We start from the raw sequence: 143,197 nt of genomic DNA, 5'->3' as shown, positions 1-143,197 counted from the left end.
TCCCTCCCCCAACTCATGCTCTCTCTGTCAAATAAATAAATAAAATCTTAAAAAAATAATAAAATAAATAAGTAAAAAATGTACCTGATAAATAACAGGCACTCAATGAAACAGTTACACCGTTCCCTAGGAATCTCCTAACCCCTGTGCCTAGCTCCAGGCCAGCACATTTTAAACGCTAAATAAAAATACTCCAGGTAAATAAAAAGATGCTAGGTAAATGAAAATAGGCTAGGTGATGGATCTCCTAGATGGTCCTTAACAAACTGCATTTTAAATAAACAACTCTTACTGTTAAAAAAAAATCTTTTGAGCAGAATTTTGGTCTAATACAATTTAAATGAAAAAAACAAAACAGAACAAGGAAAGTGCCTTTAGGCACCGAGGAGATTAGGACTCAAGGGAGTTGAGCTAGTTTTAGCAAGAGACACTTACAGGGTTCTGAAGGTGGTCTAGGTGAGAGGTTACGACTGCTTGTACTAAGGTCATGACAGGAGGTGTAGAGAAATGACTGATTTCAGAATATATTTTCAAGATAGCCATGATATGGCATATTAACATTCTTATGTACATTAAATTAGAAAATGGATGTAAAAGTTTCCTCATATTTTGGGTATCAAGATGATAGACAACTATAAAAGACTAGAAAAAAAACCATGCAAATAAAAAGGTTATATCCTAAGGTTAATATAGAAAGTTCTTTAAATTTCTGCTCAAAATTAAAGACACAGTAGTCAGTAAATTTATTTTTATTATTAATCTGTTTATTGATAAAATGAAACATGTTGAAAATCTGCAAAAAAAAAAAAAACAAAACAACTTATGGAGCGCCTGGGTGGCTCAGTCGGTTGAGCTGCTGCCTTGGGCTCAGATCATGATCCGAGGGTCCTGGTTCCAGCCCCACATGGGGCCCCCAGCTCAGCGGGGAGCGGGGAATCTGCTTCTCCCTCTCACTCTGCCCTCCCCCCACCTCGTGCTCTCTCTAGCTTGCGCTCCCTCTCTCAAGTCAATGAATAAAATCTTGAAAAAAAAAAAAAATAACTTACTGTTTTCCTGTTTTTCCAAATAGCAACGCAGATCATCCTTGCTACGGACATTTTTGGAAAACACTGGAAAGTATAATAAAAAGCTAGCTCTTTCCTTGCAGTTCCGAGGCAGAGGCTGGGGTGCGTTCAAGATTCAGCTCCATCCCTGGCCCCGGCCGAGGGAGGCCCTGCGGCTGGAGGTGTCGTGGACATTAATACTGCTTTACAAGAGGTGCGGAAGACCGCCCTCATCCAGGATGGCCTAGCACCGGGAATTCACAAAAGCTGCCAGAGCCTTCGACAAGGCCAAGCCCACCTTTGTGTGCTTGCATCCAACTGTGACGAGCCTGTGTATGTCAAGTTGGTGGAGGCCCTTTGTGCTGAGCACCAAATCAACCTAATTAAGGTTGATGACAACAAGAAACGAGGGGAGAGAGGAGGCCTCTGTGGAACGGACACAGGGGGAGAGCCCCCCCACCCCCCGCCGGGCCAAGGGCTTGCTTGCAGCTGTGTTATAGTGAAGGACGACGGCAAAGAGTCTCAGGCCAGGGATGTCATTGAGGCGTACTTCAAATGCAAGAAACGAACAAATTAAAGAGTTAGCTCTTGTTCCTCAAAGAAAAAAAAATCTAAAATTTGCTATAATACCACCAGCCAGCCACATATCATGTCGATGCGAACGTTTTGGAGTATTTCCTTCCATTATTTCTCTCTCTCTTATATTTATATAATATAAATATTATTATCTCTTTTATATTTATATAATTTAAATAAAGAGAGACGGGGGTGGGGGCGCAGGGCACCTGGCTGGCTCAGTTGGTAGAGGGTGCGATTCTCAATCTCAGGGTTGTGAGTTCGAGCCCCACCTTGGGTGTAGAGATTAATTAAAATTAAAAATAAAATATTTTTTAAAAAAGAGAGAGAGAAGGGGCGCTTGGGTGGCTCAGATGGTTAAGCATCTGCCTTCGGCTCAGGTCATGATCCCAGGGTCTTGGGATGGAGCCCCGCATTGGGCTCCCTGCTCAGCGGGAAGCCTGCTTCTCCCTCTCCCACTCCCCCTGCTTGTGTTCCCTCTCTCGCTGTGTCTCTCTCTGTCAAATAAATAAATAAAATCTTAAAATAAAAAAAAGAGAGAATCTGAATCTGAATCTGAAGATCAAAATAATTACCTGTTGTTACTGTTGTTTTATACAAAAGTTTGTTGGTCTCAGAAGACAATGGGCCAGCTGGGTTTCCTCCCTCGCTGAGCACTGAATGCTCTGGAAACCCAGGCTTTGAAACCAGCCACACTAAGACGTTTCCCTGGTTGAGAGGTGGCTCACCTCAGATCTCCACATGATGTGTGTTATATAACCATGCTTTCGAAGAGAATATGCCGAATAGAAAGTGGGGGAATAAGAACACATCTGAATTGGTGACCAGTCCAACACAATCCATGTTTCCAACCCAATGGCATTTTTTAGCAAAATAACGAGAAGTTGAAATAAGGGGGTAGGAGACAAGTGCCTTTGAAAACTTAACTCTGGGGGCGCCTGGCTGGCTCGGCCGGTGGAGCGTGTGACTCTTGATCTCAGGATCGTGAGTTCGAGCCCCATGTTGGGTGGAGAGCTTGCTTTAAAAAAATAATAAGTGTTCGCTTCGGCAGCACATATACTAAAAAAAATAATAATAAAATATAATTTCTGAAAAGAAAGAAAACTTAACTCTGGCTTTGTCTAGTACAAACCCTCTAAGCACACACTGTTTCTACTTTAACTGGGACAGAAAGAGGAGGTACTTGAAATTGAGCAGGAGACACATTCTTTCATTGATCTAGGGGAGAGGAAAGCATGTCTCTCGATCATTGGTCTTTCTCCACCCAGGCCTGACCCCAGGCTCTCATGGCCCGGATAAATGCTGTGTCTCTTCTGTCCTCTGTCCAAATCTTGTTCTTGATCCTGAAGGCCCTAGGTTTGAAGTAGGAAGGCATGGTTTCGAATCTTCCTTTCTGCCACCTGTAGTGCGGCCTTGGCTACGACAAGGAACCCCTCAGAACTTCAGTTTCTACATCTGTAAAATGAGGATAATGATATTACTTCTCTCCTTGGGTTATTATTCATTAGGATAGCCTCCAAACCGTGGGCACAGGGGAAGTATTCAATAAATTAGAGAGTGTAGGATTCCTTCCCCATTGTACATGATAGACCCTGTAATCCAAAATTCACTTCTCTTCCATCCCTTCACCAAATCCTTGAGGCTGATTTCATGCCTGGAGCCCAGGCTCTTTTGCTTTTAACTGGTCCAAACTGCTGTTTCTAAATCCATCTTTCTTGCACCTGCAACTTGGGTCACATCAAGGGGGTTGGCCCCACCATTTTTCCCTCCCAAACTCATCCCCCACTGCCCTGTCCCTTCCTCCCCACGAAGCACTTTCATCCATTTTTTCCACTCACCACGTCTCCCTGATCATGGGATCATGGGGTTGTCCCTGGGACAACCTCCCAGGCTTTATTCACTAAGCCATCTTTCTTCATTCAAATCCCACTCACTTCAAAAGGCTTGCTTAAAAAACAGACAAAACTAGTAATCGAACTCAAGGGGGATAAAGGTGCTCCTCTCGCTGTAAATCACAGCATAGTTACCCTGGAAGAAAAAAACAACCAACATTTTTAGAGGTGATGTAATCAATTTCTAGGAGGTGACTTTAAGGAAATGGTAAGAAATTTGGGTGAAGGGACACCTGGGTGGCTCAGTCAGTTAAGTGTCTGCTTTCAGCTCGGGTCATGATCCCAGGGTCCTGGGATCGAGTCCTGCATTGGGCTCCTTGTTCAGCGGGGAGCTTGCTTCTCTCTCTCCCTCTGCCCCTCCCCCTACTTGTGCGCGGGCGCGCGCTCTCTCTTTCTCTCTCTCTCTCTGACAAATAAATAAATAAAATCTCAAAAGTAAAGAAATTTGGGTGAAAAGACAAGACGTTATGCTAATACACATTCCCGGTGGTAGTGTTAGTTACAACAGAAGAACATTGGAGACCACCCAAAGGGCTAATAACAGCACAATTGTAACATACATCCTACTGAATCCCCTAAGTGTAGTTTGCAGTCACTAAAATAATGACCATGAAGCATCTACCTAGAAAAGTTTACAGTGTGAAAAGCAAGGTACAAAAAGTGTGAGTGTGTGTGTGTGTGTGTGTGTGTGTGTGAATATACAACTAACTAACGAAATGAAAGCTTTGGGAAAGGACTCAAAGAACACAACACAACTAACACACAGCAAAATACTACCAGCCTCTGCATTTGGGAGTTGTAATTATAAATGGGGAAGGGTTTTTCTTTTGCTCTGCTTTTCAAAGGTTCTCTAATGTGGTTATAATACTGTTATAAATATATGTAAATTATATATGTTACTTTTATAAATAGGTATCTGAAGCCTCCCTGGAATTAAGGAATTCCGAACAAGGAGTTGCCTTCCCAAGGAAGGACCACCAGCAGCCCTCTCCCCGGGCCACGTCAGTCAAACCGCCAGCAGACCATCCCCCCCAAGGGACCCTATTTTGGGCTCTGCTAATCCCAAGGCCCGCGCCCGGAAGATGGGCCGGCTCTGCGCCCTCCCGACGTGGGAAACCCTCGCTCCATCGCCGGCCGGCCCCGAAACACCTGGAGCGGCGGAAGTGGGAGGCCGAGCGCGGTCCCCGGGCCCCGTCCCGGTCGCCTCCCTCCCAAACTCATCCCCCACTGCCCGGTCCCTTCCTCCCCATCGGGGGGGGGGGGGGAGTGGCCGCGGAGCCCGGGAAGCCAGAAAGTGTGGCGACGCACTTCAGGAGATGCCCAGTTGGGGCAAATACTTCGCGGGAAGCAAGTTTTCGTGGCAATTGGGAAAACTGAAAGCAGCAATTCAGGTGTGTGTGCCCCTGCCGTGATTGGGAATGCGGGCTGTTGCTAAGCCACGGACTGGAGTTTGGAGACAAAGGAACCGGATGGGGGCCAGGGTGTCTTAGTGCGGGAAGGGACTTCCAGGGGAAGCCAGAGTGCTGCCTACTATGTGCCAGACGCTTTAAAAACACTATCCCTTTAATCCTCAGCGTACCTCAGTCCGGAAAGTATTACTGTCCTTGATTTTACGGGGGGGGGGGGGGGGGAGGGGGAAACTGAGGCTCAGAGACTGGCCGTCGGTCCAGGGTTCCACACCGGCCAGTGGCAGAACCAGGGTCAGGCCTCCAGCTGTCCTGGGCTCCAGGACCCTTTCCTCTTAGGTCCAGGCCAACCCCTTTCTTGTGAAGATGAGAAAGCTGAAAGCCATCGAGGGTAAGTGATTACGCGTTGTTGCAGAGCTCATCAGAAAGAGGCCAGGACTTGAAGTCCTGTCCTGTGATCCCCGGCCCAGCGCTCTTTCCGCCCCACCCCAACCCCCTCCCCCCCGGAGGCCTCTGACTTACCTGCTTCTAGCAGGTTCCCCTGATCCCGAAGCCCAGGTCCGTGTCTCTCTGGGTCCTTTGCGATTTGGGACTCTGTTACTAACGTCACTATTATTTTTATTTCATTGGATTGTTCACTTCTGTATCTCCTCCCAGGCTGGGAGTATTTGTGGAAAAACATTATCTGTAAAGTAAAGAACATGTAACTGAATACATAAAAGCTGTTTGCCCTGAGGCTTTATGTTTGAAACTGAAGTCGGCTCGACCATTGAGCGTATTATCTGGATGATATCTAATACCGCCACTTCAGAGTGTGAGAATGAACTCTTTTCTTAAAAGAAAAAAATCAGAAAAGAATATTGACCTTCCTAATGTTTCCCAGCACAAAGAAATCCATCTACTGTAGATTCCAAGACAGAACAGACCAATATGTTGACATGCTGGGCTCAGATTTCATTCCTGAAAATCTGGAACCTTATGCTGTATAAATAACATGATCTTTTCCTTCGTTCGAATCAAGAGAGAAAACAATTGCTGGCAGATCTCAGAGTTTGCCCTCCCCCTAACTGTCCCCACAAGTCCTAACTTGCTACCCACAAGTCATGACTCGCATATTTTCATTTGAAAAGTTTTGAAATGTTCTGGAAATCATAGGGGGAAAGAGAACCAAATCCTCCTGAGAAATAGAGTAAGGGGAATTTTTTTGTTAAAGACAAAAAGAACATAAAGGCGAAATGCCTTACATATATGAGTGTATATGGAAATAGTTAATGGGACTCGATAGTAAGCTTTCTAGCTTAGCCTTGTCAGATATAGAAGTGCTGTTAGATCTGTCCTCGTTTTTCAGAGGAAGGAATATGCCCAAGGCCATAGAAGGAACTGGCTAACTTGGATTTCTGGTTATGTGCTCACTTCTTTGGGCAAATCAGAAAATCTAAATACCTAAAGGTGTTTGTATTACCAAAGTTATTGTTAAAAGTCATTATAATTCTAAACATGTTTAGAGGTCTTAGAGTAGTGTCACATTCACTGCTGTTTATTTATTTATTTTTTCAAAAGATTTTATTTATTTATTTGACAGAGAGAGACACAGCGAGAGAGGGAACACAAGCAGGGGGAGTGGGAGAGGGAGAAGCAGGCTTCCCGCTGATCAGGGAGCCCGATGCGGGCCTCAGTCCCAGGACCCTGAGATCATGACCTGAGCCGAAGGCAGACGCTTAACGACCGAGCCACCCAGGCACCCCTTCACTGCTGTTTAAATGACAGTCAAACCCTCTGATATATTTCTAGATTATTTAAATAACGTTTTTGGTTTTTGGTTTTTTTTTAGAGAGAGAGTGCGTGCGGAGGAGGGGAGGGGCAGAGGGGGAGAGAGAGAGAATCTTAAGCAGCCTCCACACCCAATGCCTGCTCGATCTCACAATCCAGAGATCATGACCGGAGCTGAAATCAAGAGTCAGACGCTTAACCAGCTGAGCCACCCAGGTGCCCCTCTGGATTATTTAAAAAGCAGGAGAGTTAAGGGCAGTGGCCATGCCTTATTCGTCTTTATATTTCTGTGCCTGGCACCTTGTGTCAATTGTATAAACCAGTTAAATAAATGGAAATGAGCCTATTGGCTAATTCCTAGGCTATTTCCTGCGGTACATGCTCAGAGACAATGGAATGTACTGTAGAGACAGATAGAACTGGGTTGGAAGCTGACTGACCTTGAGTGAGTGATTCCAGTAAGTGTCTTGGGAGTAGAAGCAGAGCCTAACACTCCACTGGCTTTTTCTGTGCAGACTTACTCCCCTCCAGTCCATTCTTGCCAGTATGTCTTTCAGTAGGTTCTCATTCTCATCAGGATCAAGTCCAGCCTTCATATAGGGTCCTCTGTGGCCTGCCATGCCAACCCCATCAGCCAGGTGTCCCCCCACTCCTAACCCCCTCTGCCCTGTGCTGGAGGTTTTCAGTCTTTGCTCCCCAACCCCCAAGGCCAGATGTTAGATGTTAGATGGCTCCATGCTTCTCCCTTGAACACCCACCTCTCACCCCTTCTTGGCTAGTGAATTTCTACTCATCTGTTTTTTTAAGGATTTATTTATTTATTTTAGAAGGAGAGAGAGAGAGAGCACACACATATGGGAGGGGGCTAGATAGAGAGGGAGAGTCTCAAGCGGACTCCACGCTGAGCTTGGAGCCTGACACGGGGCTCCGTCCCACAACCCTAAGATCATGACCTGACCCGGAACCCAGAGTGAGACGCTTAACCAACTGCACCACCCAGGCACCTCCTTCTACTCATTTTTTACCTAGTCCCCAAAGCATCTCTTCCAGGAACCGTCTCTCATTTGGGCGTGCAGAGTGCAGCATTCCCTTTTCTCCACTCCCCCTGGACACCCTGTAGGTGTCCATTTAAACAGCAGTGAAGGGGTGCCTGCAATACACTGCTTAGAAGTCTGTGTCCCCTGCTCAAGCGTGATCTCCTTGAGGGCAAGGACTGAGTTTTGGTCATTTCTGAGTCCCTGGTGCCTGGCACAGCGCCTGGCCAGAGTAGCCTAGCCCAGCTACTGAAGTTTAACCTATACCCCGAGGAGGAGTTTTTCACAGGTGAGACCACAGCAAGCGTCCATCCAGTAAGGGTGTTTTTCTTAGTTGGGGGAGGGGTCAGAGGGAAAGACTAGGATATTTGGGGGCTCCCGATCTCCATAGAAGGAGGATTTTTTTTTTCCCATTTTCTAGAAACATTCGGATAATAGTCAAATGTCACCATTGCCTGGGTTTCTCCCCACGTCGCACCCCTCCAGTCCACCTCCACTCTGCCCCCCGCCTCCACCCCCACGGTAAAGCCTAGTTTTCTGTGAGTAACGTGTGGGGGCAACAGTTAGCTTTGGAATCCTATCAGGCATTACAAGATCTCTCAGGAGATCTCACCCGTCCTGCAAAATAGCAGCCTCTGGAACGGACTGATCGTCTTCTAGAATGAGAGCGAAAGCTGGGATCCAGAAGGATGTGCCAAGGCCAGCTACTATCTGAAAAGCAGTAAGAGCATGCTTTCAGGAATTATAATTTTACTACTTTCAATCATACAATAACAATAACAACTAACAAAGTGTTGCCCAAAGAGGTTGAGTTCACCTCTTTGAATAAATACAGGAAAATAAAGTGGAACAATCCATTACTAGAAGCAAAGGATTCCAAGTGCTTTATTTTTCCTAAGATTTTGTTTTTAAGTAATCTCCACACCCAACATGGGGCCCAGACCTACCACCCAAGATCTAGAAACACATGCTCCAGTGACTGAGCCAGCCAGACGCCCCTTAAGTAGATGCTTTAAAGACCTTTGGTCCCTGTAGTTGTTAGCACACATTTGAGATTACTTTGACTTTCAAACCCATTCTCATAGATGTTCCAAGGCAGCACTACCCAACAGAACTTTCTGAGACGCTGGAAATATTTTATATTTGTGCCGTCCAGTCTGGGCGCACACAAGTGGCTGCTATAAGCATCTGCATGGTGCCTAGTGCAATGGACAAGCTGAATTTTAAATTTTACTTAACTTCAATTAATTTGCATTTAACCAGCTATGCGTGGCTCGTGGTTAGCATATTAGACAGTACAATTCCAGATGAAAGGTCAGCCCAGTCAAGGCCCCAGTCACCTTGCCACATAGATCACGGCCTCTGGCCAGTTTTCTTTGAGCGAAGCAGTTTTTAGAAAAATTGACACAGGCCCTTTCCTGATAAAGTTGGAAAAACAAGGGAAAATGGAAAACTTCATTATCCCCAGTCTCAAGATTGTTACGACCACTGATGCATTTTGGCACATTTTTTTTCTCACTCTGCCCAGCTTGCTCATGAGGATCTGGACCCCCCCCTCTTTTTTTTTTTTTTTTTAAAGATTTTATTTATTTATTTGACAGAGAGAGACAGAAAGCACAAGCATGGGGAGCGGCAGGCAGAGGGAGAAGCAGGCTCCCAGCTGAGCAGGGAGCCCGATGCGGGGCTGGATCCCAGGACCCTGGGATCATGACCTGAGCCAAAGGCAGATGCTTAACTGACTGAGCCACCCAGGCACCCCAAGACCCCCCTTTTTTGAAATAATCTCTACACCCAACATAGGGCTCAAACCCACAACCCCAAGATCAGGAGTCCAACGCTCTACCGACTGAGCCAGCCAGGCAGCCCCAGAGTTAAGATTTCAAAGGCGCTTGTCTCTTGTTAAGTCAGAAGGTCCCTACAGGGCAACAATAGACTTGTGTTCCTCAGTGGCCCGCAGGGACTCTCAGGAGCAGCCAGGGCTGGTCATCTGTGGCCTGACACAAGGGCCTCAGGGGGGGTGAGGTTGCTCACCTTGGCGCGCCCAACCACCATGGCGCTCCCAGTTTTGACTAACAAGGGGGTGCGGGGAAGAGTCCTCTGTGTGCTCTAGTTTCAAGTCCTGTCCTGTTTTTTAACTTCTTAAAAACTCTCTTGGGGCGCCTGGGTGGCTCAGATGGTTAAGCGTCTGCCTTTGGCTCAGGTCATGATCCCAGGGTCCTGGGATCGAGTCCCACATCGGGCTCCCGGCTCAGCGGGGAGCCTGCTTCTCCCTCTGACCCTTGCCCCTCTCATGCTGTTTCTCTCTCGCTCTCTAAAAAATAAATAAAATCTGTAAAAAAAACCCAAAAAAACCAAAAAAACCCCAAAAACTCTCTTCAAGAGGTAAACGCTGGAATAGCAGAGCTGTGAAGTTCCCTAGCAGAGGGCCAGGGCTCCTTCCCCTCAATCACTGGTCCTTTCAGAAGCTTTCCAGGTCCAGTGACCAGGGCCACTTCCTCCCCCCACCCCCGCCACCATAGCCCTGCCGCAGAGGAGAGGCAGGACGGGGGCAGAAGGCCATGTACTTACCCTCTCCCAGATAGTCTCCTCTGTTTTGTTTGTTCAGCAAAGTAGGAGCAAGTGCCCGGCACTGTGTCACTTGGAAGCCCCAGGCAGAGAGTGAGGGAGGTCACCATCGCCTCTCCCCGGTGCCCGCCATCACTACGAAAGGCCCGCTTGCCTACTCCCACCATTCCCTTCTTTCTCCCAGGCCTTCTCAGAATGGCCTGCTTGAAACCCGAGCCCAGTTCTTTCCCACACGGGAAGGAAAGGTTCCCACAGTGGAGGCAACCTTTTTAAAGGCTCCCATGGCACACCAGAGGGGGGGCCACATTCCTCCGGGAGGCCAGTTGTGGCCCCAGCTAGGCGGTAGGGTAATTTGCCCACACTCCCCTGCCCCTTAAGGGGATCTTTCTGGCTAGGCCACACAGGCACGACTCTCCCGAGTCCTCGTAGTTTCCCTGAGGGCCCTGGCCATCTCGTGGTCTCCAGTAACCTGGAAGTCGGGACCCTGTTGCTACCTTCCAAATCCCCCAGCCCTGTTTGCTCCCAGTAAATTTAAACAACTGCATGAGTGGGTCTAAACTCCCCTTTGTGCTATAATTAGGCTGGAACAAGGCTCACCCCAGGACAGAAATACTGTATGGGGCGGGTTATAGACCGCTGCTGGGCCCCACAGTAGGGAAGTAGCGACCTTTTGAATAGGAGGATTAACACATTAGCACATAGATTCCTGCTTCCGGGGAGGGTTGAATTCGAGGATAAGAGCTCCAGCTTGTCCAGATGGGGGAGGGGGAAGACTGTGTGTTCCTGGGGTACCTGGGGGGGAGAAGGTCAATGCGGGAAGAGGCCAACAGGTACCGGGGGAGTAGAAGAGCTCCAGACCGTCCCTGGCTCAGTGTCGTGCGTGGAAACCTCGACACTCCCGAAGGGGAATCATCTCCCTCCCTCACCTGTCTCCTCCTTCTTCCCTGTCAGGTGGTGCTGGGGCAGCTGACTCTGTTTCCAGCTACGCCCCCGAGACAGTTGTCCCACTTCTGTCCCCCCTCCTTGCCCATTAGCATCTGGGGCGAGTAGGGGTGGGTGGGGTCCCTCCCAGCTCCCCTTGCAAAGGGCTCAGTCCTGGCCCACCGCCTTAGCCCTGCTACTCTCAGACGATCTCACGGAAAGGGAGCTCTTGATGTCTTCAACGGGCCAAAGGCGGGGGGGTGGCTGGGAGGGGACCCACAGGGCCTTTGTACCCACTCACGGAAGTGCATTGAAACGGGTCCTGAGCCAGCAAGGGAGGATATAAACAATCAAGGGGCCTCGGTGAGTTTTCGGTTGAGATCTTCACATTCACGGAGCACATATGTTCCAGTGGTGGGCTGAGTCTTTGCTCCTTTCATTTAATGAGTCCAGGTTCTTGAAAATTCTTTGTAAATTGTAAATGGAGACGGATACCCCCTCCCGAGCGTAAAGTATTATTATTGAAAGTAGCACTCAATAATCTCGAATGTTTTCTTGAAAATAAATATTCATTTAAGGGCCGAATACACTTACAACTAGCGCTCCAAATCTGCCTCTCAAAGCCCACGTCTCTAGATTGAGTCTATCTGGCCCCAGTGGCTGAATTCTGCTTTGTGAATAGCCACTCTTTCAGGGAATGATGATTTGTGTAGGGTCAAAGGTCAAGAATGCTAATTTCACGTCCTTTACTCCTCGAGTACCTTTAGGGGACCGGCAAGCTAGTGAAAAATGGTTTGGAGTTTATAAATGTCTTGTATTTACTTGCCAAGCTTGCTTGGTGGCAGCTCTACCTTGGAGTCGAAGAATGGACTTGCCTCGGAGAGGGGCCTAACAGCTGTGCCTGGCCCAGCTGGCCCAGCCCCAGAGGGCCCGCCTGGCACCCAGAAAGTCCAACATCAGAAGGAAGGCCCCACACCTGGAGTGCCCAGCTCCCCCAGGGTCAAAGCAGGAACATCCTAATGCACCCCAGGAAGTGCTCGGTCTGAGCCACGCCTCCCCCGGGACAACGGCTTAGGAGAGCCAGCTTCAGTTTCTAGGGGAAGAAATCACCATCCTCTGGGCCAGGACTGGCAGCGGACCCAACAGCCCCCGAGGTGAGGATGCCAGGATCTCATGTTTAGTCACTTTGAATCATGGGCGGTTAGGGCTTTGGTTTTGCAAATTTGGGCAAAGAAGCAGGATATGTGGTTAGGAAGACAAAATCAGAAACTTAAACACTCACCCACATGGAGAACTCATTACCTTAGCAGGCAACCCATTTAGATTTGAACAGCTCTAGTGGGTTAGAAAGCTCTTCCTTATATAGAGTGGAAATCTGCCTCCTTGTAGCTTTTCCAGTCCCTCCTTCAGGAACCACGGGGATGAAATCTGTGGTTTCCCCCCACAGGCCTGAGGAGCATTGTTCCCCTGCCCCGGAGAGAAGACGCGACCTCCCTAAATGACATGCTATCTCAGGGGTTCCACTGGGAATCCTTCCTGACCCCAGGTGAGCTCTCCTCCACCCCAAGACAAAAAGGCGGCCCTGAATTTCCAGTGTCAACCAGAATGTTGTGCTTTGGCTAATCCGGTCGATGAATCCTTAGCCACTAGAAGCAGATGTCGCCCAAAATCCCAGAGAGTGAGTGACTTTACTGTGGTGGTGGTAGCACGCAGAAGATATTAGATGGCTACAGCCTTAAACACATCTGAAAAGGTCAGGCTTTTAAAGAATCTGCACAAGCCCGCCCGCACACACCCGTCCCCCTCCCCCTTCTCCTGCCCCCTCCCTTTGGCTTCTATCACTCTTAACAGGCATTTTGCTGTCAAAGACTCAATGCCGCAGAAGGTAATCTGGGCACGTGTTGTAGAGGTAATTATCTCCAATCTACTGCAGGAGATGACTGAGCCACCCCCCCTCGGCCACCTCCCCCACCCCCATCTGCTCCCAGCCTGGCTTCCTCCACTGAACTGCCCTTGGCATGCTTGTACTTGGTGGTTCATTTTGCTCTGTCTGGGCCAAGCAGCCCACCACCAGCCAGCCAGCCAGCCAGCCCCAGTCACCAGTGAATGCCACTCAACACAACCTAAGCTGAAGCTTCTAACTAGCCTGTTGACCAGGTCCCCAAGGTCAGACAGTCTGCTACTTCGATGGAGGCTATGCCCTGTGTTGAGGACTGTTCTAGCCGCTGTGAGCCACAGGGAACAAAAGAAGTAAAAAGCCAGGGGCCCTTGTCCCCGACGGGTTTACAGGCCTAATTAGTGATCTCCAAGTGACTCTCTTGAGAAAAGATTTAAGGACACTTACAAAACAACATACAAGTGGGGTATAATAGGGAGAGAAGTGAGCCAAGGGGAGAGTCTAAGTTCCTTGAGGGGAGGGCCCTGCCTTTGTGTCCCTCCAGGAAGGGCCTCTCCACTTCCTTATTAACCTTTTGTCTGGAACCTTTAAAAGGAACTTTAGGCTGGCCAGCCTCCTCTTTCTCTCTGGTCTCAGGCTCGAGGATCAAGTTGACAACTGTGGGGACTTCATTGACTTTAGATGGGGGTATTTCAATATCTTGCTGAGATGACTGAATAGGCCTTTGAGGTACCTCCATTTGGAACTCAGCATTCCGGCGGCATAGGAATGATAAAGCTTTCCTCTTGAGGGTCTTCCCCTATCGTTTCCTGCTTTGTAATAATAATAGAAGTAATAATAATCATAACAGCAGCTGCTCATTATCCAAGCCCTAGTCTATGCTGGGCACTTTACATATGTTATTTTGTACTATCTGTCTTTTATTTTATTCATTCAGAAACATCCGTCTGCAGAAACAAGAAGGCATTCATCCACTCCGCTTAGCACTGATGAAAACTGACCCAGAGGCCCGGGTCCAGCCTGAGGTTTTGCAGGAAGGTGAAAAATGAATCTGAAGACGACACAGGGAAAAGAAAAAAAAAAAAAAAAAAAACACCGAAGGAATAAAAAGTTTTGAACAGACAGGTGAGATCCTGTTATATAAATCATGGCATCCCAGCCACATCTCCCTATAGCAAAATACTGGCGAAAATGCTGGGCACTGGTACATTTACTGAAAGCAGTATTTAGAGCAATTGAGAAAATGAGCTCAATCCTTCACATGTTTTGAAATGGATTCTTGAAAGTCGGTATGGCACATCAAGGTAGAGAAGGAAGGGAGCTGGGGCGCCCGGCTGGCTCCGCCGGTGGAGCATGGGACTCTTGACCTCAGGGGTTGTGAGTTCAAGCCCCACGTTGGGGGTAGAGTTTACTTAAAATAAATAAATAAATCTCCCCCCCTGCAAATGGAAGGGCGCTAATATTTGTCATCTGTATTTTGTGTTCAAGATACTTTTAATCTTGGAGCACCTGGGTGGTGCAGACAGTTGAGCATCTGACTCGGTTTCGGCTCAGATCATGATCTCAGGGGCGTGAGGTTGAGCCCCGCATCAGGCTCTGCGCTCAGCATGGAGTCTGCTTGAGTTTCTCACTCTCCTTCTGCCTTTGCCCCTCCTGCTCCTGCTCTCTCTCTCTCTCTTTCTAAAATAAATAAATTAAAAATTTTTTTTTAAAAGATACTTTAATCTTCACAACCACCCTTTGAGGAAGACACTATTTTTATTCCCATTTTCCAGATTAGGAAACAAGCCTGGAAAAATGAAATAATTTTCCCAAGATCGCATATGAACCAAGTGGCAGAAGATGCAAACACAAGTTTACCCAATTCCAAATCTAGGATTCTCTCCACTACATCATATTGCCCTCTAGCAATGGATGAGTTAAGCCAGACCATGGGACAGCAGAGAACAAACCCCAGGTGTGTTCATCCAGCTTCAGGCAGAGTGCTGAGCTGCTCTTCATCTCCCTGTGGGCCAGAGGAAGAGCCCCCAGCCCTGAGCTGCAAGAGGGAGGGACCTCCCTTCTCCGAGCCTCGTCCCAGTAAAAGGGCAAGTGGCTGTCCAGGCTGCAGTTGGGGCTGAAAAGGCAGCCCTGTCCCGGGAGAGATGCCCAGGCTCACTTTGGCCTCCACGTGGGCCAGGCCGGCTCCCCTGGCCCCTCCGCAGCCTGCTGCCACTGTCACCAGGCCACAAACAAGGGCAAGGAGGCCCCCTCCTCCCTGCTGCCCTCCCTGGTGCATCTGGGGCAGCACTCTGTGCCTGTCAGGCTGCTTGAGCTCTGTGCCGGGTGCCCCGCTGGGCCGGTGGCCTTTCCCTTGACATCTTCAGCCACCCGCCTGGGTGGGTGGTCTGGTCCCGGACCTGCCTGACAGCAGGGGACCGGCCCTGGTGACCGACCCTTCTAGCACCGTGAGTCAGACTCCCCGAGGGCCCCAGGGCCCCGGGCGACAGGCAGGCCGCCTTGCTGGGATCACGCGGGAAGCCGAGTCTGGATGGATATTAGCCCAGGAGGCGGCTATGCAAGCTGGTGCCGCCAGAACAGAGGGGCACCGTCTATCTTGCTTCTCCTTATGCAGAACGGATCATAATTATACTTGGAATGTATGTGAGGCCTGCTTTCCAGAAGCTCAAAGCCCAATAAGAGTACTTTAGCTTCTCAGTCGGTCTCTCACACACAGAGGCATGCACACACACTTTAAAGAGCAGGCCAAAAAGTGTTATAAATAAAATTCTAGAACATGAGTGGGAGGAATAAACAGGAAAATTTCACTGTAAAAGATGAAAATGCGCTAACTTCTTGCAGGATGGCATCACTCAGCCAACCCACAACTGTGCTATTAATCAGAACCCAGGCTAGATATGCCGTTGCTCTGCTCGGGTTTTTTCCTTTCCTTGTCAATACATGTTAGAGACGGTGTAAAGCCTGTTGGTTTTCGGGGTAAGGCTAGCAGGAAGAGAAGGAAGATGGTCTTCATGAGGACGGTAAGAGCGCATACCCCGATGGTCACACTTACGTTGCCAAGCATTCTTTCCATCCAGCCAGACAGGGCTCCGAGCTGCCAACCACGTAGGTGTGGCTCACTGGCTCTTCCCTCCCTCTGGTTCCACAATTCCCCAAGCTGACCGTCCCCCATTCTCCTCCCTCTGCCCATTTCCGAATTCTCATCCTCTAGACCTTTGTTCAAGGCATTCTGTTTATCTAACAGGTCCTCCTATCCCTTTGAGATCTTTGGTGTGGCTATCTCCCCTCGCCTGGACCCACCCCCAGAAGGCCCAGTGACCTCACCCCTCCGCTGATCATGAGGACCACCGGCTATCTGGAGCTAACACACCCTGCCTGCCTTGTGAGTTAGTGGTGCGGTCCCTCCCGACAGTGGATGCTCCCGGATTACAGGCCAGTTCTGTGGCTTATTCCCTGTTCATAATATGTGCTTGACATGTGACCTTTTTCAAAACTTTAAAAGCAGAGTTGTCCAGGAGGCGGTCCTTGTTTTGATGGCTTTAATTGAAGAAGCATAATTCACTAGATGGCTGTGTACATGATTCATAACTCCTGTGACAATTCCTCTATCACTCATTCTCCTCTTGGTCCTTTCTCTCCCCACCCCACCCCCCATTTTTGGCTTAGTGTTTGTGATGGGCTAGTAATTCATATTTTGCAGGCCAAGGTAGTGTTTTCTAGAATAACATTCATAGCTCTAGAACTGCTTTCGGTTCTTAGATTCTACAAACTCAAGAAACGCACACACAGAGGTTGCTAGGAAGGAGAGAGACTTTTTTGTTGGCCTCCGCAAATTAGAAATAAAAGAGCCCTTGGGAAAAGATTGGGTCTGAACAGCTCAGAAGAACTCTTAGAGAATCTGCTAAATAATATTTTTGTCTGCTGTTTGTAAATGTGACTCGCTTTGAAACCATCTGTCACGCAGTCCTTTGCAGAGAGCTGAGAAGTATTTAAATCTGTGAAAATGAGTATATTTTTGTATATAGCAAAGCAGTATTTTAATGGGTCCCTGCTGCATGTTGTCCAGTGCATTCTTTGAAACATGATTTTACCCAATTGTCAAGTAACATTTACAATGGAATTCAAAGAAGGGATGTGGCAGTGAATGGAGAGGGTGCGGTGCGGTTTGTAGCTGTGTTTCTTCACAGAACGAGCTGAGAGGCTGCAAGGCAGGTGGTGGAGCAGGGTTTCTTCAAGGGTGGGGGGGGGTAGGGTTGGGGTTTTTGCTCCTTTTCCTCCTGCTTAAGGAAGCAGCCCTTCCCCAGGGCGGGGGCGGGCGGAGGGGGGTTGGTGGGGAAGCAGGGAGGGGGATCGGGGCGGGACACCATGGCCAGCTGCCCCTCATTTCCTAGTAAAGTTCTAGCTTTGTGCAGCCGGCTTTGGGCATTGCTGACAATTCAGTGCCTCCATCTTTATGACATCGCTGTTTTCACTGCTGCCCTTGGTCCCTGCGGCTAATATCCCAACTGAGCAGAACCCAAGACGGCCAAATGACTGGCGGCGGCTGCAGCTGTTGCAGCCAGAAATTGGAACATCATTGAAAAGGCTTCCTCGTGTTGAATGGGGAGAGTAGGCTCAAAGAAAAACTTTCTCCAAACACCTGTGAGGCAAATCACTGGTGTTTCGCACATGCTGTTGTGGGTCATGAGTTGTCTGTTGGGGGATATGTCTTGCCTGCCCACTAAAATTGTAAGTTTCAGGGTGCCCGGCTGGCTCATTCAGTAGAGCACATGACTCTTGATCTTGGGGTCATGAGTTCGAGTCCCAACACATTGGGGGGTAGTGTTTACCTAAAAATTTTTTTTTTAGATAAAATTGTAAGTTTCTTGAGGGCCAGGATCTTGTCTAAGGCAAAAATCAAGTGTCAGAGCCGGAGGAAACTCCAGCGCCCCAATCGCACAGATGAGAAAATTGGAGTCAAGAATAGTGGCAAAGTTAGGACTCCGTCGGAGGACTCTGATTCACAGCCCAGTGACTTCTCACCATGCCATTCTCCAAGCTCTGCCAAAGACAGACTACTCAGCTACTGGCCCACAAAAGGCAACAGGATAGAACCTTCTCTTAACAATACCGAGCCACAGTCCGTGATAAAAAATAGTATGTCAAGGGGCGCCTGGGTGGCACAGTCGGTTAAGTGTCTGATTCTTGGTTTCGGCTCGGGTGGTGATCTCAGCGTCGTGAGATTGATCCTTGCGTCGGGTTCCACACTCAGCATGGAGTCTGTCTGAGATTCTCTCTCCCTCTCCCTCTGCCCCTCCCACTTGTGTGCGTGCGAGCTCTCTCTAAAATAAATAAATCTTTAAAACAATAGTGTGTCAATACCCAAAAAATCGGAGACCAGTGCTCACATACATGTGCATGCGTATCCATAGCAGCATTATTCACATAGCTAACAGGTGGAAAAAGCCTGATTGTCCATCAGAGGATGAATGGATTAACAAATTATAGTATATATACACATACAGTGAATATCCTTATAACTAATGATTTATGCATCTCCTTGGTTATTTCCTTAGGATAAATTCCTGGGCATGCAAAAAATGGAAACAACACAAATGTCCACCAAGCAATAAATGGATAAATAAAACGTGTGTATCCACACGATGGAATATTATTCAGCCATAAAAAGGAATGAACTATTGATGCATGCTACAACATGGATAAACCTCAAAGGCATTGTGCTAAGTGAAATGAGCCACACAGGGACCAATATTGTATGATTCCACTGTATGAAATGTCCAGAATAGACAAATTTATAGAGACCCAAAGTAGGTTAGAGGTTGTGAGGGGCTGCTGGTTGGGGGGGATAAGTGGGGAGTTATTGCTTAATGGGTTATAGAGTTTCTTTTTTGGTGATGAAGACTATTTGGACCTAAGTAGAGGTGGTAGTTGGGCAACCTTGAATGCCTTTATTCACAGTACCTAAAATAGTGACTAAAACCAGCAAATTTTCAAGATCATATCATTTGTATACACTTATTAAAGGTAGACACATTAATATGAATCCATACTTTAAAGGAAATAAAGTTAGGAGTCATAGAAATTAGATTTGATTATTTAAAATCAGAAATTGGACTTCTGAAAACAAGTTTTTCTTTTTTTTTTTTACTTTTTTTTTTTAAGTAGGCTCCACACCCAGCACAGACCCCAGTGCGGGGCTTGAACTCACGACCCTGAGATCAAGACTTGAGCTGAGATCAAGAGTCAGATGCTCGACTGACTGAGCCATCCAGGCGCCCCAGCTTTTTTTTTTTTTTTAATGTAAGGTCTGCACCCAACGTGGGGCTTGAACTCATGACCCTGAGATCAAGAGTCACATGCTTCGCCACTGAGCCAGCCAGGCGCACCTACAGGTTTTTCTTGATACATTTTTCTTTTTAGCTGCCTCCTTCCCTTGACCCTGAGAAGTCAAGGGAAGAAAGGCAGGGTTCTCTTGGAGGTGGTGGAAATGAGTGAGTGTAAGCCCCTTCCTGGGTTCTGCCCACTTTTGTGCGTCCTTCCCCTTCCCCTGCCCCCCTCCCCCCAAGCCTGCATGCTGGAATACGGCACTGGGTACTCTGAGAATTAAGAAAATGTCAGTTTGAATTATCCAAAGTCATGCTGGGTAAGAGAAGCATGTATATGTGAGCATGAGCAGGGAGGGACATGGGAAAAGCCAACACCCCCCCTCCCCGCGCCCTGTGCTGTGTGTGCAGCCTGGATTCAGCTAGATGCTATGAATGTCTGTGCAGGTTCCTAGTTTCCTTGCTCATTTGAATTCATTATTGTTATAGCAACAGTTCTGTAGACATCACCCATCAGTGGTTAGAAAATGACAAATGTCAAACTATGTCTGACCCTGACTCTCTTCAGCTCTTTTTATCTGTGGTATCTCTTTGGAATAAAAATGCCTACTCCCTGCTGGGTCTTCTTAAAAATGCACATTGTCTCTTCACATAAAGGCAGGGATGATGGTGCTATGGAAAAAGAAGAAGAAAAAGAAGAGGAGGAGGAGGAGAAGGAGAAAAAGGAAAAGGAATTCCATCTGACTTTTCAGGTTTAAAGTGCAAGTCTCACTACTTGTAGGGTTCCCTTGGCATTTCATTAAGGACCTTCTTGTGTCGCTTAAAACATTCTGTCCCTTTCTAACTGGGCCTTGGTTTTGTGGCTGGGTTTCCTGATCCTCACGGTGGGGCGAGGGTGTGGGGTGGCGGGGGAGACAAGGTTTCATGATGTTCAGGGCCGGAGTTGGGGAGGGCACCCTTCAGATACTTGGAGCCCCGCGAGGTCGGGGGGTGGGGGGCCTGGGCGGGGGGGGGGCTGCCACCAGATAGCTTGTCTGTTTTTCCAAACAAGGTAGAGAATGAATATAAAATGCAGCCTACGCTACCACATGTAACTACGTGTCCTTTGCAATCCCGAGGCACAACGTGCCTGAAACCTCGAAACCCTTGTTCCCTCTGAAACCCTTGTTCCCTCTTGCCACCGTTCTAGTCAGAACCTATATTTTGCCTCTGACAGTCTTTCACGGGCTTGAAATTTCAAATGCAAAAGGAAAGGTCAAGTTTGAGGTGGATGGGCTAGACAAAGGTCAAGGTCCCTTCCAGATCTCACATTCGAGTACCCTCTGCTTGGACAATGCTGGGCTGCCTGCCTCTATCCTGTCCTTTTGCTTGTGCAATTTTCTCAGTGGCTGCGTGCCATGTGGGAGAGTCGTACAAACCATTTTGAAAAATGAGTATTTCAGAAGTACCTTCGCATGTATCGGTAGTTGTATTGAATCAAAAGGATAGGAAGAAATAATTTTCTTTCCATGAATGCTCCATTTATGTCCAGTGGGCAAATTAGAGAAGGAACTCTCCCAATTATATTGAAATGCGTGTTTTACATCCAAAGCTGTAGGTCAAATCATAGGCCACAAACTAGGGTAATGAATATCTATGGCAACTGTTCTGCCATCACCGGGAAGTACACCCACTGAAAAGTGGGCTCTTTTTTTCAGTAATTACAAATGCTCTTTATAAATCAGACTATAGATAACAGCTTCGGGATAGAGAAGGCTAACCAGCTTTCCATACAGATTTTGGTCTTTGTTCTCCGATGAGCGTGAGATGTGAGTTGTCATTTTTTACAGAAGCTACATACTTCGTGAAACCTTTGCCCCATTAGTAAAGTATGAGAACATATCAGTACCAGTGACATGAGAATGTCCATTTTACTCTCTGGGCCTCAGTTATCTCGCTGGGAAAATGGGCACAAGAACACCTTTACTGGAGTGAGAGAACCCTAGTGGATAAAAATAACTCTGATCTCCCTGTGTTCAACAAGTTGTATAATTCAACGCTAACTATGGAGACCAATACGGATATAATTCATATGTTCCAATACAAAATTATTAGACCAAGGGGCGCCTGGGTGGTGCAGTCCATTAAGCATCTGATTCCTGGTTTCAGCTCAGGTCATAATCTCAGGGCTGTGAGCCTGAGCCCCGCATTAGGCTCCACGCTCAGCGGGGAGTCTGCTTAAGTTTCTCTCTCCCTCTCTCTCCCTCTGCCCCTCACCCTCCCACTCTCTCTCTCTCAAATAAATAAATCTTTTTTTTTTTTTAAGACTGAGCCACCCAGGCGCCCCTCAAATAAATAAATCTTCAAAATCATTAGACTAGGGGAGCCTGGGTGGCTCAGTTGGTTAAGCATCTGCCTTCCGCTCAGGTCATGATCCTGGGGTCCTGGGATGGAGCCCCATGTCAGGGTCCCTGCTGAGCGGGGAGCCTGCTTTGCCCTCTCCCTCTGTGTGCTCGCATGCGCTCTCTCTCTCAAATAAATAAATCTAAAAAAAAATTATTAGACCAATATGCTATCATACTAAATAGCATTTCAATGCTGGCAAGGCTGGTTCTGAGCAAATTGTGAAGTGGATGGAATGTATAATAACCATAACGAGAGTATTAGCTAATATTTACTCTATTGAGCCCCAACTTTTAGGCCCCACAAGAGAAGGGATACTGTTTTATTCATAAGTATGCTCCCAAAGCCTTAAAGAGTGTTGATCCCAGTAAATACTTGTTGAGTGAAGGAATGAGTGCATGGAGAGCAAATGAGTGCTTTGTACCGGGCAGGGTGCTAAGTGCTTTCTGATTACGTCCGTGTATTTCTGATTTCCATGCCTTGTGCTGAGGGCACAAAAAGCGCTCGGGGCCCAGAGGAATGCTTTTCATATGTTTTTCTCTTGTAATCCTCAAGGGGTAGGTGTGACACCTGAGAAAAAAAAAACCAGGCTCCGGAAGGGTAAGTTACTTATCTAAGGACACGCTGCCTGTAAATGGCAGAGCCGGGACTCGGCTCTCGGGCTGCCTGGCCCCACCGCTTAGCCTCTTTTACTGCCTTTCCCTTTGCATTTGTTTTCTGCTCTTCATCAGGAATCCCTGGATGAAGAAATGCCTGGGCCCTCACCACTTGGTGGAGGAGACGGCCGCGGCCTCTTTCAATCCATTCTATGCCTCCTGGCCTCCCCAGATCATTCTTTCTAAGCCACCACTTTTGTCTTTTCAGTCTCTGCTTATACATCGTCAGTGTTGGTGGGATCAAGATAGCACAGTCATCCCAGGGTACCGTGTCCCCGTTATCTGGCACCTTCTGTCATGATAGTCTCCCAGATGAACCTGGACTCAGCCCAAATCGGGTCTTCGCTAGCCTCCACTGGCCCTCTACATCCCCACTCCTCTCCCTGGCAATTCCTCCCTGTCCTTCAGGGTCCAAAGGAAGTCCTACCTTCTCCAACATTATCCATTAGCCTTGCACTGTCTTCGAAGTTTTCCTGGGTCTGTTTTGGGCTTGGGGCACCGTGAGAAGTGACTGTAATTGAACTTGGACTCAGAGGGCCTCAATTTAAGGCTCTGAACCAGTTTCCTCACCCATAAATTATGGAAAATAATACATATTTCACAGATAATACATGTGCAAGCAATTCCTAAACTCTGCAGTACTAAACAAATATCAGTTATTATTGCAAGATTGGCTTCCCACAGAAGACTTTTTGGGCAAGGAGTGGGAAGCTTGCAAATGATGCTATCAGACTGATTTTGTGACAGCCCCGGGGTGGATGGATGGAGAGAGAGAGAGAGAGGTCAGAGGCCAGAAGACCTGTTAGGAGGTTGGCTCTACAGTCCAGACAAGAGGTAATGGAACCTGGACAAGTGTTGATGGCCATGGAGTAAAAAGGAAGACTCGAATTGTCCGGGTGATTACTGAAGAAGAAGGGAGTACAGTGGGGAACACGGGCACAAACAGGAAGTAAGGTGGCTAGGTACCCGTTGCTGGTGGTTAAAGTTGTAAACACAGATGAACTCTCTGAGGGAGAAGGAAAGGTAAGGCAACCTTCAAGTATTAGAGAAAGAATACTGAAGGGAAGTATGAAATTAGGAGACAGGAACAGACTACACACATCAACTCTTTCCAAGTGACTGATCCTTCAATTACGGCTACTTCTGTAAATTTCCAAAGGGACCAAGAGGAGGCTGACAACCATACAACAAAGAGCAACTTGAGGTGAACTTCCTGGGGGACAGGTCTTGCCTTGTGTTACCCTCACCAGTGTCTTTCTCCACGCAGCTATGGATCCCACCTCCCCAACCAGACAGTCAGCTCTTTAAATGCTTCTGGTCTTCCAAGTTTCTAGAGCCTTCTCAGAACCAACCTTGCTACACAGCAAGTGGTCAGCTGGTATTACTCGCTTGGTTGCTTGAAAAGGAGAGTCACGGGGCGGGGGTTGGGGTGGGGGAGAACATTACTTGGTGAAATCTAGGCTGAAGACGGGCTGAGTTTGTGTGGCAAACTTTTAGGATGTCTTAAGCAGTCACTAACATTTAAAAATCAGGAGATTTCAAATACAATTCAAGGTCTTTTATTCCTGTACTCTAGCAAGCAGTAGGCATTCAAATCAAAATAAAGCCCGAGAGAGAGCGCTTGGAGCCTGGGGGCGGAGGAATCCTCACAGAAAACATGACCAATGCATGGTCATGCTGGTGCAGACAGTGCTTTGGAGGCCTCGAAGCAGGAGCCAGTAGTTCTGCTGGGGGGCACCCAGGAAGGTTTTCCGGAAGAAGTGATATCTCAGCTGAGTTTCAATGGATGACTAGGAGGAAGTTGTCTAAGGAGTGGAGGGGAACGAAGGGTATTCCTAGCAGGGGCAGGGTATGGGTGCAAGAATGTCCATGGCGTGATGGAGAAGGAGGGGCCGAGCACCAGAAAGACAAGGTTGGGAAGGGCCAGTAAAAAAATAAATAAATAAAAATTAAAAAGCTGGTAATGTAGATAATGGCCCGAGAGCCAAGATCCACATCTGCAGAACTATTTGGGAATTGATCTGGAAAGTGATGGGGTACCATGGGGGGAGGGGCAGGGTTAAGCAGGGGAGGGACACTGTTTGGGTGGTGAGGTCAGAGGCTCACTCGGATGGCTGGGGGAAAGATGGGTTGGGTAAGGCGAGAGGTTAGAGGGCTGTAGGACAGCACCTATCCTAGGAAAGGAAGTCACATTCTACTCACCATCCCCGTATTTGGCAACCAAGCTAGCTCCCCAGCAGGCCAGGAGAAGTGCCCCCAGAGCCGAGAGAGTGGACCTGACTCAACTAGTTCTTGGCTTGGAGGATAGCAGCGGTGAGTGCATACCTTGTTCTCTCTGCCCACCAGCGAATGTACCCCAGGGCCTCATCAGGAGAAATGCCTCGCCTGGGAAAAGCAGGTACACCGTAAAGTCATTCTCTCTCTCTTACCCAGTGCATTCAACTGCAAACTCCGTCTGGCGTATATGTCTTCCCTCCCTCTAGGGATGAGCAGCATCGGGCACACAGTGGGTGCTCAGTGAACGTTTAGTTCTCTGAAATAGGGACGCTTCCACAGGATCTGGGCAGTTGCACATTCACAGCTGACCCTAAATGAGACCCAGACGACTGTGTTCCCTAACCAAAAAAAAAAAAAAAAAATCACATGGGATTTGGTCAGAGGCCTTATAATTTTCAGTCTTGGTTCAGCTACTCAGGATTTCCGTGGCTGTGAACGAGCCACGTAACCTTGCAGAGACCCAGTTTGCTCATCTACTTTTATTTTTTTAAAAAGATTTTATTTGAGAGGGAGAGAGTGAGAGAGAGCACAAGCAGGGGGAGGGGCAGAGGGAGAGGGAGAAGCAGACTCTCCATCTGAGCAGGTTGCGACGTGGGGCTCCATCCCAGGACCCTGGGATCATGACCTGAGCCGAAGGCAGACCAGATGCTTAACCGACTGAGCCACCCAGGTGCCCCTGCTCATCTATTAAAAAACAAAACACTAAAAATGTCTAAGAGTAGAGGAGTGCCCCCGAACGCACTTTGCAAACGGTAAAGTACTATATGACCCAATGTAGCGTATCTGTAAAGTGGAATACTATTCAGCCACAGAAAGGAAAGAAGTCCTAATATCTGCTCCCACATGGATGAATCTTGAAGACCTGATGCTAAATGAAAGAAGCCAAACACAGGTCACATATGGCAAGATTCCATTTATACCAAATGTCCAGAATAGGCAAATCTATAGATACATAAGGTGGATTAGTGGTTTCTGGGGGCTGAGGGGAGGGGGGAGAGGGGAATAGATTTTCCTTAATGGGTACGGGGTTTCCTTTTGGGATGATGAAAATATTCTGGAGCTAGATAGTGGTGATGGTGGCACACCTTTGTGAGTGTACTAAATGCCACTGAATTGTATACTTTAACATGGTGAAAATGGTAAATTTTATGTTTACGTATTCTACCACAATAAAAAAGCTCCCCCAAAAGTGCCATATGAGAGTTGATCACCGTGAGAAGCTGTTGATTCTTACATTCTACGTGCAGTACTCAATCCATTTTCTAGTATCCAGAGAACTTACAGGGTAGACGCATCTCCACTAAGGAGCCTCTTTATAAGAGAAAAGCTGGAGTGGGGGTGGGGGGAGGAAAGGAGGAGCTAGGGGCCATCTGAAAAGGGAAGCTGGATGGTATTTGTTTCGTAGATTGCCAGTTGTTCACCCTGTTTGTATTTAAATGAAAGGAGGCTTTGAAGTGGGAGCCGCCTCTGAGCAGGGCTTGGGGTTCCTGTCTTGTGTGGTAAAGTTCAGACTTGTCCAGATCCGTTTCTAGCCAGAGGTTACTGTTTCTGGTGGAAAAGGCTCAAGTTTTGGTTAATAATACATGAACAGAAAAAGCAGGAGTAAATGGGGGGGGGCAAGGAATGAGTTCCCCCTGGACTTGTGAAAAGCAGCTTTTGGATTTGGGCTCCATGGTTTGGGAGGATCTTTTTTTCACTTATGGTCACTGGATTTCATTTTGTTATTACTGTTGGTTGCATCTCAGATTATATCATCTTTGGTAAAGAACATCTTTAAGTAAATGCAATCAATCAATGAAAGTTAAAAGTGCTGGGCTAAGCCCTAGCAAGAATTTGAATGGTATCAGTTTGAGAAAAAGGTGGACTATTCGAAAGTCTCTTGAAAATGGCAGAAAATTCACTGGGAGGGGAGTTTGCATATGTAGAAAAACTCCTCTGCTAGTTGCAGGGTTAAATGTTCTGCCAACCCACAGAAATTGTAAGTTTCACTAATAGACAGGTCACAATCTGTTTACCTTGATGATCTCCAAGAGTTAATAAAATGTAGAAGAGTGTGCAGTGGGCATTCAAAACAACAGCTGACCTAAGTTTCTACAACTCCACAGAGCCAACACGTCAACGTGGTTTACAAACAGCAGTGGACGACGTCTCAACAAACCCTATGAGGGTGATAATTGTAATGATGGTTCATATCTTCATCCTATGTAATTTTATGGGAATTGAGAGTCTAGCCAAATAATAAGTTCCAGCCCCTTTTATCTGCCCAGTTCCCAGCACACTCCCGAGGTGTCTGAGGCACTGCTCACCCTAACCTCTTAAAGCAGATTGTAACAATAACAAGGGTAATGACAAGTTCCCAATCTGCACAGTTCCCTTCATTAAAGGAGCCCTGGGAGCTTCAAAAACACTCATTAATGGAATCTGACAAAGCTGGGAAGGTGGGAAGACTCGCCCATTTCCAGTTTTCTGGTGGCTAAGTGGAGACTGGGTCCCAGAGAGGTGTGAGTCTCTCTCAAGAGGTTTGACGGCAAAAGGGGATTGGGGGTCTTGGGCTACCTTTACTCCAGGTGACCTGGGAGTGTAGCCCAGGGTTCTGGACCCACATCTCAGCTGCATACTGTTAGCAAGTCGCTCCCCTTCTCTGGGCCTCAGTTTCCCCACATTCACGAGGAGGATTAGGGCCAGGTTTCCAAAGTCTCCGAGGTCATCCCTGACTGTCCCATCGCCTCGCTCTTGGGGTGGGGGGGGGAGGGCTCTCTCACTTCAGGGTTTGGTTAGACTTGTAGCAGAACCGGGCGTGGCTGGGGGAAGGCGGGGGAGGAGAATGCCTGCCGGGGTTCCGAACAAGTCGGTGCTCATGGAGCACCGTTGGATGCGAAGCAGGGCAGAGAGGGCCAGGTGAGGGTCTAGGGCCAGCTGGGACTCCGAGGTGCCCTGGTGCCTGCAGCGAAACAGTGCGAGTCCTGTTAGCGCCCTCTCCTCCTGGCGCAGGAGCCAGGCGGTTAGGGGCATCCTCCGGGCTGCGGGGCGGCCGGGAGGGCAGGTATCGAGGCGGGAGGGCTCCGCCCGGCTTTGGCCCACGGTCAGCGAGTCAGGTGGCCGCGCGCAGAAGGCCTGTGGCTCGGACGTGGGCTTCGGGACAAGTGCCCAGGCGCGTGGTCCCCCACGACTTGGGCCCTCCGCCCCGGAGAAGTTAGCCCTCCCTCTCCGGGTGGGGGGCGGCGAGCATCTCCCGCCTCCCCGGGGGAGGGGAGGAGGGGAGGAGGGAGGAGCCCCGCGGGGCGTGTCGCGCGAGGGAGCGCCGAGCGCCCGGTGCGGCCCCCTAGGAAGTGGATTTGGCCGCTCCGGATCCCAGCCCGCTTCCAGGTTTTCTCCCGTCCCGGCCCTGCGTGCTCCCGCCCGTCTCTGGCCCCCCCCTCCGCCCGCCCGCCGCCCGCCCCCTCCCCCTGAGTGCCGCCCGCTGGGCCAAGTTTGCCGAGCGTCGCCGCGCACGCCGGCCAGTCAATCAGCGGCGGAGCTGAGGAGGGCACAGCCGCGCGGCCGAGGGCAGAGTGAGCCGAGCCGAGCGGAGCCGAGCCACGAGAGCGGACCGGCGCCGGGCAGCCCGAGCAGCGCGCAGCGAGCGCCCGCCGCCGCCCACGCCCTCCGCGGCCCCGGCGGCGCCTGCCACCTTCCCCTCCTTCCCCGCGCCCCTGTCCCGCTGCCGGCCGGCGCGCCCCGTCCGCCGCCCCGCGCAGCCCCGAGCCCACCGGCCCGTGCCTCCGCTCCCGTGGGCCGCGCACCGCTTCCACGCCCTCCTCCTCCTCCTCCTCCCCCGGCTGGGCGCCTGGCACCGGGGACCGTTGCCTGACGCGCGAGGCCCAGCTCCACTTTTCGCCCCGCGTCTCCTCCTCGCGCTGGTCTCCCAACTCCTACCCCAGCTCCCTCGCCCTCTCGCTCCGCTCCGCTCGCGAGCCCCCGGCCCCGCGCCCGCCACTCTCCCCCGGTCCCAGAGGTGGGAGCGCGTCGGCCCCGGCCCGCACCATGGCCCGGTTCGGCTTGCCCGCGCTTCTCTGCACCCTGGCCGTGCTCTGCGCCGCGCTGCTGGCCGCCGAGCCCAAGTCGAAAAGTTGCTCGGAAGTGCGACGGCTCTACGTGTCCAAAGGTTTCAACAAGAACGATGCCCCCACGCACGAGATCAACGGTAGGTGGGGGGGCCCCCCGGGAGGCGTGCGCGGAGGCAGGCACCCCGGGGAAGGGACCGCGGAGCCCCCCCGCGCGGCCGCAGGTAGCCCGGGGCAGGGGGAGAGCCGTGGGCAGGCGGGAGAGAGCGCGAGAGCGAGCCCCGGCGCAGCGCGGCCCCCCAGGACTGCGAGTGGAGGGGCGCCGCCGACGGGCCGGGGGCCACCGCGCGTCTGCTCCCGCCCCGCCGCGTCTTCCCGGTCCCGGGGAGCCCCGAGGACTCTGGCCCGCAAAGTGCGTGTCACCGGCTCCCTCGCCTGTTCCGGGTTGAACTCCTTACTGGGCTCCCCGCTTTGTTGTGTGGGTGACGAGAGGCCGGGAGGTTGTGAGGGTCGCCGGTTGGGGGTGTGTGTGTGTGTGTGTGTATGCGCGCGCGCGCGCGGGGGGGGGGACAACCTACAGCTCGCCGGCTTCCCGGGGACGCCAAACGTGGAACTCGAATGGAGGTTTCATTGATGTTCTTTAAAAACCCTCTCCCCGCCTCTCTTCCACCGCTGACGCGGATTAGGAGTTTCAGTAGCTACAGCGGCTTTAGAAGTCGCCCTTAAAAAGCAAACGATTCTCCCCCCCTCCAAACCCTGACTTTTGGGAACTCTCCTGCTTTCCGGAAGGTGCTGGACGGGAAGGATACTTCCACCCCCCCACCCCCGCTTTCTTTTTTCTCACCTCATTTTCAGGGTTAATTGCACATTCAATTACAAACCTTTCAAAGGACTGACTACAGGAAACCTGAATCGCAGTTTGGAGATGGTTATGCAAATGGAGAAGCCTTAGCCTGTGAAAAAGTTCACCGGATTTTGGCGCTGGGGGGTGCGTGGGGTGTTGGTGAGAGCCCTTCTTGGGGCGCTGGGGAGGCGGCTTTTCGGCGGGCGCCCTTCGCCCTTCCTCGCGAGGCGGGCGGCGGCGGTGGCCGGTCCCCTCCGGCTCGCTGTCTCCCATTCGCCGAGGGCAACTGTTGCGCGCAGCCCCACGGGCCGCGCTGGGGCCAGCGGCGGCGCAGGTAGCCCGTTCGCCCTGAGGATTCGGAAAGAACCACGGCTCTAGCTGGCTGCTGGCCAGCGTAACCTAACGGAGGAGAGAGAGCGGTTCGAGCCCCCGGGGGCCAAGCCTCCATTCCGAACCTTTCATGGAAGTGAGGAGAGCGCGCCTTTGCCTCGCGGGGCTGGTCACCGGGGTGGGGCGGGCAGGGGGCCGGCAGCCAGCAAAGGAAATACTGTAATTTTAACCAGGCGCTTCCAGAGGCTTAGGAAGACGCGGGGGTCATTTTTTGGAAGGGCTATTAATAACCTTGGAGATTAAGTGCAGTCATCAATTACATATAAATTACAAAGGTAATTGAGGGAAGTCGCTGGGCACTTTCCCAGTGTATTCGGCATCCGTCTAGAAATAGAACTCAAGAAATTGCTGGAGCAGCCGGGGAGCCCACTGCACCTTGGCAGTTATCAAGTAACTCGGCACGCTACTGATTAGAGACTGTTTGCCCTTGAGCTGCCTGTCTTTTTGGGAACTCGAGTATGTCCTCACAGCGGCACGATTTTATTGGTTGTGGAGCCCTGAAAAGCCCTCTTTCTTTCCCCTCTCCCTCCCGCCCCGCCAGAAAAAGTGAAGTGAACCGACAGCCACTGAAGCTTGGGGGCTCCACAGGTCAGACCCTGGGGTCTTTGTGCCCTGCACGGTTTGGGCCTGGGCCCAGCAGAGATGATTGGCGTGAAGGTTACAGTTGTCATTCCCACATTTTGAAGGCATAGATGCGGCGATGCGCTTAATGGGAAGGTGACAAGTTTTCATCTTCTGCTCCTGCAAACATTATGTGCCTTTGAGAGGGACCAGCAGCATTCAGGGAGGAGGGCGGTGTGAAGTTGCCCTCCCCACTTTCTCCAGCTTGGCTCTGTGCAGGCTCCTCATGGCAGGAACTCTTCCCCAGGCAGCATCTCAGAAGAAAGGAAGTTTGAAGGGTGCTCAAGGACTGCGCTAGGTGGTGTTGTTGCCTTTGACTGCCCTGGTCGCCAGCCAACACCTGAGCGATATTTTTTGCATATATGTCTCTCTGGATATTTTCCCCCCAAAGATAGGAGAGTTATTAGTGACCAGCAGCAGGAAATGGAAGCTAATGTGCTCACACCCAAAACATTTTATTCTTTTTGTCTTGTCCTTCGTTTCCCTCCCAGAGCTGCTGCTTTTATTTCCCCTTTTGAATGACCTACTGGACTGCATTCTCCTGAGGAACAAAGGAAGTGCCTTTTTAGCTGGAATCCTTGGAAGACCACCAAGGACTTTAGCTCATGCAGTGCAATTTCGCACCACTTTCAACAATAACAAAAATGCATGACTGAATGGCTCAAAAATGTGGAGTGTTAGAGGCATTCATTTGAGTCTAGGACACTGTCACAACACAGACAGACCCAAGTAAATACCTTTAGACGGCCAGTATAGAAACAGGGGGTAATCTTTACCATCACCCTGGCCTGTCCAGATGCATACATTAGCCTTGTCTTCCCTGGGCTGCACTCAGATAATTGTGGTCATTTGGGGGAGTGTAGTCCATATAGTGACTTGTATACAGCCCATGTCTGAATGAATTGCCAGGCACTTTCCCTGGCCAGGGGTGGGTGTGTGTGTGTGTGTGTGTGTGTGTGTGTGTGTGGTGCTGGTGGTGGGGGATGATTATCTATTTTATTTTATTTTTTATATGCAAAAAGTCCAGGTGGGGGATGATGAGCTATTTTATTTTTTATATGCAAAAAGTTCAGGTGGGGGATGATGATCTATTTTATTTTATTTTTTACATGCAAAAAGTCCAGGTGGAGGATGATGATCTATTTTATTTTTTATATGCAAAAAGTCCAGGATTGTTTGCCAGGCAAAGGGTCACAACGCCTGGGTGCCTAGAGCCAGGCTTAGCCCAAGTTTAAGGTTTTATTCCCCAACGGCCTTGTACTTGCCTTCTAGAGTTTTGAACAGGCTTTAAGAATACTGTGTTCTTAAGGAGGCTTAGTCTTTTTAGATCATAATTAAGATAATTTGATGTGCTCTCAAGGGTGTCAGGGAGTACATCCTCCTGACAGGGCTTCGGGACCCAGGCGAGGTCCCCCATTGCCTATCTGCTTGACTGCCGAACTTACCAAATAATGGGTAGATCAAAAGGGATCTTTAACACCAAGGATAAGGTTTTTGTTCAGCTTTCAAAGGGCATATCTTTTTGGAGCACCTACTATGTGCAGCATTCGGTGCTGGGCATCGTGGAGGCAGCCAGAGAAGGTTTGGAGGGGCCTCTGCCGCCAGGACCTTTCCCAGGTAGTAGGGAGACAAGCCATGCGCACACGGAATCCGAATGCGGCGTGGGATGCGAGAAGTACCGTCCCAGGGGTACAGATGAGGAGGGAGGAGCGCCCACAGGGTTCCAAAGGAGAAGGGATTTGGGACCAGATTATCAATGCTAGTTCACTAGTAAATTTAAGGAAATTTATTTTTTTATTTTTTGTTTTTAAAGGTTTTATTTATTTATTTGACAGAGAGTGACACAGCGAGAGAGGGAACACAAGCAGGGGGAGTGGGAGAGGGAGAAGCAGGCTCCCCGCGGGGCAGGGACTCAGTCCCAGGATCCTGGGATCATGACGTGAGCTGAAGGCAGACGCTTAACGACTCAGCCACCCAGGTGCCCCAATTTAAGGAAATTTGAAAATCTAACCATTTTCATTGTGCCTCCGTTCCATAAAGACAGGGTTAGAGAGATGCAACAATTGGCATTTAATTTTATTTTTGATTCTTTAAAAAGTTTTTTAAGTAATCTCTACATCCACCATGGGGCTTGAACTCATGACCCTGAGATCAAGAGTCGCGTGCTCTACTGACTAAGCCAGCCAGCAGCCTCAACCACTGGGAGTTTATTACTGATCTAACTTTTGCTGAAATTGTCTTTAAGAGTGAGGCAGTTGGTTAGGGATGTTCTTAAGCCTGCCATAGGTCTCTTTCGTAGGGACATTGAAGGATACCAAGGAGAACTTTGTCATAGTTGTGATTTTGGAGTGGTCCCCCCCCCCCCGTTCCCATTCATGTTCATGAGCAATGCACTTGCAGGCACACATACACACATATGCACATATGTATGCTTCAAAGGATTCTGGGAATGACGAGCTATGTTAGGATTACGTGGCAAAAAGTATGTGTGTGTTGGAGAGGTAGGCATCCTTTCTGATACGGAGTTGATTATTGTATGTAAGACACAGCATATGTCCTCAAGATTTACATTTCCTCTTTCCCACTCTAAGTAGGTGGGTTGGATTTTGCAGAGAACTTGTGATCTTGTATTCTGTTGGAATCCTCAGTTTGGCTCCTTGGGTTTTATATAAGAAAGAGGGTCTGATTGAGCCACAGGGCCTGTCAGTATAGAGATTGTCCCAAGTAGTATTGGAACTACTTCCTGGACATGCTCAAAAAAGAACTTAATAAAAGTTCTGGCTTATGCAGCTCAATCTCCAGTTAGAACATACAAATATAAAATGTTTGATTCGGCATAATTACTATTTTCCTTTTTTATTTGACTCACATTGGGTTGCATGCAATTTCAGGATTAGCTGGAGACTAGACTGAGGAATGAAAAGGAAGTTTCTTGTTGTCTCGACAAGGGAAACAACATCAGTGTTAATCTAAATCAGTTGGAAGGGAGTCTCTGGCTCCCCAGTAACATTAACTGTTTTAGCACTGACATTGTTCCCGCATATGTTCACAACAAATGCATTTTGGCCTCAGGGAAAGAGTTTGTAGCTATTGGTTGCTTTCTCTGGACCTGGTCCTGAGCTAAGGGCTTTACATATTTTCTCAGTTAAAATCCACAACAACCACACGAAGTCCGAAGTATTATTATCTTCATCATCTTCCCCATTTTATGAGACAAGGAAACTGAGGTTCAAAGGGATTTGGAAGTAGATTCACAGGCTCACAGCTAGTGAATGGTAGAAGTGGGACCAGAACCCAGGTCTTCCTTGACCCAGAAGAACAGTCTGTGCATTGTTGTACAGGTCGTAAGACAGAGTACCTTCCCAACACCCATGGACGGCTGGCTTTAGAAATAGAAGCTACGAGAGGACCATCAACCAGCAAAAGACCATCCCAGCCCTGTTCTGATGGTGTGGTAGAGAGAGGATCCAGTCCTGTCCTTTGCAGGCAAGGTGTTAATACCCAGACACAGACAACCTAGTGTTACCAGTAGAAGGAATATAAATTGTATTTCTTGGGCCCTGGGGAGCTGGTGATGGTTTCTGAGGAGGGGAGTGTCATCAGTCAAACTGTTTTAGGAAGAGAGCCGGTGTCCCTGGGAGTTAAGGGTCAGTGAGGGCTATCAGGAGGCTGTTTTAAGTATGCAGTTCTCTTTTAAAAATTTTTATTTTAATTCTAGGAGAGCGAACGTGCAGTGTTCTGTTCGTTTCAGGACACAATATAGTGACTCAACAGAAGTATGCAGTTCTTAACTGGTCTGCCTTCCTCTTGGCTCGTTAGCCTCTCATTCCATGCTGACCGGCCCCAGCTTCATTTCCTTCATGCCGTGCTTCGAATGGAGTCCTTCCTTGCTCTGCTTTGAGCTTCAGTGGCTTCAGGTATCACAAATGATACTTTCATTAAGTCACCTCTGAACGTCCCAGAGTTATGTGCCCTCTTCCTCCTAATTCTTTGCTTGAATCAGATCGATGGTCTTTGCACATAACTGTCTCTTGTTATAGTTAATTGTGCAGGCACCTATGTGCCTTCTCAACTGTGAGCAACTTGAGGACAGAGGTCCAGCTTCTGGTGTTTTGAGTACTAAGTGGGATAGCTCAAGGCAATATTCGGTAAATGTGCGCGGGGTGGGGGCTGGGGGATGACATAGACAATTCTTTCGCATTCTCTGCCAGGATCCCAGTGCCATAATGGGGTTTATGCTGCCTTGATGATAGATTGTCATCCCATGGTCTCATGCACTCCTGGGAATCTTTTGGAGCTAAGCATTCTGAAGTGAAATAAATTTAGAGTAAATCTCCATGATACATCGATATAGCATATAATAAATGTTTTGATTCCATTTTTGGGGGGTGGTGGAGTACTCGTCTTAACCACTTCATTAATAACCAAGTGCTATAGGAATTTTTCAGCAAGATTCAGAATTGTTTTTCTTCTCGCTCTGAGATTTACTTCTTTAAGGAATAGATAACTGAGACTTCCGTGTTAGGCAATTTGGAGCAAATTTAGAAGAGTAATTTAGCACATCAGATTTGGCATGTGGAGCTGTTCGATGCACATTGGTCACCTTTTACAAAATAAAACCTGAAGTTTCTTGTCTTTACCAAGCAGAAGAACACAGGCTTAAGGATATCAGAATATTTTATATAAGCAGACCCACTAAAGCACGCACAGGTAAGAACTAGCATTTTCAATTCCACTTGGTGAAGCATCTGTTGCTTACTACAGAGAACATGAAAGTGCAGAAAATTCATGAAGCGATTCCATCCTGGAGGTAATTCGAAATGTTATATTTAAGTTCTGATGCATTTAATTCAGCAATCTGGTGGGAGAGAAAAATCAAAGCGATCCATCAGCCAGGTATTCAACTTTTGAAAAAGAAACTCTAACAAATGTTAGAAATTAGGAAAAAAATTGAATGGAAGAGTTACCAAAAAAAAAAAAAAAAGTCAATAACCTCCAGGAAGCCTGGAAACTATGTAAAAACATCTTATTGGAAGCCCAGATAAATGTGTGCCAGACATCAAAAAGACCAGCTGCTTGGGGGAAGAAAAAAAGAAGCCGGCATGACTAACTGGTAGAGTAAAAGAGGCTGCTGCTTCAGGGGAAAAGGAATCTTTCACAAAATGGAAAGAGCTTGGGCCAGGAGGAGAGGGGGAAGGCCACGAGGGACAGCAGGGCAGGTACAGACTAGCAAGCGAGCGAGCCGAAGGAATTGGAGGTGCACCTTGCAAGTGATTTGAAAGAAGGCCCATGTGAGGACAATGGGGAAAAGGGTGGGCTAAGTGAGTCCAGGAGGAAAAGCAGGATGGCTTCTTTAAGGGAAAACCATGCCTGACGAACCTCTCTTGAGTTCTTGGAGAGAAGAGAAGTGGATGCAGGGAAACAGGCAGCCATATAGGTTTTCGCGAATTATGCAATGGGATTCCAAGGCAAAGAATATTCAGAAAATGCATTTCCTTTGGGGTAGGTGGGGGATGTTGGTTTACTGAGGAGAGAAAATGGGAGAAACCCCACTGTCCTTGATGGAGTAGTTTTTGTTTTTGTTTTTAAAGATTTTATTTATTTATTTGACAGAGACACAGTGAGAGAGGGAACACAAGAAGGGGGAGTGGGAGAGGGAGAAGCAGGCTTCCCACCGAGCAGGGAGCCCAATGCGGGGCTTGATCCCAGGACCCCGAGATCATGACCTGAGCCGAAGGTAGACACTTAACAACTGAGCCACCCGGGCGCCCCTGGATGGAGTAGTTTTTACATGGAGAGGACGTGGTTTCCTGGAAGGGGCAGTCTAGCTTAGCCCTGACCGATTCGTTGTCTCCTACCTTTGCTTGGGTTCTTTCTCCTTTGTCTGAAAAATGGGAGCAGGGGTGTTAGAATGCTGTATTAGATCAGGGATTGTTGACTCTGGCTACACCTTAGAATCACCTGGAGAGCTTTTAAAATCTAACGCCTGGGCACCACCCCAGACCAATTAAATCACACTTTCTGGCAGTGGGGCTAGGTCATGATCATTTTTTTTAAAGATTTCATTTATTTATTTGTCAGAAAGAGAGAGAGTTCAAGCAGGGGCTGCGGCAGGCAGAGGGAGAAGCAGGCTTCCCGTGGAGCAGGGAGCCCGATGTGGGGCTCGATCCCAGGACCCTGGGATCATGACCTGAGCCCAAGGCAGATGCTTAACGACTGAGCCACCCAGGCATACCGGTCATGATGATTTTTAAAAGCTCCCCCGTGGTCCCAGTGAGCAGCCATGGTTGAGAACCACTGCCCTAGATTATGTCCCAGTCCCTTCCATCTCTGAGATTCTACGATTCAAAATTTTCCGATGAAATTCATCAGAAAGTATTGTCTTAGAGGAGAGCTTTAATTTGCACGCAATGCATGCTCATTGTAATTTTGGCTAACTTGGATTTAAGAGGAGGGTCTGCTGAACTTGGAGAAAAATACTTTTTCATCAAGGTGCAAGTGACCTGTAGCCTGTGGTGCTTTGCTGCGGGTAGAGAAGCAAGCCCAGGCCATTGAGAGTACTTTGGAGAGAATTAGAAGAGAATCCAGTCTTGCTTGTCCTTTATTAAGTGTCAGTGTGCTAGGTGATATTTCTTCCTTTCTCCTTATTGGTAAAATAAAAAAGATCTCTTTATCCCTTACTTTAATGTCTTCTTTGCCATGTGTTTATTCTCTTCAAGTATCTTATCAAGAAATAGAAGTACAGTAAATCCCTAGGCTTCTGGCCGGCACAGCCCTCCAGAACACAGCTGGGAATGTGGAAGTAAGCAGAAAAGCTGCATGATGGAAACAGCTGTCATAAAGCCCGTGCATTCTACTTGGAGACAAGGCCTTTGGGAATTTATCATCAGCAATCAATGACTGAATAGCTCTTCTATCAAGAGCAAAATGCTAGGTGCTCGGGATTCAAAGGTTTAAAATGAGTCAAGCTTTTGAGGTGCTTGTGTTCAAATCCGGTGGGCGGTAAGAAGATAGAACGGTTATCCGGCTTCCCAGTCCCTGGCCGATGAGAAGTGGCCAGTAGTGCTGGTTGGGGAGTGGAGGAGTCCCAGGGGGGGATGGTTTTAGAGGCAGGCAAGACTTGACATCTGGGAAAAGTGAGAGTGAAACAGGGTGGGGGTGAGGGTGGCCAGAAGCTGAGCCGGTGGACCCAGGACTTGCTGATCTTGGCAGCACCTTTCAGTTCCTTGAGCCCCTCTAGGATGGGGCGAATGCTCAGAGGCAGCTCCCTAACCCCTGAGGGCACTAGAATGTTTCAGGGCAGTATTAAATAATAGTGTTTGGTATCATTAAATAGATAGAGCGTAGACTTTAGAAAGAGTAGACCTGTTTGAAATCCAAACTTGCTTTTGAAAGGGAGGAAGGTTCAGTTCACTTACACATTCACCCTTAGGGCAAGGCACCTCGTTTACCAGTGCTGGATCGATAAGGAGTCAAATTCTGTGTGTCACTTTGTCCTTTTCTTAAAAAAAAAACAAACAAAAAAAACAACTAAAGGCTGTATATTATTAATTCAGTGGCTTATTCACTTCAGAGCTTTTGGTTGGCGATCTCGCTCCTGCACACCTTCTCTTCTAAGTCCTCTGGGACATCCGAGTTCCATTTGGTTCCTTAATAATGTTACTGCCTGCCATGCTCTGCTTGGGACACAGGCATTCTGACCTGAAGTCACAAGAGGCAAGAGCTGGGTTTTGGTTAGAGGGGACAGGTTTAAATATTTGGATATTGATTTCCCTCTTAAACATTTACCAAGCTGAGTAAATGGATAATGATAATTAAAGAAGCATTAGAAGTTAAGGAGTACACACATTGCATAGTCCTTGTCTTTGACCATGTGCCTTATTTGAACCTTAAAAAAAAGAAGCCCTTCTTTGCCCCATCATGCCTGATCTGAGGCCACATATCTCCAGTTTCTGTCGCACTGCAGGTGTTCGAGCCATGTTGGTGGTTCGAAGATAAGTTCGAGCGTGCTTTTTGACTCTTGGGTATTTTGAATAATTCTATTTGTCCCTTTTCAGTGAACTTATGTGAAACTATTTGTTTGAAAATTTCTGCATTCAGTTCTCGACGCCTAAATAAGATAGGGCAAAAGGCAGAATCCTCTTTTCAAACCTACAATGGAGCGTTACTTCTTGCTTGGAGGTGGGAGCGGAGTACTTCATGTGGTTTGCTTTAATCCTGGTGGACAGATGGTTGCTTCTTGTGCTGTCTATTCCAGACGTTAAGAGGAACTCCGCTGTACCTGCAAACGTGCTTTTAGAAAAGGGAGGCTGATTTTGCTCCTGTTCCTCGCTTCCAGCCAGAATGAAGCTGGGGGCAGGTCCTGGGCCAGCTTGGTGTTTTTGTCTCATCTACCTCAAGGTCACCTGGCCTCACTTCATCCCAGCCATCCTTTTCATTCTAGTCCTTTCTTCTCCCAGCTACTCTGTCTGTTGGCTTTCGCAAGCCTCTTTAAGCCTGGCTTCTTTCTTCTGTGCGGGGCTTCTGGGCTAGACTGGAAAGTGGTGGCTTTTGGACTTCAGAACTTTCCTTCATTCTCCAAAGCCTTGACGTGGGCATCCCAGCGAGCCCTAAGTCACAGGACTTTCTTGTTTTTTTTTTTTTTTTTACTCTCCAGTTATTGTTTCTGTCCTACCACAGAGTTTGTCTCCATTTGCGTTTTCAGCCTGGTGTTTGGTTAGAGACGAAAACAAAGCACCAAAGCACCAGACTGCAGTGTAAAGCGTGTGGGTAACAGTTACTACTTGCAAGGTCCAGTCTGAGTGGGAGTATCATTTTTCTTGGCAGTCACTTCACAGAAAGTCCTGCTTCTTTGGTGCCAGAATAAGCAGTCATTACATTCCTTACAATTTATAGTCAAATTATTATCTGCTATTGTTAAAATTGCCTTAATTATAGAATATTTCCCCATGCTAAGATTCTAAATTGCAAAACAAGACAACTTTGGGTTGTGCTTTGGGAAACCATGCTGTAAAATCACTCCCTGGCCTAGGATGTTGGAGGCTCTGAGGAGGAATGGTGTTTTGTGTTGATGGGGAGAATTTTTTTTTTTTTTTTTAAGGGGAGGAGTGCAGGGGCCTCGCTTTAGACTGAATTTGAACCGAAGGCCCCCGGTTGGCTGCTTGGTTACTGTTCTGCCTCGTTTTTTTCCCCAGTTTGGAACTAATTTTTTCTTTTTCCTGCCCCTTCAGGTCCGATGGGCCTAGGCACTCTGGGAAGAAGGCTCTGCTGATTGATCATTAAGCAGTGTGGCAATCTTAGAAGATGGCCTTGTATCTCTCCAGTTGGAGGGCAAATGAGGAAGTCACAGCCTTCCAAAATAAGGGACTGTGTTCCTGTGATCTGAACAGAGTCAGGAGACGGGGTGGAAAGTGGCTTCTGTGGAAACGCTCTTCCATAAGCTCTACCTTTGGGCACTGCTTTCAGGATGTATCCAGAACCTGTCCTCCTCTTACCGCCTGGGCGCCTACTGTCCTGGCCTCCTTTCCCATCCCCTCTTCCCCTGCCCAGTCTGTCTCAGCACATCAGCCAGTGCTATCCTTTTCTGTGAACCCTGATTCAGACCATGTCATTTCTCTGCTCAGAACCCTCCAGGGGCTCCCCTTGCCATCCGGAGTGACAGCCAAAGCTTATGAGGCCTTATGGGGTCTGCCCACAGCCCCCTCCCATGCCAGTCCACACTCTCTTCTCTTCTGTCATTCCCCCCAACTCCCCCCAGTCCCCCCCCAACATGCTGGTCTCTCTGTTCCTTTGCCCTTATCCTCGGCACCTAGAACACTGCTCCTAGATAGCAGCATGGCTCACTCCCTCAAATGTTTTGGGGCTTTGCTTACCTATTCCCTCAACTGAGAAGCCTTTCCTGACCTCTGTGTAAAGTTGAACCCCCCCCCCCCCGCCCAACACGCTTTGTCCCTCTCCCTCTCTGCTTTATTCTTTGCAATTACAGTTGTGATAACTATTTCCAAGGAGAAGCCCTTGGTCTTGGGAATGATGATCAGGGTGAAGCATAGTTTTCTTCAGCATTTATCCCTGTAGGGCTCTTCTCATCTCCCAGGAGTAGTGCTTTTGGACATCGTCACGAGGGCCCTGCTAGATATGGCCAGGGTCTTGTTTCTGTCATTGGGTCCCGAGGAGAATTCTGGAGTACTTGGTGGAGCAGTGCAGGGGAGATGGTCTAAGTTAGTGAGGCTTACATGGAGCACTCTTCTCTGGTGATAAATCTCAGCCATCATTTTAGGGATTGGGATTACATGGGCACCCCAAAATGCAAAGTGAACTCTTACGTCCTTTTTTTTTCTGTTTTCGGAGTGGTCTGCAGAGGAACCACCCAGTACTGGGAGTACTAAAGCCTTCAGGTTTCTGGGAGAAAGTTTGGCGTCCACTTTTATGCCCATAGAGACTGAAGAAATAATAGGTTTTTTTGAATGATGAGTGGTTCCAAATGAAGCCCTCTGGTCCAGCAGTGATTGTTACAGAACTCTGGTTTGGCAAAGTATGGACCAGATGCGCCCTCCCCAAGCCTATATTAATGGTGACCAAGTATGCAGAGGTTGTCCATTGGGGAGGAAGGAGCTGGCTTGGGAAGCAAGTGTCCAGGGAGATAGGATTGTAAGCAAAGACAGCCCCAGCAGTAAATTTGAGGAAGGAGCATCCCTGCCATGCACCTCAGCTCTGAGAACAGGGCTTTCTCCATTTCAAGAAAGATGGGTTTTCAGATTACTTATTTATTTATTTTTTTAAGTAGGCTCCACGCCCAGCATGGAGCCCAACGCGAGGCTTGAACTCATGACCCTGAGATCAAGACCTGAGCTGAGATCAAGAGTCGGATGCTTAACCAACTGAGCCAACAGGCGCCTCTCAGATTACTTGTTTTTAAAATCGAAATATGATGGATATTTTTCAGAAGTTTCTTTTATAAGTAATCTCTATGCCCGATGTGGAGCTGAACTCACAACCCTGAGATCAAGAAGCTCATGGTCAAAAAAAAAAAAAAAGAGAGCCACATGGTCTACCCACTGAGTCAGCCAGTTGCCCTGTGTTATTTTTCAGAATTTTAGATTAAAACTGTAAATAGGACCCTATTTTTGTTTGTTCAGAAACTTAAAGCCCTAAGGAGGAACTGAGGCTTGGAGTGTATATGGGCTTGACCTGGCAGGTTTACCCAGAGAGCCATGAGGAGTCTTGAAATCCCAGTATTCTCAGTGTTTCCTGGTGACAAGCCAGTGTTTCTAGCCATCTTCTAATTCAAATCCGTCCAGTTTTGAAGGGCAATCTGCAAGGCAGTGATACAGAACTGACTGCACTGTAGTAAATTGGGGCTATATGTTTCTATGCAAGGGCCAAGTCTTGTTTGGACATGGAGATTAAAGTTGCCCTATTTTACTTTTTTTTAAAAAATTTTTTCAAGTAGGCTGTATGCCCAATGCAGGGCTTGAACTCACGATCCTATGATCGAGGGTTTGCATGCTCTACGAAATGAGCCAGCCAGGTGCCCCTGAAAGTTTTTATTTTTAATATTAATTAATTAATGGAAAGCACACAGGCTGAACAGCAAAGAGAGAAAATAATTTTTATTTTTAAAAAGATTTTATTCATTTGACAGAGCGCACAAGCCAGGGGAGTGGCAGGCAGAGGGAGAAGCAGGCTCCCCAATGACGCGGGGCTCGATCCCAGGTCCCTGGGTTGATGACCCGAGAGGAAAGCAGACACTTAACCGACTGAGCCACCCAGGTGCCCCAGAGAAAATAAATTTTTATTTATTTTTTAATTTTTTAAATTAAATTTGTTTTTTTTTTTTTAAAGATTTTATTTATTTATTTGACAGAGAGACAGTGAGAGAGGGAACAAAAGCAGGGGGAGAGGGAGAGGAAGAAGCAGGCTTCCCGTGGAGCAGGGAGCCTGATGTGGGGCTCGATCCCAGGACCCTGGGATCATGACCTGAGCCGAAGGCAGACGCTTAACGACTGAGCCACCCAGGTGCCCCGAGAAAATAATTATCTATCTATTTATTTATTTTTATTTTTATTTTTTAAAGATTTTATTTATTTATTTGACAGAGAAAATAATTCTTTAAAATGAGGATGGGGGCATCTGGCTGGCTCAGTCAGTAGAGCATGTGACTCTTGATGTCCAGGTTGTGAGTTTGAGCCCCATGTTGGGCATAGAGCTTACTTAAAAAAAAGATATCAAAAAAATAAAGTTGCCTTATTTTAAATATGAATTTAAACATAAAGATTATGACATGTGCCCTATTTAAAATACTATGGCTTGCTATCATTATAAGGATAAGTTGCCTGATTAAGGATAAAAATAAGCATTTTGTTTCTTGGGTTATCGATGCAATGGTCTATGTGCTGTGAAGTACTCCTGATACGGGCTAAGAGGTATGAGTTCGTGATAGGGTGAATCAGTCCTTAGCTGTCTAAACATAGCTTTAAGTTTAGGGAGGAGTGATTGTCTCTGCTTTTATTTTTAAAGCAGACACAACATGTACTGTTTTCACCAATAACCTCTTAGTGTTTCCCTTGGAGCCCTGAGATTTTCTCGGTTGCTTCTAAGCTTAAGAATGAAGTAAACACACCATGAGATTCTGGGATAGTGGAGGCTGAGGCTGAGCTTGTTTATCTTAGCTGGGTCTATAATAAAAGGGTTTGCACATGAATGGCCTAAATACAGTATTAGGGGATGTTTAACACCTAGAGAGGGGAAGAGAGTATTTCCAGACACCTTAGAAACAACTGGTTTTGACTGAAACCATTGTGTTAGTTATCAATATATCTCTACTTATTAAAGTAGGTCTATCAATGTATCTCTACTTCTTAAAGTAGGTCTCTAAGTTGCTTCAGTTACCCATACTTCTGGGGGAGGGTCACTTAGTGTTTGAAAGTGACAAGTGTGCATTTCTTTGCAGAGATATTGTACAGTTGTAGAGATACTGTAAAATATTGTATAATTCAGCCCATATTCCCTTTAATTAGTCAAATTTATGGAAGGCATTTCTATAATTGACCATACTAACACGAGAGACTAGTGGCACCTCTGCTGTTAGGATAGAGTATTTGTTTTCCTTCTTGAAGTTCCAGCAGCTGTTCTATCGTATTTTGCAGAAAGGGAAAACAGCCCCCAAAATTGAGATGTGTTTTTAATGTGAGAGGAATGCAAGCTGATCACTAAGAATAAAGGGAAATGACTGCATTTGGCACAGTTATTAATTTCAGAAATGTCTTTGAATCTGTGCTATATGCTTGAGCATTATGCCAATGCTTTGTGTCTTCCTGGGGTGACATTTAAGAAATGTAGATTTAGATCCTACATTTCGCCAAATAGAAATTGCCTCAAGTTTTAAGTATTTTTCCTAACAGAAATTGGTCGTAAAGGCATTTTTCACCATTTGCAACAGTTACTAGATGTGTGATCAGAGAGTATGTCAAACCTTAAATTTATATAGTGTTGTGTATTTAGTAGTGCTCTTGTGGAAGAAAGTATAACCCCCAACTGCAGACAGTTTCCAAGGGACCATTAAAATGTACTTCAAGTATTTCGATTATGATTATCATTCTTTGAAATGAAGGGAAATTTTGATCAATTTAAATAAGGAGGAATAGCAAGGCATTTTACTCCAGATAAATGTAAAATGTTGGAAATTTCTTCAAATTCCACATAAGTGTGTTTTTTAGTTGTATTGAATTTTGTCCACTGAGGCTTTGAACACGGTGCTCGTGTTCCATTTTAAACAATTTATTGTAACCCCGACTGGGCCTTTCTCATCTCTCTTCTCTTTCTCTCCTCATATTTGTTTTGTTTAATCAGTCAATATTGATCATTTTTTTCCCCATTTAACAAAAACGACCAAGAAGAGACTGGCATGATTTCATCAGCCTTCGAATTGCTTTACTAATGGAAATCTGTTGGTCCTTAAACATCAAGGGTGCAGTTTTAATTTTTTTTATTTTTTTGGAGATTTGATTAGAGAGAGTGCACACGAACGTGGCGGGGGGTGGGGAGGCAGAGGGAGAAGCAGGCTCCCCGCTGAGCAGGGAGCCTGACATGGGGCTCCATCCCAGGGCCCCAGGATCATGACCCGAGCTGAAGGCAGGTGCTTAACCCACTGAGCCACCCAGGTGCTCTCAAGGGTGCAGGTTTAAAAGGAACTAGTGACCCATCCTTCAACCATATGTCCTTAATATTTAAAAATCTTGCAGGACCTGCCACTTTAGGAAGTCATGTCATTTTCTTCCAAGGTTTTTAAATTTTTAATTGTAATATAAACCCTACCTACTTAAAATTATTTAGTCCATATTCAACAAGATTCTTACAATCATGGAGATAGGTGTTGTTAATTATTATCTTAGTAACCGTAGATAGCATTCATTCACCGAGCACTCACTATGGCTCTTTTTTGAATGCATTATGTAGATGAACCTATTTTATATAAACAGAAAAGCAAAAGACGCATGGAAGGAAGGTGGAATAAAGAACTTGAAAAGCAAGGCTATCATTACAGTGAATGAGCCATCCGCACTTGACCAGTAGGCTTTGCAGTTAGCGGAGGTAAAACAGGACACTAAGCTGGTTCTGCATTTTCTGTTTATCTGATCAAAAGAAACCTTAACAGCTCCTTAGGCGAGACATTTCCTCCTTTTTGCTAAATCTAGAAAGCATTTGTTGCAGGGATCCTTAGGTCCAACAGTAAACAGTGTAATAATCCGTGTCATCAGGGAGTTCGTTTCTTGTACCGATCTGCCATAAGAGCCCAAAGAAACGACACTTGAGAAGTCTGGTCAGGCTTTCGGGTCCACGGTATTGTCTTCAGTCTAAAGAATCAAACTCTTCTTATCTTTATTGGTAACTGCTTTCTTTTTGTGTATGAATTCATATCTCTTGGTCTCTGAGTCCAAGCTCTCCTGCTAAGTAGCTAATAACCTTACAATAACCGCAAACACAGCCGCCTGGAATGACCAGAAAACCAGAGTCGTACACTAGGGGAAAAGTGACCCCGCGGGCTAAGCCACTTGAGATCTAGGAATTCAAGCCATTTGGGGGATGTGGACAGTACTTCCTCTGCTCCTTTGGCCATTTTTTCTGCTCCTTGCCCTAACTCTGCTCTTGGGACTTTGAACCTGGCACTGAGTTATTGTAGTGTCATTTGACCTCCAGAGATTATGGTTTATGGTAGGTTAAATTTTTTCCAATTGAGAAGATGGTATGACAACAATAACAAGGAGTAACTTCTAGATCCTTTGCATATCGTGGTCTTTTCCCTCCCTGCGCGGTCTGTTCTCTTCCTACATGGTCTGTTCCGTCCCTACGCATGTGTATTTGTTTGCACTTGGTTTAAAGTGTAGTACATACTGCTTGGTACATTTCTTCTTCTTCTTTTTTTTTTTTTTTAAGATTTTATTTATTTATTTGACAGAGAGAGGCACAGCAAGAGAGGGCACACAAGCAGGGGGAGTGGGAGAGGGAGAAGCAGGCTTCCCGCGGAGCAGGGAGCCCAATGCGGGGCTTGATCCCAGGACCCTGGGACCGCGACCTGAGCCAAAGGCAGACGCTTAACGACTGAGCCACCCAGGCGCCCCAGATTTCTTCTTTTTAACGTAACATGAAAAATGCCCCCATTGTTACACACAGCTCTGTACAGTTACAGTTCAAATGGCTACATAATATTCCCCAAAGTCAATGTACCATCCTCTATTTTGGGCTCCCCCTATGGACGTTGAGATTATTTCTGGTGGTTTGTAGGTGTTCATGTTTGTGTGTGTTTGGTTTTATATTGAACACAACAGTGATGATCTTCATTCCTCCATGTTTGGCTTCTGTTGCATAACTTCCTTAAGTTCAATTTTATGATGAGTTTCTTGTTTATTTTTTTTAAACTTTCAGAAGGTGTAAGAGCATGCAGCTTCCCCTCGTGCCTAAAGCCTAGCTGAAGGGCAGCGTCACGCCAGGCCGCTGCTTTCCAGGCCTGCAAGGGGAGGAAATCTGAGGCTTAAACTCAGGTTGTTGGTCAGCTCTAAGATTTCACTTTTTCCCTAGCATTTCGCAGATGCACCCTCTGAGCTCTTGCCAGGAACCTGCACCTACTTTGGTTCCTAAACACTTCGTTCAGCAGTATTCCCAGAAACAGCTAAAATGTTGGCTGGTGGGAGGAGATTCAACCCGAAGGTGAGTACAAATTAGTTGCTTGAAGGGCAGGGCCTTTATTCTGTGGTTCTTCTGCCCTTTGATTGGAGCAGAATGTCCCACATGTCTGTGTGTCTCACTTTAAACAACAAAACAAAGGGGAAGAAAACCCAAACAAAACCCTTCCTAAAACATTTGTCATCTAAACAGAACTTCCTAGAAAGCAGTGTCATTGTTTCTAAAAGGAGGAGCTCGTAATAACCCTCCATTCTCCCTCCTCTCCCACTTTTTTACAATGAAAAGATTTTATGACTATTAGTTGTGAAATGGCTTAATTCAGCTTCTTATTCTTTATGGAAAATAACTTTACTATGCCTAAAGTCTGCCTCTGGTCAAAGGGCGTTTCCTGTGTCATTGGCTTCCACGGTTTGTCTGCTTGCAGCTTTGTGATCGGGAGGGTACAGTCTCGCCTTTTAAATTGTCTGCTTCGTCTTTTATCTTTCAACAGGTCCTGGAAAGAAATCGTCCAACGGCTTCTTTCCAGTGTTAGTTTTTGAAAGATCTGTGGCTTGCTTTATTTTGACAGGTGGCTGGTGAAAGAGGTGCTTTTAAAGGGCGGGGTGGTGGAGGAGGGGCATGTGGGGGCGGGGGAGCAGGGGGAGAGGACCGAGGGTAGCTGCTGCTTTTGGGGCTGTCTGACAAATGGCGGGTGATTATTGTGCTCTTTTCCCTCAATGGGGCCTTGAAAGAGGAGTTTGCCAATAAGGCCTGCAGTTGGAAGACAGCTGTACGCTTTTTAGGACCATTTCTGGCTTTTCTGCCTTTTACCGGGGTGCCCTCTATGGAAACAGTGAGGACCCAGGAGAGGTGACTGGGTGGATGAATTTCCTGTAATGCACAGGAGTGGTAAATCAACAGGAGTGATAAATCATTCACAACCTCGGTATCCTTATCAGGAGGAGCTGTCCCTTTGAGAGTCCAGGCCAGCACGGTGTCCCACTTGGTCCCAGGAACCCCAGTGTTCAGGGCTATCTCCCAGTATCCCTGACTTGGCTTTAGCTTGGCTTTCTTGAGTTGAGACTAGCTACTGGGGATAGCAGATTGGCAAATGAATGGCTCCTGGATGAGTTACTGCTTCTTTGTTATAAGCGAAAGCACTCACCACTTCCTGTAACCTTTGGTTGTTGGTAGCCTCCTGAGATTGTCACGTCTCGGGTTCATGGGACTTGATGTCATGAGAATTATAACGATGTAGGTATCCCTTTAAATCTTCCCTCCTGTGCCAGGCTCCCCCACCCCCATCCCCCGCCTTTCCTGAGCCATTTATGTTCAATTTATGTCTTGTTTCATGTGCACAGTACAGAATGATACAATAATATTCCAGGTGGTTTGAAGAAAGGTAGAATTTTTCTGATTCCCATGTCCTTCCTCTGTACATGAACAATTTTTTTTTTTTTTGGTATTGTCGGCTACAGTACATTTAACAGATTAAAGCCTGTTAATAATTAAGAGCAAGATGTAGGGTGCGAGCCGAGTTAAAGAGCTAACCAGTAGAAACCACCGAAGCTACACTAGTGTATAATCACTAACAGGATCTGGGATCCAGGCAGTTCTTTTCCAGACCCCCTTCTCTTGCTCCCTCCCAGTCCTGGCTTACCAGTGGCCTCTTGGGAAGAAACGGAATGATCAGTAGGGTGAATGCACGGAGCGAAAGCAGTCCACATTTGCCTTTTTGTGCTAGAACTCTGTTGTAACAATGAGTGGAAAGGGGGCCATCTGCTGAGGCCAAGAAAGCTTTCCGTCCTTGAAGGGAGGCCGTTGCATGGTGTTGTAGGAATTCACTGTAACTTCTAGAGCCCTGATACTAAAGATGTCTCCGTCTCATAAGTGAAAGCAATTGATAGCAGTAACAACAATAAAAATGTGATTGGGGAGGGATGTCTGGGAACTTGACAACATATATAGAGCTTTTAATTCCTTTTACTGAACTTTGTAGAAGTTCTAAGCTACTGTCTTTGCAGTTTGATGATGAATTTCAGAATTCATTACACTCTAAGCAAGCTGATTTTTGTCTTGTCTCGTTTTGCTGTTCTTTAAGTGGACACAAGCTATAACATAAGCACATAAGCGTATCCCTGCCAGGGAGGAGAAAGCCTTGGGCCTGGAGCCAGGAGACCTGGGTGCTGTTCCCTGCCCTGCCACCGAATGGCTGGGTGATGGGCATTCAGGAAGTCAGCGTGTCAGGGCCCCGTTCCTGGTGTTCAGAATGAGGGCTTTGAACTTAGCTGGTCACTAAGATCCTGGCCAGCCCTGATATTCTGGGTTTCACTGCAAAGGCGTCGAGAGCTGATGAGATGATCTGGAAAGATAAGAGGAATAGGAGGAAAAGCCCTTTCCTCATTGCATATGTATCCTCGAATACAATAAAACCTTGAAATGAGCAGTTCTGGGTAACTGAGCTTTCTGAATGGTTTTTGTCTCCTTCCTTGCCGTCAGCTGTCATTCTGTACTGCTGTCAGCAGCGTGCCTGCTTTCAGCCACTTCTGTCCCTCCTTCTTGGCTGCTTCCCTTGTGGTCTTAGAAACCGGAGCATTAAGCTCATCAGAACTCTCTGCCAAGTTAAGTGCACATAGGTTGTGAGGAAGGGCCTCTCCTATGACTCCAGCCCTTGGACTTGGGCTGACCAGAGCCTTTGGGGGCTTATTTTTAGGCTCCAGATAGGCGATGTGTCACTATATCCCCATCTGTCTTAGGCTAGACATTAGTGTAGTTAATAAGCACATTTCTCCTCTGTGCTAATTAATTAAGAAGGAAGAGCAGGTGGATAAGAGGAGGCAAGGGAACAGACCAAGGAGATGGGGCTGGGGAGGGGCCGGGGAGGCAGTCTATCCCCGGGTCCAGCCCTACAGCTAAACCTGCATCAGAAGACACCTCGTTTCATAACAGATAGATTAAAAAAAAAAAAAGTTTGAGGTGAAGAGCTAGGCCAAGGAGCTGTTTGAGAAAGCTGGAGGCACACTTTTGAAGCTCGGATTCTAAAGAGAAAGCTGGCTTGGGTGCGCCTCTCTGCCTAAAGTGGGGTGCTGGGCAGTGTAAGCTGCCTCAGCCAGTGTGTTTATGGTTTGCTTATCTGGCTGGTGAGAGGCCACGGAGACCCCATTCCCCTTGTCTTGGGACATAGGCCAGAGTGGGAATTTGAACCAAACTCTTCTTCCTTCAGAAAGGTATAAACCACAAGGCATCAACATCCAGATATGTATCCTTACTCCAGAGTTTCTTTAAATTGCTCCTGCCCGAAACCTAAGTCAAATGATCAACCACCATTGTGTTCGGAATAGTCTCTCCGGCCGTCAGACCAGTAGCGGGATGGACCCACCATCCGTGGTGCTGGCCACGTGTGTATTTTGTGGTTGCAACCATCATCTGAGGTGGAGGCCCTTTACCGCTCCACCCCCCACCCCCGATCTTTCTACCTCCCCAGTTTTGTGTTCCCCTCTTCCCACACCTCATACTCTGTCTACACGTGGCCAAGTCAGACTCCTCATTCCCAGGGAATAGCTGGGACTGTCGCCTCTTCCTGCTTCTGCCAGTGAAACATTTTGCTCATCTCACATAGACCTTTGCATCTCTTTTCTCTGATACCCACGGATGGACATCTCCCCTTCTTCCCCAGAGCATCCTGCTGTGAATGAGTAAGTGGAGAAATGAATGGACATCAGGATAGTGAATTGTTCATTTATTCCGCAAACATTTTATTAAACACATTTGGTGTGCCCTGCTAAGTGTCAGGTACTAGGGATATAAAAACCGGTAAGACATGCGCTGTTAGCTAACAAAATTTAAATAAAATAAAAAAGTGAATAAGACAGACGTAGTCTCAGTTCTTAAGGAAATAATACTTTATATTAAAATTGACTATTGGTTTTATTGCCTCTACAGGGGCATAAGCTCTCTGAAGTTAGGTATCGTGTCTTGTTCTGCTTTATAATCCCATCATGCCTTGCGAACCATCCAGGGGCTCACTGAATGTGTATTAGCTTGATTTGAAGAATACCCAACTTCTTTCCCATGACAACAAAGGGCATACATTCCCAGAAGCCCTTTTCAAAGCGGCATCTTTGGCATAGCACTTTGATCCAATGCTGGGGATGTTCGACTTCGAAGCACATTCTTCCCTCCATGTTGAGCGGACTGAAAACACCGAGGGTTAAGACTGCTCACTGCCAGGTACAGGCAGGGTCTTCCTCTCAGTGTGAAGCCTCAGAAGTAAGGACTTCTGCCTGTTTGTGCTCCTGGATAAGTGCACACTCCAGCCTGCCACCTAGCTTGTTATGCCCAGAGTTGCTAAAAGTGCCTTTAGCTGCAAACCTTTGTTTATCTGGTGAGAGGATTTGATGCCATCTCCTTAGCTGTAGGAGAGCCCAGCTGTAGAATTGTCCCAGGAAGAAAATGGCTTTTAGACCACACACACGTGTTGGGGGAAACGATCTTCTGATTCCCTAATTCTTGAGCTTGAGTTTAACACGAAGGCGATAGAGCTGGGGATCATTTACGCTGAGTGTAAGTGGATGTTCCAAGTTAGAAACGGACAAGCTTACTGGGGGAAACTCCGTTCACGCATTTGAGCCCTCCTGTATCAGGAAAATGAAGGGCTGCAGCCTCAGAAGTCCAACATACCATGTGATTAATAATCAACAAACATTTCAAAGTACAAATGATAAAATTAAATCCAGCTCGCATTTACAGGAAACCCTGCCTCTAGTACAAATTATAGACTTATTAGGTTTATCTGGCCATGCCTGTCCTTTAAGTGGTGTATAATTATTCCTAAACCTTTCAGGAAAGAATTTGAGAATAACATTTTAAATCCATAAGCCCTAATTCACTAACAAGGTGGAAATCTCATTTAGTCTTCGGTGGACTCATTTATTTATTTACTTGATGTTCAGATATTAACCTTTACTCACCAGCATTGCTTCCACTTCTCTGCTGTTTCCACTCTGGCAGCGATAAACAACAAGGAATTAATATCACTGCAAAATGCTTCAGGAGAATTATTTGCAGCATATAATTGAAACCTACTGCTGTCTTTCATGCAGCATTACTACAATAACAGGAAATACTTGGAGACCAAAGGAGAGACTTTCAGCCCACCCCAGGGTAACTGTAGGCTTTCGTCCATAAAGCCACTCTGCTCTTGTGAACCGAGGCTGATGGCGTTGTGGCCGAGTAAGATTGAGTGGACATTTGTGAAAACGGGCCTGTCGGGATCTGGCTGATCGTTAAGTCAGTGCGGATTTAAGCGGCCTGTTCACCAGAGGTGCAGGGACCCCTCCTTTATGTACTGCACGTTCCAACTTCTGCTGCCACCACCATGCCAGATTGCATGAGGAGTCCCTGATTGAGGGGACTGGGGGCTTCTGGCTACTGCCTCCCACCCCCCGGCCTGAGTATTAAGATAGAATCTGGTCTCTAATAGCCATGAGAATGAGCTTGGGCTCCTGAAGCACCGGGTGGATTAACACGTGAGTTATTTTTTTCTAAAATCGAATTCTGCATGAAATTAGCTCTAGTCTCAAAAACAAACTAAGCAGACTAGAAACTGGACGAGGGGGGAGTCCTTTGTACTCACAGAAGAGGTACTTTTCCTTCAAGTGTGTCAGGGCGAATTAGGACTATTAATGCTTTAACAACTCTGCCAGTTATTGAGCTGGTCCTTAAAACAAGGGAGGCAAGGGGGGATCTGAATAGACAGATCTCTGACTTAATAGCCACTTCTCAGGTTGTTCTTTAGTCTCTGAGTATATGCACCTGCCTCCCATTTCCATTAATGGCATTAAGAGCGGCATATCGTGTGTAATACAGGATCATCAGGGTCTTTATTGCTGCTCTTTGAAAGGGAGTAAAATCATGTCCCTTTCATTCTCTCTGAAACATTACGTGTTAAAATTAAGAGCCCTTGTGCTTTGCCCAATTACTTTACAGATAAAGTTTCTCGATAATGTGCCTCGAAGTAATTTTAATTTGAACAAGCAAATATGTATTCTTTGTTTAAACATTTTTCAATTCCATTTGTGTCCTTGCTAGAATCTTCTGAAAGAACTGCTTAGATTAAAAAAAGAAAGAAAGAAAACAAAAAACCCAAGTAAAATGGACTCCACTGTCCTCACTGCTGTTTAACCGCCTCCCCTCCCCCCGCAAGGCTCTCACATAGGAAAGCGCCGCACAAAAGAGCAGCATCGGTGCCCTCGCCGAAGCCGAAAGCCCAGTGCTATCCCTCTGCCAAACTGGTAGTAGTTTAGGAATGTCCTTTAATTTTAGCATTAGCTTGATTATACAGACGCAGCCATACTCCATCCGCAGATCAGACGTTAGTTTTGGCCGGGAGGTGGACCGTGGGGCGGCTGGGCAGTTTGAGGGCTTACGTTCCAACTAGTACTGCCGTGCCCGCGCTGGGTGAAGCGGGGGGCCGGGGACGCCCAGCATTGATCTCTGCGCATCTTCTCCCAGCTTCGCAAACCTCTCAGAAGAGGATTTTCATCTTCGTTGTTCTGATCGGAAACTGAGCCTCAGTTTCTGTAACTGCAAAATAGGATCATACCTTCAGAGCTTACGGTGAGGGCAGCATAATACATGTGAAGGCGCTTTCAGTACCATATGAATGTGAGACATTCATGTCGCCATTGTTAAAACAGTTCCTTCTGGGCGCGCCTGGCTGGCTCAGTCGGTAGAGCCTGAGACTCTCTGATCTCAGGATCGTGAGTTCGAGCCCCACGTTGGGCATAGAGCCTGTCTTAGAAAGAAAAAACAAAACAAAACAGTTACTTCTGATTATAAGTACTTCTTAAGGAAAATTCAGAACCAGGGGAGCCCAATTCTGTTGACTGTTCCTGATGTTGAACAACTGAATTCCTTGGTGTTTCCTAAGACCATGGCGATGATAAACATTTTTATGCTCCTTTTCCCCTGCCACCCCATAAAAATTGATTCATACACGTTACTGTAGGCCCCCCAGTTTGCGAGCAGTACTGAGTCCTCGAACTAAATTCTCTACTACAAAGTCAAAAAGGACACGTTCCTGTGAGGCAGAGGCTGTGTCACCTATAAACCCACTTACTTTATTCGCCCACAAGTTGGAAAAGTGCTGGAAATTGGTAAGGAAGTAATACTAGGCTCTTGGAGGCATCAATTACCTGTATCAAGATACATTTTAATATTTTTATGCAAGCAGAGGTACATTCAGTATGAGTCTGGGCAGAGGGCTCCAGGCCCTGATACGAGGCCTCTGAGTTGAAAAGGGCTTTGGGGGGAGTCTGAAGGGCAGTGCTTCCCAGCAGGGCTAGAGATTGTACTGAGAAAGCCTTAGTTTGCAAGCAAGTCCAGATACTCTTCCTGTTTTGTTGGGAGCGTGGCGGGTGGGGGGGTCGGAAAGGGGAGTGCTGGCTAGTGAGAGATATGAGCGAGTGGGTGGGGATGGGTGAGCTTGAGAGCGGACATCTGTGCTGATACCTTCTTAGGGCCCTGGGTTCCTGTTAAGGTCTTTGATGACACCCTTGGGGAGTGATGCCTGACCTTTCAAGGTCCCTTCTTGTACACATAGTTCGACGGCTCAAGGTCTGAAGCCTTCTGAAGCCTTCTGGAAATGCTTTACGTGTGCCAAAGACAATGCCCAGAGTCTGCTTTTGGCTTGGGCTCTCCCTCCTACTCAGGTAATTGTGCGTCCTTATGTAACCTTTCAAACCGAAGACGGAGACATTTATAGCAACTTTCAAGTTCCTCTCCTCTCTCTTTCCTCTTTCAAAGTTTGAACTTAGAGATCCTCAGGGGGGGAAAAAAAACCCTTTCTTTTAAAAGAAATAACTTTAATTCACTGCAGATTTAACAACAGGGTATGACCCCACTCTGGTCTTCAGCTGAAGGACATGACTTTGTGTGACAGGGATCCCTGAAACAGACTAACTTTTACAAATTGGATAGCGCTATTCTTGCCATCAAAAAGAAAACGAAAGATTGCATGGCTTCTTTTTACACAGGAGTCAACATCGTCACAATTAGTTAGGCCTTTTACATTTTATCTTGCACGTGGCCATTTGCTCTGGGTAGTGGGTTCGGTTGGACACCTTACAGTGCAATTCTTTGTGCATTTTTTAAGATTATTTATTTATTCATTTGAGACCGAGAGATAGAGAGCATGAGCAGGAGGAGAGGCAGAGGGAGAGGCAGGCTTCCCGCTGAGCCGGGAGCCCGATGCGGGACTCGATCCCAGGACTCTGGGATCATGACCTGAGCCAAAGGCAGACGCTTAACTGACTGAGCCACCCAGGCGCCCTCTTTGTGCATTTTGAGTTCTCTGGAGAAAATTCTCATGTTGCATGGTCACAATAATGAGTGTACATGTTTCTGAAAGGGCTTTTAACTTTGATTTGAGAGCTCTTAATATTTTTAATGGGCATTATTTTTTAGAGAAATTTTAGGCTCATAGCAAATTTGAGCAAAAAGTACAGAGTTCCCATGGACCTCTGCACAGCCTCCCCTTGCATCAACATCCTGCTCCAGACTGGGACATCTCTTACAATGGATGGACCTACACTGATATACCCTCATCACCCAAAGTCCATTCTTTACATTAGGGATCACTCCTGGTGATATACATTCTGTGGGCTTGGACAGTGTATAATGACATGTATCCATCACTATACTATCATACAGAGGAGCTTCACTGCTCTAAAAATCACCTGTGCTCTGTTCATTCCTCCCTCCCTACAACCCCTGGCAACCACTCATCTTTTTATTGTCTCCATAGTTTTGCCTTTTCCAGAACGTCATATAGTAGGAATCATCCAGTATGTGACCTTCTCAGTTTGGCTTGTTTCACTGAGTAATACAAATTTAAGCTTCTTCCATGTCTTTTCATGGCTTGATAGCTCACTTCATTTTAGCACCAAATAATATTTCATTGTCTGGGTTGCCACAGATTATTTCTCCCATTTACCTCCTGAAGGCTATGTTGGCTGCTTCCAGGTTTTGGTAATTCTGTACAGAGCTTCTGTAAACATCTGTGTGCAGGTTTTTGTGTGGAATAAATTTTCAGCACATTTGGATATATACCAAGGAGCCCAAGTATCTTCAGTTTTGTAAGAAACTTCCAAATTGTCTTCCAAAGTGGCTGTACCATTTTGCATTCCCCCCAGTAACGAACGAGAGTTCCTGTTGCTTCACATCCCCAGCACCATTTGGTGGTGTCAGTGTTTTGGATTCTGGCCATTGTCTCATTGTTGTTTTCATTTGCAATTCCCCAGTGACCTATGATGTAGAGCATTTTCTTATGTGCCATCTGTAGATCCTTTTTTTTTTAGATTATTTATTTGACAGAGCACAAGCAGGGGGAGCAGCAGAGGGAGAGGGAGAAGCAGACTCCCCACTGAGCAGGGAGCCTGAAGTGGGGCCCAGTCCCCGGACCCTGGGATCGTGACCCAAGCCGAAGGCAGACACTTCACTGAGCCACCCAGGCACCCCCATCTGTAGATCTTCTTTTGAGATACCTGCTCAGGTCTTTGCCCCATTTTTAAAGTTGGGTTGTTATTATTCTTAATACTGTTTCATCCTGTGACAGATGTTAACTTGGTCCCTTCTGGCTGGCAGCTGGAAAGTGATTTTTGGTTACCTCTCCCACTTAGATATGTAGGGTCTGGGGCAGACATTGCCTGGTGTGTGTTCCCCTGGGTTTGTTGAAGGATTCACTTTATTAACCTGAAATTCTGGTGAAAGGGCAAGTAAAAAGTTAGTGATCAACTAAGTATGCAGCTGCCACTTAACCTATTGACTACACAGACCTGGCAAGAAAGTACAGTCAGTCCTGCTGTAACACAACATATTCTTTCCTAAAGATCACTGTGCTCTGCAAAATCTGGCAGTAAAACCACAGGCGTGGGAAGATTGGGGTTAGGGTACAGCACTAAAAAACTTAACTAGGGGCACATTTAAAAACTAAAGAACCTAATAAAAACAATTGCATAGTTCTGCACATGCTAAGTGCTTAGGAAATACATAAATACTACAAATATGGCGCAAGAATGCGAATGTGAAATTCACATGCTCATTGTTTCCTAAGAGATCAATCACATTGGAACAAATTCACATTTTTAAAATGAGCCTTATAGCCTAGCAGACTCAAATTAATACCCTTTGATGCATTCTTTTTTTTTTTTTTAAGATTTTATTTATTTGAGCGAGAGAGTGTGCTGGGGGGTGGTGGGGCATGGAGGTGGGGGCAGGAACAGAGAGGGAGGGGGCGAGATAGGGGACTCTGTGTGGAACTCAGGGCCCTACATGGGGCTCTGTCCCAGGACCCTGAGATCATGACCTGAGCTGAAACCAAACCAAGAGGGTGAGATGCTTAACCGGCTGAGCCACCCGGGAGCCCCCGCTTTGATACATTCTTGAGCATAGTAGGTCCCTTTCATTCTCCCAGTAGGTTCTCGCAAATGACCTCCTTTGTTGGTGCTGCCCGAAGTGCTGCCATCGACGGCCCACTGACCAGGGCTTTCATCACCAGTCTGTCCCCTCACCAAGGGCCTCTTGTGCTGCTTGGGAGGGCCAGGTAGCATGCAGAGAGTTGACTTCTGGTTTTATATTGAGGGGTATGCTGGGTTGTTTGACCTCTTGCTCACTCAGAATTGCTGGTGTGGATGAAGCATTGGCCAGCGCCAAATGGCAAGAAGGCTTCCTTGGAGGCAGGTGAACTAGGGCTGGCTGCCTATTTGAGCCCTCTGATGAACGGTCTTCACAGAGTCAGTGAAAGCATATTAGAAGCAGGTCTGTCCAGAGCTGGGCATGGATCTTCACAGGCCTGTATTCAGTCGTGTCTGCATCTCTTTTCTGTGCATTTTTCCCCTTATGGATTATAGAAACCATTTCTTCCTAGGGAAGCTTTCGATCATGTTAAAGACTCATTTTCAAAGGGAAAACAACTCCTTAGAGAGGAATTTGTTTTCAAAAATAGACATTCACATTGCATATAAATATATAGACAAGCGCTCTGACGGCAACAACAACAAAATGCTGCCCTTCTGTTCTAGGAAAGAAATACCTTCTTTTCTGTTTGGAGGGAAGGATTCCTCACAAACTACAAATGCTCTGTTCTGTGTGTATCATCTCCTATAATCCCCCTCACTAAAGATGCTTTGGACTCAGATTGGCTCTATTATTCTTGAAAAGCCTTGGGTTTTTCTGTATATTGGCTGAGATAGATTCTTAGCCTTAAAACTTTTTGCCATCCAGAAGCTACATCAAATTTATGAAGCTGTTGTGCTTGATTGGGAATGGGTCCTCAGAGTTGGGGTCTGACGTTTTAAAAAGGTTTTGTAAAGAAAATTCTAGATTCTCCAGTCTCCAGGTCAGAGCAGTCCTGTTTTCATGGAGCCTCCAATTTCTCTGTTATTTGCTACTTAAGACCACTCTGTTGTCTGCAGAAATGTTGACAGACGTGTCACTGTTTCAGGTAGAGAATAGGAGCTGGTATCTTCGCTCAGAGTGAGGGCAGTGGTTTTGATCCTTGGCTCACCAATGGCTTCTCTTACTCGAGAACTTCCTATGTGTTGGTACTGATTTCCATGTATTCCCTCCTTTAATTCTCACAAAAACATCATCAAATCTATTTTGCACTTAATGGAACTGTGACTTCTGCCACTTGTTCGGGATCAAGCAGCATGAGATTTGAACCCAGGATTTAAAAAAAGTTTTCTTAAATGAAATCTTTACCCCCACTGTGGGGCTTGAACTCACAACCATGAGATCAAGAGTGTCACATACAGCACCAACTGAGCCAGCCAGCTGCCCCAGGATTTTTCCTTTATCTTTTTTCTTTTTTTCTTTAAAGATTTTATTTATTAGAGAGAGAGCATGAGCAGGGGTGAGGGGCAGAGGGAGAGGGAGAAGCCGACTCTCTGCTGACCGGGGGGCTCGACATGGGGCTCTATCCCAGGACCCTGAGATCATGACCCCAGCCGAAGGCAGACAACCAACTGAGCCACCCAGGTGCCCCTGAAGTGTTAGCTTTTTATTTATTTATTTTTAAAGATTTTATTTATTTGTCAGAAGAGGGAGAGAGCAGCACAAGCAGGGGGAGTGGGAGAGGGAGAAGCAGGATCCCTGCTGAGCAAGGAGGCTGATGTGGGACTTGATCCCAGGACCCCAGGATCATGACCTGAGCCGAAGGCAGATGCTTAACTGACTGAACCACCCAGGCGTCCCTTTTTTTTCTTTTTAAAGATTTTATTTATTAAAGAGAGCACGCACCTGCGATTGTAAGAGCAGTGGGAGGGGCAGAGGGAGGGGGAGAGGGACAAGCACACTGCTTGCTGAGTGGGGAGCAGGACATGGGGCTCGATCCCAGGACCCTGAGATCATGACCTGAGCTGAAGGCAGATGCTGACTGAGCCACCCAGGCGCCCCAGGATTTTCTTTTGTAACTTTCTTTTTTAAAGTGTTAGCATCTTTTTTTTTTTCTTTTTAAAGATTAATTATTGATTTTAGAGAGAAAGTGTGAGTGAGTGCGGGGAGGGGCAGGGGGGAGAGGGAGAGAGAAACTTGCGCAGACTCCTTGCTGAGTTTGGAGCCCAACACAGGGCTTGATCTCATGACCCTGAGATTATGACCTGAGCCAAAACCAGGTGTCGGACGCTTAACCAACTGCACCACCCAGGTGTCCCCTTTTTAACTCTCTTATTTATTTATTTATTTATTTATTTATTTATTTATTTATTTAGAGGTAAATTTCACATAACAAAATTTACCATTTCAACCATTTTAAAGGGTACAACCCACTGGCATTTAGTATATTTACAAAATTGTGCAACTGTCAACATTCAACACTATAATTGTAGAACATCTTCATCCTCTCAGATGTAAAATTCTGCACCTATTAAGCAACCACTCCTCATCCCAACCCCCAGCCATTGGTAATTATTAATCTCCTTTCTGTCCCTATGGATTTTGCATATTCTGGATATTTCATGTTAATGGAATCCTACAATATCTGACCCTTTGTGCCTGCCTTCTATCACTCAGCATAATGTTTTCAAGGTTTATCCCCAATTGTTGCATCTTTTGGGACTTGATTTCTGTTTATGGCTGAATAATATTCCATAGTGTGGACATACCGCATTTTTTATCCATTTGTCATTTGGCAGACATTGGGTTTCTGCCTTTTGGCTATTGTGGACAGTGCTGCTATGAACATTCACGCACAAATTTGTGGGACTTGATCCCAGGATCCTGGGATCATGAGCTGAAGGCAGACGCTTAACCGACTGAGCCACCCAGGTGCCCCCGACTGTTTGTGTTATCAGTGAGGTTTCTGGTCTATAGTAGGCTATTAGTAGTTTTCAGGGTATCTTGTTTTAAGCAGATTTTTGACTGCATTGGTGGGGGATGGGGGTCAGTGCCCCTAACCCCTACGTTGTTCAGGGGTCAACTGTGTATATATACCTAGGAGTGGAGTTGCCAGGTCATATGGTAATTCTACGTTTAACTTTTTGGGGAGCTGCCCGACTGTTTTCCATGGTGGCTGTGCACCATTTTATGTTATGTTACCGTCAGCAGTGTGTGAGGTGAACACAGGTCTTTCCCACTCCAGAGACGGTGCCCATTTCTTGGGCCATGCTGTCTCCTACTAACTCCCCAAGGGCTCCAGTGTCCCCCTGGCACATCTCCCCTCCAGCCACCAACAGAAGCACGTGCACGTTCTCCTGTCTTGGGGGGAAATTGTTAGTTATAATATGGATTTGGCTTGGGGATGGAATGGGGGTTTGAGATTTGTCAGTGGACATCCTCCTCTTCTTCAGTGTCAGGTAATACTATATGATTCCAGTTCTTTTTTTTTTTTTAATGTTTTATTTATTTATTCATGAGAGTCAGAGAGAGAGAGAGGCAGAGGGAGAAGCAGGCTCCCCGCCTAGCAGGGAGCCTGAGGCGGGACCCGATCCCAGGACCCTGGGATCATGACCTGAGCCGAAGGCAGACGCTCAACCAACTGAGCCACCCAGGCGCCCTGATTCCAGTTCTAAGAAAAGGTCCACAACGGGCAAATCCATAGAGTGTGTAGGATCTGTGGCTGCTGGCTAGATGCTTAGGACCTAGGAAGTGATGTGATGACTAACGTATGGGGTTTCTTTTGGGGGGTAATATTGATTGTGGTGATGGTCGCACAACTCTAAATGCACTAAAAGCCATTGTGTTGCACACTTTAAATGGGTGAATTATATGGCATGTGAATTTTATCTCATTGAAACATTAAAAAACAGCATAGGCCCTGGAACCTTACTGCCACCTACTAGCTCTGATCTTATACAAGTTCCTTAGTGACTCTGCTCCAGGGTTCATATGTGTAGAAGGAGGTATAATAAAATACCTACCTCATAGAATTGTGATGATCAAAGGAGATTAAATACAGATAATATAGTGCTTGGCATGGTGCCTGACACATAACAAGTGCTCAGTGCATGTTGCTAACTATTAATATTAACATCATAAAATATTTTTTGAAGGTCCAACTGATAGATAGTATTCATGATAGGGCAACAAAGGCAGGAAATGGGTAGAATTGTTCTTAAAATTTAAGATCTTACTTCAGCCCTGCTGCCAAGGGAAATGAACAATACAGGACAATGTAATGAGGCAATAATTCGGATAGTAATGAGAGATGAGGTCATGTGGCAGGGGGTGCTGGGTAGACCTAAGGGCTAGAAAAAGAATATTGGTGGTGATGCGGGAGAGGAAATTGTATTCAAAAGGCTTCCCTGCCCTCACTGACAACAGATGTTGGGAGGTCTTGGGCTCTGGGCTCCAGGGCCTGTGACCCCCTTGAAATTCTGTCCAGCTCCTTTGGAGGTCATGATCCCACAGTTGGAGGACTCCTGCTGTAGATTAGCTTCCTTGGGTATGTTTTCCTCTCTCTTTCTCGAATGCCTCCCTTCCCCAGGCTTTCGAGGACCTTGGAGGTAGGTGCTCATGCTAGTAAAGAAAGCAGCAGCTTTTCAAGGGAAACAGAGGAAAAGAACGGGACGGGGGCCGCCCGGCAGGAGTCTGAGCGACCCGGATCTGTGAGTGAAAAGAAAGCAGAACAAAGCAGCCCGTCCAGTCGCTCGCAGGTTGAAGGCCCTCCAGAAAGAGCGTGCCCACTGCTGTCTGTGTTGGTCCTCGCCCACTGCAGGCGTGGAGCATCCGCCCGCCGCCGCCCAGTCAGTGGCCCCGGTGGGCGGGGGGGGGGGGGGGGGGGGGGGCGAGGGGGCGGACAAAGGCAGAGAGAGTCAGCCTCCCTCCCCCCAGCTCCTCGAGGAGGCAGGCCCAGAGCACAGGCGCGAAGGGGCTGAAGAACCCTTGCAGACGACAAGCCGCGAGTGCAAAGCGGGCAGGCGGGCCACCCAGTGCGTGCAGGGCCCAGGCGGGCCGGGTCTCCGGCGGCGCGCAGGCGATGCTGCCTTAGGGCCGGGAAACCCGTGCGCCACCACACCAGCACGCCCAGTGACCTGTCACGGGGAGCGAGCGGGAGGCGTCCTCGCGCCGGGTTCCACCGTGGAGGCCGGAACGCCACGGTGGCTGGAGCCGCATACGCGCACACGGCGCCCCGACGCGTGCTTGGGCAGTCGTGGCCGGAAGGCTGGCGAGTGTGAAATGCCACTGGCAAGGGCCGGGGCCCGAGCGGGCAGCCCTGTCCCCCTGGGGAGGTTTCTCTGCGCGGCGGGGAGAGGGCCCCGGGGTCAGATGTGTGGCCTCTCCCTGCCCCCTCCCGGCCTGCTGTCTGTCCATCAGCTGCAGGGCTGCCGGCCCCAGCACGCGGGCTGCTCCTTGGCTTTGAGCCAGTGGCGAGCTGGGAGCCTGTGACTTTGAGACTTGGCCCTTTTCAGTTCTCTTTGTTCAGAAAAAAGTTTCATCCTGGCTCTCTTCAGTGGCTGCCGAGGATTAGGAGAACCCCAGGGAGACTTGGCTATAGGACAGCTCTCAAAGCTGTGCTGGGAAATTTGAAGAGGGGCCATTTCTCTCTGTCTTATTTCAAGTTACATTCTTCTCTCCCTTCCTAAATGAGTTTTTACTGTTGCAAACCCTAGGGCATAATCCCCTGCAGCTATGGAGGGGATTAGACCAGTATCTGGACCAATAAAATATTTTAAGGACCGTTATAATGGACAATATGAAGGAAAGTTCAAATCTAGGCACTCGTTTTTAATAGTCGCACCAGTTAGAGCCGCTGCTTGCTTTCCTGGGTTAGCATTTCTCATTCTTGGGCGGGGCGGGGGGGGGCGGGGAGGGATGTCTGCTTTTCAGTGGCTGGAAAGCAAAAGAAAGAAAGGGAGGCTTTGCTCTCCTGAACAGAGCTTGAGAATTGGATTGCTAAAGGGCCAAGGGCTGTGGTATTCCCAAGTACAAGTGGGCCATTTTCAAGAATGTGTAACTACTTGTAGTTTTCTCCAGTTAATATTCTTAAGAAATGGAAATTGCCTCAGCTGTAAAGTGTTTTCCTATTAAGCTTTCTTTTTTTAGTGTCAGTGGCTTTTACCTTTAAAAAAAATGCTATTTAGTCTATGATTATGAAGAAATTGTTTTTGAGAATCTGGTTGTGACAATAGATGGACAGATTTTTGCATTTTCCTTAAGCTGCCCTTTGGTATAAATCTACAAAAATGCCTCTATCCATCTTGTTACCATGCTTCTTTTGGTACTTGGGGAGAACCTTACTGTGAACTGCTTCCATTAAAATTATTTCCTTGAGGACACGTTAACAAAGCAGAAAGCTGTGGACTACTACATATACACATACCAGGGGTGGGTAGTTCAGTTTCTGTAATCCCACAATATACAAATGTTGGCAGGATTTCAATGATCGTATTAATCCTGGGAGATACTTTGTCATGCATGATAGATGATATTTACAAATTGAGGTCTAAATGGTCAGAAGCTTTGAAGATACTTTATTATGCAGTATGTGGAAGTGGAAGTGTTTATATTACTTGTTTTAGACGATATTGCCAACCAGGCAGCAAAAAATACACAGTCTCGTAATAGGCTGCAACAGTTTCATAACAAACCTGCAGGTTCCCGGGGAGTTTTTACAGCCTAAACCAACAAGGTTTGTCAAAGGTTTTGCCAAGGTCTTAAAACCCTGTGGATACTCGGAGGGTTTTGATATCTCCTGTGAAATGCTAGTCCATTTGTATGCCATCCATATACCTGTTGAGTGACTTTCTTAGTAAATTTCTGTATTGGGAACTTAGAGTGGAATCTGATAGCCCTGCTATGAAGAGCTCCTGGTTCTTTAAGGGCTCTGCTTGATTAATGAGAAAGGATTTGAGCATAATTAGGAATCATAGTGCGTTTGAAGACTGGAAGTGGAAGCCCAAGAAGGGTCACTGATTTGTTCTCAAGGTCCTAGAGGCAGATTGACTTGTTTCCTCCCAACATGTGTAACCAACTGTAGGTTGCTTTCGTTTGCCCTTCTCCCCCCCCCCCCCCCCGCCAATTTTGGGTACTTTTAAGCTTTTAAAGGTTTCTGTGATCAAAGAAGCTCAGTTCACCCTGGCCATACTCTTTGTGACTTTGTACATTTTCTCTTTTCTTTCCCTGTTTCTCCCACTGGGCTTCTCCCTTCCTGTGACTTTTTCTTTTTTCTTTTCTCCACCCCCCCCCCCCCCCCCGCCCCTCTCCAGAAAGTCTATTCTGTAGTGTTCCTGAGCTGTAGAATAACATGGTACTCTGGGCACAATCGAATTACCTTTTTGTAGAAAGAGTAGGGCTTTCTCCTTAGGTGGCTGTGGGGGAGGTTTGGGTCTCAACCCCTCCCCATGATGCCAGGCACTTGCAGCCACGACAGTATGATAGATTGGTGGCTTTCCCTTCCCCAGTTTTATTGAAGTATAAGCCATATACTATACAACTCACTCCAAGTATACAGTTCAGTGGCTTTAGGATGTTTCCAGAGTTGTGTGGCCATCACCACAGTCTGTTTAGAACATTTTTGTCACCCCAAGAAGAAACTTTGTACCTTTTAGCAATCAGTCTCCTTTCGTCCACCTTCTCTCAGGCCTATGCAGCCACTAATCTGCTTTCTGGGCAGAGATTGATGTTTTGGGGGCCCAGTCTGCAGTCCTGTCCCTGTGATGAGGGGCATCATTTGGCCGCCCACTTGCTCACCTTGGCAGTGGCCTTCCTGATTTTTGCCCATTCTCCCTCATTAGCTGGACCTGTCACTGACTACTTTAGAGGCAAGTCAACTTGAAGATGAGTGTATTCTGCACTGCCATTCCTATGCTAGAGATTCCAGAATGGGGCCTTGGAGAACCTCTCTGTGAACTTACTCTCTGATGTCTGACTTCCTGCAACCTCATTTTTGTCAGAGGACCACTTACTCTTTGCCCCTAAGCCCTGGTGATGGGAAGCCCTGGACTGGAAGCTTCCTCAAGGCAGGGACTTTGTAACCCGAGCTCCAAGCCTAATGCCTGCCTGCCACATAATAGACACAGTGTTCATTGAATGAGTGAACTTACACACTGATATTAACAAAGGTTAAATTACCCTAGCTTTTATTTTTTAAAGATTTTATTTATTTTTTTAAAAGATTTTTTTTATTTGACAGAGAGACACGGTGAGAGAGGGAACACAAGCAGGGAGAGTGGGAGAGGGAGAAGCAGGCCTCCCGCCAAGCAGGGAGCCCGATGTAGGGCTCGATCCCAGGACCCTGGGATCATGACCTGAGCCGAAGGCAGACGCTTAACGACTGAGCCACCCAGGCGCCCCAAAGATTTTATTTATTTATTTAGAGAGAGCGAGCGTGGGGGGGGAGAGCAGCACAGGGAGAAGGAGAGAGAGTCTTAAGCAGACTCCGCGCTGAGTGCAGAGCCCGACGTGGGGCTCAGTCCCATGACCCCAAGATCATGACCTGATCCGAAACCAAGAGCCAGACGCCCCAGAATTACCCTAGCTTTTGGACACATACCTGTCACTGCTTACTAATTGAGCTCATTTGTGCTGTTGTCCTTTTCTTTTTTCTTTTTGTGTGTGTTTGCTTCTTTGGGTGCTTTTCTTTAATTAACCTGACTGTAGAAATCATTAAAAAAAAATAGCATGTAAAGCGGATATCAGAATAAATTCTGGTTGTATCCCATTTTGGGTGCTGATCAGCAATGTACTCATTTCTCACAACCTTTTGTTTCTTGTGAGACTGGTTCCTATCCAGGAGCCAACAACATGATGCTCTGTGAAGTGTTAAGGGGAAATAAAAAAGAAGGTTTAGAGGACCAGTTATGTTTCTTCCCTACTAATGCTATAGAAATCTTTGCGCCAGGTAGCTGCTTTGATTCTTTGTAGCTCTTTATCTGCGGATGAGCATCTGGTAAGGAATGCTTTTACTTGCAATCGAGTACATGCCTGTTGCAGTCAGAAAATAAGTGGGAGTGAACAGTTTCTATCTCAGATTCCTCGGATTGCCGTCACTGTGGGCCTGGTGTAGAAGTCAAGAAAGTGTCAGTAAGCTGTTGTTAACGGGGCTCCCCCAAGAGCTCAGGGCGATCTGAGGCACAGCACCCGCCCGCCACCCGCTGGCATCTGCCAGAATTCAAAAGTGAAGCCCATTGGGTCATTTGGTTCAGTGTTGTCCAACAATAGGATATTAAAAGCCACACACTCAGGAGCAGAATATTGAAAATTGCTTTGAACTTTCAAAGCTCGCTATCTAAAATATCCCAGCAACTTTGAAAAAATGACAAGCAGGCAGTGCACTGGTCCCTAAGACATGTGCTTGCTCTTAAGCAAATGCCTAAAATGTTCCTAATTTGTACCAGAGACCTTATCAAAGGGCTTTGCAAAACTTCCAGTTCGGCAATTATGCGTATTAGTTGAGCTTAACCTCTTGAGTCAGGGGTTGGGGAGGAGGGAATTATCATTTTGTTCTACTTCCAGCTATGGAGGCAGGTGGACCTCTCTCAGAGGAGACAGTGGCCTAGTGGGAAAGGGTTTGATAAGAAGAGGGAGGGAATTTGAGAGGATCCTCTTTTAGAAGTTGGCACAGCTTTCCTCCCGAGGCACTGTTCCAGCGCTGTAGACTCGCGCGCTCCGAGCAAAAATGTTCAAACCCCAGCAGTGCAAACCACCTCGTGTTAAGCTTCGGATTTTCACTGCTCCCACCCGCAGGCCCCATTTTAGCTATGATCCAACTCGGAAACAAGCCTTTTTTGAAAAATTGCTTCCACTGGTAATTCTTGGTAAAGGATGTTTAACAGTCCAGAAAGCAAAACTGCATGTTAGGAAAGTAAGTGACACGCACCTTGGTGTCTGTGGCCTTTACGTAATAATAATTCATTGTCCCAGAATTAGGATCTGTGTTTCTTCAGGAGAAGCTTTTAGGTAGATTGTAAAAGAGCGGGTCAGAGAAGTATTTTAGGAGATGCAAGGTATCTCACTTTGTAAAGACAACTGTCAGCAACCAGATTTTTAAGTGAGGCAATCTTCCTCAGGAAAGATGAAGGGATAGTGGTTTCCTTATCAGTAATCTTTTACTGTATTTTGCCATTTAGGAAAACTTATAATTAACTTTTGGGGGGTGTGTGTGTATGAGAGAGGGAGAGGGTGAGGGAGAGAAATATGTTCCCCTTTATGTCCTGGGTCTTGATTTTTAATCATTTCCAGAAAATTGTAGAAACTGGAAGAATTCTGAATGAGCTAGTAAGTAGATGTTATTATTGAACCAGAAACTGCATTTTCTGGTGTTTTCTCTGTGAACATCTCAGACTTGTGTTGCCAGGAGCAACCCTGAAGCTGACTGGGGGGGTGGGCTTGGTCACAAGTAGGTGTAGATGGTTGGAGAGCAGGTTCTAAGTGTTAAAACTTTAGAGTGGTCAGGAGATTTCTTTCTAGAAAATGAACATCGGCCTGTTATGATTACCCTTAATTATACCCTTGGGTATATATTACAAAACAAAAAGACTTTCTGAAATTTAAAAGCAAAATTTGGGTTTCACGTAACCTCTTTCGAGCTGTGGAGTCTGGGTCTGGGTGGAGTAACTTGGCGTTTGGGCTCAGTGATGAAGGAATGAATGCGCTCATCTAGGGTAGGAACAGCCGTCATTTCTGTGAAATCACCTGCAGCCCCCTTGGCTCAATTTTAGAATGACTTCTAGAATGTCCCGGAAAGTAAATTGTTTGTCTTGGGGCCTCAGTTTATGTTGGGTGAGTTAATTGCCTTTCCCTACGAGAAACATGGTGACTGGTCTAGTGGCCTAAATTTCCTTGTATTAACCAATTTGGAAAAAGAGAAATCAACTCAAACATAACCTTTTTTTCTTATCCAAGAATTGATATACCCATTTGATAGAATTGATATACCGGTTAAGGACAAGCTTCGCATATGAAGATGGCTTTATTTATATTTAGAAGTGATGGCTGCAGGCTTTTATTTGCTCTGCTTGAGATTACAAAATTGGAGCTTGTTACAGCATCGGGGCAGGGGAGGCTGCGGATTTGTCCCAAAAGGCAGCAGTGATCTGGGTAAAGCAGAAAAATTTGTAGGAGAGGGGGGGGAGAGAGAGAGAGAGAGAGAGAGAGAGAGAGTGTGTGTGTGTGTAGTCCTGAAACTGAAAGTAACTTAAAATCATGAACACTGTGATTTAAACGACTGCATATTTGCCCTAAGAACATAACCAAGTCAGAGTCACTTCTTAGCACTTTGTAGTTATGCCCTGTCTTGTTTGTTCCACTGGTCCCTGAGAAGAAGAGATAGGCCAGTCTAGGCCTAAAACTCAAGAATTAAAGTAGGCTTTTAATTAACAGTTTTTAAATTTGCCATAGTTTGCAATTACGTTTATATTTGAACAGGAAGAAGGCTTAGGACTTGACTTATTTCCTAATGTGCTCCTGAAACGCTGAATGGGAACTTGCTCTTGAAGACTAATTTCAGATGTGTGTAAGCCCATACATACACGCACATCCAGACACACAGCAGCTACACTGGGATGCCATAGCTTGATGAATTTTTCAAATATTTTAGCAAAGGTTTCAGAGCACTCATGAAACAAAAGCATTAAGGATTGCTTGTCATAGTTAATAAAGTTTGCTTGGATCTCACTTAATTTTTCTGCTTCACTTCACAAAGTAATTGAAACTTCCTTTTTGCTTTGAGAGTGACCCCCCCCCCCCCAAGAGCTACAGTCTTAAAAGAACATCTCTTTTGGTTAGCAACCCTGTGGAATTTTTCTGAATGTAGAACTAGGTCCTCAAATCGTTATTGAGCTTATGGTCATTCAATCCTTGGAAGGGAAATTAGTTAAATCTGCAAGCGGCTTCTGGAGGCCAAAGAACATCCAAGGAGAGAAAGGGCTTATTACAACTAGAGCATTGAAAGCATCTCTTGGGTAAGGCTGGAAATGTGATCCAGGATGAAAAGTAGAGATGATGGAACTGTCCCTCTGGAACACAGAAGGTATAAAAAACTAAGTTCCAACCGACAACAAAACTGAAGAACTTTGTAGGAGCTATCAATTGATGCAGATGAGCTAAAATGATGAACTTCCCAGTGCTCCATGTCTAGCTGTTTGCTGCTTTATTTCAAGTGGTTCTCTAGAAAATTGCTTTTTCCAACAAATACAAACAACGCTGGAACTCTTAACTGACTCGTGCAAAATAGCTCCCTCTTCCCTCCCTTCCGACCATGTTTTGTTTTGGGTTAACAGTAAAAGACAAAATAGATTCTTGACTTTACCAGAAAATTTGGGGGATAGATTTTGCTGCTGAGGCTGCTGAGGTGAACAAAAACCTCAGATTGCATATCCTCTCTTCTCAGGGCAAAAGCTTATTTTTGGAGCGTTGTGGGTGGGTTTTGAGGAACTCTTCTGTTTTTGTTTTAAAGCATTTGGTAAGAAGACACTTGACTTTGAAATTTTATTTTCATATGTACTGGCTTGAGAGACCTGACCTCCCACCTCCACTCAATCTACCTTGTCAACTTTCATTTTTAACTAAGTAATCAACTAGTTGACAGAACTTGCTTATTTTAAAAGCAATCATATGGGAGTAATTTGGCCTTTTTTTTTTTATCAAGTTGAGTGTTAATTATTTTGATCTGCCTCTTGAATGGTGGGTTGTTAATAGTAATATTAGTCGCAGCTGGGCTGTGAGTGCTTGACTCCAGATCCTTGGTTGAATCAATTTTCTGTTGAAAATGATTTATTTAAACCCCAGTTCTCAACCTCTGTCTTCCCCCCAATCCCTTTGGATAATTAAATGCCCAGTACTGTACGTCTAACTAGTTACTTGCTGTTCAAGAATCCTCATTTAAATGTTCATATCATATGCAGAAAGAATGATTTATTCTGGGAAGAAAGCTTTGTAAATACTGGGTTGTTTAATTCAATTTAAATTCATTTTGAAGAGAATAGCTCTGCATTGAGCATAGTACTTTTATCATCTAAGAAAATATTGAGAAAATTACTTCAATATAAAGTAATGTAATATTGGGTGATCAACACTTTTTAATGCCTTGACATGGTTTCTTTTATTTTAAAGAATTTCTTTATTTAAATATTTGAGAGCGAGTGTGCATGCATGTGCACAGACCAGTCGGGGGCAGGTAGAGGGGATGAGAGAGAGAGAGTCCCAAGCAGACTCTGTGCCGAGCGTGGAGCCCGACTCGGGGCTCGATCTCATGACCCCGAGATCATGACCTGAGCCCAAACCAAGAGTCAGATGCTCAACCCACCGAGCCACCCAGGTGCCCCTACTTTGACGTGGCTTCTTGATTTTGTTCATATATCCAAGTGCAGAATTCTACCTTACACATAGGTGTATAAGTGGAAAGATGTCATAAATTACAGTACCTTAAGATATGTAAAACCAGGGAATTAATTGAGTGTGACTGCATTATAAGTCACTGAGCAAGTGAAGCATTTGAAAAATATTTTGACAGTCTTGACTAGGTTTTCATGTCATTTTTTAATCAACTGCATCATAATATTAGGTTTCATTGCTTAGCTCACACTGTCTAATGGTTATAAATACAGTATCATTTAAGACAGACTTGAATTATGTAAATGATGATAGTTCTGTGAGAATTATAACTTAACAGAAATATAAGAAAAACAGGAACTAGGGTCAAAAGCCCCACAGGGTATAAAAGGGTCATAACATTTCTCTGAGGAGGCAAACTTAACTGATGTAATAATTTTTCAACAGCACTTGATTGTGTGAAGGAATATGGTAACAGGATTGAAAGCAAACCTAAAGGGGCGCCTGGGTGGCTCAGTTGGTTAAGCGACTGCCTTCGGCTCAGGTCATGATCCTGGAGTCCCGGGATCGAGTCCCGCATAGGAGCCTGCTTCTCCCTCTGACCCTCCCCCTCTCATGTGCTCTCTGTCTCTCTCATTCTCTCTGTCTCAAATAAATAAAATCTTAAAAAAAAAAAAAAAAAAGCAAACCTAAAGCACCAATAAGGATTAAATTAATTGTACATCCTACTTCTTGGGGAGGGATTAAGGCTGTGGTTTTCTATGAAATTATTTAATTGCAAGTGGAATAAATTTAATTCCCTGGTTTTGCATGTCATAAGGTATTGTAATTTATGACATCTCCCACGTATATACCCATGTGTAAGGTAGGATCTGCTCTTGGATATATGAACAAAATCAAGAAGCCACATCCAAGTATAAAAACATGTTACCTGGGGTGCCTGGGTGGCCCGGTTGGTTAAGCATCTGCCTTTGGCTCTGGTCATGATCCTGGGGTCCTGGGATTGAGCCCCGCATCGGGCTCCCTGCTCAGTGGGGAGTCTGCTTTTCCATCTCCCTCTGCCCCTCCCCTCCCCTGCTCTTTCTCTCTCTCTCTCAAATAAATAAATAAAATCTTTAAAAAAAAGTGTTACCTAATATTATATTACTTTATATTGAAGTAATGTTCTTTTTTTTTTTTTGAACTAGTGTTCTTAATGTTTTCTTAGATGATAAGATTACTGTGCTCTTAAAAATCTTAAGAGGGAAGCTGTAAATGAATCAGCAAAACCTCTTAGGTGATAAGGAGTATAAAACACGCTGAAAGACAGCTGATTTTGTTTTAAAGGTTTTATTTATTTATTTGAGAGAGAGAGCATGAGCAGGGGAAAGGGGCAGAGGGAGGTGGTGAGAGAGAGAAGCAGAAGCAGACTCCCTGCTGAGCAGGGAGCCGGATGCAGGGCTCGATCCCAGGACCCCAGGATCATGACCTGAGCCGAAGGCAGACGCTTCACCCACTGCACCACCCAGGTGGCCCTGAAAGATGGCTGATTTTATTAACAGCCCTTTCATGAATCGAAAACATCCCTTTAGACTTTGGTGTGGAGGATAGAAGGAATGAGGTCTACAGTCAGTTTGGATGTTGGGAGTACTGGAAAATGTGCTGTATTGCTGTCTCCAGAGTGTCTTGTTCAGGGAGACCTGCATCTTCATTGAAGGGCCTACATTGGCCATCCACATAATTGAGATGGAATTAAGACTTCGTATGCTGTCAGGAAAACAAGCGCATCCAGTTCATCTCCAGCACTGTTTCAAGATGATTCACAGTTGGAAGAGATGGCAAGGAGTTTAACAGTTATGTGGTTTTTTTGTTTTGTTTTAGCCTTTTTATTTGAAAGAATCTCAGCAGAAGATACTGTACTTGAAAGATTATAGGTAAGAGAGGAGCTCATTGTTCTGGTTTGCCTAGCGCAGCTCAGGCTCACACCTGTTGTCCCAGCATGATGGTTAAAAGGGCCCCCCTTCACTCTCAGATGTCCTGGTGTGGACTATCATTTATGGTCACCGTGAGGACAGGAAATGGGATGTTCGCGAAAAGAACTTGAGAGTTAAAAATGATTTGAGATAGTTTTGCTTCAAAAAAAAAAAAAAGGCTAAGTGAACTTCAAATTCTTTTCTAGATGTAAGTCAGCCTAAGGTTGTGGAATGAAGCGCCATCAGGTTGATCTCCTGGCTGAGCAGGTTCTGCGTATGTTGGGAGAGTGCGTCTCAAAGAGGCAAGAAAGCCATATGTACCGATGTCTAAAAAAAATCCTACAGAACAGAATCGAGTCTGATTCTGATGGCACGCCAGGGCCGTCACTATGAACACCCCTTCTCATCACCCTCGGCACGCACGCAGATAACAGTCGGAGTTGGGGCTCACGCCGTAGGAGAAGCTGTGTGGACTAACTCACAAATAGCTGCCTCCCTCCATGGAGCTTGTGTGTGAAAGTTGACCGCATTCCTCCAGGGCCTGCCAACGTTTTGTTTTTGAAACGACCGATAAAGCAAATCTTTTATTCTTTATGCACCTCTTCCCAGGGAGTAAGAGGGAGTAGCAGTGAAGCACTCTTTTCTGTTTTATTTGTGCATTTTTTTTTTTTTAACCTGGTTACGGTGCTGTAGGCTAAAGTATGAATTATGGTTTTGTGCCCAGTGATCAAATATCATCAGCCTAGGGAACACCGTAAGACCTGAGCTGTGCAGAAAGGTCCAAATAGTGTAGAATAGGTGTTTTGGAATCAGATTTATGTGTTTATTGTTATGGCATGTGGTTTAGTGGCCTTGGAGCTAGGAGACTGATTCCTGGGCTGTAGTAGATGACCTTGGATAAGTCACTTAATCCCTCTGTGCCTTCGGTCCCTTTTCTACTTTCTGAAGCTTAACAAGGATACAGAAATCCTCTTCTGGGGTTAAAGAAGTGAGTTGCTTGCTTGCAGTAGATGGATGCACTCGCTCCGCCTCGGGCCTCACTTGCTAACATGGGGGAGGTCACGGAGGGCTTTCTGAGTGCCTTTAGCTCCAACCCTTGCTCCAAGCGAGCATAACGTGCTTCAGGATGGGGAGGGTCCCTGGACAAGAATGTGCCCCCCAAGTGTAGTGGGAGGTGGGAAGGCCTGCAGGATTAGGTTTAGTTCTGGGAACACAGGGGTAGGTCATCTCCCTTTCCAGTAAACTGGAGCCTTGAGTGGCAGGCCCTTGTGGTGAAGCCGTAAGTCGGACCAGGGTGGGGTCCCAGTCGAGCCCTTGCTGATGACGGGAAAACATCGTTATTTGGGGCAGCAGTGGGTTAAGACAGTTAAGATACTTGCCAGCGAATATCTCACGAAGATCACTGGGTTACCCTGTAGCAGTTGGTAAGTGCCCCCGAAGCAGTCCGGTTCAGAGGGACCACAATAAGAGAGGGGAGGCAGCCCAAGAAGCAAGGATGGAGCCACAGATCTCCAGGTTTTGAAAGTACCTTAGCTCATAATGTCCAGATTCATTACCTGGAAGTTTCGGGAACCCTCTCAGCATGCTCTCCATGGAGCCGTGTGGCCTTGCAGTTCATGGTCGAGGGCTCAAGTGTGGACCATTACAGTGGTGTGAACAGGTTAAGTTAGTCTCGCTGACTTCTGGTTTCGGGGGCTGTTAGAACACTTATTCCTTAGGATTTTATTATTTCAATCAATTGCAAGTGATTTCCCCTGGATTCCTTCTTACTGAAATCTAGTTGACATACAGTGTTCCGTTAGTTTGAGGTGTACAACAGAGTGATGTGACAATTGTGTACGTTAAGCAGTGCTCATCACAACAGCTGTAGTCCCCATCTGTCACCGGACAACAGTATTACAATATTATTGACTATGTTCCCCATATGACGCATTTATTTGTTTCATAACTGGAAGTTTGTGCCTCTTCGCCCCCTTCACCTGTTTGGCCCATCCTGCTGCACCCTGCCCTCCACAGCCACCAGTTTGTCTTCTGTACTTGTGAGTCTGCTTTTGTTTGTGTGCTTTGTTCTTTAGATTCCACATTTAAGGGAAATCGTTTGGTATTGTCTTTCTCTGTCTGACTTCATTTCACTTAGCACAGTGCCCTCTAGGTCCATCCATATTGTTGTGAATTAGCAAGATTTCACTCTTCTTTATGCCTGAGTAATATTCCTGTGTGTGTGTGTGTGTGTGTGTGTCTTCTTTATCCATTCATCATCTTTATCCATTCACCTATGGATGGGCACTTAGGTTGCTCCCGTATCTTGGCTGTTGTAAATAATGCCACAATAAACATCAGGGTGCATATATCTTTTCCAATTAGTGTTTTCAGTTTCTTTGGGCAAATACCCAGTTTTGGAATTACTGGATTATATGGTATTTCTAGTTTTAATTTTTTAAGAAACCTTCCTGCTTTCTCCACAGTGGCTGCACCAATTTACATTCCCACCAACAGTGCAAGAGAGTTCCTTATTTTTTTTTTCCTAAGATTTTATGTATTTATTTAGCGAGGAGGTGAGCAGGGGGAGGGGCATAGGGAAAGGGAGAGAGAATCTCAAGCAGACTCTGCACTGAGTGTGGAACCTGACACAGGGTTTGATCTCATGACCTGAGCCAAAACCAAGAGCTGGATGTTCAGTTGACTGAGCCACCCAGGCGCCCCGATGGTTCCCTGTTCTTTACATCCTTGCCACCACCTGCTATTTCTTGTCTTTTTGATACTAGCCATTCTGACAGGTGTGAGGTGATATTTCTTTGTGGTTCTGATTTGCATTTCCCTGATGATTAGTGCTGCTTTGCGTTTTTTCATGTCCTGTTGGCATTCTGCATGTCTTCGGGGAAAAAAAAAAAGTCTATTCAGATCCCCAGCCTCTTTTAATCAGATTATGATGTTTTCTTTGGGTGCTGAGTTTTATGAGGTCCTTATATATTTTGGATATTAAGCCTCTATCAGATATTATCATTTGCAGATCTCTTCTCCCATTCAGTAGGTTGGGGGTTCCTTTTGTTGATGGTTTCCTGGGCTGTGCAAAAGCTTATTCACTTGAAGTAATCCCAATACTTTGTTTTCCCCTGGATTCTTTTAATTGAAAAATCACATAGACGAAGACCAGAGTACACTAGAACTGGAAGTAGCCTACAGGGCATCCAGTGTGAAAGGGGAAACTGAGACCCTAAAAGTTAAGTGCTTTGCTTGGATACAATTTATGAAATTGGTCTTATGGCCCTATCTCCATCCTGCCAGGCTTGCACTGAGGGTAGGTTAGTCTGTCATTGGCCACGGGAAGAATGTTTTGCTCTAATTCATTACTGCTTTTCAGTCCTTCACCCTTGATAGAATGGGAATCATATTCTGTTTGTCAGTGGTGTAAGTTTAAATGGACTTCTAAAGCAAAAGTCTGCAAAGGGGCCTGTTTATTATCTCTAGAAATGTCCCCCCATTAGCTTTGGCAGGCTTCCAGCCCTGCAGACGTAATGGACTGAAACCTCTGCTGGTTCTCAGCTTTTGGCATTCAGAGATTGGAATGTATAAACTGAACCACCCCGCAGAGGTAGACATAGCTTTAGTCTCATAATCTATTAAAATACAGCTACCCTATTTGCCCTGCTACTAAATGCAGAATGTAGAAATTGCTATTGAACTTGGAGAGGCAGGATTAGGGAAGAGAAAGTATGCTCACTGCAGAAGGAATCAGAAATTATCAGAAGATTTCCCTATGAGTCTCTAAGGACCTCAGTTGACTAAGAAATGAGGGATTTGGTCTACATCTGTGGTTCTGAAGCCCTTTCCAGCCCTCACCTTCATCCAAAACAAGTATTTATTGAGGGCAACTCAGCCAGCTCCTGTTGCTCTCGGGATGCCCAGGTGAATAACATAAACTCTTGGCTACTGGAGAAGCGCTCAGTGGAGGAGCTCATTTGGGGGCTGATGTTCGTCAGCTCTGCCCTCCATGGGAGGCCCCTGGGTGCCCCTGAGCAACAGAATCATGAGAACATAAGATCTTAGAGCTCTTATGAATGTTGGAGCCAGACAGGAGGTCAGAAGTCATTTTACAGAATGAAGTCTTTGAGAGCCAGAAAGGGGGGATTCTTGCCTCCAAAGCACCCAGCCACTTTGTGGCAGCAGTTTGAGGACCACGGTTTCTCATTGCTTCCTCATGGCTCCTTAAATGATACTGTGCTGTGTTGAACTCTCCCTCTTTGGCTCCCAACAGAATGTGGTTTGATGTCATCTGTGGTGGCCGTTTGCTGAGTACATAAGTGAGAAGGGTTCACCGTCCTTTTTTCTAAACCGTTTTGATAATTTGTCTTAAGTGACTCAGCTCATTGAATTTTTACCCACAACTTTTTCTGCCCACACGGTCTCATGAACTGACTACGTTCTAGTCCCTGATGATTTCCCTGCACGGTAGTGCTGAGTGTTGGCTGCAGTGGATCCCCACCTTTTGTAGCCTGAGAAAACCATAGTGTGTTCTGTAAGTGAGACCGTATTCAGTGTGGAGAGAGTCCTTGGCAGACCTGTAAGTCCGTAGACTTTGGAAAATACCTCTAAGACCCACAGGATGGGAACCACTGAACAGAACCATTGAAAACATATGTGTATGATTTATGTAATGATAACATTTGGAGCTTGGGTCTTGGAACTTGATACTATGAACTGAAATGCTTTTAAACTTGAATCATCTCCATGCATACCTGATTCGTGCCTTCATTACATTTGACCTGAAATCCATGAAGCTGATAAGAACTTGAGAAGGCTGCCCTGATAGCATGTAAATACTTGGAGAGCCCATGAATGACCCGCTACAGTATTCTGTCCTTCCTGCACAGCTCCTGAGGGATTGCTTATGAACGTTTCACCATCCAGCCGTTTGCCATTTCTGATCTTACTGTCTAACATCCAGGGTAGGACACAGCTCCATTTTTTTGCAGAGAAAAGCTTGTGAAACAGCTGCAACTATTTAGGAAAGATGAGTAATGCAGAAAATAGTGCATATTTGCAGGTTTTAACAGGCTTGTTTCCTTTTTCTACCAAAAAATAAAGAAAAACCTACAGACTGTGATTAGAAAAAAAAAAAAACCTTTGAAAATAAAATCATTCTAACTTTAGCTTATTAAAATAAGGGTAGAGATTAAGATTCTCATGTTCAGAAGAGATTTCCCTATCAATGTTTGTATCCTGTCGCAGAGGGTCTCCTGGGAAGAGGGAACATCAAGATAGCCAGTTCTCAAACTCAGTAGGCTCTCAAATAGATAGTTTTGACGTGGACACTTGGTAGGATGTTGTCATAACTGGGAGGGAAATGGAAATGGGAAGGAGGGTGCACTGCTGGAATAATCTGTCCTAGACTCTGAGCTCCTTTAGGGCAGAGAGTGTGCTCATTTCTTATCCTCAGAATTTGGCACCATGCCTGATATATATGAGGTAGCCAATAAATGTTCATGGACCAGAGAAAGAAAGGAGAGCTCGTGGGAATATAGATAGAACAAGCATGGGAGTGATGAAAGGTTAATGAAATTGGGATGAAAAGGTGAAATTTTAAAAATTAGGTGGAAACCATGGGGGTGTGCCTTCCAGGCAGCCACCAAAACTTATACTTGAAATGGAATAAAACATTAAGAAACAAGAAATCGGGGAGGTTGTAAAAAATTACTTATTTGGCTTTGGGGCTAAAATTCTGCAGCTGTGATCAGGGAATATGCTCTGCACAATAGCCTGAGTAATGAATAAAAAGAATTTTCAGAATGAAAAGAAATCAACAAGCTCTGTGACTCTCCATAGAAAGGCCCATTGCTGCCCCCCCCCATCTTTGACAAGAATGACCTTTTACCCACCCAGGCTGTCCTCCTAAAATGAGTTGATAAGGTTTGCATTAGTAGGGTCTCTTAATAGAGAATGGGACTGTCTTAAATGTCTTAGTTACTCTAGGAAGCATAGTTTTTTAGCTGTGTCAGGAACAGTGGATGTTCTTAGATTTTCAGCAGCGTTCATATCTAGATCTCTTTGAGATAATTTGTTGTGTTCCTATCCAGAAAGTTATGTATTCCTTTTACCATTCCTGAAAGATGTAATTCATATGGGAGTTATTAAAGAAAGGTGGGTATCTGATTCTTATTTACCATTTCATTCCACTTTTACAATTATGCATGTGTATTGAAGTTCAGAATGCCTTGTCTAAATTTTCGGATGAAAACAGGAAGTAGTGACTAAATTTAAGCGTGTTTTCTTATTTGAGAGATTAAAACCCACGTTTTGGACTTTGTTTTGTTTTGGTCATCACTCCCAATTTAAATGTCATTGTCGTTTCTGGTGGCCAGAGCAGCTAGCTTGTGGAGACCAGTAACTTGTGTTAAGCTCATATCTGAGGCCAGTCCAGATGGAATTCTTAACTCCAAAAGGTCGATGGGTGGCAGATTCCCGAGAAGTTCAGCATAGACTTTTTGGCCTATGTGACCCAGCGCTTCCACTGCTAGGTATGTATATATATACCTAAAAGAATTTGAAACCCTTTGGGCAAAAAAAGACAGAAAAGAAAAAAACAGAACTAAGTTTGGGTATTACTAAGATTTTAGTGTTGCTGAGAGAGTTTCCTGTCAATGTCTGTATCCAATGTCGAAATAAAAATCAAATAATATAATTTAAGGATGTTTGTGGCAGCATTATTCATGGTTGTGAAGAGGTAGAAACAATCAATATTCATCAACTGATAAATGGATAAACAAAACATGGTATAGTCCACACAGTGGAATAACATTCAGCCATAGGAGGAAGGAAGTACTGAGACACGCTATAACGGATGAACCTTAACAACCTGGTGCTTCATGAAAAAAGCCAGTACAGAAGGACTCCATGTTGTACATTTCCTTTTATATAAGATGTCCAGAATAGGCAAGCCCACAGAGACAGAAAAAAGATTAGTGGTTGCCTAGACCTGAAGTGTGTGGGTGTGTGGAGGGGATGGAGTGGCAGTGACTGCTAATAGGTATGAAATTTCTTTTTGGGGTGATGCAAAAGTTCTGGAAGTAGATAGTAGTGATTGCGCAGCTCCGTGAATAAACTAAAACCCAATGAATTGTACACGTTAAATGCATGAATTGGATGGTATGTGAATTATATTTCGATTAAAGAATAGTTGGGGGAAGATACTAAAAAATAGTTGGGGCTGGGGGATAAGCTATGGGTCTAGCACCACGTTGGACTCGTGAATTTCCCATTTGCTTTTCCCTAATGGCTAAATGTCAGGGTTCACTTGATTGACAAAGGGATGCAAAAATCCCAACCCGGATGACAGGAGACCCCCGGTAACTTAGTGCCATGCCGCCTTGGACAGTTTTACCCATATTTGCAGGGAACTTCATCTTTTCTTCCATAGACTGAGGGACTCAGATCTCAGGGCCATGGGTTCCTTCCAGTTCTTAGTGGTTGGAAACTTTGATAGCCTTTACTTAACATAGAACCTTATTTCACCGTTTTCCATCCTCCAGAGAACGCAGGCAGTGTTGGCAGGTGAGGAGTGGGTAAATGGCATCTTTTCGTAATAAAAGGCTTGAGGGTATTTGGGGAAGGGTGAGAGAAAAAACTAGGTTGTCTTAGTCTGTTTTGGCTCCTATAACAAAATCCCCGAGACTCTGTGTCTTAAACAACAGAAGTGTATTTCTCAGGGTTCCAGTGACTGGGAAGTCCCAAGATCAAGGTGTCCCGGAGATTCAGGGTCTGCTGTGAGGGCCCCCGGGGTCCCTTTTATAAGGGCATTAATCCCATTGCTGGGGGATCCACCCTCATGACCTAACTACTTCCAAAGTACCACCTCCAAAACACCCTCACATGCTCGGTTTCCACATGTGAAATTGGGAGCAAGACAAGCATATTCAGTCTATAGCAAAGCTGTGTGTTTGAAAACAAACCTTATTTGTCAGCTCATTGGCTGAGGGCTTGCATGTGTGGTTCATTCCTGCTACAGAACCATTAATGCTGACGACCTTGACCCAGGCGCCTCTTGACGTTCCCAGCTCGCTGTCACACCCCGGCTTTCTGTCAGACAAGCCAACCATCACCAGCATTTGTCTTACTTGCTGAAAGGCCCATCCTCCCCTCCCCCTTCCTACCTTTAGCCAGGCTTTCCTGACTCGACTCACCTGTTTCTTGTAGTGGGCGAGAGCAGTGCGGTGGAAGGAGCTCGAGGGGGTCCAGGCCCACAGCAGCACTCATTGAGCTTTCCGAGAGGAAACCAGGAGTGGACAAGCTTTTGCTGAAAAGTCACCATTGTGTAGGTTTTCATGAAATAAAGATTGTGTGAGCCACCACAGAGGGCTGTTTTCAGGACAGCCCTTACAGAGGATGTTTGTTTCTCTCGGAAATGCTGGCAATCTTGTAAGCTTTACATCCCTTCTTTAGCCAAGGCATCACCCTGGCGCTTTTAGTGCCCGATCCTGCTAAGAAGGAGGAAATGTTAAGAGGCCATTGTTCCAAAGACACGATCTCCGAATATCAGTGCTAAGTGCCGTCTATAGCCACACACATGTTCATTTATAAAACGGTCTGCGAGAGACTGGGAGCAATGATGGGTTTAGATCAGAGTTCAGTCTCCAGACCAAGGCTATTTAAAACTGTAAAACCGTTCTTACCTCGTTCTTTCAAATGTAGACCGTTTGTCCTGTGTTACATGCAGGTTACAGATAGGGCACGTGACATTTTGTACACTGGCGTTTGTAGGATGAAAATGAGTGAGCCGCCGTTTCCCCCGCCCCTTTTCTGTCCATTTTATTTTTTCAATGTCTTTGTTTCCATTATTGTATTTGATTTGTTCGGGGGTCTTTTCCTTACTCAGAATCCTGCCTTGTCACTTTTTCTTTTCTGTGAGAGATGAGAACTTTTGCATTTGGGTCTCTGATAGAAAGGAGAAGGAACGATAGAATTTCTGCAATCTAGTTTTCCAGAAAAACATTGCTATTTTGGCCTTCCATGCTGTTACCCAGGGTTTGTTCCATTTCATTTCCCTGGAGCACTTAATACACATTATGACAAAGACCTGTCCTGAGGCACGTGGTTTGAGAGTTGGCTTTCCTTGAGCATCTGATTTTCGTTTTCTTCTCAGATATGTTGGATCTTTTTCCTTCACCAAGCCCAAGTTGTCTTGAGAGAAAGAAAGAATGGTGTGAAGTACAGTTAGCAGAGTCTCCCTTCCCAAAGGGGAAATATGTGTTTGAAGAAATAAAGAAGCCCATCCTAGAATAGAAATAAACCTTATTTTCATGTTTACTTAACTCTTTTCTTCTAAGTCTTCTGGGATTAATGTTTTTGGTAATATGAATCAGCTGTTTGATGTCTTTTGAAAGGAAAAACAGCTTTGCCGCCTGGGTCCATTCTCAGGTCAGTTGTGTCTCTGGCAAGGACACCATGGTCAGGTGGAAGGAAAATGAATGTTCTTTTTTGGAACACAAATTCAAAGCATCTAAATATATACAACACAAGTGAATTTTCCTTAATAAATCACCCTGTTGATCTGCTTTCTGAATACATCTAGAACTTTTGTGAAGCTTTTGAGTTGCATCCTGTTCCAACTGTTGACCTTAATGCTTGTGGCTTTAAAATAACATTTTTGTTATCTTGCCTCATCTGAAAAGGAAATATTTTGAGTACGAGATTTTTCCAGATAATTACCCTTTCACATATCAAACAGTTTTAAAAAATGTTCTAAACATTTCAATGAAAATATTTCTGGAATATTTATTTCCCTGGCTTATAAACAGAAGGATTAAAAACTGTAATCAATTAAGGAAGACCCACAGTCATCATCACGAAAATCATGTAAGAAAGGGTACGCTAATGCAGTCATGTCCTTGGGGCTCTTTTTAATCCAGGGCAGAACTGAATGTCTAGAAATCAGACAGCAGAGTTGGTTAAATATGCAACTGGAATATTGGTGTGCAAAATAAAAGGCTATGTCTCAGACTTTGAATGATTTTTTCTTATCCTTCCTTTTTTTGTTTTTTTGTTTTTTTTTGGTTAGACCAAGGCTTCCCTTGCTTATTGGGTTGTTCCAAAAGTTGGAGCAATGTGTGAGTGAGCTGTTGCTCTACTTCTAGGGCTGCTGATTGAATAAGTTCAGTATATCAGGAGGCTATAAAAGAACACTTCTAAAGCCTCTCCATATGCTTGATTAAAAGAAATAACATTCCCATCTTTCCACACCAAACCTTAATTTATTTTCCTTTGTCTCTCCCACATCCCTTAAAGAATTGCCCTAGTCTTTTCATCTAACCTCCGATAGGTACAGGGTAATCTTTTTTGTTGTGTTTTTAGCACCCCTGTACATTTTATCTTCAGGACCCCCTTTATCCAACCGCACGTTTTTCTTGCCCTGCCCACCCCAGGAGCTCTGGTTTATTTATTTATTTTTTTAAAGATTTTATTTATTATTTGACAGAGAGAGACATAGTGAGAGAGAGAGCACAAGCAGGGGGAGTGGGAGAGGGAGAAGCAGGCTTCCCGCTGAGCAGGGAGCCTGATGCGGGGCTCGATCCCGGGACCCTGGGATCATGACCTGAGCCAAAGGCAGACGCCTAGCGACTGAGCCACCCAGGCGCCCCGGAGCTCTGGTTTATTAGATGAACTTGATTTGTCTCCTTCGCCAAAATATTTGATTTTCTCTTCCTCCCTCCCCATAGGCTTTATTTTTGTAAATGTGCAGTGACTGCACCTTTGTTGTCAAGTTTGCCAGCCTGCTTGATATGGAAATGAGTCTTACTAGTTTCTACTTCCCAGGGTGCCTCCTGGAACCCTTCTTATGAATAGGAATCGCATTGACAAGCACCAGTCTCTCGGGCACAGTGGCTGTTTGTAAAGACGGCCTACACATGTTGGCCAAAACAATTTCACCCTCGACTTACTTCAAAACTGGCTGGTGGATACCATCTGGTCACAGTGATTTATCTACTCCTGGTTTGTTGATTAGATGCAGAGCATCATGTTTACCACTATTTGATCTAGTACCTCTGACCTGCCGAGTTCAGTGTTCTGGTTTGGGAATGCGAATCTCCTTAGAAGACAAAGAATTCATTCAGTCTATCCACCATCTCCTTTTTATTCTGGTGACTGTGATTAAGTGGGTCTGCCGATGCTCTAAATGGCTTCCTCCCTTTGATAGAGCGAAAACAGCCTCTTACTCTCTTGGCTTTGCAATCTCTCGCAAGTTGCTCCTGGCCTGGTTTTTAGTTTGTGTCTAATCTGCAATGCCTTATGGGCTTTTCGCTCTTCTCTGTTTGGACTAGCTCTTTATCTCATCAAAGATACCTTCACTTCTTTTCACTCTGCCTTTTAGCCACACTAAAGGATCCCTTCTCTCTGCAGCCCTCTTGAAATCTTAAGGACTTGGGAGCACTTATTCTGAGGTAACAATAGGTAAGGCTTGTTTTTCTCTCTGTTTTTAAACCAGTCTCCAGGCATCTTGCATGTTGTTTACTCTTGGAACTCTTTCTTTCTCCCTCAATAATAATGCCTGGTTTTGCCAGAGCTTCTTAGCCTTAAATAGGAAAAAGACATTGAATGAGTTTGGAACTTTTCTTTACCTCATCACGCTGTTGGATTTATTAGTGCTGCCCTCACATGCTTGTTGATCCCGTTACTTGGTGCCCTCCGTCCTATATACTACTCAGGACCAAGGCCAGGGTATCTCCCGGAGCACCTGTTCCTCCCTCCCTTCCTGCACGCTCCGCCCACGCACGCTTCTAGAAACACTTGTTCAGGAAGCCCTCCTTTTTCATCTCCAAACCTTGCCTACACATCTTGGCAGGTTAAGCGTTATGTTGATGAACTTTCTTTTTCTTATTCATGTCTGTGAATCTTCTGCATAATTGTAAGGGGGTAATGGAGGGAAATCTATGGTACCCGTCTAAAACCTAGCAGAGGAAGGATGTATTTGACAGAAATATTTAAGAAATAGAGTATGAGGAGGTGATCAGGTGCTAAACTGACAGACAATCTGAGGTTGATACACTCTCATCAGAAACATCAAAAAAAAAATCGGCACTTAAATGCATCACAATTGTGCAGGGAGCTGTCATTTCCATCTTTGTTCTCCCTTCCTTTGATGTGACAGGGAACAAACTCCCTTTATCTCAGGGTGGGTTCATTGGGGTTTTTTTTTCTTTTTTCTTTTCTTTCTTTCATTTTTTTGTTGTTTTTTTTTCCTGACATACGTTTATCCTTAGATATTCCAAATTTCTGAATCATCTACCTTTATTTGATAGAGCTTTCAGCAAAGTGACTGCCACAGTGGAGGAGCCGATCATTAGTCAGGACATGCAGTGACATAGTGCACACCCTAGACACACACATTTTTTTTAAAGATTTTATTTATTTGACAGAGAGAGCACAAGAGAGCATGCACAAGCAGGGGGAGTGTCAGGCAGAGGGAGAAGCAGGCGTGCCCCGCTGAGCAGGGAGCCCGATTTGGGACTTAATCCCAGGACCCCGGATCAGGACCTGAGCTGAAGGCAGATGCTTAACCAACTGAGCCACCTAGGTGTCCCGACACACACATTTTTTAAAAAGCAAGATGCACGTTTAAGGAAGTAAATATTACTGTCTTTCACTCTTCTGAATTGTATTCACAAGTGCTGGAATTCTAGAATGCAAACGGTTCATAGTTGATACGTAGAGATATTTGGATGTTGATACAAAGTTGATTCCTCAAAATCATCAGGCCAGGCTATATAAAATTGCTGATGCTTGACCTTTTTGACCTAAAACAATGGCAGTTTCATATAAATCAACCTTTACTTTGTTTTTCATTAATTTCCAAGGTTATAACAGGCATTCTAGAGCTAAAGAAAAGATTGTCTAGCCTGTTATCCCAGAATGGTATTGCTGTAGCCTGGATTTTTACCAACAGACCATTTATATTTGGCTAAATAAAGCTAAATTGCTCTTTGGTGGGTAAATTTTAAAAATAAATGCTTCCAAAGATGATGACGATGACTACTACTAGTAGTAGTAACAGTAATAGGAAAACAACACTCTTCCTTTCAATATAGCCAAACTCAGAGCATGGAAAGGATCCCCCTTCTGAGGAATACAGAGTTCTCTTCTGATGGCAGTATTTATAATAATAGCTACTATTGAGTGAGGCACCATATACATTTAATGCTTTCAGTGATTCTGTGAGGTAGGTTCTGGTTTTGTCCCTATTTTCTAGAAGACGAACTAGTCTCCGAAGTGAAGAGACTGATGCAGAGTTACACAGAACTGAGTTCAAGTTCAGTCCTGTTTAACTCGGAAGTCCTTACGCTCTCCGGATCATGTGGAGCCTGCCCGTCTTAGAGACCTAGAGCAGGTACTGTGTGTAGAAAGCTTTTCTAGTCCCTTTATTTCGTGAGTCTCCTACTTGTTGTGACTTTCTTCATTTGTTTTGTACTGAAAAAGCAGCTTGGCTTCTGGCTGCTCTCCCAGGGCCACCAAATTTGTCAGTGCTATTATAAGAGTTTTAACCAATAAGCAAAATGTGTCATGACCTTTTTTTTTTTTTTTTTTTTTAACACAGGCTCTTTTCGTAATAATTCCTGGCATAATTTGTGTTTCTGTTTGCTCCCACAAATCATGAAATCATGAAAGTTCATCTCACAAGAATGAAACCATGCCTTTTTAAAAAAGATTTTATTTATTTGAGAGAGAGCTTGCGTGCGCGCACATGAGTGTGAGTTGGGGGGGAGGGGTAGAGGGGGAGGAAGAGGGAGAGAAACTGAAGCGGACTCCCACTGAGCACAGAGCCCAAAGGAGGGCTTGATCTCCCCATCCATGAGATCATGAGCTGAGCCAAAACCAAGAGTTGGACACTTAACTGACTGAGCCACCCAGGCTCCCCAAAACCATGCCTTTTTATAAGTATGCCCTACACTTAACAATACCCATCTGGTCATTTAGGCAAAATGAAAGCTCAGACTTGTGCTACCAAGCACCTCCTCAAATGTTTGTGAAACCTGAGATCCAACTGTGCCTCTTCTCCAAGCTTTTTGTAGTATTATCATTCTGTATGATTGACTTTATCACAGTAGAGTTACCCTTGAGTTAGGTTAGTTGATGGTTTTTTTATAAATTTTTTTTTTTAAGATTTTATTTATTTGACAGAGAGAGACACAGCGAGAGAGGGAACACAAGCAGGGGGGAGTGGGAGAGGGAGAAGCAGGCTTCCCGTGGAGCAGAGAGCCCGATGCGGGGCTCGATCCCAGGACCCTGGGATCATGACCTGAGCCAAAGGCAGACGCTCAACGACTGAGCCACCCAGGCGCCCCAGTTGATGTTTTTATATTAGGCTGGAATGATATATTAACAATAGAGATACCCATGGACAGAAACCTAAGTATTTTTCCCCGAAGCCTGGTCAGACTCATTCTAACTTAAGGCCGCTTATTTGCAAAAAGCAGGACTTATAATGCTGGACATTTGCTTTCGCTTCAGCTTTTGAAGTGGCTCCTTTCCCCCACATTGAAACTGATTTCCAGAATATGATTTAAAATCTTGCACTGTGGTAATGTATGTGCTCCTTTAACATTGGCTAGACTAGGGATTATGATTTAGTTTCAACCTAAGATTAGGTAGATTAAGAAAAGAACTAAAATGGGACCTTGCATGGTTTGTGATCCTATAAAAGACAAAGAGAACAAAGCGAGCTCTTCTCTTTTCTTTCATATTTCTAGTTACTAATATCCACCTTAAGTACATGAAAATATGTACTAATTCCAACGGATAAGCACAGCACCACCAAGTGTTACCTTTAAACCAAGACTGACATTTGTCTGTTGCCATTTGTTCTCATCCTTAAAGACTTTTATTTTTATTATTTGTTTTGAGTTCTTTTAAAGCAATCTCTACACCCAACATGGGGCTTGAACCCACAACCCTGAGATCAAGAGTCACACATTCCACTGACTGAGCCAGCCAGGCATCCCATGACCGTTTTTAAAATGACCTCTTGTTGGTTACTGTGGGAGCAGGACAAACTAGGAGCTTGTGCAAATCACACGTGTGTCTGCAAGGAGAAGTTTACTCTCTTATTTTCCTTTGAAGTACCCTTAAGTGTACTCTTAAAATATATCATGAACCACATACCATTATTCGTTTTCCACATGGGATAAAACATCTTGAAGGGGAGAAGCTGAAAACAAGTATATTAAACTGATGACCTCTTTTCTGGCAGAAGGTCCTGGTAAGAAATTGGTCCTTGAATTTTGCAAAGGAGGCTATATTTATTGCCTTTCTTTTTCTAAGAAGGGCCATTTTAATAATTTTTGCTCTCACATCAAAGACTTTTCATAATTATAGCCAATAATTGCAGTAGTAATGGTGTGCCATCTGCAGGCTCTGTATAATGGAAACTAGAGAGAAAAACCTCTCCCTGTGCCTGCTAAGACTTACAGTGGAACCTGAGCACCAGATTGCCACTACTCAGCCCCCGGTCATTACACCATCTTCCTTGTCTTCCTCCCTCCCCCACTTCTCGTCCGTTCTTTCTCTCTCACTCCTGTGGCTTTCATGATGGGTCACATTCTGGAACTGGGGGAGTGATTGGAACTTCCTTGGGATCAGATATTTGGCCAAATTAATTGCCTTTCAAGTGAACAGTTGACCCATGACCCCAAAGATTTACAGAAGGCAAGTTGGATATTGACATAATGAAACAAGCACCCACTTATCCAGTTGGTCCAGCCCATAGCAAGCTGTCTGATGCCAGACTATGAACATCCATCTCAAGCTTGACTTTTGCCCAGGTTTTGAAGCTCTGCTGTCTTTCTTAGGTCCTATGATGGCACCGTTCTACAGTGACTCCAATGTCAGCCCTATGACAGCAACTTCCATTTCTTCCTAGAGGCTCAAACTAGAATGGCCTCTTTCCTTTCATCCCCACCCGAAGCAAAAAATGGTAACAGGCAGCCCTTCATTCTTGGTTATCTGACAGCTCGGCACTAATGAGGGCCAGGCTACCTCCAATGCATTAGGTTGTGGGTTTTTTTTTTTTTTTTTTTGAACATTCTCATCTATGTGGCCCTGGGGTAACTATAAGGCCTCTTATCTGGCAGGCCTGCATCTGAGGATGGTCAGGAATTGAATAGGCCTGTGGGGACTTGAATGCAGAGCAAACGACTGGTTTCTTTCTTTTCCGTGTCACTTGCTGGCAAAGCAGCAAACACTGTTCCATCATCTTCTGTAAGGAAGTAAATTTTTTCATGTCGTCAATAAATAATCACATTAATACTTCAATTTAGTGCTCAAGATCTGCCTTTACTTTTCCCTCTCTGTGATACTTAAGAAGAGTAAAATGGTAGGTGGTTGGCATGGCGGCAGTCCAGCTGAAGAATTCCCTGATACCTTACATTTTGCTTCAAGCACTTTTTTATCAGAGTTCCAGAGCCCAGAACAAACAGGGATAATTCCCAGTGTGGCACAGAGGAGTTGTGTGGTATCTCAGCTCCTTTGCTGTTTGGTGTGTCGGTCACTTGAAGGCATAAAAGCGCTTCTCCTGAGACCTCACTTGCAAAAATTGAATGGGACCATGTCAGTAGTTTATTGCCTGTTGGAATATAAGTTTAGGGAAGCTCAGCCTTAAATGACCAGAGTTTGATACTTGTAAAAATCAAAGCATTAACATCCTCTTAGAGGTGGGAGGCTTTAAAATAAATTTGGATGTTTAGTGACGTGACGTGTTAAGCCAAATAACTAAAAATAGCATTTGTGTGAGAAGTTTTTTTTTGCTTTGCCGATTTTGCCTCGTTGACCAAGGAAGGTAGCAGTACCAGATCCCCAAGGAGTTCGCTTATTCCCTTCATTACAGGATTCTGCTTTGAGTCCAAACGAACATCTGTTTTGGATGACTCAAAAAATGTGTGTGACTCTTGCTCCCAGTTTGTCCAAAGGCACCTCCAAAAGCACCTCTGCCGAAGTCCCAGTGTGAGAAGCATGGGTTGGATGGCTTTGCCCCGGGTAGTGTCAACTCTCCTGTCTTTTGAACTTGAGTTGTTCTAAGAGAAAATCCGAGGACCTCAGAGATGCTGGGGGATAGGGGCTGGAGGAATTCAGATTAGAGAGTAAGAGGGAGAAAAAGCCTGTAGAGCAACAATAAAATCCATGTCTGCGCATCTTGTAAATTTCAAGAGTAGAGACCACGCCTTTTGTATTTTCTGCACTGATGGATGGCATCTGGTGCATGAGAGGCACTTGAAAAATACCGCATTACTGTTTTTGTGTTGCCAAATTGGGTCAAAGGTTAGTTTGGGTAAAGTGAACAGTTGTTGATTTAGGCTTGGGGAAAAATTTAAAGCAGCATTCTCCTCCCAGATAATCTCTTGCGGTGGACTGGTGGAAGTAACTAGTTCAAGAAGTGATAAAGATATTGGATTTTCTAATCCTAAGGAACAAATCCAATGTAATTAATCGACAGGTCTGATCCTAAAGGAAAGATCCTGAAGGGTAAGATTGGGGGATCAAGTGGTGCCAAGGAGCTAGTAGATTGCCATTAGGATAAATCCCCATCAGATGTGGGCTTCCTCCCTATACAGGTAAGCTGGGAGAATCTCAATAAAGAGTGGGAACACTGAAAACTTAAGCAAAGCCAATCTTCTGGGAAAGGCAACATCATTTCTATAACGGGACTCTATGCTTGGCTAATGAATGACCTTGTGGTTTTCAAGCAGCTAAAGCATATGTGGACCAAGGGAAACCAGGGCAGATGATCTACTTAGGCCTTCAAAAAGCTGTTTGTGAGTTTGCACACCAAGCCAAGGAAACCTGAAATGATTGGCATCATGACAGAAATGTGGGACTGTTCCATCAAACATTATAACGGTTGACTTTGAGGAAGGAAGCAAAGGGTATGGATAGATAATTCTCTGGATAGCAACATTAACGGTGGCATGCTCTGCAAAATTAGGACCCAGACAGATTTTACTTAGAGCTCCAAAAAAATGCCCCACAAGAGGAAGTCAACTTTTGTTGACAAAATTTTAGCAAAGATCCCACTAAAAGGGAATAAATTCTAGGGTGTATGTCCCAAAGGCAATGGGCCCAGGTGTTAGGGTATTTGATAATGGTAAGGAGAGGAGCTTTTTTGAGGGCTGGAGAGACTCAGCCTGGCAAAAGGAGGACCCCGCCCCTCCTCCATCTACCTGTGCTAAGGTGCAGAATTTTTCCTCTCATGTTATAGAAGTTAACTCCTGTTCAGCTGTGGCTCATGTCCATGTGCGTGGAATGGAGACTAATTGAGTCCTTCAATGCAGATCTGTATTAGAGTGAGCTGTAACTCACTGTGACCTTGAACAAGAATTTTGTGGAAGTGGATTTTAAGGGATGTCATTAAGTACAAACACTGGAAATGTAAATGTTTCTTTCTTCTTTGCCATTTCATTGACACTTGGCTAGAATTTTAAAGAACGGTTCCTGTGGCATGAAATCTGATGTTAGAGAATCATTTTTCTTTATGTGAGCTAGCAGACTTTGCTATCACTTAGTGTAAAAGCTTTCTAGATAGCCATTTGGAGAAATATCTTTGGGAGGATTCATGATTAATGAATGTGCTGTTCTTTAGGTGTATTTTTTCTAGAAAGTAGGTTTACTGAAAACCTATTCTCACACTATTTTGGAGGGAGGAATTTTAGGTGTATCATGAAAGAGAGTAAAAAAAAGTTGAGGGTGGGGCGCCTGGGTGGCTCAGTCGGTTAAGCGTCTGCCTTCGGCTCAGGTCATGATCCCAGGGTCCTGGGATCCAGCCCCACATCGGGCTCCCTGTTCCGTGGGAAGCCTGCTTCTTCCTCTCCCACTCCCCCTGCTTGTGTTCCCTCTCTCACTGTGTCTGTCTCTGTCAAATACATAAAAAATCTAAAAAAAAAAAAAAGTTGAGGGTTTTTATTTTCCTAAGCACCCAAGCTGAAAACAATTATGAAAAAAAGAGAAGCTACTTTTAAAAATGTTCATGACCTGCACGACCCATGTAGTGTATATGAAATGGAAGGTACTGATATTTATATTAGAGCAAGTGTCTGTGAACTTCTCCATCCACCAGCTGCATTTTCTTCTACACCTGTGATAAACTCGGGACTCATCCGCCCAATACTTCTGATCTTGCTACTTAACCTAAATGGCTTTGGCAGGTTATCTGAGGACAGGTCTCCTGGGGGTTCCTTGGAGAGATTATTTAGGAATAAGAAGGAAAATCACTCCTGTTTTTTTCTGAGGACACTTTGCCTCATCCACTTTCTCTGTAGTCTTAAGTGATCACCCACAGACTGCTTTCAGGGGCAACCATTACATTAAGACTTCTGTACACTAGGGGGTGTGCAGAGAAAGAGTGAGAAGCTGGTGGCCAGCATTCCCCGACCCTGGGAATCCCTGTGGCCCTCCAAGCCTGGCCCTGACTAGCTGTCTTAAATTAATGCACCTGAAGCTCAGACAGGAAAGCTCTCTTACGTTAGTGGTAAAGCGAGAGAGTGCCGACTTTTCCTGCCTGCCCCTAGCCAGCCCCCCAGGAGTCCCTAACACAGTCCTGTGAGCCTTCATTAGCACCCGCTGCTTAGGTAGTATGCATTGGAGCCTCCAAATTATTGAAGAGTTTTGGGTTAATCACCAGTATTACTATTCCTGTTGAGAGTCCTGGGCCTGTTGTAACTGCAAAATCGATGCAGGTGCTCTCACTGTTCTAAAGTGACGGTAACCTAGGTGGGAGTGTGCATTTCCCGCCCCTTGCCTTGCTCACTTGGGCTGATATTGCCTTACTTCAGGAAACCTTTGGTTTAACTACTACTACGAGGGGGTTCCAAGATTGCCAGATAGAAACTTAGGTTCATAATTTCTTATCATCTAAAGAGCGATAAAAACCCTGCTTGATTTCTATCTGGAGTGGATTTGAAAGCTGTTGAAAATAGCAACCCTAACTCTTCCAACTACACTTACAGGAAGGTATTCTTAGAAAAATACAATGCAACTGATTTTCAAAATATACGTGTTTCTGATTGGCTTTCTCCAGCCTACCTTGCAGGATTAGTGGACCTAAAAATAATTGGCAGTCTTAAGCCCTCCAGAGCTGTATTTTCGCAAGGTTTTGCAAAATACTAACTAGCTGCATTTCTTCTACTGATTGGTAGGTGATCTCAAATGCTACGTCTGCATAATAACTATAATTTATGTGCTTTCTTACTAAGGCTTAGGTCAAATGACTTAAGGCTTTCGATGTGCATCGCACATCCTATGTGGTAATTCCACTCCTTTTCACAAAGGGGTGGGTGGATTAATGTATATGCTCCCCTAGCCCCCCTGGGAATATTAAAACCCTTTAGAGATTTTCTTTCTTTGTTCCCGTGAAGCAGAACATTGTATATTCCTCCTGTGGTTCTCGGGTAGCTTGGAGGCACTGGAGTTACACAGCAGCCTGCTTTTTAGCTCACTTTGTGCCTGCATGGATTTAGGTCTAGAAAGTGAGCAGAAACCATTTTGGTAACTCTTGACCAACGGCAAGGAATTGCTTTACTTTTGGAACAAATAAAAATTAGAAAAAGAGTAAAGTAGCAATTGAGGAATTAGGGAAATCACCTCCAGCAAATAATAGCTTAATGTAGCTCCGATCAGTAAAATTACACCAAGCATTGATATTTTTTTAAAAGCCTGATGAAAGCTCCCCCCCAAACACACATATTTACCCCTTTTTCCTTTGAAAACGGAAGTTTGCTTTTTAAAAAGTAATAATAAACTTTTTACCCTAGAAGAGTTTCAGATTTACAGAAGTTGGGAGGATAGCACAGATAGTTTTCCTTATTAGCATCTTACCTTAGTGTGGTACATTGTCACAATTGATAAATCAATGTGGATGCATTATTATTTGAAGTCCCCATCTAGTTCTGATATTCTGATATTCTTAGTTTTTTATTTTGCTAATGGCTTTTATTGAGATATAATTCATATTCTAAATGATTTGCCCATTTAAAGTGTACAGGGGCTTTTAATATACTCACAGAATTGTGGATTCATCACCAAAATCAATTTTAGAACATTTTCATCATCCCAGAAAGAAATCCCCTACCTTTTAGCTGCAACCTCCCCTTACTTCCCATTCCTCTAGGCAACCCACCAACCTACTTTCTGTCTCTGTAAATTGACCTATGCTGAACATTTCATATAAAGGGAATCATACAATATGTGGACTTTGATGGCTGGCTCTTTCACTGAGCATAGTTTTTGGGTGTTTGTTTTGTTTTTGTTTTTGAGATTCAGCCATGTTCTAACACGTATCAGAACTTCATTCCTCCTCCTGGCGGAATGATCCATCGTACAGATATACCACATTTTGCTTATCCCCGCCGATGGACAGTTGGCTATTAGGAATGATACTGCTGTAAACATTCACATACAAGTCTTTGTGTGTTTTCCCCCAGTGTCATTTTTCTGTTCCAGGGACCCGTCCAGGATACCATATCTTAGTCCATCATCGTGTCTCCTTAAGCTCCCGGAGCTTTGCTTTTGATAGCCCTTGAGAGGTCGGTGTTTCGTTTTCATCAGTTCGCTCTCACTCATGCAGGCTGCTCAGCACCTCTTGTCTGGCTGTCTTGAATTCTCTCAAATCCACCCTGGAACAAGAAAGTTTCCTGAACTAGCCAGAGGAGAGAAGGTGCTGCCCTCCTGGCCCCTCTCCCTCAGCTAGTACAAGTTGTCGGGAAGGTCTCTTCCTGGATGACTTCAGTAGCTTATCGGGGTAGAATAGATGTTCTTTCTGCATTTCCTCATTGCACTTTTTACATTTACAGACTGCTTCCTTGTTTACAAAGGGCTTTGTAAGGCTCTGGTGGGTAAGCGACTTTCCCCAGAGCCTGCAGTGAATCATGTCCAGCTGGGACTCAAACCCAGGGCCTGACTTCCCACATCGGTCTTCTTATCCCGAGACTACCAAATCGTGTTAAGTATTTGGAACCTTCTAAACTCACTTCCTAAACACCCTTGTAGAGAGCTAAGTTTTCTTCAAAACCCAAGTGAGGCACTCCATTTCGGCAAGAACGAGCAGTGTGAAATTATAGTCTTCTTATGTTTGCAATTTACAAAGTGCTTTCCAGTCTCTTCTTCTCAAATGTTCCTCACTGCAGCCCTTACCCTTAGGGTGCAATTTGTGTCTCTATAAGTTACCAATGGCACTTGGTCATTTTATTGGTAAAAGTCAGTTGGGGTGCAGAGGATGTCTGTCCTACAGAAGTTGGGAGGATAGCACATAGTTTTCCTACCGTTAGAATCTTACCTTAGTGGGTACACATGCTGGTGCAGGCGAGCCTGGGTTCTCTACCACCATGTCCCGGAAAGGTTTCTGGCTACTGTTTGCCCCATTTAGAACTCGGGGGGGACTAATGACTAGCATCTCCTAGTATCTCCTGCAGATACAGAAGCTAACACCTTAGTGGTGCCTACAAGTATTCTTTTATCACCATTCCCCCCAAATGCGTGAGAAGCGGAGAGACATTTTCTTGGCATCTAGTCAGACTTCAAAATGAATTTTCTGAGAATGACCTAGAAAGTGGTTGTAAGATACAGGTGAAAAGAGTCGAGTTTTTAGTAAATAAGCAGAGAGCTGGCCTGAGAACTGCTCACCATTTGTAGCACTTTCTAGGGGGGAGTGGGTACGAGCAACCGAAAATCCACAGACATTGGCTGCGCCCCATTTGTACCTCAGAGCCAGCCTTTGGTAAGAGGAAGTGAACGAGATAAAACGAGAAAGCGCATTTCCACAGATTGTTTTCCACCGAGTCCTGATAAAGGATCGAATAGATTTCTCATCCTCAGTGCCTGCTTCTTTAGCCATTGATTTGAAGAGCTTCCAAAAAGGGACAAATACACACTCGGCAGGATCGAGTAGTAATTTATTGTGATTGTCTTTGTTCAGCTTTGAAAACTAAGGCATTGATATCAAGACTAAAGAGAAATTACATAGAGCTGGTGCGATTGAAAAAAGTTTGGCTCATTCGAGTGATTTTTTTTTGGTTTTAATGACATAGAGTTAAGCTTTAAAAGCACGCTTCATTGAATCTCATCCAAGCCTCCGAGGACAGAGCTAGGGGACCTTTTTTCTTTAGAAGGCCACTGACCCACAAAGAAAAAAAATGAATCAAGGGCCGTGTACAAAAAAAGCAAGTTAATTTAGGTTCTTCCTTAGAAAACCATAAAGCATTCAACTTACCTGCTTTTTATTTTTTTTATTTTTTATTTTTTTATTTTTATTTTTTTTTTAAGATTTTATTTATTTATTTGAGAGAGAGAATGAGAGAGAGCACATGAGAGGGGGGAGGGTCAGAGGGAGAAGGAGACTCCCTGCAGAGCAGGGAGCCCGATGCGGGACTCGATCCCGGGACTCCAGGATCATGACCTGAGCCGAAGGCAGTCGCTTAACCAACTGAGCCACCCAGGCGCCCCCTTACCTGCTTTTTAAATGAAGATCAGGGAACTCTAAATAAGTACAACAAATTAAAAAAAAAAGCCTCCGGGTTCATATTAGGTGCAGTCCGAAGCTGTGGAGGAGGGTGATGAACAGTCTGGGGGAGGAAAGGAGTGAAAGCAGCCAGGAGGAGATACATGGAGAGAAGCCTGCACCCACAAGGGTCATTGGAAGGAGGAGGTTGAGCTGGGGAAATAGAGGAAACAAAGAATAGTCGTAGATCATGACCCGCTGTTCACCTGAGCCATTGGACTAACTGGTTCACGACTATTCCCAGCTCTTCTGTTGGTCTACTACTTAAGCGATTCAAGTACTAATTCTTATGGAAGTGTATGTAGCAGAATTACCTAGGGCCCTTTAAAAAAAAAAAAGGCACATGCCCAGTACTTACCCCCTGCACTGTCTGCCCACCTGTCCCATATCAGGTCCTCTTGTCCCGGTGCTTGCTCACTCAGCCCGAAGAAAACATTGCTCCTTCTTTTCCTAAATGAGAAAGGATCACCAGGTTTAGAAAGGAGATCTCCAGAAAGAAAAGAAAGGCATTTCTCATTCAGACAGAGCATTTTAGGAGCAGTCGCAGACAAAGAGAATGTCTTTCAAATAATACGTGTGCCCTTTTAATATAAACCATTTGGGGTACTTAAAGTAGAAATATTCAAGTTCAAGATCAAGAGTGCTCTTCTGACTGAGCCAGCCAGGTGCCCTACAAATAGTCAAGTTTTATTTATTTATTTAAAGCTTTATTTCTTTTAGAGTGAACTAGTATGTGGGGGTTAGAGTGAGCTAGTATGTGGGGGGTGGGGTGGGTAGGGGCAGAGGGAGAGAGAGAGAATCTCAAGCAGACTCTGCTGAGCATGAAGCCTGAGACGGGGCTTGATCCCACAACCTCAAGATCACAACCAAGAGTGGGATGCTTAACCAACTGTGCTACCCAGACACTTCTAAGTTTTAAAAACCAAATGAGTTGTTCGAGTTCTTATGAGAAGGCGAAGCTCGGATTCCATTTTCAAACGCACCAAGACTGCCCCCCCCTTCCCTCATATTTCTCATCAGCCGAAACTGGTTACGGCACTGAGCCCCCAGTAGCGTATGTATGTCTTGGGATTTAATTCACAAGTGTGTCTTGGACTGTGTGTATCTCAGGCAGGGCTTTGGGCAAGGATGTCAGATTACGTTTTCAAGTAATGCTTTTTAGAAATGCAGACAGAGTAAGTGGTGCATTCCAGGCTACATAGGCAAAGTGGCCTGTTGGAGTAGGCTTCTTGGAACAGAGAGGAAGACAACTTTGACAGCAGAAGCATTAGCCAAGTGTCTACCCTGTTGTCGTCCTTTACATGAGGCGAGCCTTTTACCATTAGACAAAGTCTTCCTGGAGAGACCTTCTCTCTAAAATGAAAGTGGACTCTCTCTTATTAGGTATTGCCAAAACAAATATGTACTCCAGTGTTCTGGTATAAGCTGGTCTCCAGAAGGCCCTGCTAAGGGCCCCTGATGGCTATGAAACGGGCAGAGTACACTGGCCGTGCTGGACTATTTATTTAAAGATTTTTATTTATTTGTGAGAGAGAGCATGCGCTCAAGCAGGGATAGGGAGAGGGACAAGCAGACCCTGTGCAGAGTGCAGAGCCTGATGTGGGGCTCAATCCCACGGGCCTGAGATCATGACGTGAGCTGAAATCAAGAGTCAGCCGCCCAGCCAACTGAGCCGCGCAGGCGTCCTGACACACTGGGCCTTTTCGATGCTCTAGTGTACGTGTATGTGAGTGGAAATGGTGCTCTCGGCGTTCGGCAGGTTACTGGTAACTTTTATTGCTGTTACCCATTTTTGAAAGGTGTCTCCTTAGTGTAAAATTCCCGTGGGTCATTTTATACCCCTCAATGTCTAGCACCTTCTAAAGTACAGAAAATTATTCTTTCCTGCTGTCTCTGAATTTTCTGGCTTCAGATTGTGTGTGTGTGTGTGTGTGTGTGTGCGCGCGCGCGCATTGGGGGTGGGAAAAAGGTGTGTTTTTCCTTGAATTTAGAAACCTATTTTGATAGCAACCATTAAGTGGCCCCTTGGTTTATTATATGTGTGAACCCTGCTAAGATTTGGTGAATGTAGATTATTTTCCAAACTCATGAATTGTTTCGCCTTGGAAATTCAGTGCATACCCCAATGGAATCTTAGCAAGCGTTGGAAAACCAGCATGTGATGAATTTTAGCCTGTGACGATCTTAAAAAGTAGCTGCTCCCTTCTTATAATTCATTTAAATAGCCCTGTGTGTCTTAGGCTCTCACTCTAAGCATTCCAATTAATTTTCTATGTGGGGTGTGAGTGTGATGGATTATTTAATACAGCTACAGCAAGTGCTGTCCTAGTTGGGGTTCTTCATATTATTTCACATGTTAAGACCATATTGGGGGAAATCCTCAACCCTGAAACCTGGAGACAACTGGATCTCTCTCCGTTAATTACGTGTCTCAGTACCAAAGGCCTGCTGTGAACTTGTTAAGCCAGTGAAGAGGGAGTTTTGTTTTTGGTTGTAACAAAGGTGTTTGCAGAAAATTGAGCCTTAGCAACCTTCTTTGGCTAATGAGATCTAAGATACTCTGCAGCTTCACAACTCCTAAACTCTTAGACACAGTCTTACCCCCTCCCCCCCTTTTTTTTGGTTAGATTGATCTGTTGACCAAGGGTTTCAAAAATGCCAAAAGAAACGTTTAGCAGTTTCTGGATGAGGAAGTTGTTTGAAGATTTTTTCCCTCCCCCCTTTCCTAAATAGTCCTTGATTACTGTAGCCCCCTCTTTTGTGTGGCAGTAACATTCTCCCTACTTTTTAATTGCTGGGAAGGAAGAATGATCGGGCATTTGTATGATTATGTAATATTTGTGTACATGCTATAGACGATCCTAGTTTAGTCAAATTAAGTTGCTTAAGTCCATTTTATCTGCAATACCCCACCTCTCCTAAGCCACTGCGGTATCTATCTTAGGTCAAGATTATTCTTCTACTAAGCACACTCAGCCAAGCAGCAGCCATGGCCGGCTCACGGCCCAGTTCATTTCCTGTGATTGGTGGTGTTTGACTGGCTCATCATTCTCCAACCCTTTATTTATTGTTTACACTTATGGTTGACAGGTGCATATGTCTTCAACATACTTAATTCCTGAGTTCCCGAGATCTTGATTTGTTTTCAGACCCCTCGTCTTATGTGGAACATGGATGGCAATAGCAGAAGGAACAGTGTCAGTGAATCCTTGTAAACATCTGTAAAAATTAGATCACACCAGTTAATGGTGGTGTGACTCAAGGGGTAGTAACTGTTGGGGTGCAGTTTTCAGTGGCACCACATCTCTTGGTCATTATGAAGGAGAGGTATGGTCTCTGCAAAGCACAGTTGTGTTCTGTGGCAGGAGGAACAAGGTGTGGGTGAACTTTGGGATCTAGTAAAAAAAAAAAAAAAAAAAAAAGAGGCTCTCCAAACCTTCCTGTCCTAACCACAAGCAGAATATAGTCGGTGTAGAGGGAGGGAGATACCTTGTGGGTTGAGTGGCTGTGGAGTGATGCATCTTTTGGCACTTCTCTTGACTCCTAGGACTACATCACTGCACGAAGATGACATTTATTGGAAGCCATTAGTCTATATTGGGATCAGTGGCTACATATCCCGGTATTATGAGGTCAAATAGTGTCTGACAACTGCACAGGAGATGCTGGATGAGAAAATCTGAACTTTGAGGATCCTTTTCCATTATACTTTGTGACTTATCACAGCCTGAAATTATCCAGCGCAAACTCCCATTGTTTCCTCTTGGCCAGCAACCCCTTGAAATCCACTTACCCCTTTGCTTCCCCAACAGTATAACTACTACTGGTGTGTTTGCTCAGTCTTTGGCTGTCATGTATTTTATTTTATTTTTTATTTTATTAGAGGGGAGGGGAAGCACAGTGGGAGAGTGGGAGGGAGAAGCAGACTCCTAAAGCAGGGAGCTTGATCCCAGGACCCCAAGATCATGACCTGAGCTGAAGGCAGACCCTTAACCAACTGAGCCACCCAGGCGCCCCTGTCATGTATTTTATAAATCATTCTTCATTAAGGGTACCTTCTCTTGGAATGTAAACTCCCAAAAGCTAGAAAAACTATGTCTCACTTATATGACTTGTACAGTATTTAGCATAGAATCTGGACTAATTTATTAAAAAAAAAAAAAAAAAGCCTTGGGTTGATCTTGAATGATACTGTTTATTGGCCACACCGATTTTCCTGTGGTGTAGCAATCTTCTTGATTCGAACGTCCTCTTGTCTTTTGTAGGTGGCTTTCTTATTTTAGCTGTCCCATAAGGGAATGGATGTTTTTGGTTTATTTATCCCCCCACGTGGGGCTTGAACCCACGACCCTGAGATCAGGAGTTGCATGCTCTACCCAACTGAGCCTGCCCACTGCCTTGATGTTTTTAGTTTTAGTAAAACATTTCAGATACACATGATGTCTAGGCTTTTGTGGGAACCTTGCCGGTGGAAATGAAGCAGAGTGTATGCACTTAAGCCAAACTCTTCCCTCTTGGACTTGATGAATGATGATGGAGATTGATTGTTCTACAATTTTATCTTCCAGGTGATCATTTGAAGATCTGTCCCCAGGGCTATACCTGCTGCTCTCAGGAGATGGAGGAGAAATATAGCGTGCAAAGTAAAGATGATTTCAAAAGTGTGGTCAGCGAACAGTGCAATCACTTGCAGGCCATCTTTGCTTCCCGTTACAAGAAGTTTGACGGTAGGTATTGGAACTTTGGTCCAAGTAAGCGTCAGTATGTGCTTTGTTCTTGAATTTGTTTGACACCTTTTATGCAAGTCATGTTTTAGAGGTGGGGACAGTTCAGTTTCTATGATTGCTTTTTCAGAGCTCCTCTGTCTTTTCCCAAGACATTCTCCTTGTTGGAACCTAAGGGCAAGTTAGCCTTCCAGCTTCATTGCTAGGATCCTTCTGGATGCACTAGAATCTGTATGGTAGGCATTATGGAAATATGGTCGCAAGAAGCCAAAAAAGAGATTGAAGGAGTTTAATTTAAAGGCTTTCATTTATTTTCTTGGGTGAACACAAAATAGTGTTGTTGACGTAAGTCACTTAAAAAAAAATCTCCCTAATAAAAAGCAGGCATCTGAAAACTTAGCATAAGCATAGAGATTCTGCAGATGCTGGACTTCATATTAAATTTCAAACTGGATTTCCCAGAGACAACTAGAATCCTAGAAGCCCTGTAGAACATAGATAGGATTAAAATTCAGCTCTTGAGTTTGCATGCAGCAATGACCCAGAAGTAGCTACTATATTTATAATTGTTGTTAAGCTGGGCTTCATCCCTTAGCTGGCACTTTGGCATCATTTGTCCATGTAAAGCCGCGACCAAACTCCTTTCAGTCCCATGTGCCAAACATGAATTCTCATATGCACGCTGTCTTTTAATAGTGAAGAAATAGCCAATATGAGCCAAATGAGAGGCACTTCAGTCATATCTGAGGCAATGTTACAGATAATAGACTTTAAAAACTATAGACTATGGGGTCCAAAAACACCTCAGGATTCTCTTCTCTGGTGCTCTTCACTCAGCTTGAAGATTGTTATGAAGTAGATTTAATTTTAATAGGAATGATTTCCTTTGTGCCTGTTTTAAAGGCCATTCTAATTACATAGTACCTTTGAAGCATGCTTTTCTTGACATTATGTGTGGTGAAGAAGTACAAGGCAAATTTTCAAGATGTGAAATGTCTTTGAGTATTTCTGCAAAGGGCTTGTTACCATGGTGAGAAGTTGGACTAAATTAGATTTATATAGCTGATAAGGCAGTCCCCAGCTAAAGAACAGGTTGTATTTCGAATGTTGGCTTTTGAGATTTGTTATTTGAAACTTATAACCGATTTAATAAGTGTTAGATTCCCAGGCTAGACCATGAGAGCATATTTAATTTGTAATGTAGTTGAATTAAAGTTTTCTCTATGTAGCATGTCATTTATCATACCCATTTTACCACCAGTTACTGTGCAAAATTGTGTTCTGTCTTGATTTTATCTCCTCCTCTTTCTGGATGGATGAAAATGTTTTATATATCCATATATCCTGTTTATTAGTCCACGCCCCCCCCCACATGCTGTAACTATAAAGAGTACTTAACAACGTGTTAACACCATGTGAAGATGGGTGTTATTGTCAAAAGACATCATTAGGCCACCTCTGTCTCTCTTGGTCACTAAACTATTAGTGTGATTATTGAAAAGACTGGTATTCACTTGACTCTGGCATTTCTCATTCAAGACTGTAATCTTAGCATTTTCTTTTACTTTGAGGAGAATACTTAGATAATTAGATGGCCATCTTTGAAAACTTGAGATGCTGGTACATAAAAATGACCCCTTGGGGTTTAATAAGGGCATTTAGAAGGGAAAAAGTCCTGCTCTTTACAAAAGGCTAGCCTGTTGGTAGCATGATGGAGTGGAGATAAAGCTGTTTTCAAGTTCTGCCACCTCCAAGTCGCCCCATTTCCTGTTGGATATGTCTCCTGCTGGTTCGGAGCCCACGGACATTAGTGACCTCTCTCGCCTACAGGCCTGCCGCTTTAGCTATTCTTTCCCCTTCTCACTCCCCGTGGTTTTATAGCATTACTCGTATGATTCCCGTGTGTAATTTTTAAAAAGCCATACAGAGAAACACTATCAGTAAGTGTTAACATATGTTTTTTTTAAAAAGGACGGAAAAACAGTTTCTCTGACCTTTCCCTACCAGGTTTCACATTCAATAAATGTGTTAACACTGTTTCTTTATCAGTTTCAAAACTGGTCATGAAAAATGATTATGAAACTTTAGTTTGTTTCTTCTGACTTCAAATTAAAATATGGCATAGACAATAAAGGTCGTGAGCACAGATTAAATTTCTTTTGAAGGAGTAGTAGTTGAAATGTGTTTGGTCTGGAGATCAAAACAGAGCTGGGATACGTTGCCTATTTCCTCCAGACTAGGTTTTCTGAGATAATTAAATGCTTTTGTATGGTAAAACCTCAGTTGACTGGTATCCAGCAAACCACAATCCTCAAGTGGGTGCTGTGTTTGTTGACTGATTTTTAAGGATGGCAGTTAGGACCCGCCAGCTGTCCTCAGGCCTAAAGAGAAAGTTGAGTGAAATTGTGTAGGGGCTGTCTTGATGCTCAGAAATCCAAGGGCAGGGAGCTTGGTCAAAGAATTTTCCAGGCCATTATAAAGGACAAGCCCGAGCTAATTGATGTGAATGAAAGAGAGGAGGTTGGGCCGAGCAGCAAGATGGCCACTGGAGAACCAAGCCGGGGTGGCCAGGTAGCAGGAAGAAGGCTGACAAGTCATGAGGAAATAGGAGAGGGACGCATGGAAACCCACAAGGTCAGGCAACTTCAAAGGAGCATCTTTTGCCATCTTTAAGCTTATGGTATAAATTTAAAGTGGTGACCCTGAGCCCAGGCATCCGCCTGTACCATCAAAACTTAAGTCCTGTTTATGAGATACTGGCTTCTTTCTAAGGCCAGAACAACTAACTGGTTATAAATTTTTTTTTTTAAGATTTTATTTATTTAGTTTGACAGAGAGAGACAGCGAGAGAGGGAGCACAAGCAGGGGGAGTGGGAGAGGGAGAAGCAGGCTTCCCGTGGAGCAGGGAGCCCGATGCGGGGCTCGATCCCAGGATCCTAGGATCATGACCTGAGCTGAAGGCAGACGCCCAACAACTGAGCCACCCAGGCACCCCTAAAATTTTTTTTAAAAAGATTGTATATTTATTAGAGCGCACACACACAAGCGGTGGGGGAGGGGAGGGGCAGAGGGAGAGGGAGAAGCTGCTGGATCCCAGGACCCTGAGGTCATGACCTGAGCCGAAGGCAGACACTTAACCTAACCGAGCCACCTAGGTGCCCCTCTTAGAAACTTTCCAACAAAAATAAGGTTCGTAGGCTTTTAGTGGGTCAGCCTTCTTTAACTAGAAACCATCCCATTGCCTCAAATTTCTATCCTTCCTCCTCGAGGCGCTCCAGAGTTCAAGTGCCAGTTGTGGAGTTTCAGGGCCAGTTCCCTTATCTCTAAAGGCTTTTTTTGTTCTACATGTTCAATTTTTGTACACGTTTAATTTTTTACTGTTTGCCCATCTAAAGAGATTATACAGTCTGTAAATCCATTTTTAGGTTGTGAACTGTGTGCATGTGTGTGTTTTCAGACCTGGGTAAAGTACAGAAGTATACTTCCTTAGGCAGCATCCCTCCCCACCAAAATGCTCAGGGTTCTCCTATCTTAAACTTGTATGTCTGAGTTTAAGGTCTCACTTCTTTCTTTTTCTACACCGTAATCCCCCTTCTCCACTCTCTAACTGGGGATGCTCCGAACCAGAAATGTACTGTCCTAGGCTGGAGACCTAGAGCCAGGAAGTGAGAGTGGCAGAGCTAGCTGCTCCCCCTCTTGGTGAGTTCTGGGGGGAAATTTTTTTTTTTTTTTTTTTTTGAAGTAGAACTGCTAATTAACATAGCTGAATCGGTTGTCTCATGAATATGCTAATCAGATGCTCAGTTCAGGGGGCTTTGAAAGAATCGCCAGGCAAAGGAATAGAAATAATAGAAGTGGGGCATAATCCGTGTTTTGGGACCACAACATAAAGGCCCACCCCAAAACGTTGCATTTTGTGAGAGACTAGTTGTTTTTAAAAGAAGCATGGTTCAATCAAACAACCCAAATAGATTAAGAAGATTAGAGCTGCCACGTTAAATATATCTCTGAATCACATAGTAAAAATGATGTAACAAGTATGAAAATACATTTTTGCTTAACTTCCCGAATCAAACGGTTTGCATGTTAAAGAAATCTTAAGGAAATAGAGCTGTCTGAGGCTAGTCCATTGCAAAAACTCTGTTAATTCCTCGTGTTAGGGAACAAATGTAGTAACTTCAGGGGCAGAGCGCATAGAATTGTCAGCCTGGTTCTGTTGTGAACCCACTGTGACCTGGGGCAATTAACTGGGTCTCAGTTTTCCCATCCATAAAATGAGGGGGTTGAGCTAGATGCTCTCTAAAGACCCTTTCAGTTCTGAAAATTCTGTGAATCTTCTAAACATGTGACTAGACCAGCTGCTTTAGTGAAAGGTCTTACAAGATGTTAATTAGCCGCCTGTCTGGTACCCTCTATTTTCCTGCTATCATTTCTTAACTCCACTACTTTCCCCAGGTCTTTGAAAACCCTCCCATGAGCCTGAAGCTTGTTAACTCGAATAATAGTAGAAATTTTCTGAATTAGCTTAAAACGCACATAAAAGAAATAATTGTCCCATCTATCTGCACAGGCCAAGTGTAAATCAAAGTGGCCACCCTTCCCTTAAGCCCTCAAGTCCCCTTGTTTTCTATCATTTCACAAAGGCAGGACTCGTCGCACTCTGCAGATTTAGCCAAATCTGTGTTTTAATCACTGACTGGAAATTTCCCAGAGTTCACACGGGCCATCCCTTCATTAGACCAGTCGGAAAACCAGCGTGGAGGCGCAGGGAGTTGACCCCAGCGTGGGGGCGCAGGGAGTTGACGGCATTTGCATTCACAGGCCCATGAAAGCAGTGACCTTAGTGGGAGGAAGCTGGCCACTCACCTTAAAAGGCAAATGCGTCTGACTAGGCTTCATGGCCATTAGCTAAGCTGAAATTTCTGGAATTTTCCTGACCTCTGACCTCCACTATTTTTTCAACTACGTGGTCTTATTCTTGTCCTTTGCACGTCCATATTGACTGACTCAAGACCCCCCCCCCGGGGGGGGAGGTTTTTACGTTTATAGAAAAAACAAGTCTTAAATATCCTCCAAAATGAACATGTGGTAGAATGTAGAACATCCTAGGGCTTGCTTTTTTAATCTTCACCTCAGATTTGATCCATTCAGACGTTTAAAAAAAAATGTGTTGCTTTCTGAAACCTCTGCTGTAATGCAGTGGACAGCATTTCACGGGATGCGTAGCTCGGAACTGGAGAGAGAGGTGTGAGGCCTTCTGGCCATCCTGTGAATGTCACGCTCTTTCCAGATCCTAATGCTAAGGGTCTTTTGATTTCGTTGGAAGGCACTACTCCTCTTTTCTTTACAATTCTATTTTCTTTTCCTTCCATGTGAAGGGGACTAAAATGCTGGGCATTTTTGCTAACTCTTTCATAATCTCTCTGTGAACCTTGATGAAAAAAAAGCCACTGGCAGCTTTACTGTAATCAAATCAAGAGCTCAGACAAAACACATGCATTTCTGTATTGACAAAGGTTTTCTGCCTTTTGAGTTGTTATCTGAAGTGTGACCAATCGTGGCTCTAGCATTGGCTATCTCGTTGGATTGGAAATGCTTGTGCAACTTGCAGGGCGCCCCGAGCCCAGAGCACCAGCGCTGTGGGCCTCTGCTGTTAGCTTTGACTTCTTAAGAAGTCAGGGCATCAGCAAGAAGCAGCTGATCTGTTTGGAGGCAAGTAAATAAAATGGAAGAGCTTCAGCTGAACGGCTTTTATCTACTTTGTTGGTTCATTGCACTTTGAGCCTGGGAGTGGAGAACACTGTTGTTCCTCTCTGCCCACCCTCCTTCTGTGTGTCTGTCTGTCCAGGCAAAGAAAAGGGCGTATTTGATCTAGCACTGCCTCCTAACTGATTGACTGGGGGAATTCTCAAGCCAGCCAGGCCTTTCTTGTTTATTGTCCCTGCCCAGCTCCATCCCCCCCTCCCCTTGAAAGAATTGGCCAAGCCATTGAAACTCTTGTAATAAATATGACTCAGAGAGAGTGTTATGTGGGCACACCTTTTCTAGAGGTCAATGTGCCAGAAGTCTTGAAAACATTCATACCCTTTGATTTAGTCATTCTACTTTTAGGTATTTCTCTCAAGGAAAGAAAGATGTCTGTACAAGGGTGTTCATCACAGCATTACTTACAATAATGACAAATAGGAAATCGGTCTAAATGTCCTATGATGACTCTGGTCTGTCCACATGGTGTCCTATATATGCAGTTGTTAACCGTTGAGGTTTCTGAAGGATCTTTAATCACATACCCGAGAATAGGGTACAGATACGTTACGATCTCAAGCCTGTAACAATACATATCTTCCTAGGAAGAAGAGAATTTGATAAACCGTTGTTGCTGTCTTTTAGTAGTGGGGTTATTGGCAACTTGTTTCTATTTTCTTCATATCTTGTCATACTTTTTAAGTTGCTACAATTTGAAGGGGATACTTGATAGGAAAAAATTGTATTTTTTTCATGAAAAATGCTTCGGTGGCATTTTAAGAAAATATTTGGGTTTTTCCCCTTAAAGTATCACAGTGGTCACTATAGACCATTTGTAGACAGAAAAATGCATGGAAACCTCCAGCAATTAAATGAGTAGAATAAGGGAAATAAAGTACTCTTTGAATATGTGAAGGTACAGTATTTTTCTGGTTATAAAATGTCACTGAAAAATTTGGGTGAACAAAATTGAGAAACATCTATTGAAAAAAATTACCCCAGGTCCCTAACATCCGTTGTTTTTATATCAACATTGTATTTGCCTTATCTTTTTTTTTGTGCAGGTAGATGCAAATTGGAACCATAACAGATTATTGTTACTATGTGTCCTGATTATTCTCTTAATAATAGGTCATGAGCACCTAGACCATATTATAAGGTTTGTATGTGAGGCCATAGAATAGATCCACCTAGAGGTTGGTATATGGAACTCTTGGGTGGCTTTTCCAGCCTCCTGGCTTCCCTAAACATCCCCTCAGCCTCCTCTGAGCACTTGAATGAGAAGGAGTATGTGTGTTAAAGGGAATTGGCTTAGCTGGTACTGGGTGTACCCTTAGTACGGATGGAATGGGGTCTAGTAGAAGGCTTACAGTCTTTAGCCCATGTCTCTGGCTACAGTAGAGCATGAGGCAGGGGCCATGAGAGATAACATAAGGAGCTTTAGCATTCATAATGGGTTAACTAAGAAAATTAACCTTGCAGAAAAAGAGCCATGCCTACTTTGGCAAGCTCCTAGCACCGTTTCGTATGTTCACAGCCCCTAGTAAGGGCTGCAGTTGGCCGTTGCCCCGTCATCCTAGGGGAGGTCTGTTGATGTGCTGTCAGTTGATGAACATTTGTCAAGTACGTGTCCTTTCAGTACATCAAGCACTTTTGAGAAGTAAGATTATGCCAAGATGGAGGAAAGTGCCTGCTGAAAACTTAAGCAGACGTTACCGAAAAAGCAAGACAGAGGGAGGAGATCGTCAGAGACCAAAGTTTCCATTTCGTTTAATTTCCTTTTTCTCTTCCATTCGCAGATGCTTGTGTTAGCCGTTCTTGATTAAATGTGTTGATCTCTGGTGAAAGGGTGAATAGAACTCTTTGAATTTTCTTAACAGTGAGAAAAGTATGATTTGTAGCACTTAGAAGGAGGCTTCTTTTCTCAGGAGTTTTGTTGAGGTGGTAACTTAACTGTTCGCACACCATGCCAGGGCTGCGAAGTTCAGTCTTTACAGTAAAGAGGAAATTAATCCTTCAACGTAAAAGGCGGCTTCCTAATAATATAAATACAAGGTGGTAATTTATAACACGCAGCCAAGTGGATTGAATAGAAAGGACTTCTAATCTCTTAAGGTCGTGGGTTAGTTCTAGAATGTTTTCTAGCTCATTCATCAATAGCCAGTTGATTGTTTATAATGGAGTAACTAATGGCGTTTAATAGCAGAACTGGGGCCTTTTGACCTGTTTCAGGAATTTTGAATGTTTATTTGATGCGAGACAAGTGGCTGGGGATAGAAGAACATGATGTTCTTCTTCGTTCTTTTAAAAGACAGGATATTTGCGTAGAAAACTTTTATATGGAAAAGGCGACCTCTCGTTCTAGTTTTTCCCATGTTAAACGGATACTCCTGACTTCCGCATAATCCATTTTAGAGCTGGCAGATACTTTCAGTCCCCCTAGCTCAGCCCTTGTACTGAGCGGACTTCTGGCAGGTGAAGTGTGTGGGGAGGGTTGGGAGTTGACCTGCTGCTTCATTCTTAATTTTCCTTTCCCCGATTCTTTGCTTAATCCCTGATCTGTGTTTATATATGCGTGATGTGTGTAATACTCCTCTTCCATGGGTTGAGGTTTCTCCATTCCGTGTCTTTCACTCAGTGGTGGCTCCCACCCTTGTAGATGTCTGGGACATTTCACAGCATTGGAAGCCAGAGCCATTAAGCATTTCCTTTGACTAAATTGCTCCCAGTTTTATAAGGCCTTGGGTCTTCTTAATTGACCTCCATCAGCTTTGGCTTAATTCATGTTCCCCGAGCTGGATAATATTCGACTCTACCGGGAAAGATAAAAACCAGCCTTAAGAGATTTTTAAAGTGACTGTAGGTAGGAAGAAACCCTAAAGGTGACCATAAGAACCCTTCACTGATTACAAGTAGTGTCCGTTTATTGAGCATCTCTGGTGTGCTGGGCATTATCCATATGAGGTGAGCAGTAACAGCGTCATGTTATGGATGAGGCCAAAGAAAATCAGAGAGGTTAGATCTTCTCTCCATTCAAGGTCACACTGCTCATAAGTGAGGGATCCCATGCTTTCCCCACTGTATCACTCCAGTTTAGATATGTAGCATGTTACAGTGCTTGTTTCCACCCCTGTGTTACGTGCTCATCCTCGAGCCCTGGGAGTAGCAGTTGCTTGATCCTTAGAACGTAAACACTTAAGCCTCCAAACTGAAAGCTGAAGGAGAAATAAACCCTGATCACCTCTTTGACTCTGTCTTTCAGACACCTGTAGCATCACTTGAAACAGACTCCCTGCCCAGCATTTTCCATGAGTATAAGCAGTTGTCACAAGGGAGATCTAATTTCCCCATTAACTTAAGCTTCTGATCGTTGCGGAATATTGGGTTACACTGCTCTGGCTGGTCCTCTCTTAGCCACCGAGTGTCTTATAATTGGCTTCAGGCATAATGATTAAGAAGGAATGATTGCTAGCTGTCTTGGGCCTGTACAGTTTCTCTTTAGCAGTTAAGATCAGACCCTGATCCTGAATTCTGAATAATGGGGGGAAAAGTGAAGATGAACATTACAGTGATTAGTGAAGTTGCTACTGATGGCCGGGACCGGGACCGGGGCCCGAATGTCTAATTTTGCTCTATTCCTCATTGAGAAGAAAGTGTCCTAGGAAGAAAGGGAGGAGTGGGGATGCAAAAGAGTTATACACGAACGTGTGAAAGCTGCTAGTTTGATAGAAGGAGCAGATGTAAAAGCTCCCCCCCTTCTCCTTTCTTCTCCTTACAGCAAATTATTATGTTTTGGTTGATATTGGACCTAACTGGTATGGATTTTGGAATTTAAATTATATCTGCCATCCTTACAAGGGCTCTGAGGCAAAAGGCATAGTTTGAATAAGTCTAAAGAGAAGGGAGTTTGGATCCTTCAGGTCCCTTGGCTTTTGTTCTCTTGACTTCCGTAGGCGAAAGAGATGAATATTTTAAAACTTGCTATATGCAATGAAGGATTAAGGATTTTATAGGTGCTTTAAAAATCTCTGGTGCACGTAAAGCCATGTGTGGAGGGTTGGCAGTATAGTAAAGGTGAGTTGGATGAAGGAAATGTGTCTTCTCGGGAATGTTGATTATAGTCTGGGCAGGAAGGTTAAGATGCGTGGTAAAGGGGCGCCTGGGTGGCTCAGTCGTTAAGCATCTGCCTTCGGCTCAGGTCATGATCCCAGGGTCCTGGGATCGAGCCCCACATCGGGCTCCCTGCTCCGTGGGGAGCCTGCTTCTCCCTCTCCCACTCCCCCTGCTTGTGTTCCCTCTCTCGCTGTGTCTCTGTCAAATAAATAAATAAAATCTTTAAAAAAAAAAAAAAAAGATGCGTGGTAAAACTGTGTGCTTTGCTTTGCTTTGAGCCCATAATAGCCACTCAGTACATACTTGTCAAATTGCATAGCCATTAGGAGGGATTCAGTGATCAGATTTTAACTTGTTATATCAGTTTTATAGAATTTCTGTATATAGCCCACTCAAACAATCTTTGTATTTTCAACTTATATGGCCATACTAAAGAGTCTTTTAAAGTGTGTCAGAAAGGAAATCAATTTTCTGAACAATCAAAGGAATTAGAATTGAGTATGTATGTAGCACCAAGCTAATCTCTTAAAGTTTAAATTAACATCACACATAGCACGCACGCACACACCCTTCCTAGACAGAATTTGAGTCATGGGAAACAAAGTAAGGTCCGTGATGGTATTGGACAGAGGGCATGCTGGTTTGAAATCTGTTCTCCTCTTAATTATACTCCAAAGCAGCTACGTTATACAGAGTAACACCAACCCATAGGTTCTTGATCTGAATGAGGAACTCTAAGACTTTTATTTTTTTTCCCATAAAATGTTCAGTGTCTTAGCATTTCTTTGACCTCGAGCACTTTGAAGCTTAAACAGTGAACTCTGACATTGTATAGCTTTTTTAAATTAAAACACCTCTGAAATGCCTCTCTGCCCCCACCCTTAAAACCTATACAACTGTAGGTGCCATTCACTAGAAATGCAAGTAAGTATTCAGTTATTTATTAAATGAGTCATCAAAGCACAAGTCAAATAGTTTCTAACATCCTACTTTTACACTAAATGATGTGTGCCAATTTTATGAGCAATATAATAAAAATCCAGTATTAGGGAAGGACCTGTGGTGTGGTTGCCTTTGGAATCTTCTCTTTTGGATCGTGAACTAGTAATAGCAGTGGATTGACACAAGGCTTTGCATATTGATCTCAATGGCCAGGCTTTGGTTTCCCAGCATGTGAGAGCTACGTGTGCAACCTGTGGGACACATACTAACGCAACTCAGCGTACCTTCTTTATTATGTCCCAGACGACCCAGCAGCACTTGGCAGGGCTGCTAGGGATTCGAGCAAGGTATGGGAAGTGGACCAGATGGCATTTCCAGGTTGCTTCGTACCCCAACACTCCCCAGCTTTGAATTCTAGAAAAGTGCTACCTGCATCTGGACACTCAGTTGAGAGACTTCCACAAAAGAAAATTTACCCCCCCCCAAAACATCATAAATCACACCCAAGAATGCAAGGAAAAAAATGAAAAAAACCCAAGTCACTGGAAAGAGATTTTCCTCTAATTAAAACGCTTAACCCGTATGCTTCATATTTAGCACAGCCCTGAGCTGGTGTTGATTGCTATTGAGGAGGGAAATGGGACACGTTTCCTTGGCGAGAGCAGCAGTTCTCAAACCTTAGGGGAAGCAGAGTCGCAGATGGTTAGGCTCCATGCCCAGGGTCTCTTGATCCGGTGGGTTTAGGGTGGGGTCCAAGAACTTGCATTTCTGACAAGTGCCCTGGTGATGTGGTGTTGATGTTGGCCTGACTTGACCACACTTGAGAATCACTTGGGATTTTGGAGAGAATTAGAGGCCTCTCAGGTACCTGATTTGAGTAATGCTTTTCATACGGTTCCCCTAGCTCCTTGTGTACTTTCTGGTCTTCTTCCGGGGAGAGAACTTGGGCAAAAACGCCAGGCTGTGCACTTGTAATGGAGATGAGGAGTTGACTTGCGTCCCCGTTCCCCCACCACCAACCTTTTTAGCTCTTCAGAGGGAATCCATTTCCCTTTGTCTCCTTGAAGAGGGCCCAGGAAATACAAAACAAGCAAAACTCAAAGGAAAAAGAAAGAGCTCCTCTCCCCACAAAAATACCCCGCAAACAAAACACACATAGTTTGAAAAGCTGGAACCCAGAAGACTGTGGACCTTGAGGCTCAAGCCACCATGTGGTTGCCGAGCTGGGGGCATAGGTATGGAATCTCTTGGAAGGGAGCAGTCACACGCATCGCCTCCAAAAGGCTTCAGCGTTTCCAGTGCAGGTTTTGAGAAACTATTGGGAAGTAGTTTTCAGCCTCTGATTTGCCCGCCCAACATGAGAAGATAATGGCTTTGTCTCGCTATTGCATTTTGAGAAGATTGCTAATGTTCTGGCTTCAAAGGAGGCACCAGATTTTTTCTTCTGCTCCATGTTCACTTGGAGGCACTTTCTTAATTGATGTGGTCCTTACATTTTGCTTTAGTATTTATTACATTTCCTGCTTGTAAACTTAATATCGTGAAGTGTTTATTTTTATACCAGCCATAGGTTCATTAAGAATGATTGTTACAGATACACCATTAGCTCCTTTCTTCTTTGAACTGCCTAACAAAAGCTTCAGGAGAAACTAATTTGCCCTTTGTACTTGAGAGATTAAAATCTTTTTAACACTCAGGCCAGAAAGTAAAGGTGGAATAACCAGGTATTCTTACGTATTTTTCTGTTATTTTCCCTGTTGTCCGGTAAATATACCAAATCTGTGGTTGAGTCTGCTAGGCATTGCACGTCTCTCTACCCCCCTCCCCCCCTTCCCCCTTCTTTCCCTCTCTCCCCACCTCCACCCCCACCCCCAAAGAATCTCATGATGTTACCATATGAATCCTTTAAGAACCCAAGGTCAACTTGGATACCCCAATTTTTCACAGGGAACACCTGAGAACTTATTTTCAGAAAACCTCAGTGCTAGCTTTTGTGGTATTTCGTTATGTTTCTTGGCCTCCAGCATGTCCCAAGCAGTGTTCTTGCATGTCACGTAGATGTAAGGAGAAAAAAAAAATTGTGTCCAAGTAAAACAACATGTTTTAAAAATACCTGTCCTGGTGTCAGGTTTCAGTTAGGAGGCATTGTTAGCTTTGGTTTAGATTCTTGCAGTAGAAAGTTCTGGCAAACCTCATTTTTAGATTTCATGTACCCATTTTTATCAAGTTCTTTATTTACCTTGTGACTGAATGAGAGAAGTGTCTGTGTGTGTGTGTGTGTGTGTGTGCGCGCGCGCGCGCGCGCATACAAGCATGTTTTATATTGACTACTGGGAAGTTGTTGGTCTAAAATAATCATTTTTCCCCTTTCTTAAGTGTAGACACGTGTAAGTGACTGTGACTCGTGAGCTAGATTTCCTTTCATTGACACGAAAAGGAATCCACCTTATATACGAGTGTGTTTTCCAAATTCATTTTGTCATATTTTTTCCAGTTTTCAAACTGACCTGAAAAATGCTTTGTTACTTAATTACTGAAAACCCTTTCTTCCATTTTTTTTTTCTTTTTTTGTTTTGTTTTTAGAATTCTTCAAAGAACTACTGGAAAATGCAGAGAAATCCCTGAATGACATGTTTGTGAAGACTTATGGCCGCTTATACATGCAAAATTCTGAGCTATTTAAAGATCTCTTTGGAGAGCTGAAGCGCTACTACGTGGCAGGAAGCGTGAACCTGGAAGAAATGCTAAGTGACTTCTGGGCTCGCCTTCTGGAGCGGATGTTCCGCCTGGTGAACTCCCAGTACCACTTCACAGATGAGTATCTGGAATGCGTGAGCAAGTACACCGAGCAGCTGAAGCCCTTCGGAGATGTCCCTCGGAAACTGAAGCTTCAGGTTACGCGTGCATTTGTAGCTGCCCGTACTTTTGCTCAAGGCTTAGCGGTCGCAAGGGATGTAGTGAGCAAAGTCTCTGTGGTAAGTGCTCTTTGCATCCTGTGTGTTTGTTTTTGTTGTTTCCTTTTAAAAGAAAGTTTGCGGGGGGCGCAGTCGGTTGGGCGTCAGACTCTTGATTTCGATTCAGGTCGTGATCTCAGGGTCATGGGATGGAGCCCCAGGGCGGGCTTCATGCTCAGTAGGGAGTCTGCTTGGGGTTCTCTCTCTCTCTCTCTAGATCTCCCCCTCTTGCTTGTGTGTGCGTGCTCTTTTTCAAATAAATACATTTAAACAAAGAAAGTTTGGGAGGTAGAAAAATGAGTAGAATTCCATGGACTCAGTAACCATTTTCTTCTCTTCTGCTGTCTTCTTTCTCTTGGCCTTTCCCTCACACACTTTATTCTGATACAGATACGCCCTATAGTTAGATACCATGCTGTGATGAACATCATCCTATAACATCGTTCTTTGTAGTGGTTTCTTGGGTAGCTCTTCTATTGGAACCTGGTTTAGTATCTTTTCAGCTCCTATTCTACTTCCCCTCCAGAGAAAGCAGCAGACAGGCTCCATATTTGGTTGCTTTGAGTGACTAGGTTTGGGCCTGCTAGTTACAGTCTAGAGCAGTATTGAACATGCATTAGTACGTGGTTCCTTGTTTTAAGGTACACTCAGAGCTCTTTAGAAGGCAGAGCTTTTTATGACAGTGGGGGCCACGTGCTCTTGACTTACAGCTTTGTTTATAGGGTTACCAATAGAGAGAATGAAATTGTAATATGTAAGCAAGAGCAGATTGAAATGAGGCACATTTCCCTCATTTATAAGCTAAAGGAATTGGACAATGTTCTTTGAAACCAGCTTAAGGAGGTATTTCAGGGGCCTCCTTGAGGAGAGGCAAGGGAGATGAGGGGAATCTTCTAGTAAGCGAGACTCTGCATCTGTGACTTTACCTCCTGGCTGCACCAGAGAAACTTTGCTTTTCTCTCTTTTCAAAGTAGAGGGTTTTGTTTTTTTTTTTTTTAAGATTTTATTTATCTATTTTGAGAGCAAGCAGGGGGAGGAAGAGGGAGAGAGAATCTGGAGCAGACTCCCGGCAGAGCACGGAGCCCGACACAGGGCTTGATCTCACGACCCTGAGATTGTGACCTGAGCCAAAATCAAAAATCGGACACTTAAACTGACTGAGCCACCCAGGTGCCCCTCAAAGTAGAGTTTTGAGCAAGATTTCAAGGGGGAAAAGGTTCTATGGCTCCTTCACTCCCTGCTCCCCCAGAAAAAAATGAAATTTGAAAACTTCTGGAAGGTCTTCCTGCCTCTACCCTTCCATGACTTAATACCAGCAAAGAAACAGTAATCTGGGACAAGTTACCTTTGGAAGACTCATCTTGGTGCTGTTACATTTCAGCCCTCAAAGGAAAAGCCAAATTGTAGTCCATTCGCTAAAAAAAATTGCAGACGAAGGACAGCAGCTCCTACTGAGGCCATTTGGTGGTTTTGAGGACTGGAGGGCATGGTCAAAATGAAAACTGAACAGCGATACAAACATCTGGGCTATCAGTCTGATTGCCTATCAGTTCATTTAGAGTTCGGGTGACCACATAATTTATTGTCCAAACCAGGATGCTTATTGTCTAAACCAAGAGGTGCTTCTTACCAGTCTTACCCAGACAGCATGTGCCGCTAAGTTTGAAGAAGCAACCAGGCTTGTCCTGATCAGGCCAGGCTTCGTGGTTACCCTAGTTAGAGAGGAAACTTAGACGTTAACCCAGTGAAGGTAAGATTCTAAAGAATCGTGTACCATAAAAATTAGGTGTTTCTAAGATATTTCATCCTAAGATTGGGTGATAGGAGGCTTAGTTGATTGGTCATCGTCATTATTGCAGGTTTGCATGTTCTCTCTCATCTTCAGGCACATAAACTTTCAGGGAACAACAGTTCTTTCCAGCATGTTTTTGTTGACTCCTTTTCCTCCTGATAATTCTCCTTGTAATTTGCAAAAATTTGTTGGGGCATATGAGAGTAGGTGGGAGCAAGTAGGGAGGGTGATGGTTATAATTAAAGGAATAATCTGATTCCTGAACTTCTGCCAACCTCAGCAACCATTATGAATTTTGCAGATGCTCATGTCAGAGTCCTGAAACAAGGCACAGTTATTCCACATCACAGTTATTGACATGGTAGCTCACCTAAAACATCTGCCCTCCTTCATCGAGTCCTTGCATTCATCCTCAGCTGAATAGGCGGAAAGGCGCTGCTCTGTGGTTTGAATGAGTGTGTGTGTGCGTGCACACTCGTGTGGAAGAGAAAGGCAAGAAGTAGAAAGACCTTTGCAAGCATCTGAAAATGGTTGTTTTCCATTAGCCATCTCCCTTTCAGTTCTTGGGAAGAGGGACCAGGCCGGCAGAAGTCTGGTTAGCCTCACTTTGCTAGGTTGGAAACTCCCTTAGAGAACTGAGATTCCAGAGCCTCCAACTCACAGCTGAAGGCAGTAGATGAAACAAGGAAGTGCTTTAGAGACCCTTCATTGCAGATTTAGAAGATCAAGGGCAAAAAGGCTTGCGGTTGTCCACTCCAGCCCACCTCCCAGGGTAGGGAGAAGGAAGGAGTTGTGGCTTCCCAGTGTCACATTCTTCTTGACATGGTTCTCAGAATTCATGGTGGGAAATCCATAAGATTGGCTTTTGTATAAACGATTCAAACACCCTTAACTATACAATAAAGAGTATGTGACTCAAAAGAGTCACAATTTCTGGTGTTTCTTCTGGTATGAATTTTTTTTCCAGCAAGAGATTTCCTGTGTACCTTAGTATTGTTAGGTTGTTTGAGAAAGTTCCTTTCTAAATATAACCCTAAATTTGCTTCAGAATTGATCTGTATTCTACGTTCATTGTATTTTCTCATATCTGTGTAAGAGATGTTTGCGTAGTAACATGAGAATACAATGAATACAAGCTATAAGGCTTGATTTACTTTGAGTAAACATTGCTTGCCAATTGTTTAGTTAAAAATACTCTTTTATGTCTACTTAAAAGTTGAATTTGTAACTGGAAGCTTTTTAATAATGTTTTGCTTCCCTACTGAGCTTCTTCTAGACTTAAGGACTGATTTGAAATCAAATCCTTCAACTAAGTTAGGTCATGTTATCTAAATTACACAATGATAAGATACTCAGGTATCAGGTCAATTTCTAAAGGAGTTAAAACACAAATTATTGAAAAATCTCTCATCTATATAATGTTTCTGCCTAGAATTAGCTAAGGAATACTTGGATATTTGAGAAAATACTTAGTACGTTAATTTCTGGAGTATGACTCCCAAATAAACCAATTTTAATTTAAGATACAGTGGTGTGGGGAAGACAGTAAATGATCTATCAAAACCTTACTTCAAGGGGCGCCTGGGTGGCTCAGTCGTTAGGCGTCTGCCTTCGGCTCGGGTCATGATCCTAGGGTCCTGGGATCGAGCCCTGTGTCGGGTCCCCTGCTCCGCGGGAAGCCTGCTTCTCCCTCTCTCACTCCCCCTGCTTGTGTTCCCTCTCTCGCTGTGTCTCTCTCTGTCAAATAAATAAATAAAATCTTTTAAAAAAAAAAACCTTCAAATTGAGCACGTTGGAAACAAAGTCTGCAGTTGCTGTCCAAGGGTTGTCTGCAGGTGGGACTAGAGCAACTCAAGAAATAGACACTCCTTTTGGTGTCCAGTAGAATGAATTACCTTGGGCTTGAAAAGACCATTCAGAGTGGAGAGTATATTTCCTCATTAAAGAGAGTCACCTCACCCACCTCATCTACAAAGAGGTCTCTGAAAGTCAAATATGAGAAGCACTGGGGTCTTGGGGGTAGTTACTGCACACTCAACTCAAACACGTTCCCACTTTCTCTTCATAAGTGGATGCCCTGTTTTTCCAGCTTACTTTTGCCACACAAGGGTTGTAGTTAAATGCTGAGCAATGATTTGATTATCACTAAGCCTTTTAAAGGCTATTAGCACCAGTAAGCTTAACTTACTTCAAGAGAAAGTCACTTCTTAGGCCAAGTATACTTGCCTTGCTTCAGATTTTTGGGGCCAAACCTGCAGTGACTGCAGCTTACTCCACTGAGCTTTACAATTCCAACTGCAGAAAAGTCCCTTTAATTGGTAACAAATGGTCCAAGAGCACCCTGGCACTACACATCTCTGTATGACTTAGTCCTTCGTTACATGTCATGGTTCATGATGCATTTCTTACTGACCTGCTCTAGCAGCAGTTTTGCCTGGAAGGGTGAAGTCTGTTGTGGTCTTTCAGAAATGCATGAGTGGTTACATGCACCATGAAAATGAATAGCTCCTATGCCAAAGAGAGTTGCATTCTCATGGTTTCAATTAACACTGACATAATGGGACTATGTCTACACCCCCACCCCAAACTCCAGGGGCTATAATTAGAAAGCAGTGCCTCACCATTGTGATGTCTAAGTGATTGTCCTGCCTCGAGAACAATTTCCATTGCCCCCCTTCAATTTTGTCTGTTCACAATGCCCTGACACCTGCAAGAGGACTGCACAAATGATCTTGCCATTTCCTGCATCATTATAAATGTAAATTCTAATAAAGGTCTGTCCAAAAAGCTTTTAAGAAGCTAGGTGTAGACACTTGTTCAACCCTGAATATTTGTTTACACTCACCACCTTAAACAACTCGAATTGTGAAGAGGAAGGTGGGACTGTAGCTGACAGTGGGGGACGAAGTGGGACAGCAGAAGCGTGGAAAGTGTTAAGGACTTGAGACGGCGTGCTCTCGGAACAAAAATCGAGCCCTCTGCAAGGAGGTTAACACAGTGTTGCTTCAGTTTTATTGACAGCGCATCAACAAATATTCCTCAACGGGCCCTGGTTTGTTCCACATATTTTGTTATGTCTTGAAAATTCTGTTCTCGGGAATAGGAATATCTCATCCTTCTTTCTTTTTGTGTGTGCACTGAATTCAGACCAGGACGTTGTTGTGGCGCCTGGGTGGCTTAGTCAGTGAAGCGTCTGCCTTCGGCTCAGGTTGTGATCCCAGGGTCCTGGGATCAAGTCCCGCATTGGGCTCCCTGCTCAGCGGGGAGTCTGCTTCTCCCTCTCCCTCTGCCCCCCCCCCACGCCTGCCCCCACTCATGTTCGCTCGCGCTCTCTCTCTCTCAATCTCAAATAAAATCTTAAAAAAAAAAAAAAAACCCTAGGAAGTTGTTGAATAAACTCATCACATCTCACAACATGTTTGGGTTTCCTATCTTTTTTTAATCATAATTTTGGGAAATATTTCCCCTTATTTTTATTGGGTGTTTATGTTACCAAGCAACAGATAAAATCTAGGTCTTTTTGTTTGTTTGGTGCAGTTGGCTTTGCAGACCAAAAAAAAATATTGCAGCAAATGTATGTTAGGGACTGGAATAAACTAAAAGGAAATGTAGTGTGGCTTAAGGTTCGTCCGGAATCACCGAAATGAAATCCAGGCTGCATGAAGAGTTCTTCTCCAGCAGTTTTCTTTTTTCAGGCTGCCTGCAGTAGTTTTCAATGTGGTGTTTGGAAAATGCAGGTTATTGAGTAGAAAGTCTCGATCTATATTAAAAGAGTCTTTGCAGAGAAGGGGCCTTTTCTGCAAAGGCTTTTTATAGCAGAAATGACATGCAGATGTCAATGTCAGATGTATACTGGGTGGCAGGAATGAGTATCCTACAAAAGGGAAATGAGGATTCCCCTCCACACACCCCCCCCCACTGACTTTTACCATGAAACACAGACAGCCTCCTAAAATCCTAAGGCACTTCAATGTTTAGAAAGACCCTTGTCAGTCTTGAAGGATTTTATAAGACTTGGAAGTTGGCTATTAATATCTTGTCATTATGGGTCAGTAACTCAGATAGATTTTGATTTGAGGGCGTATAGAAGTGTTGAGTCCAGATGATATCCCCTTTCTACCATACTGTCCCCCAAAACTAAACAAGTCAGACCACCTCATTCTCACGTAAGTGATGTCAGACCTTTTTCTTACATAATATCCCACTTCCTAGTAGAAATTGATCATCTCTGCTACATTTAGCCATAATTCTTTAAAAATGTTAAAACTTTGGTAAAATATGTGTATTGTTTTCTGGTGTTCGTTTGTTTAAGTGAGCTCTTTTTTCCTCCATGTGCAGCAGTGTTTACTGGAGCTTTTGAATTCTTCGTGAGCAGGGACGGTGGGTGGTATATATATATATTTTTCCCTCGCCCCTGTGCCATCTCGACCTATTGTGAAAATAGAGCAATGGCTGAGGAAGTCCTTGTTGTTCATTAAACAGTATGTCATTTCATCAAAGGGTCTGGTCAAGCACATCCACCATGTGGATGAATCCTAACTTGCCCTCCAATGTAAAAATGGTTTCATTTGGTCACTACATTTGAAAACTGCAAATTCTCACCAGAAAACCATCCAGCCTCATAGCTGAGCATTTGCTGTGCGTGGATCCCCTTTGCTAGGTCTGGGGCGCTGTGGGGAAAGGACCAAGCTTCCTATGCTCCCCTCAAGTTTCTTTTACTGTAATGTTCCTCAAAAGAAGCCACTCTGATACACATCAAGGAAGCTGAGTGTACATGCTCTAGAACCAAAATGCCCACTTTCAAATCTTGGCCATTCCCTTGAAGATCTTGTCTGAGTCCCTTAATCTCTTTTGACCTCCGCTTTCGCATGTGTGAAATGAATTGATAATATGCCTCTCATATGATTATGGGGAGGCTTAAATGAGTTAATACATGCAAAGTACTTAGAAGAGATCCTGGCACATAGTAAATACCTTGTAACTGTATCTTATATATCAATAAAATCCATTAAAAGCTATCAGTAGACAGGTAATTCTGACATAGAACAGAATATTCTTCTCTTCAGTTTTGACATCAAGACCCTGCATGATCATGAAACCATAGAAGCTAAATAAGCATTTTTTCCTGAGACCATTGATCCATTCTTTGTGTTAGTGCTTCGAAGGGGGAAGGGAGGAATGTACAGTTTTCCCTCCTCTGCTTCTAAATATTTTGAGAAATAACTAATCTCTAAGAGAGGTTTGAAAAATGTGCCTTTTATCAAAGCAATCATAACCCCCCCACTCTCACTCCTACCCCAGCCCCAAGGATTCCGGCATCAGGGCTCAACAGACCATTCTAAACAAAAGGAAGACCTCAAATGTTAGTCAAGAGGACCTATGACCCAAAGGAACAATTATGTTGAATATTTTAAGTGGCATGTCATGCCATAGAGCATCAGTATAGAATTGAGGATTAAAAGACAACCTTGGAGTATAGTTGCCCCTTGTGTTAATCCCCACGGGGCAGGATCTACCACTTGGACTTGGGTCCCCACGTAAATGTACTTTAGTAAGTAAGTTATTTAGGGACTCAAGAAGCGATTGATTTTGAGGATTATGAGGGAGTAGAATGTGAATGAACTTGAATTTAAAAAAAATTTTTTTTTTTTTAAAGATTTTGTTTATTTTTATTTATTTGACAGAGAGAGAGAAACAGCATGAGAGGAGATAGGGTCAGAGGGAGAAGCAGGCTCCCCGCCGAGCCGGGAGCCAGACGTGGGACTCGATCCTGGGACTCCGGGATCATGACCCGAGCTGAAGGCAGTCGCTTAACCAACTGAGCCACCCAGGCGCCCTAAAAAAAATTTTTTTAAAGATTTTTATTTGAGAAAGAGAGCACTTGCACACGAGTGGGGAGAGAGGCAGAGGGAGAAGCAGAGTTCCCGATGAGCAGGGAGCCTGACATGGGGCTTGATCCCAGGACCCCGGGATCGTGACCTGAGCCGAAGGTAGATGCTCAACTGACTGAGCCACCCAGGTGCCCCTGAACTTGAATTTGTATTCAAAATAAATGAAGCCCCGGAACAAAGCCCTGAAAATTCCCAAAGCTAGGCAACCATTTTGTTTCTCCACTGGGTACTCCAGAGCCAAAACGGAGAAGTGGTCCTTGGCACCCTGGGTTCACCATCCTGAGCTTGGTTGGGTCCGTGAGAGTGGGGACCGAAGGCCTGGGGAATGGTCACGTTATTGGTACTTCCTCTGGGGGGCTGAGCATTGCAGGGGATGCCTGTTTCTTTCCTTTTCCTGACTGTGTTAAAACCCTTCTCTAGGGGCGCCTGGGTGGCTCAGTCAGTTAAGTGTCTGCCTTCAGTTCGGATCATGATCTTGGGGTCCTGGGATAGAGCCCCATGTCGGACTCCCTGCTCAGAGGGGGAGCCTGCTTCTCCCTCTCCCTCTGCCCCTCCTCCTTCCTTGTGTGTGTGTGCGCTCTCTCTCTCTCTCTCTCTCAAATAAAATCTTAAACCCAACCATTCTCTGTACCAGGGCCTCATTCCCACGCAAGGGTTTTGTTTCTCAAGTCTGAATAATGTGAAGTTGCACATAGCGGTCTCAGTAGTGGTCCTGAGACCACAAAGACTCCGTTTGATTTTCTCCAGCCTGGGTATTGCTCATGTCCTTGCCCATTGTGGTTTTCTTAGAACTTGGCCATCTCTCTTCTCAGTTCTGGTATCTAGTATTTCCATAGCATGTTATAGCTGAGTTCTTGGTGATCCTTTTTAGTAGTTCGACAACCAGTCACGTGCAGAGCATGAGCCAGCACTTAGCCAGAGAATGAAGTGGAAAAAGTCAGCCAAACCCAGCCTCATAATCTTCCTTTAATAAAACTCTGTGTCATTTTGTTTGGTCCCAGTCTTTAAAACTAGAGCTGACATCTACCTGTGTAGTAGACCAGGTCTGCTACATCACAGATTTGACTTACAATGGAACAAAGAATGGAGCTGACCTTGGAGAGAGTTAAGAAAAGAAAACAAACGGAAAGGTCTTTTTTTGGGGGTGGGGGGAAGTTTGTCAAATAGATTATTGTGTTTTAGATTTTGGCTTATTTCCTAAAGGCCCATACCATTTTGGAATGTGTTTGTGCTTTTGAGAGCAGGTTCCCTACTCTAATACAGAGATTCCTACTTGCTACCTAATCACAAGTACATTCCAGAATAATCCCCAACACGAGATAGGTGCTCAGTAACTATTTGTTGACACTTGAGCTTTGTACATGTTTCCGTAGTAGGGCATGGTTTCCGCTGAAGCATAATATTCAACAAATGCCACAGGCTGTAATCCGATTTCTCATAGGCATTTACGTACTAACCCTTCGCCTCTCTGCAATACAGCCAGTTAGGGGTATCATCAACGTGGAGCCGAACTACAGAGGGAAACAAGTGTGCCTAAGATGAGGGTTCACGGCCTGTGTTGGAGAAGGCCGGGAACCGTGAGCTCTCTGGGCCATGTTTGATAAGGTGCAGTGCTAGAATCCGATGTAGCAGGGGCACCGTCAGCAAGTCCGTTCATCTGTGTGGCCTTGCTTTTCTTGTCTCTTAAATGGGAGAGCCGGACGATGTGACTTCTAAGGCCCGTCCCAGCTCTGACTTCTGTGATCCTGGCATTCTCCAGCCACCTCCTCTCTCCAGGCTTGCGTGCTCATCTGTAAAGTGAGGGGGTGGGGCAGACAGGTATTGAAGTCCTAGCTATCGATGACTTTAAAAGATTGGACTTTTAGCTATCCAGAAAATCTAGCCCTCCAGACTGGCCATCCCCCCAGGATATTGGGTAGCCAAGATTTCACTGCCCATTAAAGCACAGTGAAAAGGACTAATTTGGGCTCGGTTAAAAACTGCAGCAAGGTCCTAATTCTTGGGAGGGGATGTTGACTTTGACATACACAATTACCAGCTTGTTGTTGGAGGCCAGAGTTCTGGTGGGGATAAGAGGCGGTGTGTGTGTGTACATCAGATAGGAGCCCAGTGGTGTTAAGTTTTCCTCCTGACAGTTCTAATCCCTCGTTCCTGTTCCTAAGGCTACTGTTGATAAGCGGTCTCCAAAGTCACACTCCAGAGCAGGTGAAGTGCATCCCAGCATCTGTTCCCTGCCCCGGTATCTGCTTTGGAAAGTTTGCTTAGAACACTGGTTGGTGCTGATAGAGAGGAACGCACTAATCCTCCGATAGTGACTCAGAAAGCAGAGGGCGGGGCAGAGAGAACAAGAAGACAGAAACCTTGGGTTAGCTGCCCATGAGTGATGGCTGGCCATGATCCTTTCTAAGCATTGATGAAGATGCAGGACAGGTGGAAGCGAAAAGAGGACACGACGCCTCATTTCTCCGCCGAGGACAGCCAGTACCACGTTTATCCTTGCTGCTTCCCTTCCTCGTGAGCTTTTCGTAGCCCCCTGTGGCCTGCCGAATGGTATCTCTGTTTCTGCCTGGTCTTCACGTGCCTTTCAGTTCTGGCCACGCACACGCTCCTTCCTGGGCAGCCAGCTGTCTTTCCCACAATTCCTCAACCCCAGGCACTCTGCGTTCTCCCTGGTGGGGGCGTTCTCCCTTCAGTGGGCCAATTAAATCCAACCCTTTCTCCCCAGAGTCACCGAAGTCTCCTGTCTTCCATCGAGTGTTCCCTGAGCACTCTGCTTTACTGTTCCCAGGCCTTGGAAGCCCTTCACCTCACCCCAAGTTTAAATGTATTCACCTTCTTGCCTGTAGGATACATTGAGTTTGGCCTTCAGCACAGCTACGGGCACAGAAGGGAGTACACACTAGGTACCCCGCTACACCTCGATGGGGGGGCTAAGTGTCCGAGGCCGACCCAGTGATGGTAGAGGCCACAGCAGGCCATGCATGGTGGGCAGGAGAAGGTCGTCTCTACTCCTGTGTCTCCTGGCCGATCCTGGAACTGTGTGTGTACGAGGACTTTGGAACAACTGAGCCACATAAAATGAGTGAGAGTGAGTGTGTGTGTGTTGGGGGGGCGGTGGGGAGCGGGATGGAGGAAGCATGGGAGTCTACAGGGTGGGAAGTATGTGCACCTGGGGTATTTATGGTCAAGCGGTGTTCTTGCCTCTACCCCCACCCACCCACCTTCTTCCCAGCAGACCCCTTCCTTTTATCTAATCTTCCTCTAGAAGCAGCAGGCCAGGCCTGCTCAGTGTGATCCATCACAACTCATTCTTAAGTTCAATTCATGGCCAAACCTTCAAGGTCAACTGGATGCACTTGGAATGTCTGTGTTATCACTGCCCCACGTTGTCTTTGTCTTGCCCCAAACTAGGTCAGTCCCACAGCGCAGTGTGCCGAGGCCTTGCTGAAGATGCTTTACTGCTCCCACTGCCAGGGGCTCGTGAGTGTGAAGCCATGTTACAACTACTGCTCGAACATCATGAGAGGCTGTCTGGCCAACCAAGGGGATCTCGAGTTTGAATGGAACAATTTCATAGGTGAGTGAGCGAGGCAGGGGTTTCCGTCACTGGAGAATGCTCAGCTTCCGGCCACGGGGAATATTGTAATTACCGTCTGTGGAAGTTCTTCTGTTCCTTATTTCTTGTTGGCCAGGGTTCCCACTGTACTCAAAGTTCACACCAGTCTACAAGTAAATGTTCCTTGAACAAGTGGTGGCGTTACGGAAGACCTCAGACATGGTGAATCGCAAGTTGTCATAAGGAGAATGTGCCTTCTTGGCACTTCCCCCCCCAAAAGGTCCGTTTTAGTTACGCATCATAGGCTGTGTCCCTGTAAATGCTGGAGTATGGCCATCACTGACTGAGCTTTGAAATCATTCTGTCACACTGCGACCGAGCCTTCCGCACACCGGCCGGATGCCCGTTGGGTATTTGAATCAAGTGAAACCGGATTGGGGGGACTTTAGGGGTTCTCTTTCTATAGAGGATTTAACAGTAACCGACTGCTCTGGTGAGCACGGAGGCCCTTTTGCTCTAGTCATTTTAGAGGTAAGCATTCTCACAGGTCCCTGGCACCCAGAATCCAGACAGCAATGTGAGTGGGGTACCCACTTTCCAAGAGGATTCATCAACATCGGTGGGAAAGGACAAGTTAAGGATCATTTAAATGTCCGGCCATCGACTTGGTTGATGTGCTCTTCATGCACAGCTTAGTCCTGAAACCTCCTGGTTTGTGTAATTGCAGAACGTAAGTGGCTTTAGAAGCACCTGTTTTTCACTTATTTGTTCACATCATGGGAACATGTATGCAATTTGCTGGCACCTTTGGGGTGGGGGATTGGTGTTGGAGAGAAGGCTTTTTAGTCTGCATGAGAGCTAATTACCATATTAACTGTTTGAAAATGCATCAATAAATTGGCTCCAACAGATTCTTGAGAACGCTGACACAGGAATAAAAAAAAGATGTGAATATTAAGCACTTCAGCAAAATTGTAGCCTAAATAGCTCAAAGCGAGAAGACCTGAGAAAATCTACACGCAGGAGAGCCGAGTCCCGTGAAAGGGAAGGTGGGGCAGCGGAGGCCCATCGTGCCCAGAAGGAAGCCATGGGAGAAATTGTTGCTTTAAATATTTCCCCCAGGAAAGAAAAGCTCGTGGCATTTCCAGATCTGAAGTTGATGTTTTTGCTCTTTTTTCAATCCTACCCTCACCCCCACACCCACTTGCCAAATTTGCAGTTCGCTTCTGCTAAATTCATTTTTGTAAATGTTGGTTAGCCTTTTTATTTTATAGCATCTAATGTACTTGTTCTCCGGGCAAAGGAGGAGAATTCACTGTACAGCACAGTGTGGAGTGACAGCCCTCGAGTTTTGCCAACTTTTCTATGGATCGATCAGGAGTAAGGTGCAGAGGGCCGTGTCCCTTGCACTATTCTCTTATTCTAACATGTCTGGCAGAAACTGTAACTCATTGTATTAAAATACAAATTCTCTTGTGCGCTTGCTTTTTTTTTTTCATATTTTTCTGAAGAGTTTGCAGGTCCACATCAAATCAAAACCACACTGTGGCCTGCTTAATTAATGTTTTCAAGCAGGTACTCTAAAGCAAGGAGGGAGTGAGTTGCTGTTGTTCTTGTTGAGAATTTTAAAACCTACATTTGCTCTTTTTCAAGAAACAAAATTAAACCCAAGTGGAAATTGATCAGATTTCTCAATCCATTTTCTTCAGTTCTTTGAAATGATCCTTTTTGGAGGGATGGGGTATATAATTGTATCTAAACTTAATTTTTAATGGGTATTTTATTCTTTATGTCCCATAAGCTGATCTAACAGGCCAGGAGTAATAGACATTGTTAATCCCCAGTGCTTTTTTATGAATTTTCACCAGGGTTTAATTTGCTCTGTGGTTGTAGAATTCAGTCCCAATTTACATGCCTCTGCTCGAAGTTCCTTTTTTTTTTTTTCTTTGCAAAGAATTTTTCTTACCCCTTTAAATGACTGCAGTTAATGAACAGCGAAGAGCTTTCCCCCCCACTTCTTTAAATCAGATCTTGGGGTTAAGTTGGGAAACTGCCTTTTGTTTTCCCGGTGGGTCATGAGGCTGAAGATGGGGGTTTGTGGTTATTGGTGGCATAGTGCGAAAGGATTCACTTTGCCTGGTACAAGGGAGGGATGCTCTGTGGCTGGGTGGGGGTGACCCAGTGCCCATAGCCTGAGCGCTGAGAGCCCGAGGTTGGACCAGGCCCTTGAAGAGACTCAAGCTAAGTTTTCCACATCTGCCTTCTTGCTGCCGTGGCCTCCTTTCCCTCTCTTGAATTGTTGTCAGCCTTGATCCAGATGGATCCAAACAGTTGAAACATGCTGGACTTGGTTTTGTAAGAGGTTGCCTCAAAAGGTCGACCAAATACTCCCCACCGCCACCCCCAGAACAGTCAGTTTCTAGAGAACCATACATTCTGCTTGGTGGCACCTTGTTTTCCATCACGCACTGTGGTTGCCTTAACATTCACCTGACGCCAACCGTACTCAGGTCGCAGGACTTTCGTGTTGGGGTGTTGGGGTGTCGGGGTGTCGGGGCTGCTGGAAGGAGGCAGGGACCCGTCAGCTATCCCGGAAATGAGGGACCTTTAGCCTAGACCCACCAGAAGAAAAACAACCCCACACCCACCATCTTTGGATCTCCCTCGGGGCTGGCTGCTTCTAGGGCAGGGCCTCGTTGAGAGCCGACCAGGACTCCCCCCAGGGGCGGGAGGCTGCTCAGCGCATTCCTCAGCCGCCCCGCGCAGGACGCCATGGCATCGGCCCCAACAAAGGCCCGGCTTCCCTCCAGTCCCAGAGTTGACAAAGACGCCAAACAGCCAGAAGAATCGGGTTTATGTTTCCTTTGAGCCTTTCACAAACATATTAGTGATCCAGCCTTTCCTCGCCACGAGGGGAATGAGTAGTTTCAAAATGCTCTGTTTTCTTTTCTTTTTCTTGTTTAAACCTCTGCATTTTGGATGTTGATTATCTGTCTATTCATAATATTTTTATTTGGAGCAAGCGACTTCTTCTGCAAAGAATGTGCTTTCTATACGCGGCAGCCCTGATGCTTTGACAATGATGAACGCACTGACGTTGTGCTCCACTTGTTTACAAAAGTCTCCTTTTGCTAGCACATCAAAAGCATTTTTCCCCCTCTAGTACAATGCTATATTCATGCTGGCAGTCTTTACTTAGAGGTTGGAAGCGCCACTTTATTGGTGCTTACCACAATGCAATCTGAAACTTCATTTGTTATTTAAAAAAAAAAAATGCATTTCACGGAAATCTATTTGTGGTTTGTGACATTGGAATTGCAGCTTAGAGAAAGGACCCCCACGCCTTCAGATGTTGTGTTGCGTCTGTTCTAGGTGGAAGGTGAAAGGTTGATGAGCAGATTGGATTTCATTGACAGGCTGATGCCAAAACTCCTTTGCACCAGAAAGCTGAGGTAGAAGATGGTGGTGGCCTGCAGTCTTCTCCGAGAAGGGCCTATAGTCTTCTGGAAACTAGCCCTCCTTGCTGGGGAGCTGTCCTTGGCCTACCTGGAGGCTGTAGATAATGTGGGCCTAACGATCCTTTCCCTGCCGGGCCTTAAGCACCAGAGTGGAAAGGAGAGCAAACAAGTTGAAGAGTTCAGTGCTTGTCAGGAGTGAAGCAGCCTTTTCCTCATTTCCAGTTTCCTCTAATTTTGACCAGGATAATCAGGCAAGAATACTAAGCCTCATAATCCCCACAAACACCTACGGCAGAAAAGAAAGTACCACATATTTTGTTGAAGAGATTCGACGTGTACTAAAACATTCTAGACTCCTCCAGAAGGCCAAGGTGACTCGCAGAGTAATCCGCGAAGACTCACACTGTGAGCACAGGCTTTTTGTGTACTGTGTCTTGTGTTGTCTTTTCACCCGAATGAAAAGAGGCACATGTTTCGCTTTAACTCGAGGCCCTTGTGTTTGAAATGGGAAGTTTATCTTTTTTTTTAAATTTTTATTCTTATGTGAATCCCCATACATTCCATCATTAGTTTTAGATGAAGTGTTCCATGATTCATTGTTTGTGCATAGCACCCAGTGCTCCATGCAGAACGTGCCCTCCTCAATACCCACCACCAGGCTAACCCATCCTCCCACCCCCCTCCCCGGGAAGTTTATCTTAATACAAAATTGCATCTTTCAAATTTGCATTATTTGCAAAGTCATTAGAATTCCTAGGAACACTGTCATTTGTACTTTCCAACTGTGTGCTCAAGGAGCTGAAAGGGTTTCATTTAAAAAATGAAAGAAAGGAAATGATATGCCAGGATTTTAACGGATTGATGTTTTTGAGTCTTGTAAATGGAACCTAAATGAAAAGATCCTAGGAAGTCACTGGGAGAAGTGGCATGTTATTCTGCCCCCAGCCTTAGGTTTGTCAGCAGGAGCTAGCTCGGAGCCTTACAGTGACAGCCACCGACACACGAGGAATGAATAATCAGTACAATAGAACGTTCCCGATTGGGTTCCTTTGCTGTGGAATAAGGCATTCACCTGGCCGTTTCACACTTTAGAGAGCTAGCAATACACGGTGACTAAATGCCGCTTGTGTAATAGAAACGGACGTAAAAACATGAATTGATTATGACGCATGCCTTCTTCCCTACCCCCCACCGGAAACAAAGGCAGTAAGATAATCAGACTGATGACCCAAGGCCGAACTAACGGTTTACTTTTTCTGCTGTTGTGTTTTTCCCCAAACGTCCTATTAGATGCGATGCTGATGGTGGCGGAGAGGCTCGAGGGTCCTTTCAACATCGAATCGGTCATGGATCCCATCGATGTGAAGATTTCCGATGCGATAATGAATATGCAGGAGAATAGTGTGCAAGTGTCTCAGAAGGTAATGAAGGCAGGATAACTGGCAAGGAGAAGCAGAGCCCTCCCTCCCCCACCGCCCCTCTTCCCACCTCCCCCTGCCCCCCCGGGGGGGGGGCTTGGGACCCAGCTTCCCTAATGGGACTGTGTTCGCTTCAATGCAGGTCTTCCAGGGATGTGGACCCCCCAAACCCCTCCCGGCCGGCCGGATTTCCCGATCCATCTCCGAGGGGGCTTTCAGCGCCCGCTTCAGACCGTATCACCCCGAGGAACGTCCGACCACGGCAGCTGGCACGAGTTTGGACCGACTGGTGAGCACTTCGGCGCAGGAACGGCCGCGTTTAATGACAAAGAACTGACAACATTTGCTCCGGATGCATTTTTAGTTGGAAGGCTTTCAAGTGCGGGTCTTTCAGGTGAAACTTTCCAAGCAGGTTGCATGGGGATGTCCATAAATCTGCCTCTCATTTTCTAGCTCATAAAGTTCGTACTTCGTTAGGAAACGCGACGCATCTCCTGTGAGCGCATCACTGTGCCCATTATAGGGAGCACAGAGCGATGAGACTCCTCCTTGTTCAGCGGGAGCAGCAGAGACCCCGGGCTTCACTAGCAAAGGGGATGAATAGGAAGCACCGGGGGACGGGGTTGGAAGCGAACCGCATTGCCCTTGGCAGCGAGCCGCACGCGCCGTGGCCGGAGGGGGCGCTGTGGCAGGCGGTATAGACACTGCAGCCAGAGGAGGAAAGCCTCGCGGGAGGAGACGGTGGCTTCTCCTCGTACCCACGGAGCCCCGAGGCCAGCGGGCCTCAGGTTACAGTAGCTGTAAATACAGAGGGAGAGTGGCCGGTGGATCGGGGCCACTCCTTCAGGGCCTGTGTTCCAACCGTTAGTTCATTTGAGCGAGTTTGTTCTTTTCTGTATAGATTTGATCTGCATTTTTCTCTTGTGACTCAAGCTGAAAATGAATCGCATAGCGCTCTGGAGCTACTTTAGACATGATCAGAAGACACATCTGTAGGCAGTTGTGTGTTTTTACAGAGGTGCTTCTTTTTTTCCCCCCGCCCCTGCTAATGAGGTTACTGATGTCAAGGAGAAGCTGAAACAGGCCAAGAAGTTCTGGTCCTCTCTGCCCAGCAATGTGTGCAGCGATGGGAGAATGGCCGCTGGGAACGGGAACGAGGACGACTGCTGGGACGGGAAGGGCAAGAGCAGGTTAGGCTCGGGCGAGCGGGCCGGCGGGCTCCCTTCCCGCCTGCCCCGGGGAGGGGGAGCGTGGGTCAGACGGCGGTTGCTCAGTAGTCACTCGAGGGAGGCATCACGAAGCACCAGCCGGTAGGTAGCAACAGCATGATGGCTTCTAGACGGTCTAAGGAACGGGCTTTGTCTCGCAAGCCTCGGGAAGGCACCCAGCACGAGGGCTGCAGCCCGGGGTCAGGCCGTTCCAGTAGCCTCGTCTTTCCAGGATTTAATGCCTGTGGTTCTCGGCCCACCGGCCTGGCCTCCTAAAGCTGCAGCTCCCCCAAAGGCCTCGTTCTCTTCTTGGGTGATCTCTTGTGTCACTGCCCTCCACACTCAAGTAACTTTGCTCCGTCCCCGCTGTATCGGCCCTCGACTCTGACCCACCAACCTCCGTAAAAGGGGTAGCATTCCAAAAGGTCCCCGTCAAAGCGGAGAAACAAGAAATGGGAGCACTTTCCCCTGAGTTGCACTCAGTAGGACTACTAGAATCAAGGCAAAATTCTCTGATCTTCGGCCACTTTGAGCTTTACCGATCATCTTAGCAGAGTCATTTTTCATTTCAGATACCTGTTCGCGGTGACGGGAAATGGCTTAGCCAACCAGGGCAACAATCCGGAGGTCCAGGTGGACACCAGCAAACCGGACATACTGATCCTTCGCCAGATCATGGCTCTTCGGGTTATGACCAGTAAAATGAAGAACGCTTACAACGGGAACGATGTGGACTTCTTTGACATCAGTAAGCGTTTGTGGTTTGAATCTTACACGTTGCTCTCGTACGCCGTGTGAAGAGAACGAGCAGAATGAAATCTCTCTTCCTTTTTTTTAATAGGTGACGAGAGCAGTGGGGAGGGAAGCGGTAGCGGTTGCGAGTACCAGCAGTGCCCCTCGGAGTTGGGGCACAACGCCACCGAGCCCTCCGGGAAGAGTGCCAACGATCAGGCCGGCAGCGCTGGTGGCTTTGTGCGGGCGCAGCCCCCCCTCCTCGCCGCCTTCTGCATCGTGCTCCTGGTCATGCAGAGAGAGTGCAGATAATTCTGAGCCTTAGCGAGTTTTCTTCAAAAAGTTAAAAAGGCACCAGTTATCACTTTTATACCATCCTAGTGACTTTGCTTTTTAAATGAATGGACAACGATGTACAGTTTTTACTATGTGGCCACTGGTTTAAAAAAAATGCCGACTTTGTGTTCTCATTCAGTTTTGCGAGGGGGGGAAAGGGACTTGGATGTATAAAGGCGGTTCCTGGCGCCCCCCGCCCCCCGCATCATGTTAAACGTGGCTGACAGTGTAGGTACAGAACTGTAGTTAGTTGTGCATTTGTGATTTTATCACTCTTGTTTGTTTTGTTTTTCTTTCTTTTTGTTTGTGGGTTGTTTTTTTTTTCCCCTTCAATTATGATCTCACCTTGTTTCTTACAAGAAAACCAGGGTCCTTTCTTGGCATGTAACATGTACGTATTTCTGAAATATTAAATAGCTGTACAGAAGCAGGTTTTATTTATCATGTTATCTTATTAAAAGAAAAAGCCCAACAAGCAGTAAAATTTCCATTTATCCCTGTTGTTTTAGTTGCCTTATCTGGAGAGGAGCGGATGTGATTTTGTTTTTTATTATTGTTAAGGTAGGACAGAATGTGAAGGCACAAGGGGGCTTCTGAGCCACTTGGTAGGTTGTATTCAGGCATCGATACAAGAAGAAGGCTCTACTTCATTGATAGCCAGGGACTGGAAGAGACTGCAGACTATACCCGTCTTGGTTGAATTGAATTATATAAACTAAGGTCACAGGTCCATTTCTCGAACCCGCTTATACTTAGAGCAGCGCCCATTTAGAAGAAGATTCTTTTTCGGTACACTCTCCCTAGAAATATAGAAAGCATTCAGGATGCCGAAGTTATCACACGTTCACACTTAGTTTGGGGGTGGGTTTTTGTCTTTTTCTGTCTTATCCAGGCAAGTTAGCAAGCCGCTGTGTGCTGGTCTTCATGTCCACACTGACCTGCTTTGACTTCCTATCCCGATGGCAGAAATAAGTGACCAAGGAGTTCATTTGGTCCCCCTTGTTACAGCATACCAGATTTCACACCCCACCTTATAGAATAGGGAACTGTCTGGAGGCTAGCCAAAACCGGGGTACAGTCTGGGCTCACCAAATAGCTGTCCACACTCTTCCACCAAACTTTTCGTCTTTGCATTTGGTTTTGGATCCCAATTTTTGTAAAACAAGATTGCTAAAGTGTCCTGCTTGAGTCGTCTTACCTGGGCCCCTCTGATCAGAAAGGCAAAGGGCTTGCTGTGGTTCACAGCCGTGTGCTACCCTATCAGCCAAGAAGTCCACTTGGGGGGGATCTGGGTGTCCAGACTTTTTTCACGTGTTGTTGTTGTTTGGAGGGGGACGGGAGGGAGTAGAGAGCCCAGAAGGCAATAGCTTAGCTGTGACCCTTAGCCACAATTCCGGGGTGGGTGTGGGTGTGGGTGGGGGGATCTGGCAAAGGCCATAACTGTTGTCCCAGGCCAAAGACAACTGCCTTGGCCCCTTAGGACCCCGTTCCTTGTATCCTTACCAAATGACAGCTTCTAAAACTATGAGAAGGTAACAGCTCCCTCTAAAAAGGAGTTCCCAAAAAGTCTTCAAAAAGAGAAAACGCTGCAAGTCTCTTCCTGCTTGAGACAGCCATTGAGATCTCCGATTCCACAGAAGCTAACACCCACAGAGAGGTGGTTTGTGTTCCTGTTCCATCTTTGGTTGTAAGACTAATTCTCTATTTTTATATTGAAATGTAATTACTTGATAGCTCAGGGTCTACATTTCATTCAGCTTTTCACACCAAATTCTGCAAGAATGGTCAACATGGAATATTGGGGGCTGTTGTAAACAGAGGCTTAATTTTATTAGAAGTAGCCAGTTATTTATTAAAGCATGATGTTAATAAAATAGGCATATTCTGGCTGGTGTGTATAAGTGTTTGTTGTTTTTTTTAAACAAATCACAGAAGACCTAAAATTGAAAAGGTGCTCCATTTATGTATGAGGAAAAATGTATTGTAAATAGCTAAGCTGCCTTGTGAGAACTTGGAAAATGTGCTGATACTTAGTAACTACCTCAGTTGTGAGGAATTTCCTTTTTAGCTTAGACTGCTATTACTTTGACTTGGTAGAAATGAATCTGGTCTCCAAAATGTGGCTCAAAGAGTTATCCCCGTAGACCTTGTGAGATTGTTTTTAATTTAAAACCTTGAACTCTGCCCAGCTGTTTTCTTTCAGTCAGCTTCTCTACACCAATAACATTTTCCGAATTAAATATTCTTGAAGGTTCTTCTGGACTCTCACTGTTTTCTTTCTTTGCATTTTTTCCTGTTACCCTTTTATTATTTAAATTGTCTCTTGCTTTTGAACTTGAACTATGAAATAAACAAATCATAGATTTTTCCATTCAGATCTGACTGGGTAACTTTTGGCTTCTAACCAGCCGGCAGGCTCACCATTGCACCACGTTCCCCCCAAAAAAGAACAAAGGCAAGTTGAATATTCTAAAATCTTAAGAGTTCAGAGTATGAGGTAGAATAAAAGCTTTGTTGGTAGACCTGACTTTTCCAAAGTCTCAGTTAATAGCATGTGACTGTGTTTTACAAAGTCATTTGGAAATTATTTTTTCTTTCCAACACTTCACCACCCTGTACCTTAAGAAAAAAACATTTTAACGACTCTTCGATTTACATTTTATTTCAAAAACAGTCCGTAATTAGCACCTACAATTTGATAAAAGACAAAGTACAAAGCATTGATGTGCATTGTAAAACTTTCATTCCTGCGTGTTAGAAACCTAACAGCTTACGTGAAGAAGAATTTGTCATTTGTGATTCTAGAACCGGCATGAAAATAGATGTTGGTGATGCTATGCAAAATTATGCTTGCCCTTTGGTGTCTGCAGAATACGTCCACTTGCAGAGCTAAAGGGTGGCAAGTCAGTGACCGGATCTGCGAGAGGAGGCCTGCACGTGCACCTTCTCATTCTCGAGCAAATGCCCAACTACCAAATACAACTTTCTTCCTTGAAATAAGGGAACAAGGACTGAGAACTGTTTTTTCAACTTAGAACCTCGTGGGGAAAATATAGCTGTGCGTTCTGGGATACACTTTATTGTACAAGTTCAGTTTCTACTTTTAACCTCTTCTAGTTATTTTCTTCTGGAAGCCCTTACAGAGGTGAAAAATCTCTGAAAGATAACCTGTGGTAATCTAGGAATACCAGCCCATCAGTAAGGCCAATCCATGTAATATTTACTTGTCTAACTTAGCTTTTCATTAGGTAATGTTATGACAGGGTTTAAAAACCAAAAGCTACATAAAGGTATAGAGTGAAAGTTTCCCTCCTGTTCCCCCATCCAACCTGTCCAGTTACCCCACACTCTAAATTCACTAAATTATTAGTTGATTATACACACACACACACTTTGGCTTCTTCCAAAGTTTCCTTATGCATATGGAAGCAAATATGAGTAGAGATTTCCCCCCCCTTTTTTTGGTCAATTACATTATTGAGGGATCCCTAAAGATGTGGAGTCCCATTCTAAAGGCATGGTTGCTCAGTGGTACCCGACTTGGGATTTTTACTGTATTTTGGCCCAGTTGAATCGAGGTGATTTTTTTTTTCTTTCAAGAAACCAATCTTGAATGAGGAGCGGTTGGCGTTATAGGGCTATAATCCCGGAGTGCATCATTAGGATACCGTCTGTTCACATTAAGATTCGTTCCTGGTAGTTTGTCTCCATATCCTCATCAGTGAAGAAGATACTGACTGGCCAAAGCAACTGGGAAGATCCCCTTAGAACACAGCACATGAACACCACTGTTAATGATTGGGAATGGTCCAAAGGAAATGTACCCCGGAAATGACTCCTATTAGAATAATGTACTCCATTTTTTTTTTAAGGTTTATTTGAGAGAGTGAGAGTATGTGGTGGCCTCCCACCAGAGGCAGAGGGAGAGAGAATCTTAAGCAGACTCCACACCCAGCATGGAGCCCGATGCCGGGCTCGATCTCACGACCCTGAGATCACAACCTGAAGCAAAACCAAGAGTCGGATGCTTAGCCCACTGTGCCACCCAGGCGCCCTAGAATAATGTACTCTTAGTGTTTCCTCAAGCCGAGAGGACTTGAAGCCGTAGCTGCATCACGCAGGGTGGAGATGAGAATAGTGGGAAACGCGTACCTAGATCTTCTCAGTCACCATATGAACGATCTGTCCGATGGCCAGCGAGCCATTAGAATATGTAAATGATTGTCAGAGTTCAGTTGTCATGTAAGGTTGAATTTCCATTCCAGTCCATAAAATCTAGAGGAATCCATTTCTCAGCAAGAGTGTCCACATGTGGCATTAAATGCACATTTTACTTTTGACAGTTCTTAAAGACAGATGAGGAATCCCGGGAAAAGGCAAGATTGTTGGAAAGCAAAAAGTTTTCATGCATCAATCCTGCCGGGTAAAAGCTGATGAGAGTTGACCGGTCCGGTTAAAGAATGAAGAGAAAGCGTGTGTGATGCCCGCAATGCTTTTCTAAGGGGTTTAAAGGTATTATTCTCCGGTGTTTGGGGAAGTTTTGCAGTAACTCTGTGTTACCGTGTTTCTTACCTGCGGCAGAGTTGGAAGTCCTACATACCTACATACAGGCTTGTGTCTTTTCAAACACTTAATCCCAGGCAGACCTTACCCTGTCACTTACGGAGTGCCTTCCCCCTGCTGTCAGTGCTGTGTGCTTGGGGAATGCAGACTGATTTTAATAATAGCCGAAGGGAAACATAATTAGGAAGGTAAGCCTCCTGCCAAGAAAAAACTACACACACGCACATATAAAATGCATTCCAGATAGAGTTGCTTAGGTTTACCACGGCCTGGGACTTGCTTTTCTGCACCAACACTGATAACCCAAAGCTGACTGTAACCCACTGTTCTCGGGGACCCCCCACCCCACAGGGCAGTTGGTGCCAGGCCGGCCACAAAGAGAGAATCCTGGTGGGTGGGTAGTTTTCTGGACCCTGGCATCGGGGTCTGAACCCGTTTGCTGCACTTGTCTTTATAGGTCTTGAGTGTCCCTGCGCTCACCTGGCTTTTAAAATGTAATGAAAAACTTGTTTCAGTTCTGAATAGTTTGCAACAAGCTCCAGCCGCAGCAACCGAAAGTTACTTGAACGTATGAACTGTAAAAAGAAAGTTCCTTGCTGTTTATTCCCCTGTAGCATCCCGACTGAGCAGTGAGGCAGGACGAACCCGGGTCCGGGCCACTAAGCCAGGCCACGTCCGTGGTCACAAGTAGAGGTCGCTCCATTTTGCACAGGAGGGAAAGGACTCGAAGACCTTAGGTAACTTCCCCAAGGGTGACCTACAGGTAAGAAATGCGAGAACCAGATTTGAAACCGAGGTCGGTTGGCCACCAGAGCCTGTTGTTTTTTTTCCCCCCAAGTGCCCCTTTTCCTTCCATTACCCTTTCCCCCTTACTCTGTTGTCTCAATCATCAGGAAGGGACAGGCCTGTCAGGCTTGCGGCAATGAGCACCGTCCTGGCCGTGCAGAAGACCAAGTTAAAGGTCATGGCAGACTCTGGCTGACCCGAGTACAGGTGAAGGAGTCCAGGGCCGCCTGGAGACAAATCTTTCTTTTCTTCTTTTTTTAAAATTCTTTATTTGATTTTTGGGGTTTTTTTTATTTTTTAATTTGTTATTTTTTTATTTTTGGAGACCAATCTTGTCGAAAAGGTTTTCTAACTTCACACAGTGGCTCCTTGCTCGGTGAACTTCAAAGCAGGAAGAGCTCGGTGGAGAGCGCGTCGGGACCATGTGGCCTCTGTGCCAGTTCTAGTCCTCTCCAGGCCATGTGACCCTGTGTGGCAGGGCTCTGTGGTCGCCCTGGCAGCTGCATCGTTGGGAAGGGGCCACTCGCTGAACACTTAAGCAAACACAATCAGTTCAGAAAAATACCATGGTTTACATATGGAAAATTCATACCCGCTTAATCAGCTGGAGCTTCGAGAGGAGGTAAATATATCTTGGGATGAATGGGGCCCAGTGAATAAAATCTGGGCTTCTTAAAGAACCCTCCACAGGGGCGCCTGGGTGGCTCAGTCGTTGGGCGTCTGCCTTTGGCTCAGGTCATGATCCCAGCGTCCTGGGATCGAGCCTCGCATCAGGCTCCCTGCTCCGCGGGAGGCCTGCTTCTCCCTCTTCCACTCCCCCTGCTTATGTTCCCTCTCTCGCTGTGTCTCCCTCTGTCAAATAAATAAATAAATATATTTTTTTTAAAAAATTACACGTGGGTCAGAAATTGGACAAAGAGAACCAAGATCATAGGCGGTGCAAGAATAGGTGTGTTTCTCCTGGACTGGTCTCAGTGCACATTAGAAAAGACCACATCCAACGCCAAAACCTGTGCGTGAGGGACAAGAGAATTTGACTTGCCATTTCCTACCTGGAGAGGGAAGCTGGTGGCCTTTGTTGGTTGTCCCCCGAAAGCCTGCACCAGCATGCCCATCAGGTGGTATGTGCTGAAAACAGTTTGGAAAGGTGCTGACCTAGGGGTGCTCTGACTCCAGTGTTGGACCTCAGCCTTGATCCAAGGTCCAGAGAGAAACCTGTGAGCCCAGCAGGGACTGTGGACTCCGCCTCCAAATGAAAGCCAAAGGATGTCTCACTCGTCTGCGACCACGTCATGCGCACCTAGTGACTTAGAAAATCAGTTCAACCACAGACGCTGAAGGCTGATGGGGACGAGCTGTTGGTGAGCAAAATCCCTGGACTCCAGAGGTGGGTCAAGGTGGTATGGATAGGGCAGGCAGCCTCTGAGGTGGCCAGCAGAGATGGTGTTACTCTTCTTCAACCTGCCCCTTGGGCCATTGGCTCACACAGTCAGGGCTGGATGGGCCCTTAGGTGCCCCACATTGCGTAATTTGTCCAAGTTCCCTTTTGGAGAACTGTAATTTATGACCAAAGAATTTCTTTTTTTTTTTTAAGATTTTATTTATTTGCGAGAGAGAGAATGAGAGACAGAGAGCACGAGAGGGAGGAGGGTCAGAGGGAGAAGCAGACTCCCTGCCGAGCAGGGAGCCCGATGCGGGACTCGATCCCGGGACTCCAGGACCATGACCTGAGCCGAAGGCAGTCGCTTAACCGACTGAGCCACCCAGGCGCCCTATGACCAAAGAATTTGAAGGTCCCTGTCGTATTGAAACACGCTCCAAAGAAGAAGTGCCCGAAGAGGCCAGCCCTTGGTTAGCAGAGATTGCTAACGGCGATCCCTCTGGCTCTGGGTGTGTGGGGGGGGGTGCCAAAAACCACATGGGATTTGAGGCAGTAATAGGACTTATTTATTTATTCATTTATTTAGAAATTTATAATTATTAAAGAATTTTTTATATTCCATATAGATAATGTACGGTGTTATAGGAGTTTCAGGCGTACAATATAGTGATTCAATGATTCTATACACTACTCGGTGCTCATCATGGTAAGTGTCCTCTCGGCAGTAATGTGATTTATGACACATCTGGCTTTGGTCTCTGTGTGGGAGGACGAGCGAGGATGTAAATGGGGTTCTCATTCTCAGGAAGCCCGTCATTCCACTGGGGAGAAGAGGGTCACCCAGGAAACCATACCAGTGAATACAGAAGTTCTTGGCTGCCCTGCTGATCAAGGGAGAACAGCGCAGAGCGCAGGGGGCAGGGTGACTTCCTGGGAGGAGGGGACGGGGCTCTAGCTGGACTTGAAGCGAGGAGAGGGAATGCCCCTGGGAGCTCCTTGTGGTTCTTAGTACTCTTTGGATGCTACAGGTTGCCTCCCAGTAAGGTGCTGGCTGCTCTGGAATTGAAGGGGTAAGGGCAGACAGGTGGTCTGAAGGCGGTGGTGGGATAGATGTGGGTTGACAAGCGGCAGGAAAACGATGTGTCTAAAGAATGGAGGTGAAGGGGCGCCGGCTGGCTCAGTCAGTAGAACATGCGACTCTTGATCTTGGGGTCGTGAGTTCGAGCCCCATGTTGGGTGTAGAGATTACTTAAATAAAACTTAAAAAAAAAATAAAGAAAGAACGGAGGAGGGGTGCCCAGGTGGCTCAGTGGGTTAAGCGTCTGCCTCCAGCTCAGGTCATGGTCCTGGGGTCGAGCCTCGTGTCAGGCTCCCTGCTCAAGTGGGGAGCCTGGCTTCTCCCTCTGCCTCTGCCCAGCCCCTGACCCCCTTCGTGCGTGCTCTCTCTCTCTCTCAGATAAAGAAATAAAATCTTTTTAAAAAAATAAAAAATAAAGAATGGAGGTGAAGATTTGTTAGTACAGGGCTAGAGAAGAGTCTGGAGCCCTCAAAAGCCAGGCAAGGCAATTTAAAATTCAAGTGGGCACCATTGAATGGAAATTCTTGCATAGGCCTTGACATGCTGCCCAGGGTGTATAAAGATGAACTAAGAAGCATGTGGCGTGGATCCCGTGGGGTTGACCTTGGGCTTGACAGTGCTCAGCACTCTACTGTACATCCCGAAGGGGCTCAGCATCCCTTCACACCCCCTGTGCTCTAGCCTGCCCCAAACCGTCTCGATTGGGAGCTTTGTGGCAAAGGCAATCCAGTTCCATACGGGAGGTACTTGTTGGATGTCCAGGCTCACAGTGCAGTCAGACGCGTTACAAGTGGTCCCCGCGGCCCCCCACCCCATCACACCCTTGGACGTCACACACCTGCGGCCAGCCACCTGGCCGTGTTCTCTCCATTTCTTCCAGCACTGCTTCTGGCTCACCCACAGAGCCCCAACCCCGCAGGCATCCCAGACTTGCCAGGCATCTTAGGCCACTGTCTTCGGCTCTAGCCTCTTGGTTCTGGAGAGAAACACAGAGAAGCATCTCTGGAGTCTGGTTCCTCAGACGCCATCCCGCAGGGACTTGGGATTTCAGGGAAGATGGGAAACTTCTTCAAGCATCAGGCAGCTAGCCCACAGAATGAACGGGCCAAATATATATCAGATTAAAGAGGGGATCCTCTGATGGGGTGAGAGGGGCAAGGCTGTCCTAGCAGCTTCTGTCACATTACCTCTTGGGTGACCTGGCTCACAGTTTAAAAACTACGAAGCAGCTGCTTGACTTCTTTCTGGGGTCTTCTCTGAAATGAGGTCTCTCCACGCCCTGTCTATGGCACAGGGTGATCATGAGGAACTGCTAGGAAGATGCACCCACCGGGGCTTTGGGAGCTGGAAAACACCGTGGCGTTCCAAGGGAAGTGCCCTTCTGGGGGCCTAGGGTGCCAGGAGAGGCTCCAGGACAGGGCTTGGCCCAGAGCACACGAGGTCCCTGCATGAGGGGTGACGGCACTTCTGAGGCCTGGCCTCCGGGCCCCACTTCCGGCAGTGGGCACAGGTTGGAGCCTGAGCAGGAAAGAGCTCCCGCTGAGGACGCTGAGATGGACCGTGGCCCCATCTGCATTCTTGGCGCCCCCTCTGTGGGCTACACACCACATGCATTTGGAAGGGAGCTACCCCATCCACCTGCCCTTGCCAAGCGGTAGCAGGGAGGCTGCATTTAGATCAAAGTCTTATGGTTGGGGTTTTACAGAAAATGAGCAGATGGGAGTATGAAGCCTGGTTCTTCCTGACAAGAGAAGATTCTAGGTCTCTAAGAATGACATATTTTGATTTAAGTGTTCAAAACACAATCAGCTTCAAATGGTCCCTTTCCATGGCCCACGCACTGTCTTCCGTCCTTAAAACACACCTCTTTCGGGCGCCTGCGTGGCTCAGTCGTTAAGCGGCTGCCTTCGGCTCAGGTCATGATCCCAGGGTCCTGGAATCGAGCCCCACATCGGGCTCCCTGCTCAGTGGGAAGCCTGCTTCTCCCTCTCCCATTCCCCCTGCTTGTGTTCCTGCTCTCGCTGTCTCTGTCTCTGTCAAATAAATAAATAAAATCTTTAAAAAAACAAAACAAAACATACCTATTCCTACTCCTCTCGCCCCGTGCAGCTAGGGGAGAGGAGTCCCGCACCCTGAGCTTCCTTCCTAGGAGGCCGGCAGGCAGGATGCTCAGGAGAGCACCCCTCGGTCCTCTTGATTGCGCACCCCCCACCCCACGCCACCCCACCACTGTCCCCAACTTCCCACCAGACTCTGAGTCCCCGGGGGGCTGCCATCTCCTTTGTGAACCCAGGCTCTTCTCTCCTGGTCGTATAGTGAAGTTACATCAGCTCCCCTGATTCTGGAGTTGACAGCGAGGAGGGAGAAAGCTATGCAGAAGTGTTTCCCAGCATCCAATTCCCATCCGTACTTTCCAGAAAAATCCAAGGTGGTCTAGGAAGGGCCAGGAGTGAGTAGGGCCTTCTGGGCGTTTTGCA

At 45.5% G+C, this 143,197-nt stretch overlaps 2 protein-coding genes across 2 annotated transcripts; both read left to right on the top strand.

Annotated features, from left to right (window-relative positions):
• The first annotated feature begins 541 nt into the window (after positions 1-541).
• LOC123847916 (small ribosomal subunit protein eS12-like) lies at positions 542-1,620 on the top strand. Its single transcript, XM_045879832.1, has 2 exons — positions 542-590; positions 1,148-1,620. The coding sequence occupies exons 1-2, from the start codon at positions 542-544 to the stop codon at positions 1,618-1,620; spliced, it is 522 nt and encodes a 173-aa protein (XP_045735788.1).
• A 26,611-nt stretch (positions 1,621-28,231) lies between these two features.
• On the top strand, positions 28,232-135,166 carry GPC4 (glypican 4). Its single transcript, XM_045882691.3, has 9 exons — positions 28,232-28,925; positions 100,612-100,770; positions 114,151-114,542; positions 125,616-125,781; positions 130,509-130,639; positions 130,779-130,925; positions 131,690-131,826; positions 132,417-132,592; positions 132,686-135,166. Exons 1-9 carry the CDS (start codon positions 28,766-28,768, stop codon positions 132,886-132,888), a joined length of 1,671 nt encoding a protein of 556 aa, XP_045738647.1. The 5' UTR covers positions 28,232-28,765; the 3' UTR covers positions 132,889-135,166.
• The last annotated feature ends 8,031 nt before the right edge of the window (positions 135,167-143,197 follow it).

The sequence above is a fragment of the Mirounga angustirostris genome, unplaced genomic scaffold (genome assembly GCF_029215605.1).
Source record: "Mirounga angustirostris isolate CCGP_5_RB_7025 unplaced genomic scaffold, mMirAng1.0.hap1 SCAF_11, whole genome shotgun sequence".
NCBI classification, from domain to species: domain Eukaryota; kingdom Metazoa; phylum Chordata; class Mammalia; order Carnivora; family Phocidae; genus Mirounga; species Mirounga angustirostris.
Note: the sequence above shows the minus strand (reverse complement) of the source record. Positions and strands in the feature narration are given on the sequence as shown.

Bases quoted from the DNA above. Each gene is read 5' to 3' on its own strand.
- GPC4 (XM_045882691.3), top strand. From the start codon at position 28,766: ATGGCCCGGTTCGGCTTGCCCGCGCTTCTCTGCACCCTGGCCGTGCTC. The intron at 28,926-100,611 runs GTAGGTGGGGGG...TTTATCTTCCAG, and splicing joins CCCCACGCACGAGATCAACG to GTGATCATTTGAAGATCTGT. The intron at 100,771-114,150 runs GTAGGTATTGGA...TTTTGTTTTTAG, and splicing joins CCGTTACAAGAAGTTTGACG to AATTCTTCAAAGAACTACTG.
- LOC123847916 (XM_045879832.1), top strand. From the start codon at position 542: ATGATATGGCATATTAACATTCTTATGTACATTAAATTAGAAAATGGA. The intron at 591-1,147 runs GTAAAAGTTTCC...CTTTCCTTGCAG, and splicing joins CATTAAATTAGAAAATGGAT to TTCCGAGGCAGAGGCTGGGG.